Raw genomic sequence first — 144,179 nt, forward strand, 5'->3', positions numbered from 1 at the left:
ATCTCTGGAAAATTTATCATCATTCCGGAAATAGAACAGAATAATCGCATAGAACATTAATGTTTCCTATACCCATTTGGAAGGTGTTTGCAAGCAGTTTCACTTATCATTCAAATACACCTGCTGCCAAACCCGTGTCCTGCACTAACTGATAATTCTAAATTTCTTCGGTTTGGTTATGTTGTCAGTTAGCAAAACACATCCAATAATCTTATGACACTTCACAGTAATATTTTGATCATATTTTACTCGAAACACTTATGACAAAATACTACTAGACACAGTTACTGTTTGTGGGATAATAAAGTGTCATTATATGTATATAAACATTCTATAATCATTGCTTGAAGACTACTGGTACACAGAAATCTACCTGGATAGTTTTCTTTACACAATTAGCTAGCAGATGTTAGATTATTTTTCCCCCCTTTGGAAAGGTGATCAGCTACAAGACTAAACCAAGTCAGCTCACAGATGCTGTGTAGTTGAAGTTAATTGCTATTATTTCCATCTAGAGATGTTTAAAAGAAAAAGCAGCAAACCTAGTACTAGCTGTTAAAAACTAAATGTATTATAGTACAGCAACAACTGCTATTTATTTTGTTTTTGCTTCACGGCAGGTATAATTAATATTGTTTTAGGCATAGATTTCTAAAATTTTCTCCATGGGTAGTCCCATTAGAGAAAATGTTTGCAGTCAAATACCCACGGAGATTCTTCTAATATCTGTTAATATAGAATGTTGGGGGGGGGACCTTAATGTACCATGTACTAAAGTAATTAACAGTAGAATGACTTCAGTAATTAGGCTTCCAAAGAAACCAAAAAGTATGACAGCTGCATTAACAATGATTTTCATGAAACATTATGCCATTTCCTTCTGTATCTTCTTTTTCCAATCCAGTGGTATTCCACACATGAGAATCTCCACATGCATCATTTATCAAGCTAGGCCTGCTCTTTGTTTTAGGTGTTGGGGATGCAGGAGTAAAAGAAAAACTGACAAGGCATCTCTCCTGGAGAACACATTTTCCTGAAGGAGGCAGACAAAGACAACAATAAACACACAAATACCTAGACACATAAGGGTTTTGTATAGTGCTAACTTCTGTGGAGAAGATAAACAAAGAAATTAATAGGGAGGGATACGAAGGAAGGCAGCCTGAGTTAGAATAAAATGAGCATCGAATATCTCATTAAGAGGTGGTGTTTTGGCAAAGGTCAGACTGACACCCAGCCAGGCAAGTTACGACCTGGTGGTGTACATTCACGTAGAATAAATACCAATTACAAAGACTCTAAGATATGAACAAGCTTGATAAATTCAAGGAAGATAAAGAAATTCAATGGGTTGAATATATGGACTGAAGGAGTAAGACAGCAGAAGAGTTGGTGAAACAAAGAGAAGATCCCATTGAGTCTTCTAGGCCTTGGTGAGGAGTTTGGATTTTTTTTCTAAATGCAGAACAAAGGCATTAGAACATTTGCAGTGGGGGGAGGGGTGACCTAATAAGTTGCAAAGAAAAGATAAATATTTTTTGACATTATGTGTTAAGTAAACAGAAGTGGAGGAAGTGTAGAAGCCAACTGCTATTAGAAGCATAGTGCATGGTACAGGAGTAAAAATGAAATAGATGGAATAGATAGATAAAGAAGTAGTTGAATATATGTTTTTGTTGTTGAACAGAAGATGTCTCCTGGATTAATTCTCTTTCTGTCCTCTGAATTTTAACTTTAAGAAGCATCACTATTCTATTTGCTCTTATAAATATTCCACAACAATTTATTTTGCTAACAAAAGACCAGAGAAATCATAATCCCTATTATCTAAGTTGAATCCTGCCTGTTGCAATTATTACATCCATTTTCTCATTTTTTTTCCTCCTAATGAAAAGGGAAACAGATGTTTACCATCATCCATACATTCTTTTTATAAACTTCAAGTGTATCATTAAGCGGTCCTTAAGCCTGTGATGCCTAATTCAAATATAACCAACCAGATTGACTATTTAAGGTCAAAAGCACTGAATATGAGTTAGTGATTGATCTCAAGGACAAAAATAATCGAGCAACCATCCATTACCAAACCAAAATAATGAAAATCATTTTATGGAGGCAATTGAACCAGTAAAAAAATACCAGTAAACAATGTAGACATTTTTAAAATTTGACTAATCAAGCCATTACACTGTGTACTGGTCAACGAGAGGGGATGTCCGTGTGTTTGCTAAGTGGATTTTTAGGGTAGCTTGTTCTAGAAACAAGCTTCACTCAAAACAGTGTCTCTGGATTCACAGAGATTATGCATTAGAGGGGGATTTGGACAAGTCAGTAGGCGAGAACAGCACAGAATGGTGAGTATGCCAGATGGTGGGCAGAATGAGGATTAGGGAATCCAGGCAGTCAGAGTCTAAGGTGAGACCTGAAGGAGTGGAATTATTCAGAGCAAGAGGAGGAAGGAGGAGGACACAGAGGCGGAGGGCACAGAGCTAACAGCGGTTGGTCTGCTCACGTCTGCCAGCCATGTGGAAAATGGCCTGGAGGGGAGAAGATGGAAAAGTCAAAGACACTGATCAGGACTTTGTAGCTATAAGTTATGTATCTACATAAATACTTACATCTTGTCATCCCACACGAGACCGTCTAATATTAGCTGCATACAGCAGGTGGGGAATGGGGCCCAGAGGACTCCTCTCTACATTGTGAATATAGGTTCCCCTTATGTATGCATATCCATTCTCTACGTATCTATATACCATTATATTCAATATATAGTCCATTATATTCCAGATATAGAATATATCTATATTCCATTCTCATGTGTTCTTCTGCTTTATTTACAGAGGATAATCTCTACCAAAAAATGCAAGGTTTGGAGTTAAATCTGTCTGGAAAAACAAGTAAATCTGAATCTAAGGTAGGTATTTAGTACTGTTTTCTAGTGCCTTTTTGTTCTTTGTCCTTTAAATCGGTTAGTTGTACCCATTCCTCTTTCATGACTGCTCATTTCATTCACAACATATGTAATGTGTGACAAATTTAAAATCAAAGTTTCCTAGCACAGCTTTCTAATGTCATTTTCATTATTAGATACATAATCATCCCATTGTTAAAATCATTTTATTGTTTGAAGTTAAAAAAAAAAACCTTCCAAATTTTATATTGATTGATAAACTGAAAATATGTATTGAATGTACTGCTGTTGGCACTTTGATATACTTCATCAAGTTAAGGACTTCATAATGGGGTGATTGCCTTAGATTATCTGGTCCAACCAATCTAATCACAAGGGCCTTATACGTGGTACAACAAGGCAGAAAAGGAAAGACAGAAAAAAGATGTGAGGATGGAGCTGGGACAGAAGCATGAAAGAGTTCTGTCTTGGAAAATGAAGGAAGAGGGCTATGAGCCCAGGAATGTGGAAGGCCTCTATGAGCTGAAAAGGCAAGAAATATTCATCCCCTGAGCCCCCAACAGGAAAACAGCCTTGCCAACACCTTAATTTTCATTTTCACCCAGTGAAACCCACAGTCAACCTTCTGACCTGCAGAACTATATATAAAAATATATATAATTTGCATTAGTCTAAGCCACTAAATCTGTAGTAATTTGTTACAGTAGCAAATAGAAAACTAATACAAGCATTAAAAACAGAACATGAATTACTGAATAGTAACCTTTAAGGCACACTTTAATATTAACAAAATAAATGATCCAATTATGATAGCCTTCTTTATAATTTAAAAAAATAATAATAGTAGAAAGCAGGACTAAGTACTTTCATAAAATATTTAAAAGAATTTCTTTCTCAGTTAATCAAATATTTTCCTTCTCAGTAACAGTCTACATGCTAAAGGGACTAAGACTACAGCAATATCACGGTTCTAATCATCAGAATAATTACAAATGTTTCATAAGGATGTTGTTATATTTTAAACTAGAAAATTTAAATGTGATATTTTATGATTAAAAAATATAGTTAAAAAATAGAACTACCTTATGATCAAGCAATCACACTACTAGATATTTACCCAAAGAATACAAGAACATTAATTCAAAGGGATGCATGCATCCCTATGTTTATAAAGCAGCATTATTTACAATAACCAAGGTATGCAAGCAGCCAAAGTATTCACTGCCTGATGAATAAAGAAGACATGACACACACACACACACGCACGCACACACACACCCCCCAATGGAATCTTATTCAGTCACAAAAACATAATGAAATCTTGCCATTTGCAGTGACATGCATGCAGCTGGAGAGTATCATGCTCAGTGAAATGAGAAAGGCAAATTCTGAATGATTTCCCTCATATGTAGAATTTAAGAAAAAAAAAAAAAAACAAGCAAAGGGTAAAATAGAAACAGAAAGTAAGTGACAAAGAGGCAGACAGACAGACCCTTCATTATAGAGAACAGACTAATGGTTACCAGAGGGGAGGTGGTGGGGTGGGGAGGCTAAATAGATGGGGACCAAAAAAAAAAAAAAAAAAAGTAAAATGATCTCATAGCATAGTGCCATGAGAAAAAATTATAGGAAACATTAAATCATACAGTCACATTTTTATTTGGGTATAGAGTCTGGTTTTCCAGATACTGGAAAGAAGCTTCCTGTTACAGAGTTCTCACAATTTAGTGAATGTGAGAGATGTAGGACATTCTTTGCTCTTGATCCAGCTTGCATTCAGGAAGTCACATCCTACAGTTAGTGAGTGTGCGGGGGCGAGAAGCAGAGGGGGCAAAATGTACAATTAGTTCCCCAGTTCCCCATGTTAGCAAAACATGGCTTCTACCCCCGCCCCCCAAGTCCATTCTCTGACAGTTTCCAGTGACCTCAGTCCTCCTGGCACTATTTGCTCAGCAGACTAGAATCACAAAGGCCCTGCCCTCCTTTTCTCAATGCTGATAACTAACTTTACTAAACCACTGTGATTTGCCATACATGTGTGCTATGGGATATAAGACTTGTGGAAAATAAGCAGTTGTTCCTTCTAAATGGTTTAAATGTATTAACTGGTAATAATCAAGGAACATGTTTCTATATGATTGAGAGTGGTATAAGTGACAATAATGAGTGAATTTGAAAAATCGGCCTTCGTATATTCCTACAGCTACAAATGATCGATTGATGTGGCTACAAATCGTGTAGTCATGTAGCTACAACTGATTCCATTGCAGAACTCGACTCTTGGACCCCCAAGTACCATTCTGAAGATCAACGAATCTGTTCTTGTTTGCTAGTCTCCAACTCAGGTTGCTTTGAAGAGAGAGCTATCCATCTTCTTTGCTTCAGAAATAAACCAAGTCAGGGGTATGTATGGAAAGATAAAATTCCCCCCAAACAATACTACTTTGAGGAAAAGCTAACAAACGTTTCCTCCACATCTGTTTTTCGGCACAGGGCTCCAATTTGCAAGGAGGTATAAATGCAAATTTTACCATTCTCTAAATCATGGCTATCTTAAAAAAAATCCCAATAAAATCCAATTGTTTTCATTCCAAATATATTACATAAAGATCCAGTTAAAATAAAATGCAAAAAAAATAAAGCCAAAATCTATTAATTTATACAATAAAACCACTTTTGGTGGAAACAAAAGTTTTAAATTCAGAGCCATGTTGACATTATTCCCCTTTTGTATCAAATATAGGATCCTCTCAAGGTTTCTATTATTAAACTGTGATTATCCAGATGTATAGGAAATTAAATAAGATTATATTTCTAAAATATCAAGGCTTTGCTTTTCCTTTCACTTTTTGGGCATATACTTGTTCATATGTAGACTGCAAAAAAAAAAGAGAAGAAACTTAATTTTTTCTAAGTTGTTATGCTATGTTTTTGGATAAGCAAGTTAGAATCACAAAAAATGCAATATTTATCTATAAGGTAATAGTAGATCTTTGCTTTTACTAGAATTGTGATTCTTGAACTGAATGATTCCACTAATACTTCCTTAAGAAAACCCGATGCTGTAAATTTCATCGGAAAAACCCCTTAATTTAAAATGACAGATTTTTAAGTGCCCTGAAGTAACAGGTCCTGTTACTGCTTTTATTTTCCTGCGTATGACTCAAAGTTCCTAACCGGATTTTCACACGTGTTCAGTAGTTTAGCCATGCTTCTTGGAAGAATAAGCACATGTTAAGATGGTAAGCAGTGACTGGAGCACTATTACGTGTGTAGTAATAACACTGTTACACGTGATACTTTTAACGTTCAAGGAGGAACAAATTCTCTTCAGAAACCTTCATTTGGTTATAAGGAATGACACGTTACAGTCAACTTTAAGAATAAAGAATACTTGAAAAAGATAAATGTAATGACTAATGGCCTATTCCAGTCCTTAGGTCTTCTACACTTATTTCGCATCTTATATAAAATATTATTTTTAACATCAGTGAAACATGAAACATATCACATGACTTATTCTGTTACCCAAATCGTGATTTACGTTCCATATGAAATTTCTGACTCTTATTAGGATACCAATACATTAAATGGGGCATATAATGAAAACTCAGGCCATTACAAAGTCTTTCAACTTGTTGATTCTAATTGATCCTTTATTTCGTTTTATTTTTTTCATTTCCTACGGATGTTGTCTGTTCTTGGATATCCATCCTTTGCTTCCTTCATCAAAACGGGCGTCTGGCTGGGCAGCGGCACTTGGCTAATGGCTGATTGATGGTATTTGAACAAAGTTGAAACGTGCCAGTTTAGGGCCCTACTGTTCAAGGCATGCCTCCCTCCTTCCTGGAGGTAATATTCCCACAGGTTAGTTTTTCTCCTTCCTGCAGATGTGAAGGTAGGATCTGGGCTCCTAGATGAAAGCTGTGCTGAGGATGGCACACTATCAGCCCCGGGACCCCTCTTCTGGACTGCTATCAAAGATATTATTCACGCTCTTGAAGCCTTCAAACTGGAGACATGTAAGAGAGTATTTATCTTGCTTACCTGTTTGGGGTTTTTTGTTGTTGCTACAGCAGCCTAAAATCTGTATCAACCATTTCCTTGGTGAAGAAAACATAACCCATCGTGTTCAGGACTAGACTGTTTTGATTCAAGGTGATATTGCTTCATTTTTTTGATAGAAATTGGTAATGGTTAGTTCCATGGAGCATAAAAAAGTTTATGTGGTCACAAGTTATTTTCTTATTAGCCAGTTTCTATGTTCAGGTATAAATTCTATAGGACACATCCCTTCATTAAAAAAAAAAAAAACTATAATATGCGCCGGTCCACTTGTACTTCTGTTATCTTTTTTCCCAGAACCTCCTATGCCTTTCTAAAGCATACGATCGTGAACAATTAACTACTAAAATGTGTAATTCGTTTGTAAGTTTTCTGATAATCCTTAGTGACCTTGGATTTTCAGCTTTGTCAACTTCTCAATAACCACTTATAAAAGTTAGAAGAAAGAATTGGTCCCACGTGAAATCCCTTAAATGAAGTAAATTTTAAAAATCCTTTCATGCATCACACTGCCAATCACTGTGGCTAATCCCATTCAAGCTCCATAATTAGTATCCCAAGGCAGGGATTCCCACCTGTACCCTGTTGTACAACATCACAAAACGGGGAGGGGGGTCTGAAAGAAAGGCTCCCAGCAGAGCTGCACATGACAGAGTGTGTGAATCAATTTTAATTAATTCTGCCTCTTTAAATCTGTCTGCTTTTTAGGAGAGATTGCTATCTGCCTCAGACACTAAGGCAGGATAATTAACAGGACCACTGTTGGAGGCGGAGAGCAGAGGCAGCCGCTGATTCCTGCGGCAGGGACTCCCTGTCACCCAAGTGCCATCGACCCGTACAGGTAAAGGGCATCCAGTGCAATGCAACCTTAATTTCACCAAATAACTGCATTATGGATAGCACGCAGCCTAGCGTTTTCTGTATCTAGCATGTAACCGAAATGAAGAAGAACGTCTCTAAAACACTTCAGACTGCTCCGGCCCATCTCTTAGCCACTCTGACAAAGTATCTCTAAACAAGCTCGCCCACAGACCCTGTGAGTAGCAGCAATATCATGCTTGCTGCCCTGCATCCCAGCCCCCAGAAAATCAATAAAACAAAAATTTGTCCTGAATAAAAAAAAAAAAAAAGAGAGAGAGAGAGAGAAAATTGTGAATTATTAAAGTCAACATTCAATATCATGTTCTCTATTCAACATCGTGTTCTCTAACATCCATTTAGTACACAGATATTTTCGGGTTTTGCCAGAACCTGATGTTCCTATTTTCTGATAAAAAGAAGTATTCTCTTATTAGGCAGAAGCAGTATTAGCCAAGCAGGGTAAACTTTGTGCTATTTAACAATCCTGGAATTTGACATCAACTTTTCCAATTGCAAAGGTTTGTTCATCCAGTGAATGGCTGAATTTTCATGGACACAAGAGCCTGGCATTTGCTTACTTCCTCACTTATAGTGGCCAGTGGAAGGGCTACTCAACTGTATACTGAAAGACTAGGATATGGTGGCTTCAAATAAGCATCTCTATATTCAATATGCTTCAGTCACTACTTACAGAGAAATCAATTATTGTCTGGTGTGTCCCAAATCTTCCTTTCCGTAACATTCCATGAGACATCACTTAAGTATGTGTTCTCTACTTCTATCATGGATCGAGACAATAACAAGATGTGAAAGATTAAATAAGACCTTGGGCCAAGATACCATAATGAAGGTGAGTAAACTCTAACTCAGAGATGTTAAGAGACTTCACTAAATCCTACAGTGGGTGAGACATGGAATCAGAACTGGCAACCTGGCTTTCTGAGTGGTGACCCAGCATGTAATTCCTTGATGAGATGGCTTTGCAATTATCAGAAGTAAATACTCAGGTTGATTTCTAAGAGGCCACCACAAACAGATTATTTCTTCCAAACCTCGTACTCGTCTACTTGTTTTATATCCAGCTTCTTATATCCACATATAAATCTTAGAACTTGTCCTAGTTCTAAACAAATTCTGGAAAAAACTTCTTTTCCCTCCTGTTTCTGTGCAGCAACAACAACAACAGACCCTGAGATTAGGCAAAAAACTTTGCTGCTTGTTCTAAGAGATATTTGTTCCTTGAAGACTTTGAACTAACTGAAATGACATAGCTATCAGCACTAGCAGGTGTCCGGCCTGCCAGTACGTGTCTCATTTACACGTCCACCGATAGAGGACTACTGGGCCATAAACTCTGAGCATTGCAAACTAGTTCCTTGAATTGCAAGACTTGCTTAAAATTATTCAGATTAAGAAATCATTTCTAATGAAATGCTGTACTCATCCGTCCCTGACTTCTCCTTTCCAAAATGTTCTTAAAACTCTGTCAAAAAAACAAAAAACAAACAAGCAAATAACAAAACAAAACTCTGTCAAGATGGTGTTATCACTTGTACCAATCAGGGTCTCTAGAGAAACAAAATCAATAGGATGTGTATTTATATAGAGTTTTTATTTTAAGAAATTGGCTCATGTGAGTGGGGAGCCTGCCACGGCTTAAAATCTGTAGGATAGGCCACAAGGCTAGAAAGCCAGAGAAGAAGTGAGGTTGCAGTTCAAGTCCAGAGGCATTGTGTTAGCCCAATCCCCCCTTCCTCAGAGGAAAACACTCCTTTTCTTAAGATCTTTAAGTGCTTGGGTAAGACCTACCCACATCATGGGACCTAACCTGCCTACTCAAGTCTACTAATTCAATGTTACTCGCATTAAAAATAGGTCTCCAACAACATCTGTAAGTCAACATATGCCTGGGCGCTGTGGCCTCGCCAAAATGACACATAAACTTAACGTCACATGTCTTACAGCAGCAAATTAAATGCAAGCATATGTCATTTTATTGTGCCTCAGCTTATTGCTCTTTCCCTACACTGCGTGTTTTACAAATTGAAGGTCTGCGGCAGCCCTGCATCAAGCAAGTCTATCGGCACCATCTTTCCGGTAGGATCTGCTCACTCTGTGTGTGTCTGTCACATTTTGGTAATTTTTGTAATAGTTCAAACAATTTCATCATTATTATATTTGTTATGTTGATCCGTGATCAATAATCTTTGGTATTTTACTACGGTGATTGTTTTGGGGTGCCATGAACTGTACCCATATAAAACAGCATCCTTAGTCAATAAACGTTGTACGTGACCTGACTGTTCCACCAACTGTCATTCCTGTGTCTCCCTCCCTTTCCTCAGTCCTCCCTATTTCCTCAGACACAACAATATTGGCCAATGACACAAATTAGGTCAGTGAGTAACCCTACAATGGCCTCTGAGTGTTCAAGTGAAAGGAAGAGTCTCATGCTTCTCACTTTAAATCAAAAGCTAGACATGATTACACTTACTAAGGAAGGCACGTCCAAAGCCAAGATAGGCCAAGTCCTAGGCTTCTTGCACCAAACACGTTAGCCGAGTTGTGAATACTAAAGAAAAGCTCTTGAAGGAAATGAAAAGTCCAATTGCAGTGAGCACAAGAATGATAAGAAAGGGAAACAGTCTTATTGCTGATGTGGAAAAAACTTGGATGGAAGCTCAAACCAACCACAGCATTCCACTTTTAAGCCATAACCAAATCCAGAGCAAGGCCCCAGCTCTCTTCAATTCTACAAAGACTGACGGAGGTGAGAAGCTGCAGAAGGAAAGTCTGAAGTTAGCAGAGGTTGATTTATGACGTTGAAGGAAAGAAGTCCTCTCCTTAACCTAAAAGTGCAAGGTGAAGGAGCAAGCGACAGTGTCGACGCTGCAGCAAGCTCTCCAGAAGGTGTAGCTCACATCATTAAAGAAGGTGGCTACAATAAACAACAGGTTTTCAACGTAGATGAAACAGCCTTCTACTACACAAAGATGACACCTAGAACTTTCTTAGAGAGGAAACGTCAATGCCTGGCTTCAAGGCTTCAAAGGACAGACTGTCTTGTTAGGAGCTAATGTGGCTGGTGACTTCACATTGAATTCAAGGTTCACTTACCATTCTGAAACTCCAAGGACCCCTAAAGCGTATGCTAAAGCAATGCTGTGTTCCATAAATGATACAACAAAGCCTGGGTGACAGCACATCGGTTTACAACACGGTTTACTGAATATTCTAAGCCCACAGTAGAGATCTACTGCTACTTTCAAAATATCACTGCTTATTGGAGAGCCTGGGTGGTGCAGTCGGTTGAGCACCTGACTCTTGGTTTCGGCTCAGGCTGTGATCTCAGGGTGGTGAGATCGAACCTCACGTCACACTCTGCTTCCCTCTCTCTCTCTCCTTCTGCCCTCCCCACGTGGGCTCTCATTCTCTCCAAAATAAATAAATAAAAGCTTTAAAATACCACTGCTCATTGACAATGCACCTGACTACCCAAGAGCTCTGATGGAGATGTACAGTGAGATAAAATGTTGTTCTCAGGCCTACTAAGAACGGCTTCCATTCTGCAGCCCGTGGATCAAGGAGTGACTTTGACTTTCAAGTATTGTTATTTAAGAGACACATTTCATGAGGTGTCAGCTTCCATAGGTGGATTTGGGTGAATTAAATTGAATAATTTTGGGGAAGGATTCACCATTCTAGACGCCATTAAGAACATTCATGATTGGGGACACTTGGGTGGCTCAGCAGTTGAGCATCTGCCTTCAGCTCAGGGCCTGATCCTGGAGCCCTGAGATCAAGTTCCACATCAGGATCCCTGCATGGAGCCTGCTTCTCCCTCTGCCTGTGTCTCTGTCTCCGTCTCTCTCTCTCTCTCTGTCATGAATAAATAAATAAAATCTTAAAAAAAAAAGAACATTCAAGATTCATGGAAAAAGGTCAAAATATTAGTCTTAATGGGAGTTAGAAGTGGATTCCACTGCTTATGGATGACTTTGAGGGCAAGACTTCAGTAAAGGAAGTAAGTGCAGGTGGGACAGAAATAGCAAGAGAACTAGAAGCAGAGCCTGAAGAGGGGATTGAGTTGCTGGAATCTCATGAAAGAACTTTAGTGGATGAGCAGTTATTTCTTACAGATGAGCAAAGGAAAAAAAAATGTTTTTTGAGATGGAATCTACTTCTGGTCAAGATGCTGTGAAGTATATTGAAATGACAACAACAGATTTAGTATATTACATAAATATAGCTGATAAAGCAGCGGGAGGGTTTGAGAGGATTGGTTCCAGTGCTGTAAGAGGTTCTACTGTGGATAAAATAAAATGCTGCTGAATAGCGTCACATGCTACAGAGAAATCATTTGTGAAAGGGACAAGTCAATTGATGCAACAAAACTCCTGTTGTCCTATCTTAAGAAACTGGCACGGCCACCCCAGCACTCTGATAAGTCAGCAGCCATCAGCATCAAGACAAGACCTTCTACCAGTAGGAAGATTAGGTAGGACTTGCTGAAAGCTCAGATGACAACATTTTTTAGCAATAAAGTATTTTTTTAACCAAGGTCTGTACATTCTTTAGACATAATGATATTTCATGCACATTTAATAGACTACAGTGTAGTGTAAACATAACTTTGTATGCACTAGGAAACCAAAACCTTTATTTGACTCTCTTTATTACAATATTCACTTTACCGTAGTGGTACTGAGCTGCACCTGCAATATCTCCGAGGTATGCCTGTAAACTTAAGTTTTGCTTGATCAACAATGTTTGTAGTGGTCTACTGGGAAACTGGCAGCTGACACACCATTTGCAGAAATGCAAATATGCAGAAGTGTCACAGCTGATAAGCGAACCCAGTTTCTTAAGTCCAGAATCTATGTGAAAGAATAAGATTCCAGAGGGAATGGAGGCTTTTTTCTTCCTTTTAAGATTTTATTTATTTGAGAGAGAAGGAGGGAGAGAGAACAAGCAGGGGGAAGGGCAAAGAGAGAGGGAGAAGCAGGCTCCCCACTGAACAGGGAGTCCGATGCGGGGCTCCATCCCAAGACTCTGGGATCATGACCTGAGCTGATCGTAGATGCTTCACAGACTGAGCCACCCAAGTGCCCAGGAATGGAGACTTTTGTAATATTCTCAATGCCTAAAACAATAACTGACAGATAGCAGGTAACTAACTGAAAGATAGATGAGTGAATAAATAAATTAATAAGTCAGACATCCTGGTATGTTATTTGCAGAGCAGGAAAAGATTATTTTCAAAATGACCTCATTACGTAAACATATGTACTGTGGAAACTCTCCTGCATTTCAGTAATTGAAATTCAATATGTACAAGACATATAATTATAGCATAAACTACTATGTGTGTAAAACAAATATCTAGACCCACAAAACACACAGAAGCCACTCAATATCTTTTTTACCATGATTGACAATAATTTCGCTTCACATGAGAAATTCATTTTTTTCAAAATTCTTTTCATTATTCATGCAAATATCAGCTGCTTTGGTGATTTGTTTAGCATGTTCACATTTCACACACAGAGCTCCAGCATGCTGTAATCCTTTAAATATATTTTTTTTCATACTCCTCCTTAATATTTCCTCTCATTTCTTAATTAATGACATTTTCAAGATTCTAGACTTACCACTTGTGCTTACAGGTGTCCCTCTCAAAAAGCTCCAGGTGACAAAGATAACTGAGCATCAAGTTGATGCCGTCGTGTTCAGGAAGACTGAAGAACTATTCTGCTCTTTGATTTATATCCCGGGCTTTATATTCATAGCATTTCATATTTAAAAGATTTTTCACATATGTCATTCTTAAATCTTTATAAAGATTGTTGAAAGCAACTCATTTTTCTTATTTCGGTTAAGAACTGAAACTCCCTGGAAAAGTGGCACCCTGGCAGAGTTTTATGAAGGACCAGCATCCCAAGGCAAGCACCTAGGACTCTGTAATGACAATGAATTATTATCTACAATATTAAGTGCTATGTAAATATTTGTCAGATTGAATTAAAGTTCCTGGGAAACATTTTAAAAGATTCACTGAACTAAAACCTTCTCTACTTATGACTACATAAGGAAATGGCACTTTTCTGGGTTCATCCATCTTCCAATCTATATATTAAGAAACACTTCAGAGATCCATGATACAAATTTAACAATAGTATCATCTCTGTACCTTATGTGCCAAATGTCCTATGACATTGCCGGTCAAGGGATCCCTGGGTGGCGCAGCGGTTTGGCGCCTGTCTTTGGCCCGGGGCGCGATCCTGGAGACCCGGGATCGAATCCCATATCGGGCTCCCGGTGCATGGAGCCTGCTTCTCCCTCTACCTGTGTCTCTGCCTCTCTCTCTCTCTCTCTCTCTCTCTCTGTGACTATCATAAGTAAATAAAAAAAATAAAAAAAAAAAACATTGCCGGTCAAAAGAGACTTTACTATTTATACCTGACATTAGACATGTGTGGCAACTAATAAATATTTCATTGTTTGATTCAGGAAATTTGTATAAGCCAATTTATCTATACCTAGAGTCTGCTGAACTGAAAAAGAAACTCGTATATCAGTAAAATTGATGTTTTAATTGGTCATCAACAATGTCTGCAAAATGTTGAATTTATGGTTAGCTCTAAAAAAATTCATGAGAAATCAGAAAAGGAAAGAGTAGTGTTTTTTTTTTTCAAAAAGATTTAGAATACAAACAAAACATGTCTATGACTCACTGTGTCCTACTGATAATCATACCGTAAGCCTCTACAGAATTTCAGATTTTACAGTTTTTCAAACACACACATAAAGACACATACACCCAAGCACAATCTAGGACGACTGTAGAAAAGGAATCTTAAAGATTATAAATTTCAATGCCCTAATTTTCCTGACAAACCAAAAAAAAAAAAAAAGTATGCTCAGAGAAGTGAATTTGTCAAACACTTCATCAAAAACAAACAAAAAAATATTAAAAGAAAAGTTAAACCAAAAAAATTGGTAATGAAATTGCAAAACCCAGCCTACTATACTTCAATAATTTTTTTTTTAATGGAACGAGTGAGGGGAATAGTGAGAGGGAGAGAGAGAATCCTAAGGAGACTCCACACCCAGCGTGGAGCCCACACAGGGCTCCATCTCACAACTCTGAGATCATGACCAGAGCTGAAATCAAGAGCTGATGCTTAACCGACTGAGCCACCCAGGCACCTCTGCCTCAGTAGTTCTTAGGTGAGTATGTGCACATGCCCAGGTATGTGTGCATATGTGTTTAACCTTAATTGTTTGGATATGTGTGCATTCAGGAAATCAGGTTTTTTAAAGTACATGATTCTTATGTAGAAGGAGTAATAATAATTGTAAGGATAGATTTCTATAAAACGGATCTTTCCCTTGATGTTAGAAAAGAGGAAATTTAATTCATCATGCAAATTTATTGGCATTTAAGTTTGGTTCTCCGGCAATGGTTCTTAAAAAAGAGTATTACATCATTGTGTTTTAAGTTTTTTTTTTTTATAAATAATTTGATAGAATAGCATTTTTCATTTAAAATAACACTGGTGAATAATTCATTTTATGTTAAGAATTAGAGTTATTCATCATTCTCAATGATTTACATTGCAATATCATTTCCTGAGTGAAGCAGAATGTTTTATCGTCACCTTTTTATCCAGGGAATCATTTATAACCTTGAAAATTGAGATGAGACCCCTTGAATCCACACAGCTTAATGATCAGGACTGAGAACTTAGATCATTTGTATCAAACTGACATAATTACTTTGTCCAGAACATTCTTTTCTGAGAAGATAAGGGTGTAAATTAATAATTTTACTGTTTACTTCAGGAAATCCCTGTAAACAGATTTATCTGGACAAAGAGTTTATCATTTAGGCAAACAAAATTTGTATTAGGATATCAGTTATCTTACCTGAGCAAACAATTTTCTTCTCAAACAGCAGTTTAGTTATCATGACTTGCTTCAATATTCATACCTTTTCCCACACACCATTTCTAAATTACTATGTTATGAGCTTTACTCACTCACAACCACTTCCCTGAATGTAAATATCTTCTAAAAATCACTAAAGTAAAACAATAAATAAAAATTAAAAAATAAAAAATAAAACCCACTGAAGCCTGCATCCCCAAACACTAAAAACATAGGACATAAAAAAAAATCTATGTTTGTATCTATACTTCCAAGGCACTAATAAGAATCATCACACTGTTATTCAATTTTACTGCTAGAGGTCCAATAAACTTAGACTCACTTTGTGTTTTCCTACAGCCAAGAGTGGACAACTTACTTTTTGCCTGTGTGGCAACCTAAGAATCCAAAAATGTCTCTGAATTAGGTTGAAAACTTGGACATTCTTATAGTGTGAATGTGTCTCAGTAAAAGAACAAAAGTCTGAGAACTGCTTCTCTAGATCGTACTTTTCTCCATCTATAGAATGATAAAAATATGACTGACGCTTCATATAACTCAGTGAGATACCATGTTTTTCATGTTAACTCCAGTTTAGGTAACACACATCATTATATTAGTTTCCGGTGTACAATACAGCGAAACAGTAATTCATCACTCAGTGCTCATTATGACAAGTGCACTCCTTGATCCCCATCACCTGTTTCACCTATTCCCGCGCCCCCCCCCCCTCCTCTAGCAACCAGGGCTTTGTTCTCTATAGTTAAGGGTTTGTTTCTTCGTTTTCCTCTCCCATTTTTTTTTTCCTTTGTTCATCTGTTTTGTTCCTTAAATACCACCTAGGAATGAAATCACATGGTGTTTGCCTTTCTCAGACTAACTTGTTTTTCTTAGCCATATACCCTCTAGCTCCAGCCATTTCATTGCAAATGGTAAGAGTTTATTTTTTTTAATGGCTGAATATCCCATTGTGTGTAAATATGCACATATGTACATGTACACGATATATATATATGTATATATATATTATATCTTTATCCATTATTTATTCACCTGTCAGTGGACACTGGGGTGCTTCCATTATTTGACTATTGCAAATAATGCTGCAATAAACATAGGAGTGCATATATCCTTTTGAATTAGTGTTTTTCTTTGGGTTATACCCAATAGCACAATTACTGGATCATAAGGTAGTTCTATTTTTAACTTTTTGAGGAGACTCCATAATATTTTCCAGAGTGGACACACCACTTTGCATTCCCACCAAATGCGCACACGGGTTCCTTTTTCTCCACATCCTTGTCAGCCCTTGTTGTTTCTTCTTTTTGAGTTTAGCCATTCTGACAGGTGTGAGGTGATAACTCATGGTAATTTTGATTTGTATTTCCCTGATGAAGAGTGATGTTGAGCATCTTCTCATGTACCTGTTGGACATCGCTAGGTCTTCTTTGACAAAATGTCTGGTCATGTCTTCTGCCCTTTTTTTTAAACTGGATTATACATTTTTGGGGTGTTGAGTTATATCAGTTTTTAATGTTTTGGATACTAACCTTTTATTAGATATGTCATTTGTAAATATCTTCTCCCATTCTGTAGGCTGCCTTTTAGTTTTTTGTTTCCTTTGCTGTGCAGATGCTTTTTAATCTTGATGAAATCCCAACAATTTATTTTTGCTTTTGTTTCCTTGCCTTGGGAGACCTATTTAGAAAATGGTTGCCATAGACGATGTCAAAGGTTACTGTCTGTGCTCTCTTCCAGGATTTTTATGGTTTTAGGTCTTAGATTTATGTCTTTAATCCATTTTGAGTTTATTTTTGTATTTGGTGTAACAAAGTGGTCAGTTTCAATCTTTTGCATGTGTTGTTTCCCAAGACCATTTGTTGGGAAGACTTTTTTTTTTTTTTCCCCATTCGATATTCTTTTCTGTTTTGTCAAAAACTAATTGACCATATAATTGTGGTTTTATTTCTGGGCTTTCTACTCTATTGTTCTCTAGGTCTATTTCTATGCTACTGCCATTCTGTTTTGATTACTACAGCTTTATAATATCTTGAAGTTTGGAACTGTGATACCTCTAGCTTTGCTTTGCTTTTTCAAAATTGCTTTGGCTATTTGGAGTCTTCCATACAAATTTTAGGATTTTTTGTTTTATTTCTGTGAAAAATGCTGTCATGATTTGGATAGGGATTATATTAAATCTGTGGACTTAATTTTAATATTTGTTCTTCCAACCCATAAGCATGGAATGTCTATTTCTTGGCATCATCTTAAATTTCTTTCATCAGTGTTTTACAGTTTTCAGAGTATAGATCTTTCACCTCAGTTAGGTTTATTCCTAGGTATCTTATTATTTTTGGTGTAACTGTTTTCTTAATTTGGGATTGTTCTCTTAATTTCTCTTTCTTTTGCTTCATTATTAGTGTATATTCTCCATTATCCTGTTGTATGGAAATGGACCATATTTCTGCATATTGATTTTGTTTCCTGCGACTTTACTGAATTCATTTATCAGTTCTAGATTTTGGTGGAGTCTTTAGTTTTTCTATACGTACTATCATGTCATCTGCCAATAGTGAAAGTTTTATCTCTTTCTTACCAATTTAGATGCCTTTTATTTTCATGTGTTGGCTGATTGCTGTGGTTAGACTTCCAGTACTATGTTGAGTAAAGGTGGTAAAAGTGGACATCCTTGCCTTGTTCCTGATCTTTGAGGAAAAGCTTTCAGGTTTTCCCTGCTGAATACATTGTTTGCTATGTTGTTGTTGTTGTTTTCATATACAGCTTTTATTATGTTGAGGTATGTTTCCTCTAAACCTACTTTGTTGAGGACTTTTATCATGGATTGATGTAGTTTGTCAACTGTTTTTTCTGTATCAATTGAAATGATCACTTGGTTTTGATCCTTTCTCTCATTGATGTGGCGTATCACACTGATTGAGATGTGAATATTGAACCACCCTTGCATTCCAGGAATTAATCTCACTTGATTATAGTGAATGTTTTGTTGTTGTTGTTGTTTAAATGTACTGTGGGATTCATTTTGCTAGTGTTTTTCTATAGATTTTTACAGTTATGTTCATCAGAGATATTGGCCTGTAGTTCTTTTTTTTCTGAGTTCTTTATCTGGTTAGGGGATCAGGGTGATATTGGCCTCATAGAATGAATTTGGAAGCTTTTCTTCTACTATTTGAGAAAAATATTTGACCCTTTGAGAGAAAATAGGTATTAATTCTTCAAATATTTGATAGAAATTGCCTATGAAGCTCTCTGATGCTGGACTTTTTGATAGAAGTTTTTTTTTGATTACTCAATCAACCCTTTCTGATCTGTTCAAATTTTCTATTTCTTCCTACTTCTGTTTTGGTAGGTTCTATTTCTAGGAATCTATTCAGTTTTCCTAGGTTGCGTGATTTGTTGGTGTATAGTTTTTCATAATACTCTCTTGCAATTGTATTTCTGTGGTGTTATTTTTCTTTCACTTGTAATTTTATTTATATGTTTGTTTGTTTTTGTTGTTGTTGTTGTTCTGTTCTGAGTCTGGCTAGAGGTATAGCAATTTTGTTAATCTTTTTCAAAGAACCAGCGCCTGGTCTCTTGATCTGTTCTATTGGTTTTCGTTTTTGTTTTCTTTTTAGTTTCTGTATCATTTATTTCTGCTCTAATCTTTATTATTTTCTTTCTTCTGCTTATTTTGGGTTTTGTGTGTTGTTCTTTTTCTAGCTCCTTTAAATGTAAATTTAGGGGATCCCTGGGTGGTTGAGCGGTTTGGCACCTGCCTTCAGCCCAGGACATGATCCTGGAGACCCGGGATCAAGTCCCACATCGGGCTCCCTGCATGGAGCCTGCTTCTCCCTCTGTCTGTGTATCTGCCTCTCTCTCTCTCTCTCTCTCTCTCTCTCTCTCTGTCTCATGAATAAATAAAATCTTTAAAAATAACAAACAAATAAATAAATGTAAATTTAGGTTGTTTACTTGAGATTTTTCTTATTTCTTGAGATAGGTCTGTATTGCTATAAACTCTCTTAGAACCACTTTTGCTGTACCTCAAAGGTTTGGGGGCATTGTGCTTTCATTTTTTTGTGTTTTTCCATATACTTTTTAATTTATTTTTTGATTATTGGGTGATGCATTTATTGTTTAGTAGCATGTTATTGAACCTCCATGTATTTGTGCTTTTCCCTTATTTTTTCTTATGGTCCCATAATGTGGTCAGCTAAGATCCATATGGTATGACTTCTGTTTTTCTGAATTTTTTGAGACTTGTTTTGTGGCCCAATACGTGATGTTCCATGTGCACTTGAAAAGAACGTGTATTCTGCTGTTTTAGGATAGAATGTTCTGAATATATCTGTTAAATCCATCTGGTCCAGTGAATTACTCAAAGCCACTATTTCCTTGTTGATTTTCTGTTTGGATAGTCTGTCCGTTGATGTAAGTGGATTATTAAAGGCCTCTACTGCTATTATATTTCCACTGATTCAATTATTTATGTTTGTTATTAACTCTTGTATGTATCTGGGTGCTCCCATATCGGGTGCATAAATATTTACAATTGTTATATCTTCTTGTTGAATTATCTCCTTTGTTAGTATGTCAAGTCCTTGTCTCTTTTCATAGACTTTATTTTAGAATCTAGTTTATCAGATATAGGTATTGTTACCCTGGCTTTCTTTTGGCATCTATTTGCATGACAAATGTTTCTCTATCATCCCACATTCAATCTGCATGTGTCTTTAAGTCTGAAATGAGTCTCTTGCAAGCAGTATATAGATTGGTCTTGGTTTTTGTTTGTTTTTTTGTTTGTTTGTTTGTTTGTTTATATGTTTTTATCTACTCTGTCATCCTATGTCTCTTGATTGGAGCATTAGGTCCATTTACATTCAAAGTAATCATTGATAGACATGTATTTATCGCCATTTTGTTACTTGTTTTGTGGTTGTTTTTGTAGTTTTTCTGTGCCCCTTCTCTTTCTCTTTTCCACAGTTTGTTGGTTTTCTTTAGTGATATATTTGGATTCCTTATTTTATTTTTTGCATATCTATTACTGTTTTTTGATTTGTGATTACTATTCAGTTTATACATGACATCTTCTGCATATAGTAGTCTATATTAAGCTAATGGTTATGTAACTTTGAACCCATTCTTTACTGTTCTCTCCACCTTTCAGATATTTGGTAACATATTTTACATTCTTCCATTACATGCTTCTCTTGACTGATTTGTACAGGTGTGCTTTATTTTTTATTTTTATTTTTTAAATTTTTATTCTTCCTATTGTCCTTACTTACGGTCTTCAACTTCCACTTGCAGAGTCCCCCTTAATATTTCTTATAGGGTTTAGGGGTCATGAATTCTTTTAACTTCTGTTTGTCTGGGAAACTCTTTATCTCTCCTATTCTGAATGACAGCTTTGCTGAATGGAATATCCTTGGCTGCAGAATTTTCCCATTCATCATATTGAATACATTGTGTCACTTTCTTCAAGCCTGCAAAGTTGCTGCTGAAAAATCAGCAGATAGCCTTATGGGGTTTCCTTTGTATGGAACCATCTTTTTTTTTCTCTTGCAACATCTAAAATTCTTTCTTTATCACTATTTTTTGGCCACTTTCATTACTAAGTGTCTTGCTGTGGATCTACTTAGGTTGAATTTGTTACAAGATCTTTATGTCCCTGAGTCTGGATTTCTGTTTCCCTCCCTAGATTTGGGAGGTTTTTAGCTAATATTTCTTCAAATACATTTTCTATCCCCCTTTCTCTCTTCTTCTTCTTCTGGCATCCCTACTATGTGAATGTTATTATGCTTAATGGTGTCACTGAGTTCTTGGTCTATTCTCATTATGCAGTATTTCTCTCTAACCTGTTCAGCTTGATACTTTTCCATTACTCTTTCTCCAGCTCATTGATTCTTCTGCTTCCTGTAACCTACTATTTATTCTATTTAGTCTATTTTTAATTTCATTTATTGAGTTCTTCATCTCTGATATATTATTTTGATCTCTTTGTTAAGGGTCTCATTGATGTCCACCATCTTTTTCTGAAGTCCAGTGAGTATCTTTATGATCATTATTTTAAATTAGAGGATCAGGCATATTACTCATTTTTGTTTTGCTTAGATCTGCTGCTGTGATTTTGTCCTCGTTTCATCTGGGGCATATTTCTCTGTCTCCTCATTTTGACTACCTCTCTGTGTCTGCTTCTGTGTTTGTAAAGTCAGCTATGTCTTCTCCTCTTTATTAAGAAGAAATCCTGGAGTGCCTTGGAGTGCAGTGTCCCCGTTTGCCAGAACCTGACACTTCAAGGGAGCCTCCTATGTGTGTTGCTTGCATCCTGCTATTGTGCATCAGACTTGTTTTCTCCTTCAGTCCAAATGTCTGCACTGACTCTTTGCCTGTTCTGGATCGTGCCTGCTGCCTATGGTGTGACAGCCCGCATTCCAGTTCTGAAGGAGCATGACCAGAGGGCCGGGGTGGGGTGGTTTTAGTAAAATATGTTTTGAGCCCCTGTCCTAGGCCAGATCCTCTGAAGTGCAGTGGCAACCAGGTATACACCTGTCTGTGTGAGGTGGCTGAGCAGGGCATGCATAGTGCTGGTACAATTTGTGCTGAGCCCAGGGTTAAGGCCAGCAGGCTTGAACTGAGTGAGTCCTCAGGGGAACATATGTGTGGGATAGACTGCTGGGACATTAAGTAGCAGGTGTCTGTGTAGACCTGCCTTCTGCATGTACACTGTTTCTGCCAAGGAGCAGGCAGGAAAAGCTTTTCTCCTGAAAAAGTTCCCCAACATCTCCAAAAGCAGCGTAAACCAATCTTTCACCTGTTTGTCCCATGCATTGCACAAACTCTAGCTCCTGCATTGGCTCTCTGCAAGTTTCTGCCTCTTTAAGAGCAGGGACCCAGCAATCCCTGACTCTCCCTGCTAGCCCATTGCCCAGTCAGCTGACTTTCAAAGCTCCAGCCTCCAAGTCCCACTGGTTATACGAACTAGATCCTTCTGGTTTTCAAACCCAGTTGTTTTGGAGAGTTGTCTTCCCTGTGTGGGTTCCTTGATGCAAAGGACCATTTTTGCACCCTCTCCATGTCTGCAGCTCCTTCTCTCCTCAGTTAGTCCTGACTACCATTTCTGCCCTTCCTAATCAAGCAGATGCAACTTCTCTGTATTTAGTTGTGGAGCTTGTTCTGTCAGCCTTTGGATTGTTCTCGGTTTATTTACAATCATGTGCATGATACGTAGTTATAAACGTGAGATAGGGTGGGTTTAGGATCCTCCTACTTTGCCACCTTCTCAGACATCACAATTCAAAACAATAATAATAATATGACATGTTTTCCTCTAGCTCAAATAACACAATTAATCAGAAGCTATCAGTATCAAAATATAAAGGGAAGCACACTTTTCTACCTTCCTACTTGAATTACAGTATTAATTTGTGAAATAATGTGAAAGAAAATGGTAATCATATACTCATAATTTAATCATGAAATAAGAATTGTAAGCCACTGGCTAGAGATTCCAAATGTAGCTAAAATATTATTATTTTTCTAATCACTGAGCAATGATATTAAAAAATATTTTTATTTTTCTAATCACTCATCACACATTTTCATTTCTAAGTTTCAGCTACATTCATTCACCAAGTAAAATTCAATACTTATAAAATACAATATCTAAGAGCCACAAAGAACACACAGTATTTAGGAGTGAACAATAACTAAGATATAGAGCTTCCATAGATATAGGAAATGAAGAAAATCTTTTTCCTTATGGTAGAATTATAATAAATGTAGAATGAATTACTAAAATGCACAACGAAATTAGAGGGTAAAGGTGTAATGAAGAACATGACATAAAATCTCAACTAAACTCCTCCTAAATTACTTGTTAAATATAAAGGCAAATACTGACTGGAGAAATTACTGGAAAAATTAAAATCAAGCACTATTTAACTATCTTAATGAAGGATCAAAGTGAAGATCGCCATTGATGGGACAAATTGTCACCACATTCCTCCTGAGATGCTGCTATGAGAAGACAGCATCACTCCCATGATTTTCCTGCCTAAAGTGTTTAACTTGAAACTATGTAAAAGTATTTGGAAAACTCTAACTGGGGGTAATTCTACTAAATATCTTGCCTCTATGTTTCACAAATATCAAGATCATGAAAGGCAAAGTAAGTCTGAGAAATTGGTATAGATTAAACAATATTAAAAATATATGAAACTGAATGCATTAATACTAGAAAGAGGGATTAGCATACCATAAAAACTAACACTAGGGTAATTCTGTTTGTGTTAAAAAGCACTACTGAAAGAAAAAAAAAGCACTATTGATAAAAATATCACATGTAAGATCCATGGCAATCAATCTCGAAGTACAGAGTAGCGACTTTGTTATTCTCATGATTAATAACAGTGCTCAAGTAGAGGTCCATCTCTGCTAGCCTAATCAGTGAGTTTTAGACTGCTTCAGGTTTACCATTACTGACTGACTGAGGCCCACACAGAAAGTGCATACCCTCAGAAACCGAAACAGCTGGATGACACTGATGATACACTAAGGAGTTAATTCTGAAATATCTATTACATAAAGAATTTAAGTGTAATTCCCAGAAGGTATTGTTGTAGAGAAGAATGATATGCCTAATCTCCCATAGTAATTAATTATGTAAAAAAGTCTTCATTGTTATAGATTTAGTGGAGAGAGTCACTCATCTGGTTAAATATGGAGGTTTGTTGTTTGGGCCTGCATAATCCATGGGATTATGGAAGACTGTGAGAGCCCCTTTGACAGGAGGTAGCAACTATTACCAGGATTTTCTAGGGTAAGATCATTATTACTAGTTACAGTACAGGAAATCTGTCAGACTGACTACTTTTGGGCTGTCATTCAAATACTTAGCTTTTTGAAAATAGCTTGGTTTTCAGTTTGGGTGTGTGAATGCATGACTTCCTTCTGGAAGGGTCAGACCAGGTAAAATTTATAGCTCTGAGAGGACTGGTTCTGAAGTTAGTCTTCTGACAGGTAAATCTTACAAGAGGCATATTTTAATACAGAACATTCGATAGATTCATCCTCACCAAAACATATCATACATACTCATGGCTAGTTTACTGCATGTACTTTAGTTTAAAATATTAAATATTTTACCCACATGTTTCATCATTTTAATTCTGGTGATGCATGTACTAAGATGGGAACACATCACTCATTTTCATTTTTAAAAAATGTTTTTTTTATTTATTTGAAAGAGAGAGAGCATAAGCAAGGAAGCCAGGGGTGGAAGGGGGTGTGTGGCGGGAGGAGCAGAGGCCCAGCTGTGAGCCCACCAATCAGGGCTTGATCCCAGGATTCTGGGATCATGACCCAAGCCAAAGGCAGATGTTTAACTGACTGAGCCACTCAGGTGCCCCCAGATTTTCATTTCTAAAACATTTTATAAGATAATTCCACCTGTAATAGATTTAAAATACATTTTGCAATTACACATCCCTTAAATAACCTACGTGCATTAAAACTAAGTTTTCAAAACTTTTGGAAACAAAGATAGCATATCTCATTTATGTCCTTAGTGCATGTACGATTCTTTGTCAAGATATGCGTATCATGAATGTATAAAAAAAATTTCTCATAAGATCAACTAAAGTTTAAACACTAAAATAAAGGATTATTAAACAGAATATAGAAAGGATTCCTATAAAGTTAAAATGAAACAATTGACAGTAAAGTTTAAAAAATGGACAAGTATAAGAAGGTAATTTAAGAAAGGGAAGCCAAATCATCAATAAACTCCTGAGAAAATGCTAAATCTCATTATAGTCAGGGAATTGAAAGTAAAAATCACAGGAGTATGCAGTTTAACCCTAATTCTGGCAAGACCAAAAAAAAAAAAAAAAAAAAAAAACAAACAAACAACAAAATCACCTAATTTCCAAGGGCTAGCAAGGATGTAGAACAATGGGAACTCTTAAGCAATGCTAGTGAGTGTGTCAATTATCATAACCAATTTAGGGAATAATTTCAGTATATATGCATTTAAAAATGTGCATACCATATACACAAAATTCTACTCGTAGATATCCTAGAAAAATGATTGCACAGGTGTAGAAAGATACGCATAAGAACTTTTATAACAGGGCAGCCCAGGTGGCTCAGCGGTTTAGTGCCGTCTTCAGCCCAGGGCCTGATCCTGGAGACCCGGGATCGAGTCCCACATCGGGCTCCCTGCATGGAGCCTGCTTCTCCCTCTGCCTGTGTCTCTACCTCTCTCTCTGTGTGTCTCTCATGAATAAATAAATAAAATATTTTTTTAAAAATAACTTTTATAACAGTTTCATTTGCAGTTAGAAATAAATTAAATCAGCAAGGGAATGGCTAAATCCATAATACCTGCAATGGCACCATCCAACAGCCAAAATGTCTAAAATTGAACTACATCTGTAAGTATGGATCAATAACTAGAATATAATATTAAATTATAAAACCAGATGGAAGGAAGATAGGAAAATTGTAAGTTCATTTTGTAAACTTTAATATATTAAAATGGCACTCTAGAAACACATTCTGATGGAATGCGAAAAGAAATAGAACATGAAATATGTACTAGGAGGCTTCAACTTAATATGTAGTATTTTATTCCTCAAGACATGTGGTAGGTACACAGTACTTGCTAAATGTCTTTATCATTTTATATGCACAAGAAATTTCAGAATACACTTTATACTTTTATACTTATTGCATGCATTTGACTACAATTGCAATATTGAAAAGATAGATTATACTGAGTCTAGTGTTTGTGGATTTTAAAATAATTCATTTTGTCTAGGCATTGATTTTATCTTTAATATAATTTATATAGAAACACAGGGCCTTAAAAAAAAAAAGAAACACAGGGCCTTTTGAATACTAAGCTACTGCATGGTAAAAAGGCAAAATGAATACCCTGTTTTCTTGAAGTCTGTGAATGCATCAAACACTGAAATTAGCTTGGACTCTGAATGTCATTTAATAGAATGTAAACATAACATTATTAATCAATAGTAATTTTAAGCTGACTCCTTTACAATGGCAATTCAACATGAAAACATCATGTTTTGATTTTGATAGAACTGTTCTTTTGCATTTTCAACTAAACATGGAAAAAACAAATTAAATCAAGATGCAGCTTCTCAAGAGAACAGTAGGTCCACTGAATGGCAAAACAGATTATGCCAACAATAGCCACCTATTGAAATCAGAGTTTATTTTTTAAAAAGGAACATTTTATAATATAATAACCACCTAAAGTATGAAGCACACAATCACTGTGGAACATTTATTTATGGATTTTTAATGTACCTCTCCTGCTTTTTGCAAGGAGCTGTGAACCAAAATTAATAACACTAATTATATCCAGCCACCTGCAATGAGTAGCATTAAACAAAATTATACCTACAATTTCTTTAAAAATATATCGTTTGGAGGCTGGGGAATGACAATCTACTATAGTTACAGAAAATATTATTTTCCTCTTATATCAAAGCTTTATATAAAAATAATAAATTATACCTGGGGATTTAGAATATTGCCATCTTTAAAGGCAGTATTTCTCTTTGACCTCACATTTTCTATATAGAGCATAGTCATTTAAACTATGGTCCATGATTAGAAAAGGGACAGTATTCTTAATGGGCTCATCATGTAATTCAACGTGATTATCAGGTACTGCAGTTATAAATTTAGTGAATAAATTACTTAAAAATTTGATCTCGATATTTGGAATTGTAACCTGTGTTCACTAGTCCAAGGAGATAGTGAAAGACTAACTCAAAATAATATTATAAACTACTTAATCTCAGGTTGTGTTCCATATAAGCCACAAAACTCATATAATTTATTTGCTTCTATAATTTTTAGTCAGGACAACCTCAGAAAGGAAAAATCTTAATTCAATTCTAAGGAAAATATAGTTAGGATAATTCTATCATCTGGAAACAAAATATGTATCATAACACATTCTGAAATGAATAGAACTGACTCTGAATTCAAAAACTCCATTCAAAACCATCGTTATTGAGTGTTTACTATGTTCCAGGAACTGAGCCAAGACAAAGGGACACAATTTTGAAAGGAAACAGCTCTCGAGCATTTACTACCTAAATGGGTTTGAAATGTAGAATGTGAATTTTCCATATGGTAGTGATTTTGTATTAGTATAGTTGTAGACTAAATAAAGTGTTGTTGTTGTTTTTTTTTTCCTCAGAATTCAACGTGACTGGAACTCAGAACATAAACATTTCAGTAGAAACTGAGAGAAGCTATATTTAGTTAACCTCACCTATTAAAAAAAAAAAAAAAAAAACAAGAGAATATCCAGAAATAGGTGGGATGACCCCAACTTTGGGAGTCAGGGCACATGGGATCTACCCTAGTCTCTGCCACTGATAGTGTTTAATCATGAACAATCACTTATATTCTCTGGGCTTCATTTTTTTGTTTCATTGTCTACATATAAAATGAAGGAGATAAATGAGATAACCTGTTGTCCTATAATTATGAGAAAACTTAATTCCCCAGTATAAAATTAAATAACTCAGGATAGTTAATTTTTTTCCAATATCACTATTTTGTAGTAAGATTAAAAAATACAGAAAGACTAAAATTAAAATATTTGAAATATAACTTATTAAAGAACTATATACTCTTTTTTGTTTAGGCTGTTTAAACATCAGAATTCTATATGATTTTTCAGCAGCACCTCTCCTCCCCACCCACCCTGCAAAAAAAAAAAAAAAACAAAACAAAACAAAAAACACACCTTACAGCCTTCTCTAAGTAAAAATATTTTTTTTCTTATGACCTCTGACTAATTTCCATAGGCATGAAACTATTCCTTTCCAATATATCTTTTGAAGAAGAAAGTGAAGAGCTAAGCAGGCAATATCATGAGCCAATTCCTTAGACACTTGCTTGTCAAATAAGCAGATCTGGGTACAAAGGTAGTGAGTAGTCAAAAATATTCTAGTATTTTCTTACACTATTTCATGGAATTTCAACATACGGCTCTAGTATTTTTTTGTTGTAGAAAGAACACCTAGTAATTTGTATATTTACTAGCTCTTAACTATGGCTTATATTTCAGCCAACTGAAAGCCATGGTCTCTGAAAGCTTCTTTGCCTAAAAAGGCAGAGACAGACACACCAAACCTTGTATAATAGAAAACATATAAAATATAATACACTCAGTGAGTTGCACTGTCTTTTTTTCATTTGTCTTACTAAGGTAATCGACAAAAGTTGACTCCTCCGTGGTCGCTGGTACCACAGGTGTTTGCATGTCCCTGAGTACAGACTGATGAACAGTATTGGGAGAAAGGAAGAGTAAACCCTCTGTTTCTCATAGACATGTGTGCATGAGGTCTACCACAGGATAATAAGGTAAAGTAAAGCAAAATCAGAGTTATCATGCAGGGAAAGAAGGCTGATAGCTCTAAATCTCTTTCTATTTTTATCAAGTTTTGATTATGTCAGCAACTTCTACAAATTTCTCATGTTTGAGAACATATATAGATTTATTTTAGGCTTCAGTTGGCTATAATTGGGGTTTTGTCCTTTCCAATCATAAAAAACAAATAAAATAGACTAATATTTCCACAGGGCACACAGTATCGACATCATGCTAGTATTAACATATCTTTAGATTAAATAAGAATAGGAGTGACTGAGGTGGTTAAATGTCTGACTTTGGCTGAGGTCAAGATCTCAGGGTCCTGGGATGGATCCCTGAGTTGTGCTTCACTCTCAGCGGGTTTCCTTCTCCCACTCCATCTGCCCCTCCTCCCATTCATGCTCTCTTTCTATCTCTTAAATAAATAAATCTTTTAAAAAGAAAAGATTAACTCTAGGATTCATTCCATGTCCTCAACCATACAAATATTCAATACTAACAATCCTTACTTTTTGAGAAACCCAGTGTTTTCTGCATGTGTAGTCTCTCTTGCAGCAGCAAGTAATAAACTCAAATTTGCCAAGTGTATTCCTCAAGGTCTTTGGCTGATGGGCCTTAACAATAATGAGTATATGAATTTTATAGTAAAAGGAAAGCAAAGCTGAAAGAAGACAGTGTCTATACAAAAGCCTATTATATCTGATCTTTAAGAAACAAAGATAATTTAGTTCTTTCTTTCAATGAATAGATGACACCAAATATGACAAGGGAAGATAAATGACTTGATCTAACTTTAGTTTTTGATGATCCTGTAAACTTGGAGAAACATTTTTTTACTATTCTCTTAATTTCTATTTATTATAATATAAAACGCTATTGTCACAATAAGCATAGCAGAAATATCACCTATTTGTAACTGAAGGAAGTACAACTTAAATCATAGTAAAAATGAACTTAAGTTGGTATAGAAATATTCCAACTTTCAATTATGTTTATTTCTCATTTACAGACCAAACAGGATCTTATACAATATAGCTGCATACATCCTTATCAGATGTTAGGCCACTTTTTGTATGGTCTTTGGACTGCCTTTGGACTCAGGCTGCAACTTCAAGCCCCTGGTTATCCCACCTATTGGTCTACCCTCTAGATCTTTGAGTTTGGGTCACCACAGTCACATGACCCAATTCCTTAAATTCCTTAATTCCTTTTTCCCTTCCCTACCCACGTCCCTTTTTTCTCTTTCTCTCTCACACACATGCACAATGTATACACAGGTTCTGTGTTTTTTTTTTTCTTTTTTTCTTTTCTTTTTTTTTTTTTTTTTTGCAGAACTCTGAATTATACAGGGGAAACAAATGATTAGTTCTAGAGTCACGTAAAACTAACAGGTAAACACAACTCTTTATAACATAATTTTAAATAGTGATAGGTAAAACAAAAATAGCAGTGAGATAAAATGAGAAAATAGAAATAAGGGAATAATGTATAATATGGTTTGGTAGGGGTGCTAGTTTAGGGAGGATATTTTTTAAAAGTGATATGTTAGTAAAGACCTGACACAAGAAATAGAATTACATGGGAAGGTTTGAGGGATCATTCTGGCATAGGGAACTATGTACAAAGTCCAAAGTCCCTAAGTCGTTTGTACTCAAGAAACAGCAAGAAGGCTGCTGTGACTTGACAAGAGGATGTTGTTTGAAGATGGGAGAGAATACATTTGGAAGAAAAGCAGTGTAGGGAGTTATTAATGATGTATTCCATCAAGTAAATAGGGTGGCCTTTGGCACAGTGCTGAGGAACATTGACTCAGAAGCGAGCTCTAGTTCCACAATGCTGGAACAAAGGCTGGGATCTCTGAAATTTACCCCATTCCAAACGACCACCAAGAAGAAGAAGGTGTCTTTCTTCAAAAGTATAGTGGACTCCCAGAAGTAAGGGGTCAAGGTTGAGAGTTCATTTGAAAATGATCAAATAGGGATCCCTGGGTGGCGCAGCGGTTTGGTGCCTGCCTTTGGCCCAGGGCGCGATCCTGGAGACCCGGGATCGAATCCCACATCAGGCTCCCAGTGCATGGAGCCTGCTTCTCCCTCTGCCTATGTCTCTGCCTCTCTCTCTCTCTCTCTCTCTCTCTCTCTCTGACTATCATAAATAAATAAAAAAATAAAAAAATAAAAGAAAATGATCAAATAAGGGAAGCAATGCATAATAAGAGTTGTGGACTCTCCACTGATTTCACTTAAGAGTAAAAGGTTCAACCCGAAGATCCATAGCAGGAGAAATCCCATTGGAAAAGAAAAATATTGACTATTTCTGTTTGTAGCTCACAAATCTTAGATCTTTTAATAAACCTGTTACACATATTTCTATGATAATCTGAACTTAAACTTAGCTGAAAGGGAGAAACGCATGTGAGAGCAAAATGCCATGCAAGGTGGGCAGAAATCATGCCTGATTAATGTAGATTAAGGATCTCCAGCCAGTATATCTGCACAATATTAAAGTTATTCATAACTAAACCGAACGAAATATTTAAATCAAGTTATTTAAAATTTATTTAGTCCTGATATATTTCACAGCTCAATCTCAAAATACTTCATTAGTAGTATGAATGATGCTTGATGATGACTTGTAAAAATACTAGTACCTAGTAAGAAGTCTAATGACATGTAAAGATGCTTGCTTTTAATAATATTGTGGATTGAAAAAGAGAAATTCAGAATCAAAAATCTGTATGCAGGTAAAAAAAATCAAGAACTAATTACGTTGTCCATTAATTTTATACTACACATATGCACTTATAAATATGTATAGCTAATACGTATATTATGCAAATAGAGAGAATATGGTTATATATTTACACATATATATTCTTTCCCCAAGGATGATTATTACTCCAATGAATTAAATTGAAGAAGCACAGTTGTTTTTGTTTGTTTGTTTTGTTTTGTTTTGTTTTGTTTTGTTTTGTTTTCACAAGGTAAAGTGAAATCCTTATTGGTTGTGCTTGGATGGATTAGCCTTGACAGCATGGGGTACATTATAATGTTAAAATTTATCATTGTTACAGGTTAAAGGATGCCACAATCAAAACTAGATTTGTGTCATTTCTAAAATCAATATATCACTGACACAAAATCACAGCCCATAACATTACCTTGGGGTCATGGTGGTTCAGAAAGATATACTTGAAAATCTCATTCCAGGAACAGGGAAGATGCCTGCGTCGGCCGTGCCACTAAGCCAAACTGAAAACTGCATTTTAACTAATCTAATACATTCCTCCTAATACATTCATTTTGACTTAGTTTAGAGAATTAGAATATTGAAATATTAAAAGAGTGATTTTGAACTAAAACCAATGTACTCGGACAACAGGAAACTGCAGATAACAGTATCATTGAGGTAAACATTTACATTTTCTTCATTTTACTGATAGAAGCACTTACTGTATAAGTTGCTTCCTGAGACCTACGCAGACATTGGAAGGAAGAAAAGGCAAAGTGAAAGGTCAATAGCATAGACTCTACGTGCTACAAAGTACATGCACACTTGTTCATCATATGGCCCCATTACTCCTTCATAATCACCCCAGTGCTCATTCTCTCCAGGTAGGCTTTGCAAGTTCATGGACAACCAGCAAGTAAACAGAACAGTGAGAATATTTACCCAGAATCTGGACTGGTTAAAAATAAGTAGTAAGTCAATTAATCTACCACAGATAAATATAATAATAATAAAGTTTTGGTACCCTATCACTTTATTATATTTTTGATCCTATTTATTGTATAATAATTAATTCAACAAAATCAGTATTTAGCATCTACTACTTAAGAAATACTAGTAACTTCATGTTTAGATGTAGTTTAAGTGCTGGATAGCCATGAGTTACCCCACATCTGGAGAAGCAAAAAAAAAAAAAAATACAAAAAATACAAAAAACAAAAAAAAAAGAAGAAGAAACAGTATATAAAGAGAAAAAAATCTTCTAAAGAAAGATCCTCTTCTCCTTTTCCCACAAGCTACTACCCATCAAGTCTTCTCATCCTTCTTCAGTCCATGAATATAAACTTTCAATGCATTTCATTGAATATATATATCATCAATATTAATTTGTCTGTTACTTATATAAACATTTTTTTTCTTGCTCAATAGATATATTTTTTCTATAGAGGTTGTTTTTGGTGTTTTCACTAAGACAGACTACAATTTTTCTCTTCTATGACATAGTACTTCATGGAATTGCTTCTTCTTTGGTGTCAAGTTTTATGAGGTGAGTTGTTATTATTACAGAATAGACATGTATATGAATTAAACATAACTTCATTTAAATTATTTGAATCACTGAATTAAATTGTCAGTGTCTATGCATGAACACCCTTTCATTGGCTTATTGACTGTGTACGTGTGAAATGTCTGTTTAAATTATTTACCCTTTTTGCTGGTGGTAGAGACTCAGGTAAGAATGATTTGCCAAAAATTCTTGGGTATAAGGAAATCATGAATGCTTTATATTTTTAAGGAAATCATTAATTCTTATATGAATCAAAAAACCCTTTCTCAACTGCTGAACTCCCCTTCAATTTATTTATGTTTATTTTACCATAAATATATTAATAAAGATGTTAAATAGTTTCCTTTATGAGTCTAATTAACGTTTGGAAAATTTTTCACAATTCCAAAATTTTAAAAATATGTATACATGTTTTCATTCAGTTTGGTGTTGTTGTGATTGAGTCAGGTACCTTTGGTCTTCCGACCTTGCGGGTTTGCTACTATCTCCATGCTCCAAATATTCAACTTACAAGGTAAAAGTCACTAGAAGAATTCCAAAATGGAGGCACTTGTCCTGGGGATGGGCTCTTCATGGCAAACAAAGGACAATTTACAATTGCTAGCACCAGATATATTCATAAAAGGAAATGAGGAAATGAGGGATAGGCTGAGATAGGATAGTTTACACTTCTTGCACCTTTGGGTCATTCTTATCTACCCCCTGCATTATCTCTTCTTTGTTGGGAAATGGGAGTACCCAAGAAGCCAGAGTTATTGTCTTGGAGAAGTCCAACTCCAAGGGGAAGGCTTTGGTATTCTGCTCCAACAAATTAACATATAAGGTAAGTAAATAAAAAATACAAGTGGATTGAGTTATATAGTGTGTTTGGCATCACTCAGGGTAAGATATATCTAAGTGAAAATATTTGTCACCTTCAAATTTCTTTAATTTTTATTCTCACTCAAGAAGATAGGCTATTTTCATTCAGCATGAAAACCCATCTCTACTCCTAGATCACTTTCACAGATTGAAAATTTTTAATCATTCTCTAGAGAGCCTAAATTTTAACAGATTTTGCTGAATTGAAATAATTTGGTTACAATGTCATTTTCCCAAAGGGATCAAAAGTTCAAAAACTAAAGTACGTTCCTAAATCAGTTCTTCTCTTCAATTTTCTTACTTAACAATGTCTTTCAACTACTGAATGGTCACTAAACTACAATTTTATGTGTAGGACAAAAACATTTTACAAAAGAGTATTATCTTCAAAGTCAAAGACAGAAAGTTAGTCCAGAATTTCTTCTCATTAAAATAATAGAGTACACTTATGATAGTTAAAAAAAAAAAACTATTACGCGTTTTGGGAGTTTGTCTTATGGTTATGGGTTTCAATGATTTATACATGCTTCAATCCTGGAGGAACTAAATTACTGTCTGCTTTGGGTTCTAAATGATTTTACATTTTTTAGCAGGAGCACTTTGATGTTTATCAAAGCCTTCTAGTCGTGAAACAAAGAACCAAAAAATGCAGAAATGTCTATCTCCATTATTTATATTTAAAAATGTTTCAGAGAAATGGAAGACAGTATTTCTACTATAAACACACACATTTTGGGATCAATACTTTTTAACTCAGTGGTTTAGCGCCTGCCTTTGGCCCAGGGCGTGATGCTGAAGTCCTGGGATCGAGTCCCACATCGGGCTCCCTGCATGGAGCCTGCTTCTCCCTCTGCCTGTGTCTGTGTCTGTGTCTCTGTCTCTGTCTCTCTCTGTGACTCTCATGAATAAATAAATAAAATCTTTAAAAAAAATAAACACACACATTTCCCAAGGAACATTTCCTATGTTTGAGAACAGATTAAATGGAGATTTAGGTCAGATGGATTTAGTTTCACAACCACATAAAATAAACTTAATTACTTGTTTTATGCTGAGTTGCCCATTCGATCACAGAACTTCATGAAAACACTAAAAAATCATTATCAATCCTTCAGATGATAATTAACCCTATGGCTGAAAACAGACACAATTTTTTTTTTATACTTTTCTACATCAGGGCCTCACCCAGAAATTGGATCCTGGTATATAATACACAATCAATACTTTTTAAATTATTGTATTTATGTAGTCAAAATCTATCTTCTCTATAACAAAGTAAAAATCTCTTATAGAAAAAAAATATAGTGATGGTTTTTGGCTTTTAAAATCTATGATCCATGGACAAACATGTGTTTATAACTTTTATAAAAAGGTTTTTCCATAAAATTTTAGTAGAAATATTTGCTCTCGCAGCTTGTAAACAGTAATTTTAGCAGGAATAGAAACAGCTCGTTGTCAGCTTACACACAATCACTACTGACACAATAAGACTTCTTTGGGCAAAGCAAACTCTATGTAACTTTATTCATTCCTATAAATCCTTTCTCTTCACTATAAATGTGACACACTGATGAAAAGAGTGAATATTTGGATGAACTGTGCATGATCAAGGATCAGTCAGCTGATTATTTCAAATACTCAAGTTGTTCCATTTTTAAATATATTTTGAATCCTCTATAAATATAATGTGTGCATTCCAATTTCGTATGATGTTATGCAAAGTGCTGCACTCAAAAAAAATGAGGCTTGATTTTTCTAAGCAACGCTTTGCTGCTCAAAACTGTGGCAAGAAGCTTGGTCACATTCAATCTCATTAATCATTTCAAAGATTAAATATTTTTGCATGGACTGAAATTGATACAAATCTTCTGGTTTAGCAACAAGAATTGAAACTGAAAAGTGCTTGGGAGCACAGGGTAAGTGTAATTTATATGCAGAGACTTTTGCACATGTCTCCTTTCTTCCTCCTTCTGGTCTGTTTCTTTTCTTTGGCTCTGCAGTTACTAAACTGACATTCCTCAAATCTCCTCCCACCAACCAAACCTTCCTCTCTCATTTCTTCCCTTATACTGACCTATTTTCCTCCACTTTAACTCCAACCTGCGAATGAAGAGCTTTCTTTGTTAGCTCTTATTCTCAGCAGCAATGGGCAGCTTTCCTTGGGAAATAAGTGAGTGTGATTGTTCTGTTAAGTGGACAGTAATCGAACCTATTAATTTCTCCCCCTCTTCTTGAGCCATAATGTATTTGCAGGGGAAAAACTGTGACGTGAGGAACATTCATGTTCTAGGATGGCTCTCAAATGTCAAGATGTGGATCAGAGAAGACATTGAAAACGGTTTACTGTAAAGAATATGCTGAAAGAAATGTTTTTCTTGGAACCTTTAGATTTTCATCTATGATCTAGGTTACCTATTCATTGACAGTCCAATATTTGAATGCTATTTGTTGATATTCTTCTATGGCATATAAAGATCTAGAATTTCCATTTGTTTGCTTTTTTTTTTTTTTAACTGCTCTTAATTGGGCAACTTCCCATACTTGGGCAAGTATGGGCTGGATTTGGTGGAGCAGCACGTGTCGATCATGTGTTACAGGACACGCTTTAAGTCTTCAGCGTGAAAGAAACACGTGGTCCCAATCACATGTTCGTTCACAGTAGTTGCTGTAGGCCATCGCAGTTACTTCTCTGGTGGACTTCACTCCAGTAACATTCACTTAGGCTAAAAAAGGATTATAGTTGGATCTTTTCGCTTGTTGAGGATGAACAGGTTAGGCAGTTAGGTAGGCAGGCATACGCAAGGAGGGACGAGGCAGGTGCTGGCCGCCCCCTCGGTGCTAACCCCCGGGGGATAACAGCCACTCCTTCAGGGCAACCTCTAAGGGCTAACAGTGGAGGAAAGGCCTAGGCACAGCTGGCCGCAAAACCACAGGGGACATCTGAGAACTGAGCACGTGCACCAAAGGGGCAACTTGTCCTTAACTACGTTTTAAGGTCACAGCAAAAGCTCATTAGACACTCATAAATACACAATACATCAATAAACACAACTGTAACAGAATGCATCATCAGTAGGTGCATGTGCAGAGGCCAAAGTTTTTATGTCCACCAGCTGTCGATCAAAAATGGCAATGAAAGCCAAACGTACAGGTACACAGAGCAGGAAGGATGCAGCTTGACTACTCGGGGCCACTGTCCCTCTTGCTCCCGCAGTGGCCCACTCTTCCTCCTGAAGGGCCCTATACTTGTCTACTGGGTAAACCCCATCTCCCCATTCTGGTCTCAGGTCTCCCATTCTTTGGTGCATCAGGGACAAGAACAGAGTCACTCTGTAACAAAAAGAATCCAACTGAGGTAGATGCAGATGCCCTTTTCCCATACTTTAAAAAATAAGGAATACCATTTGACTACATATAATATAATGCGAAAACTATATCCGGGAAATAATTTCATGTGAAAATGGATAGATTTTTCTCAGCACCAAAATTTGAAATTACACCCACATTTTCAACCTTTTAAAGATCTGAAACACATTCATAAATATACACCTGCCACTTTAAATGTTATTATCAAGAGTAAGGTTCATAAAATACCATGGAAAAGTTCATTTCTGTTTATAAATATACGAGAGACCCCAGGCCAGTGAATTTTATCCTGAAGTAAAGACAAAGCTGGGAGTTAACAGAAATGAGTTCAGGGCCACCTGGTTGCTCAGGTGGTTAAATCTCCAACTCTCAATTTCAGTTCAAGTTATGACCTTGGGTTGTGAGTTCCAGCCCAGCGTGGGGCTAGCACTGTGCACGGAGCCTGCTTAAGATTCTCTCTTTCCCTCTCTCTCTGTCCCTCTCCTCCCATTTCCCTTTCCAAAAAAAAAAAAAAAGAAGAAACAAGTTCAACAACTCCATTCCCCCAGATCTCTGCTGAGTTCCATGACTCATTCTGGCTTTGTTAACCCATGTAGAAAACTGGGTTAGGTAGGCCTCATTAAAACCAGATGATTCAATGAAAATGGGTTTTCTCAGAGAGAGGAACTAAAAACCATGATATTAATAAAAGTGTTCTATAGTTAAGAACTCAGAACTCTATAGAGGGTAAAAGCAGATGACATCACTGCAAAAATTGCTCGGGAAAATATAAAGTGCAACATGAAAATGAATTGCTGCTACTGTTAATACTATTCACCTAATATCAGAAATTTATACAAAAGTGCCCAATTTGCTAACAATACAAAACAAAAAAGAAGAGAAAAAGCAGCCACGGTGACTAGTCCTGATCCGAATGAAACATTTTCAAGCAATATATATGCCTGTGAAATATTGCGAAGCAAATGACATCTTCAGAACCTCAGTTTGATGAGTTGAGTCTCCAAGACTCATCTGAATAAGCAATGTATGTGCCCACGCAGAAGTGACATCATCTTTTCATTTTATAGTGTTCCTCCTCCCTTTTTTGTTCATCAGAATAGAGCAAATTCTCTCTTGATAAATTACTCTCAAGCCTTTGCAAATCACAAGCACATATGTATGTGCCATTCCCTGCAAGATTTTCTCCCATTTTTTTATGTTGGGGGGAGGATAACTTTTCCCTATATAACTTTATTAAGAATTAAATATAACTCATCTCCTATGTATTGCCAATATAGCTATTGGTATTTAATGTGCCTTTTTTTCCTCACAAATATAGCCCTTTTTTTTGTATAATTTTCTTATATAAACACCAATATACTTTCCTGTATTCATCTTCCTGTACAAATAGTGTTGTATTAGTAGCAGATTTATGGCTATGATTTACAATGTACCTGCTTCTCTCCAGAGTCTAGTATTTTTCTTGATAATGCAAGCCTCTGTCCTGACTCCAAAGACTTGTTTTTCCATTTTCTCACTATATTTTGCCACTTTCTAATTCATATTTATACTTCTCTTAACTTCCTCCACTTCAAACATTTCCTCCTTCAGACAAAGACTTCCCTACCCAATCGTTCTCCTCCTTCATTCATCAACTCGCCCTAATTGGTCACCACCAAGTGCTACTAATTTATCCTTCCTAAATATTCCTCAAATTGCTATTAAATCTATCACATCTTATGCAGATAAAAAGAAAACATCATTTTCTATTTCATCTTACTTCATTCTCATCTATTCGCTTTCCTAGATGCATTACAATATAGCACCCCAACTGCAGTACCAAAAAAGCAGGTTTTTTGGTCTCTGAAGCACTAGCAGGCAGCAATACGTAATTAAAATTTTGAAATATTGCTTCAGTGTATTCATTTTACAGTATACCCTCTGTGGTGGTAATTTTATTTCACAGTACTATTAAAGTCATTTATTTTATTTTATTTTTTAATAGTTTATTTATTTATTTGACAGGGAGGGACAGCGAGGGTGCACACAGGAGCAGATGGAAGGAGAAGCTGGCTCCCTGCTGAGCAGGGAGCCTGGCATGGGGCTTGATCCCAAGACCCTGCGATCAAGACCTGAGTCAAAGATAGATGCTTAACAGACTGAGCCACCCAGGCGCCCCCTAAAGTCATTTTTAAAACAGATTTTATTTACTTATCTGTTGAGAGAGAGAGAGAAAGTGAGCATGAGTATGGGGGGCGGGGCAGAGGGAGTAAGAGAATCTAAGAAGACTCCACACCAAGCATAGAGCCCTACTCGAGGTCTGTTCCCATGACCCCAAGATCGTGACCAGAACCAAAATCATCCATTGGATGCTCAACCAACTGAGACACCCCAGCGCCCCTGCTAAAGGCATTTTTTAAGTTTTTCTTTTTTTTTCTTTTTTTTTAATTTTTATTTATTTATGATAGTCACACAGTGAGAGAGAGAGAGAGGCAGAGACACAGGCAGAGGGAGAAGCAGGCTCCATGCACCGGGAGCCTGACGTGGGATTCGATCCCGGGTCTCCAGGATCGCGCCCTGGGCCAAAGGCAGGCGCCAAACTGCTGCGCCACCCAGGGATCCCTTAAGTCTTTCTTTAAATAAATTTGAATAAACTTTTTAAAAGGGAAGTAAATAGGATTTTATGCAATTTATGAAACAATAGCATGTGGGAGATAAATTCTATGATCTTTCACATGGTTAGAAGAGCTTTTGATTATTTTCTTTGCTTCAGAAATGGCTCATTCTTACCTGTGGAAAATGTGTAGTTCTCAATAGTGAACCAATGCTGGTTGCTACTAATTATAACTTTGATTCAAACTCTGAATCTCCTTTTATTCACTAAATATAAGATGACTGTGACAAGGTGAAAATCTTCTGAATTCTCAGTGAGTCCACTGCTACTGAAACTTCATTCCAATTAATCTGTTATTTTCTGCTACTTCTGCTCATATCTGCCAAATATTTTTTTCTGACATTCGGAAATAATAAAATTTCTAGGAAAATAGTTCCCAACAGATCATTAGTTATTTATTCTTAATATTTATTTCTTATGATCTCAGTATAAAGGTTGCTGCTTAATAGACTTAGGTTTAGTGGAGGCTTAAGTCAATACTACACAAAATAGTAATTAATATTTCTGGCGAAGTTTTGAGAGAAACAAGTGTCATTACATCACAATTGCTTTACAAGGATCCGTGAGGAAAAACAAACAACAGTATCGGAATAAAATTTCATTATCAACTGTCATCGCTATTTCTTTTATCAATCTTGCATTATCTAAGGGTGTTGAATAATTCATTCAATATTTGTGCAAGCCACTTTGCTTTTTGAATGCAGGGGTTGGCAATTTTGTTTAGTATTTTGGCTTTGAAGGCCATGACATCTCTAGTACAACTACTCCAGTCTGGTTGATCGCAAAAATAGCCACTGCCAATAGCTAAACAAATGAGAGTGGCCCTGTTCCATTCAGACTTTATTTACAAAAGCAGCCAGTGGTCCAAATTTACCCACAAGCCACAGTTTGCTAATACCTAAAAAAGGGGAAAGCATATATGATGATATGGTCTGTTCTAACAGAGCGTTGTGGGCAGATGTGAATCTAATGCCTATGACCAGAGAGTACAGGGTTGTCAGGGCAGGAAGAGTGAAACCCATGAGGCTGTAAGACTCTAACACACCCCCTCATCAAGGTGCAAATTTTACCATGAGGAAGCTCAGATGTTTAGAAAAAGTTGGGAGATAAACCATGGATTGACTCTTCAAAAATGAATAGAGGGGTCTTTTTACTTCAGGCCTGATAATAAGAGAAGGGCTGCCATTTTCGAATATGCAAAGGTATACACACCCTGTGCAGGAGAGCATTACCACGGCAGGCCTGAAGTCGTTATTCGCCTACTGTGGGTGGGCCCTTGGCTGGCAGCTGGGCGCCTAGCTGTTTCACCAGCCTGGGCTGCTGAAGACCTGATTTCCGTTCCTGAAGTCTGAAATGCCAAGAGTTGAGGCTGGTAGTTTCTTGTACATGACCTGTCCCCAGTAAAAACCCTGGACTCTGAGGGTCAAGCAGGCTTTCCTGGGCTGCACACATGTTGCTCTGCTTTGCTGCTGGATTGAGGAGTACAGCCTGTGTGACTTGTCTGTGAGTGTGGAGTAGGAGTGGGGGTCGAAGGGAACACAGGACGTGTGGGCCTGGATTTCTCCAGACTCAGCCTAACCCAGTTCTTGTTGACTGTGTTAATAAAATATGGCTGTGGGTACAAGTGCCTCTGAGTACTGAAAGTCCTTCCAGCAGATCACTGAATGTATACACGTTCTCAGGGCTTTGAACACACACATACACACTCTCAGTACTCAGCCGGACTACTTCTAAAACAAGCATTTTTGATTCTGTTGACTCTTCAGTTGATTTTCTTCCATTCCATTCCATTTTATTCTACGACATTCCATTGTAATGCACTTAATTTTAATGCAATCAATTCCAATACCTGTGAATTAAAAGCCATTTGTAATCTACTAGATGATCTCCTGATCCGCTAATGTAACACTGCTCTGGCTAGCCCACCGAGCTGCCATCCCAACCCATATACCTTACATATTTTACTATCATTTGCAAGAAACAAGCAGAATCTTTTCTTTTTAAGGACTTTAGTGCTAATCGATGTCAAGAAAGACATAGAGCATGAGCGTGTCAGTTATCCACAGTTACATACCAAATTATGTCAAAATGTAGTGGCCTAGGACAACAAAAATTTATTATTTTGTGGTTTCTGTAGGCTCGGGGTCTCTCTCACTAGGCTACAATCAAGGTGTCAGGTGTTATCTACAGAAAGTTCAAGGCCCAACTGGAAAATCTAGTGGACTCACATGGCTGCAAGGATATCCTCCCTGGCTATTGTCCAGAGTCATTCGTCCTCACCAGTTGGACATCTCCGTAGACCACTTCAAAATATGGCAGCGGGGACATCTGGGTGGCTCAACAGTTGAATGTCTGCCTTTGGCTCAAGGTGTGATCCCTGGGTCCCGGGATCGAGTCCTGCATTGGGCTCCTCAAAGGAGCCTGTCTCTCTCTGCCTATGTCTCTACCTCTCTCTGTGTGTCTCTCATGAATAGATAAAGAAAATCAAAAAAAAAAAAAAAAAAAAAAAAGAAAACATGGCAGCTGACTTCTCCCAGGGCAGGCATGAGAGCAAAAGGGGGCAAGCAAAGCAGGAGCCTAACCTTGGAAACGACATATCCACACTTGTACTGTATTGTACTCATTAGAGTGAGTCAGTAAATCCATCATCCACAGCTCAAGTGATGGGGATTATACAAGGGCACAAATGGTGGGAGGATCTCTGAGGGCCAACCTCAAATCTGCCCACTGCAATCCAAAGGAATGAAAGAAAGAGGATGAAGCTAAAACAGTTGTAAGATGTTTGCCAGGCCACATGGTCATTTTCCCTGCATTATTCTAACTTCTCTAAACTTTCTTATTTCCTTTCTTACAAGATTCTTAGCATGTCCCACCTACCATAGTCTTTATGCAAAAGACTCTTGGTAGCTGCCAGTTTATTCTCGAAGGCAGTTATTAGCTGTGAAAGCCACTTTAACATGCCATAAAGCCATGAATATTTTTTGCTATAATTATCTTGCTTTTGTATCACAAAGGCACATTTACATTCATTTTTATGGGATACAAATTTATTAAGGTGTTTGGAACTATGAGGAATAAGGATGAGAAAGAGGAAAAGAGAAAGAGGAAAGAAGAGAAAGAGCAAGCACAACGAGGCAGAAGGGGGTGTGGGATGGAGGAAGAGAAGAGATGGAGTTAAAGAAAACACAGGTCATTATCATAAAAGCAATGAATACTCAATATACTAGTCTAAGCATCTATCCATAGTTTATCTAGAAGTATATGTAGAGTTATACAAATATAAGACTGCATAAAACAAAAATTCTATAAATATAAATTCATATAAACACACACTTTCTTTTTTTGAGGAAGGTAATACTCTTATTCTGCTGCTACAGATAAGGCAACTGAAGATGAAGAAGTATTAAGTTCATCTTGTCGGAACAAGAATTTTAGCCCAGAGAGTCTGGTTATGAAGCTCACACGTCTAGCTCCATCATGCTTCCCTTCATGGACTCAAACATGGACAACAGCATACCTTAAAACTCAATTAATACACATATTTTCAAAATACTAATAAAGGACTACATCTTCAGTGCACATGTCAGGGAATCAGCAAGTATTTGTTGGATGAATAAGTAAAGATCTTAGTGGATTTTGAGTTTTCTGGAAATTGGCCTAAAATGTTTTTTTAAAGTTCAAAGCTTAGGGACTTAGTTTGTCCAGAGATAAAGGAAAAAGACAAAGGAAAAAAAGTCACAAAACTTCGGCAGGAATTTTGGAGGAAGGGAAGATAAAAGGAGGAAGGAATGAAAGAAGAAAGGGAGGGAGAGGAAATAAAACTTTGGAGAAGGTTAGTTTTAATTTGATATTACAGTTAAAGAATCGAGATATGTTTTATGCCAGTTGTATGTCATATACTGTACACAGTTAAATCACAGAACAATGAGACACCCTGAAGTTTAAGAATTAAAGTGATATAATAAAGAAAAAAAAGTTTGTATTACAAGACCTAATTGCACATAGTTCAGGAATACAAGATCTGTAAACAGAAATTAATCATATTTAGATTCTTAAAATGTAGCAGTACTGTGTAATAAAACTTACTGCACACAAATGTTAATATGAATATTTCTTTTTAGTTAAAAGAGACAAATTTACAGTTATTTCACTAAAGTCTGCAGGGTTCTGGAACAAAGCAACTTATTGGATTTAATATATTTCTCATAAAAGTGTCTCAGAAGTATTAATTTCATGCTTGACACAACTTTTCATAGGCTCTGTGATTTTATATCCCTGATTTACAACAGGCTAGTTTTGTTGGATGATAAACTCTCAAATTGCAGAAATTTTAAAACTGAAAGAAGATTTCTTTTTTAAATATAACAAGGAAGTTTGGTTGGTTCAATATGAAAAATGAACCTTTAAGTGAGTTCATTTTACCAGTGATAACATAACTATAATGGCGATATATTCATTTCTAAGAATAAAATAAAAATTAAATATTAAATAGTTTCCAATTTTACTTTTTTTTTTCACTTAGTGGACTTATTTAAAATAGACTAAAACCTCAGACAGCAAAGTAATCAATAATTTAGGAATCCTTACCCTCTTCTATCAGACACAGAAATGACATAAATATCGGTTGCTTTGTGCAACAGCAGTTCCTGAACTTTTAAAAAACATACAGAGGCAACAGCCTGTTCTTATGTGAGCACTTAAATGGCCCACAAGAGAGGTGCATTTTCCAAAAGAATTAATATTACAAATTAATGCTAAAACTGCAGTAAAATGATTGTTCATTTCATTGCCAAGAAGAAACAAAATGCATTACATCGGGGAGGTGACATGTAAGAGAGGAGAGGTTTCCCATTAAAAAGAAAGGATGGGGCCGGGGGGCAGGGGCTGGTTTAAGTGGGAGGGTAGAGACAGCAAAGACCAAAACAGATAATAGAATCAAGAACGGGTTAAAGATGAATTTGATATCTTAACACCTGAGAAGGAAACCATTCTGGACCAACAGCCTTACAATTCTGCAAAGGTGTTCTAAATAGCCTTCCTATAAAGCAGATCTGTCCACCTAAAAATCAGGACTTACGAGTTAGAACGATAACCTAGCAAAATGACCCACGTCACTACCATTTTGTGAAAACATTTCCTCGGCTGTCATCACCACACCTAAAAGAGCATCTAGTACAGACGGATGCTCAGCACACTTCTGTTGCACCAAGAAATCCGACCCCGAAGACCCCTTTATAGAACCGATCTTGAGATCACTACCCAGAGGGCAGGCCGCCCATCACTGCGAATTTCAACTTATCCATTTCCTTGTTGGGTGAACTACGATCTGGTCTTTAGAGAAAGTCTATCCACTGGGTTCATATTACTCCTCGGGAAATGTGTGGAATAAAAGTGAATCTCTCCTCTGCATGGCAATCTTTCAAGTATCCGAAGAAAGCTATTCTACAGAAACGCAGAAGAGACACTCCCTTTAGATTTCTCTGCACCATGTCTCAGACTCTCTTTACCCCACAATCTGTTTCTCAAGATTTGTCAGACTTTTGTGGGTAAGGGAGTTCACAGGCCCAAACAAGATTTACCTGACCATACCGTCACTTGTCTTCGGTGAACACCTAAATTAATTGAGCCATTATGCGAAGCATCAATGACCAGGGACCATGGCCTGTGGTCAAGGATTAGTGGGGATGGAGAGGAAGAGAGTTACAGACCTAGTGTGTTCTGCTTGGGCTCGAAGAAAACACCACTTGCCAGCTTCTCCTGGCAGGGATCATGCCAGCTTCTCCTGAGAGGACATGCATGGCAACCATAATGGATGAAATCTAAGGGACCTTCCGCTCTTCGATAGACACCATGTAAGTGTGTCAGACTCTTAACCCTATAGAGAGAGCCTCAATCATGCTCAACGTTAGTTTTCCTTCAGTCTTCCGGGATGGTGCCTTGAGGTCTACATGCACTTTAGTCAAGGAACAAGGAAATTGTAAGCTACCTTGACTAATTCACTTAGAAACATTACATATCAATGACTTAACTATTACGTTCTCATACAAATTTGGTGAAACTGGAAGTCTAAGCTGCATTTGACTCTCCTCCTTGCCTGCTAGTTACACAGCAACACGGGATAGTCCAGAGAAGAGGCCTAGGGCCCGAAGAGAGATAGATGGTGAGACTGTCACCAAGGAAAAGATTCCTCACCAAAGTCTATGCTTTTACAGGTAGAACGGAAACAGTAATGCTATTAGGCATTATTTGGGGCCACAACCATTGGGCTTCTACCATCAAAGATAAGGGATATCTCTATAGGCAGGTAACAACACTGCCAGAGAGTTCAATCTAGATTTAATGCTTCAGAGAAGAGATGTGAAAATGTTCTTTAATGTGAACGAACATTGCATCTGGCTGGCAAGACCTATGTGTGAACTATTTCATCCATATTAGGACACATCGTCTTATTTGCATTGTAACACTTCTAAAATTGATTTGCATCTTCTCATCAACGGTATTGTCAGAATTAACTGGCGCATTTCCTTAATTGTAATCATATAAACAACAGTGGGGCCCACTGAAGCACCTTAAGAAGTGAGGATGTGATAAATCAGGGCTTTTGTTTATAGGGCTTCTTTTTTTTTTTTTTTTTTTTTTTTAGGATTTACTTGAGAAAGAGAGAGAGAGAGATATCATGAGCAAGGGGAAGGGCAGAGGGAGAAGCCAACTCCGCGCTGAGCAGGGAGCCCGATGTGGATGCAATCTCAGTACCCTGGGATCATGACCTGAATCGAAGGGAGACACTTAACCGACTGAGCCACCCGGGTGCCCTATTTATATAGTTTTATGTCAAATCTAGATCCATTAAGGCAATAGATGCATCAAGTTACCTTCTGATTGAAATTTGGTATATGATGTTGATAATGGCAAAAATACGCTGTCCTGGTCCCTTATCAGTTTTAGGTGCTGATGAAGTGATACGGTGGGTACGCACCCACCCCCCACCACGACCCGCCTTGCCAAATTGGGTAAAATCTGGGTCCATGACATTAGTGAACTTGAGTCAGCCCTGAAAGATAGATCCACTGTTGTTGTGATCGGATCCACTCTGGCCCAGTCGCAGTCAGGATCATCGGGGTAATTGTACCAAAGAGGCCCCTTGGGGGGACAAGTAAACAACTTTGCCTGATGTCACCCACACACACTTCATCATTACTTATGCCACTTTTTCCTTTGAGATAAAGGAGGTAACTTCTATGAAGCAGTTATGAAGCGTTGGGTATCTAAGGGCCCTCAATAACAATTATTTTCATTTCATGGGTTGTCATTCTCTTAACTTATTCTAATTTCACCAAGCACCTGTGGGATGGTACTCAGAACTGATAAGACTCCTGCACAGCCTGGCTATCACTTCTTCACTCTGGTTACTACATTTCTGTTTATGAAACAGAAGATCCCATTAGCTCTGTGGGAACTAATCTCGCTATTGATTCATACCGATCTCACCATCAACTACAATCCGCAATCTCTGTGACACATGCGATTGCTAAGTGATCCTATCCTTCGTACAGCTGGCTTTTGGGACCTGGGGACAATACCTTAGGTTTATCACTTTAAAATGCTTATTTGTTTTGGTCCTTCCCTCTTTCTTGTCCAAAACATTGTGGATTCTTTATTCTGTAATATAAAGTCCAAGTACGTACCACGTCGCCCTGCTTTTGTCACACTCAAACCTGGTGGTTACAATTACTCTAGAGTGTTCAAGGGACAACTTGACGGGGTTACGATGACTGAAATGGACAGGACTGAATTAAGATCCTGAGGGATGTGCTAGGACCCTCTCTTTAGATAACTGACTCCACTGTGTATGGTCTTTCACCTAGGTATAAATCCATATTTTTTACCATCTAGTTCACATTTTTGTGTCTTAGTCACCAGAATCTTCAAGGGCAATGCTTTGATCAAAATCCATCAACAGCCTGTCTTTGATCAATTTGTCTAACATTGTGTCGAGAAAAAGAGGGTAAACTGCTGTGGCACAGTCTTGAAAAATGCTCACTAATTCTAAGAAACATACAACCTGAACTCATTATGTGCCCTCACCCTTTACCTGCTTTTCTTGTGCATTTCCCATTTATGGAAACACACACACACACACAAAAGAAGAAAGCAAAAAAGTTATAGGTGCTAACTATGTCCAGGCAATGTCTCTTCTTAACAACTTGTTACACTGGCTACAACTTATTTCCTATGTCTGCGAGTGCACTGATTGGAGAATCTGCATTTAAGTACTACCACACTTTTTCTATCAGGCCTTGATATCTGTTATGGTGCATGATTTAACTCTCTCCAGGGCGTCACTACCATACTCAGTCTCTTTAGCTCTAATTTCTGTACCTCTTGAACTCTCCACATCTGGGTTGCCATGATCACCTACGTCCCAAAACGACAACTGTACCAAACCGTTCATGTGTCCCAGAAAGGTCCACACAATTCACAAGTGCTTGTTTCCCTGCCCAAAAGCTTCCCCACCAAATCAATCTTCATTTCCAGAAGCAATTGGACGTATAAGCAGGTGACTGACCAATTTCACTAACAACAACAACAACAAAATGGAAGCTTCTGAAAAGAACCCGCTAGACTCTGAACGTGTCATAATTCCCAGCTCCGTCAGAAGAAAGTAGCTAACGTAACTCTGGTTACTACAGGCTAACTGCTTTGTATCATCGTGACCTGTCTCCTCTCACCACAATATCACTGGACCAGGGCCTGGGTTCTGAGTCGAACAGGCCTTGTGCAGGAGGACTTGTGAGAAATCCACCTGATGATCAGAACAATAAGGATAGCCCTTATCTACTGAAAGAAAGGATCCATCTTTTTATTTATTTTAAACACAAGATTCACAGAAAGGGAAAAAATTTTACAGAAGATAAAAAAAAACAGCTGTGGAAAAACACAGATGAGGGTGCAATAAACAGAATAATCCCCCTCACACACACACACACACACACACACACACACACAGAGGTAAAGATGTCCATGTAATGCCCTGAGCCTGTGAATGTTACCTTACATAGCAAAAGGGACTTTGCACATGTAATTAAGGTAAGAATCTTGAGGTGGGCCGATTATCATGTTGGGTCCCACGAAATCACAAGACTCCCCATGAGAGGGAGGCCAGAGAGTCGAAGTCAGTGAGGAGACATAAGGAGAAGAGAAAGGGAGTGAAAGCTTTGAGGATGGAGGAAAGGACCACAAGCAAAGGAATGCAGATGCTTTTAGAAGCTGAAATAAAGACAAGGACCAGGGTCACTGGGGTGGCTCAGCAGTTGAGCATCTGCCTCCAGCCCAAGGCGTCATCCTGGGGTCCTGGGATCAAGTCCTGCATCAGGCTTCCTGCAGGGAGCCTTGCTTCTCCCTCTGCCTGTGTCTCTGCCTCTCTCTGTGTGTCTCTCATTAATAAATAAAGAAAATCTTTAAAAAAAAAAAAAGAAAAAAGACAAACACATGGATTCTCTACTGGACCCCAGAAGGAATGAAATCTTGATTTAAGACCTCTGATCTGAAAGAATGAAGTATCCTTATTTTACAACCTCGGACTTGTAGAAAGTTGGATGTTGTTTGGGGTTAGATGTTAAATACGTGTTGTTTTAAGCCACTAGATTTCTGGTAATTCGTAACAGCAGCCGTAGGAAAGCACCACGAAGGGGCACATTTAAAATCCATATGGAGTTAGATCATATTCACCAACTCAGACTCCAGCTTAATCTCAAAAACCAATAGGTTAAAAGAATTGGTGTACACACACGGGAAGATCCTAGCCGACTAGCAACCCTGCAAGAGAAAATGACACCGTAAGGTGTGGCCAGTAGGCAGAGAGAGCAGAAGCTGGAAGGTGGGAAAGGAAGCCAAGCCAAATCAAAGACTGAGAGATTGAAGACACACATGTAGTACAGCGTCTCTGCAAGGATATTTTTCTACGCACATTTTAAAACTGCACACAGTCTTGATTTCTTCACCAACATGAAACTTGGATTTAAGTCTGAGAAAATATATTGTTCTATATTTGACATTCATCACATTTTTACATATTTCCACGGATATACTTCTTACTGGTGTTTATTTATTTTTACTTCGTTTTTTTTTTTTTTGATTGTTATTTATTTATGATAGTCACAGAGAGAGAAGGAGAGGCAGAGACAAAGGCAGAGGGAGAAGCAGGCTCCATGCACCGGGAGCCCGACGTGGGATTCGATCCCGGGTCTGCAGGATCGTGCCCTGGGCCAAAGGCAGGCGCTAAACCGCTGTGCCACCCAGGGATCCCTATTTTTACTTCATTTTAAGTTATATTGCCTCCGTTTTAAATTCCCATGCTGTTCCTTGTGTCTTAAATGTATGTAAAATAGTGAGGACGTCCATCTATCTCAGAAGAAGTCTTGGAAAACAACACCTTTTATTTAAACCTGACCTGATGTCTCATCACACAAGACACTGCAAGAGAGAACAGGCTGGAATCATTCATGCCAGACACAGAAAACGGGCAAGGCCTATTGGAGCACTAGAAAACTAGTAACTAGTAGGCGATACCCTGGAGGAACTATGTTCTATTTTAACCAGGCAAGAAAACTTTGGTCTGTATTAATGGGTTTTTATGTCTAATAATGAAAGATTGCATGAGTGAAGTTAAAGGATCAGATAATATTATACCTGGAATATATTCCTAAAAAGCAGCACAAGAAACAAGAACTAAAAAAAAAAAAAATAGATTTCTGGAAGTCATCAGAGAAAAATTTGAGAAGGAATTATCATCTGTATAGAAATTAAAGATTCTGAGCAATGCTTACAATCAGGAAAAATCCTTTTAGTTTATATATTAGAGGATTTTACTATTTTACCTGCTTTAACCTTTAACCTCCCAGGTCTCACTGGATGATAATTTATAGTTAGAGATGGAAATATCTGGTTCAAGATTTTGAATTCCTTAACCTGAGTGAGTTTTAGAAAATGTGAGTCTTTGTTCTTTCATATATAAAATGGGAATAATAGTCCTGGATCAGAGAGCTACTTCTGAGGAATAAATAACACGATACATTCTCTCCATACAGTGCTAGACACATTGTTATTTCAGTGTTATTCCTTGTAGAATAGTAACATTTTCTCACCAGCTTTGTTCAGGAAGCCTTAGGCAAACCTATGAAAAAAAAAATAAAGATTTTTTTCTATCCTCCTACTTTTTCCTACTTTGCTTCTAACTTTACGCTTATATATTCTTCTAATCTCCTCCCTCAAAAAAAAAATTCACAAGTCATGCTCAGTTTTACTGTATAATGTTTAATCTCATCCTATCTTTTTCAGATTATTCCTCTACATTCAGTCTTCCTACTCAATTTCAATTAAATCTGGCTACCTCAACTGCTTATTTCCTCCGAGGCCTATAAACTATCTTCTGATCATTAATTTGGTGAAAATATCATTGGTAAATATATGCTACTTAAAAATTATAATAGTTTAAAAACATTAATTTATTTGCGGATTGTTTAAAATCCAAATATTTATCTATATCTATACGTACACACACATTGTCACAATTACAAATATAAACAAACACACACTTTGAGCTTGATTTTTATCATAAAACATGCTTCCAAATAATCAAAGGGATATAAAACCTAATAACCAGACTCACCCTAACAAAATAACCTCAAAAATATTCACAAGATAGTCGAATATAATATGTACTTAAATATCAATTTTACAATATTGCACAATTTGGTAATTTTACATATTTTATACAAATATTTTTAGTATAATAATGGAAACCTTTATCAAATAATTATAGTGTTTTCTAAAGGCCTTCTGTTTGCTTTTCAGTTAAAAATTTCATGACCGTGATAAAAACTGTCTCCCTATGTTAGGTTCATGGAATCAGTAGCTTAAGCATTTCTTCTTTCTGTGGAAAATGAATTTGTAATAAGAACAGTTCTTAGCATTTGATAAAGCATTTAGAATATATACCATGAAAATAAAAATATTATAGGAACATTACAAATTACAGAGTAAAACATTTTCTTCCCTAAAAATGAATAGGCTAGTTCTGAGGTTGCTGATATAAAAACATTGTAAATAATTTATAATTTCTAACTTCATAATATAGAGTGTTTTCAATATTTTTGCTTAATATATGCGTTTGTATTAATTTGTTAGAAGTAATGGATTGAAAACTAATACAGTGAAAGGCAGAGAGGAATAGCTGTTAAAGTTTTATTTCTAACTAGGGATGATGAGATGCTACAATTAGAAAACACTAATTGTTTCAAGTAATGAAACACTTTTTAAAAATATCTTTGTTCTTTAATTGACTTCTTGCAATTCCAAACAACTATCTTATTGAAATCTCCAACAGGTAATTCTATCCATTAATTATAAAGTGCTCCTGTACATTCAGTTAGTGAATATTTCTTAAACATTTATTTTATGCTAGAAAATAGTAGTTCACATATTTTGAACTACTAAAAATACAGCCATTTAAAAATACAAGACAACAAAAACATATTAATAAGCATAATTTCTGCTCTCAGAGTTCAATTCCTGGAAATCTTAACAAAAATGTACAAACTGAAAGACTACTTAATAATAACTATGTGTTTACAGTTAGAACATTTTAATGTAATTAAATTTTGATTCATAATAATATTTGAATAGATTTTATTGTCAGACACAGCAGATACACTGGTAATTACACAATGACATAAGGCTTCCGAGAGAGGTGTAGAGAAATGGCCTGGTCATCGCTGGGGTGGTAGCTAACTCAACTATGAGGACTCAAGGATCCAGAGCTTGAGGAAGAAGCTTTATTTGTACTTTGCAAGCTGTCTGCCATAAATACTACCATAATCATAATTTCAGTTTTGACTTGTATTCTTTTTTTCTGTTGTCAATGATACAGGAGAACTATGGCAGCATACTATTGGTCACATGCACTTGAAATGTCTTGATTAAAGGACATTGTTCTTTTCCTTTCTGTTTAGAATGGGTCAAGGTCAGGTTTCTCTCTTCTTTTGATCTCCGTAGACTTCTAGTTGCAATACTTCAGTACGTCAGAGGAATTAGCCCCTTCTGCCGAAGGTATTAATTAACAACGCGGCCTTCATCAACCAAGCAACAGGCCCGGTTGGGGAAGACTTTGAAAAGATTTCAGGTCATCAACTTCTAAAAAGATGTTTTTGTTTTAAGTCAGTGAGTATTTTCTGTCCATTTTAGGCTGCTTTCTGGTTCTCTTTGATTTCCTCTGGCTGGTGAGTTTATTGTCTTTTAATATCCTGTTGATACCCTGTCTTGGCTTTTAGTCTGAGCAAACAGTGTCTCACTTTCTGAATAGCATTTATAAATAGAATTACCTTCTACAACGTTTATATATACATATATCCATCTTTCTCATCTACTTGACTTTAATGGAAAGACGACCTGTGATTCCAATTGTTATTCCTGCTTTTAAAAAGAAAGAGGTTTCAACGACTAAAGCCCTAAGCCTTCTTGATTTTATTTTTAATTATTTATTTTTTTTACATGAAGATGTTTTTGAAGGCAGGGCAGTTGAGGATAGGACAGAGTGAGAAACATATTAACTTTTAATTCCATTGCTTTTAAATATTCATTGCCTGTTTAGATTTACCTGTGTATTTCTCAATTCCGCTCACCAAAACGTCTTGAATCCTTTATCTTTCCTTCAGTTTTAGCAATTCTGAGGCATATCTTTTAACATATTTTTTTCAGTTGTAACTTAACTCAGAATGTCAGTAGTTTAAAAAAGAAAAAAAAAAAGAATGTCAGTAGTAACTTCACTCAGAATTTGATTTTTTAAAAGTTTATTTCTCTGCAGTCTTAGTAATTATTTATCTATAAATGTGAACCTTTTTGACAATTACCGCTCAGATTCTGAAGATGGTTTTCATTTATCTCTGCCACAACTGCTTCCATTTAGAAGACTGATGTCATTCTCGTTGTCGTCCTTTGTATACTATTTCTTATTATTAGTTAATAAGTGATTTTTGGTGGTCCCTCTTTGTGTCCTTCTGCAGTCATACTATCTGATGTTTAGATGTGTTAGATGTGGATTTATTTTAATTCACTCTGCTTGATTTATTTTTCAACCAATTTCTGAGAAATTATTATTCATTTACGCGATCTATACTACCTCTTCCTTATTTCCTTAAAATTTTTATGCTGTATTTCTATTAAATATATATGTACAATCAAATTCTGTTCTCAATATCCTTTTCATTTTCTGTATCTTAATTTTGCTAGACAGCACTGTAAGTCATTTCTTAGAACTATTTTTTTCTAATTCATTGGTACTCTCTTCACCCTTATCTAATGTGCTAGTCAAACTGAATATTAAACTCTAATTCTAAAGAGTTTGTTTTTGTTTTATTTTATCATAATTTAGATTATTTCTGTTTATCGCATCATGGACCCTCAGTTACCATAAGACATTTTCTCCTATTCTCAAGTATTTGTCATTTTGAATTGTGAGGCAATATTTAGACAGATTTATTCTGGGAGCAATCTCTAGATAACAGATTGGGGTTTATATTTTTAGAGTGTCTTTCCCTTTGTTTATACCAGGACTTTCAGGGATATAATCAATTCTAGATTAATTTTGTGTTAATTTCTCATTTTGTTGGCTACCAGACCAATGAGTAGTGTAAATGAGAATCCCAAACACACAACAAACACAAATCTAAGTTTGAGTTCGTAAAACAAACTTTTTTTTTTAACATAACCGACATTTATGGAGAATGAAAAGTTTGGAATTTTATACTAGAAAGTACTGTTAAGAAATTTATTTCTAGTCTATGGTTTCTTTTAATTTGTCAGCTGCTTCAAGGCTACAAGTTTACGTATAACTTGAAATAGAAATTCATCAAAAAGATCCAAGCTCTGGGCCTTAAGTGGGCATCAAATCCCAAGTCTCTAGGTTTCAAAAATCAGCAGCTCCTCATAACCCCCTACTATAGGAAGCTCCATCAACAACCTTCTCACCACCTTAAATGGCTTTTTGTAAATGGGTGTTTCCCCAGTCAAGTTCTTCTCTGTACTCATAATATTATTTTGTATTAAATGACTGTATTTACAAAAATTTCCATCAGGCATCACTTCAAATTATTTAGTCTGCCAGATTTCCGTGAACAGAAGCTACAATTTTTTTCTAAGGAATCAACCTGTAGAATTTTACTCTTTTAAATGATACCTGTGAATATGAAGGTCCTAATGATAAAACCATGTACTCTAAGTTCAGTAAAATTCCCAAAATTTGATAAGAAAGGAGTGTCTGTTCTTTTTGGTACTACAATTACTCCAGAGTAGCTAAAGCTACAGGAATCACTGATAGTGAAAATCTCTCTAAAATGAAGTACAATGGCTTCACCCTATGCTTAGTTCTTACAATACATATGTAATGAAGAGGGGCGCTATATATATATTTTTTTATGTTTGACTGTTAATAACTCTTAATCTTTATCCCTCACTCTTCTCCTTCTGCCCCACAACTGCAAGAGCCGATAAGAAAGCTCTGATGCAACCTTCTTTAACATTCACTGCAAGTTCAAACTACACAAGATAAACCACACTCCGGCCACACTGCATAACCGCCCCTCCCCCCCAACACACAGAAGCCAATCTCATTTCCCTGGTCTCTCAAGCTATTTTGAATGTGCTTGGGAGCCTCCTTGCTATCCCCAGAAAGCGTCATACTATGACTGATAAACCTCTCAAACCCCTTCACAGTATGTGTGTGGTGTTATCAGTCCTGATATACAAACCAAATTTCTCTGTAGTAGCTATATAACAGCAGAGTATTTATCTGCAAAACTCTATAACATGTAAATCTTGCTATGACTTTTTGAGAGCTATTTATCAGTCCATGTTTCCTACAGAAAAAAAATAATCAAGAGCTATTAAAACTTCAAATAAAAATGAAAAAAAAATCCTGCTTTTATAATTCTGAACTATGAAAAGTAAAGTAAATGTTTTTATTGCTATATTTTAAAGTTTATATGACCTGCTTGAAATTCATCCTACTTCAGAAGGATTTCTTTTTTATTCCTGATAATCAAATGACACTAAATGAGAAACAAAATTCTTAAAGCAAAACTGAGAAACACGTTACAATTTCTACATTGGAATTTGTTGAATAGACAGAAATTAAAACTGTGTATATGAAAGAGAAAGAAGAAGATACAGAAGAAGAAAGAGAAGGAGGAGAAAGAAGAAGGGAGGTGTGGAAGGAGGAGGTGGGAAAGAGAAAAAGAGATTTTAAGGGTTGGCTCATGCACCTGGGCGCTGGCAAATCCAAAATCTATAGTGCAGGCTAGGAGGCTGGAAACTGAAGAAGGAGTAATGTTGCAATCTTGAGCCTGAAATCCAATCTGTAGGGCAGGATAGCAGGTTACAATTTCAGGCATTTGCTACTGCAGTCTTGAGATTTCTGTCTCAAGCCTGTTTTTGCTCTTAGGACCTTCAACTGATTGGACGAGGGCCACACAAATTGTCAAGGGTAATCTTCGCATAGCCAACTGATAATAGATGTTAACTATATCCACAAAATGTCCTCACAGAAACAGCCAGATTGATGATTGATTAAATAATTGGGTATTATAGGCTAGCCAAGTTGACACAAAATTGTCACAAATAGAATAAATACGATTTAGTACTACATAGTCGTGAAATTGCACATACACTATTTTATGAGCCACTGAAATTTAACTCATTGAATAGAGATAAGGAAAGTAAGTGAAGTTTCTTTCTTTCTTGTTCTTGTTTTTATTTATTTTTATGATACTAAATCTCAAAATGTTGCCTAGAAGTGGTTAAAGCTATAAAGTATAGGCAAAAATATGAAGCAGTAGGAATGCTATACACTATTAGTAGGAATGTAAAATGCTGTTAAGTTGGGAAAACAATGTAAAGTGACCTGACACATTTTAAAATGTCCAAACTCATGATGTAGCAATTTTCAGTCCTAGAAAATCTTTTCATATATACAGTTTCATAGCATTATGTTAATAGAACAAAAGGAATCAAATGTAAATTGACATAATAGCAGATAAACCAAGATATATTTGTATAATAATGTAAGATACAGCATGGAATTGAATATGCTATACCTTCATATGTCAAGGCAGTTGACCTCACAATCAGATTATTTGCAACATGAAATGTAAAATTTACACACAAAAAATAAACACCACAAGGGATTATTTAAAAATCAGAATAACTATATCTAAAGGAGAGGATCTAGAATGCAACTGAGAAATGGCATGACAACAGTTTAAAAGGCATTTGTTGATTTTCTATCTTTAACATGAGTTCTGGGTTTACAGTTGGTTAATTTTCGAGCAGTATATATTCATTTTATATTATCATATCCTTTTTGGTATAGCTTATATATTTCAAAATGAAAATTCTCAAAAAATTAGCAATTACATTATTTTACTAGATTGTCTTTATGTGTGTAAGATAAAATACTAAGGTAAGTCTTTAATGAGAAGAGCTAAACATGAAATTATATAGCAGTCTAATTCCAAAGCTGTTAAATATTCAATTATTATATGCACAGAGGAAATAAGATGGAGACATTGTATCAAAATTTTAAGAGGGATTAACTTGGTGACATGATGACAAACGGCATATATTCTATTTTCTGAAATTTCAAACATTCTTCAAAGTGCATACATGTACACATTAATGCTTATCTATTTTTAGACTATTAACTCATATATATATATACACATAGTTAAATAAATCTCAAAAATAAGAAATAATAACAGAAGGAGTTACTTTGGTGCAAATTTTTAAACCATAATTGATGAAAACATTCTGCATCAGTGTGTACACATAATACAATTTCAAAAACACTAAATTAAATAAAAGACTCCACACAATTGTTTACAGTGATTCACATTATCTGCATAAAGAATTCATTTCAGTGTTATAAGAATTAATCACATTCATGCTATCTACTCCATGGTTTCCCTATTCAATACTGAATGGTCTAGTAAACACAATGAAGTCATTTCAGGCAGAGGTAAATGATACTTTAGAGACCAAACTCTGCTTTACAAACTACCTTATTATATACTATAATGGATTCAAATCATGCTTGATGAATAAGAAAGGTGAATGATATCCTTATGGTCCTTTTTCAGAAGTTTTAAAAGGCTCACATTGATGAACATTAAAAAACAGAGTTAAATGAGATTTTAATGGACTTAGTTTAAAAGCAACAGCTTGTTTTAGTATATTTTTTTATTATTACATGCTATAGAACTAGGAATAGAGAAAACAGCCCGCAATGTAGTTACTTTGTTATAAATATCATAAACTTATATAGATATGCTAAAAAAAGGCAAATCTTCAAAATATTCAACTCCAGGTTGAGGCACATATATAAAATATTAGCTTGGCTATTTTTTTTTAAAGCATGTAGCTGCAATGGGAAATATGTCATAAAAGACCATAAACACCTAAACAATAATAATGTAAGATAAATTGTGCAAAGCCATCTGATTGCAAAGAAACTGCAAAAAAAAAAAAATTCTAGGATCCTATACCTCTGTCATTTGATTTCTGAAATTGAAGTATATGTAATTTGAAGTAATAATAGCCTTGTAAATACATTTCAGAATGTATTTTAATATCTTATTCATTAAGACAGATGAATTGTCATTTGTTATCTTGAAGTTATCACAAGTTTATCTTTTTCTATTACAAGAATCAGTCATGTGATGCCAGACACAAGTATATTTTGACTTCTGATTATAAAATAATTCCATGTTTTTTTCTGTCAAACCTAAACATGTGATCTAATGTAAAAATGTAAAATAGGGGATTTTATAAAGTACCTCTTCTAGAAAGAAACATATGTGTATAAAACAATTTTAAATATATGTGCGTATACATTTTAGAAGTATACATATTCATGTATTTCATGCTCAAAGTAAATAAAACATTAAGCACAACTGAATATAGGCAGACTTATATCTATAGAAATATTTAATATTAAATAGAAAAAAACGTTTAAAACAAGTAATCTCTTTAGTAGACCAAAATTCAGTATCTATGGCTCTAGTTTGCTGAAAATAAAAAGCTCCAGGGAAGCACTTGCGTAGGAACTACAGAACATAAATCTTGTGCTTTGAGGAAGAATAATTCTTACATTTAAGAAAATACGACTTGTTTTTTTAAAGTCCAAAAAAATGCTTCCAAAGATTTTAATTACTTGGCGTCTTTCAACAGAGTAGTGATAGAAAATATTTATGTAAAATTACCAATATATTTCCTGTTAAAACAGTTAAAATGTTCTGTGAAAAGTTGATCAAAGTATAAATGTCAATTCAAGAACATCCATAATATTTTCTTAAACTTTGTACTGTTATATGACATTTGGTATTATAAAAGTCACCTACAATGATAGATTGAGTTAACACCAGTATTGTTTATAATGGATATTTTAAAACACTTTATATTATGCTTCTGTACCTTTAATCTAACATAGGACGAACCAAATGAGGTTTGTATTTCCCGAATCATTAGCTTTTATTTATTCAACAGCAGTAGACAAAGAAAATGCTGAAACCCAAAAGGAAAGAATCGCCTTTGGGATAAGCTCCAGATTTTAGTGATGAGGAATCTCTCATAATCTTTTTTAGTATATTTTATTCAACAAAGATTTATTAAGCATACCCAAAGGTCAACACACTGTTAATTCCTCAGTATGCAGAGATGAATAAAACACAGTCCTAAGCCTCAAGCAGCTTCAGGCTAATGGTAAAACTAAAATGTAGAAATCTGCGTTGGCTGTTATTAATATGAATGCTGTATTATTTCTCCCATCTTCTACTTAAAAAAAATCTTATATTCCAAGGGACAATTTTATTCTCACAGTGAGAACTCAAGCTGAAATAAAAATTCAAAGAACACTGCAAGCCCATTGAGAGATGGAGTCTTTCTTACTCAGCAGTATTTTACATCCTAAAACCTAGACAAGGGGAGAGAGAAGATGAGAGCAATTAGAAACAGAAGAGGCGGGTTTATTTGAAGAGTTATACAATACAAAAACTAGAGGAGCGGAAGAGAGTTTTTAGATATAGACAGAAGAACAGAGGGGAATGGTCTTAAGATTTCAGGTCTTAAGAATCTGCTATTCACTGTTCCTGGTCAATTGCAAATCCCCAAATAAGCTGATGTCATGGGCCACAGGCATCCTGTACGGGCCCTGGTGCAGAGAGGGATAACACAGGATTCCGACTAGATCAGACCAGGGTCAGAGGAGGAGTTTCAGAGTGAGCTGAGGTTGAGAGACACACCACTGCCGCTACCATGATTTATGGTAACTATCTACCCGGTGATAAAATGGAGGCTTCTATGAGAACTCAAGTGAAACAAAGACACAAATGAATTCTCCTACCTCATGGGGATGGAGGATGTCAGGGGTGGCTAAAACAAAAAGGAAATGTTTTTTACTGTTTTTAGGTAAACAACGTGAGGAATGTTTATTTTCAGAGGCACTATTTTACTGAGGATGGGTGTAGGGTCATCACAGTAGGTGGTGCAGGATCCTGGGGTGAGCAGAAGCAGGACTGTCACAAACTGCAAGTGACGACAAGTGGGAGAAATTGAGACCCTGAAGAGAGGAATTATAAGACCACTGTCTTCCACAGGAGGAAACACAGGAAAGAAAACTCCCTGTCTATCGTCAGGGCTCTTCCTGGTTGTACTCAATGAGAAGATAGAGAAGATCCTTGGCATAATCCATAAAGGTCAGCCTTCTGGAATAGAAAGTAGGACAGAAAAGAAAAGAAGATAGTGGCTCTTAAGGGGCTAATGGTGAGTACTCACCCCAATCCACAGTTGTTTGCTGGGCTGGTTGTAAAGGAATTATTTCTCAGTTGAACTTAGCTTCCATTGGGATAAGGAAGGATTGAACTCCTTGTACAAAGGGCTATGAAAGCACGAAAAAGTAGGACATCCTGTGTAAACTGCAGTGTTGAGCTCCATTAGAAAGTAGTGTAGGGATTAGATTGGTGCCTAATTTTTGAGAAGTGGAAGATATAACACTGAGCTGATCAGTCTTTGAGCTGATCTTACGTGTGCACTACCACCGAGCACACCTCCTTTGCAAATGCACCTGTTCCACTGCCCCACTAAATACCAATTACAAAGCTCAAGTTCAAAGAAAAGGTTATTAAGAATTTCAATATGAAAAAAATAAAAATAAAGAAATAAAAAATAAATTAAAAAAAAAGAATTTCAATATGGAACAGCAAAGACTTAAACCAAGTGTAGGGCCCCTCTTTGGAAAGGAAGCCCAATGTGACCATACAGATCGTACACCCTGAAGCTTACCTAACCAAGAGGTGCCAGCGTCTGAACTTGGCAAAGGAAGCAGTAACTTCCACAAATTAGTTTCTGTAATCCAACTAAAGTGTTGGGGGTCTGGGAAAAGTGCAGTAAAGAGGATGCAAAGGACTGGAGATCTCAATGAAGTTGAAGAACAGAGACCAATTTGGGGAGAAAAAGGACTGAATAAAATTTACAGTCAAATATAGAATTTAGAGATCCTTGTTTCAAAGACTAACAACTGTGGAATGAAACAGAGCAAAGATGACAACTGACAGTGAATGGGTGTGACTGAGGAGATTGAAGAACCATGAGGGAGGCTGGCAAGGTGATCCCTGTGACTGAAGAGAAGTAGGGAAGGGGCTACCATCACAAGGCTGCTGATCTCACTAATCTGGAATTACTTTAGGTAGAATGAGGAAGGCAATGATTCAGGTGCCAAATTTCTTTATAAATTCAGTGGAGAAACGAGCAAGAATATTGAGATTGAATGGAAAGAGCTCATACTGTAGTGAAAAATAGTTATTTGCAAGATCATAAGTGAGTAAATGGAGCTGATAGGATAGGAATACATTTTCTTGGTTCTGTGGTCTGGGAGATCAAGGGAAATTGTCAGCCTATATCATAAGTAACAAATAGAATTGTAGTAACATGGACAGATTCTAAATTTTACTTATGCCCAGGAGGTGAGGTTCAAATATTGTGAAAAAAGTTGCAAAAACACTGAAGTTCAATAATAAGTATTCTGTCTCGAAACATCCTACACCTTTTAGAACCTATACTATAAAAAGCTGTTCTCATTATGTCTACCACCATGAAATTTTATCTCTATCTCTGTAGTGGAAGAACACTAGGGTGGTAACCATGATCCCTGCATCCTGGCTTTCACGCCTTTGGTGATCCCTTTTCTTTGGTGGGGGCAAGACATGTGAGTTCCTGTCCTAACCAACAGAATAAAACAAAGGATATAATTTCTGTCATAATGTTACATAATGTTACCTAATCCTTCTAAGAAAATCTGCTCTCTGCTGGCCTTTAGGAATCAAAAAGCCACGATGAAGTGGACTACACGGCAAGAAGCTAAGAGCCAAATCTGATCAACTGTTCAAACGCAAGAAACTGAGTCCTTAAGTCAAAGAGCCCACAAGGAACTGAAAGCTCCTGACCACCACCTGAGTTTAGAGTTGGATCCTTCCCCAGTCAAGCCTCCGATGAGACCGAAGCCCATACCAACCCCTTGATTGGAACTTTGTGAGACTCTGGAGCAGAGAACCTAGCTAAGCCCTACCCTAGCTCCTGACCCACAGAAACTCTGAGACCACAAGTGTGCGTTAAGTACACAAATCTGTGGAAATACCGTTAAGGAACAAGAGACAATAGATTTCTCAGAATCCCATTCTCCTAAATTATATATACGTTCAACAAAAGCCTGTTTTTCCACATTAATCTGTTTGCAGATATTTTATTTTATTTTTTTTTATTTTTTGCAAGTTTGCAGAGATTTTAAAGAATGCTTGAGTAGTTGCTGATTTGGCCATTAAAAGCAAAGTATGTCTGGGAACAAAGACTAATTCCTTTCTTAATCTAAACATATTAAGTATTATAAATGCTTGGCCAACAGAGTCCCAGATGTAAATCCACTCAGAGATTGCCGCATCGTCAGCTTGGAATGTCAAAAATAAACATACGTTTAAGGCACACATTAAAATGCCTCATCTGCCTCACCAAGATAATTTAAATATAAAACGAAATTGCCATAAGAACTACATATTAAATAGGCAAATAGCTACTAAGAATTCAGTATGTGCTATTTCAATTATTACAGGAATACAGATAAGAAAATTACCAAAAGATTTATAGATCTATGAATATCTCTGCTTTGGCATTTACAAACCAACTCTTAAAAACCACTGCACATTTATTAACTGCACTTTGCAAAGTTTCTTATTTCAATAGATGTAAAATAAAATTATTCCTTTTTTTTTTCTTTTGGGAGAGAGTGCATGCATGAGGAGAGGGAGAAGGATGGAAAGAATCTTAATCTGGCTCCACACCCAGCATGGAACCCATCTCAGGGCTCCATCTCATGACCCTGAGACTGTGACCTGAGCTGAAATTAAGTCAGAGCTTAACCAACTGAGCCACTCAGGCACCCCAAAATGAAGTTATTCTTAAACCACCTAAACATAAGGAAATACAAATTGCAAGAAAAGAAAAAAGTCTAAATTCAATTTAGTTTCAATCATAGCTAATGCATAATTATTTTCATCTTTTTTTTCAGTTTATTATGATTATTACTGTGTTTTCACTGGCTGTTTTCAGATTTTGTTTACCTGGTCTAACTACAGAGTTTTAAGGTTTAATTTGATATGTCTAATTTAAAAACATACTCCTGGGATGCCTGGGTGGCTCAGCAATCTAGCATCTGACTTCGGCTCAGAGTGTGATCCTAGAGTCTCAGGATCGAGTCCCACATCGGGCTCCCTGCATGGAGCCTGCTTCTCCTTCTGCTGTCTCTCTCTCTCTCTCTCTCTCTCTCTCTCTCTCTCATGAATAAATAAAAACCTTTAAAAATAATAAAAAATTTTAAAAATTAAAAAAATAAAATAAAAAACATACTCCTCACAATGATTAGTAGATCATTTAAATATACAAATAAAGTTTATATAGAAGAATGGTAATAATGAAAACGGTAAGGATAAATAAATGAAAAACCTTACCAATTATACATGATCTTCGCCCAGATAATTTTCGGGAGAGGAAAAAGAAGGATACAGAAATAAAATATTAGAGATGTCAGGCTTGTCAGAAAATACTAGCTGTCCAACTAGGGTTTCTGGCATAGAGGAGAGGGTCTGACTTCTGTTTAAGGAGGAGAAAATGAAAGCCTGTTAGAGGTGGGTTGGCATTGGATGCTAAAATAAGTTGGTGATGATCATATTCAGCTTCTGGTCCAGCTACGAGAAAGCAGCACATAATTCGTCACAAGTGAAGCTGGTCACACAGGGGGCAACTGCTTAATCAACGGTGAAATATGAGAATTTGCAATGTAGTAGTTAAATAGATCATGCTTGCTTTTGCCACTACTTATACTTCGGTGCCTATTATCTATTATCTATCTATTATCTGAGAGGTCTCAGCACAGAAACTAGAGTTGCAAAAACGAATGTGACTTCTGGAGTCTTTTCCTTTACGTAAATTATAATAGAGGAGATTCAAATTTCAGTGGGTGATTATAACTGAGAATGATGAAGACTGGGTGCCCGAGTGGTTCGGTTAGTTAAGCATCTGCCTTTGGCTCAGGTCATGACCCCAGGGTCCTGGGATCAAGCCCTGTGTCAGACTCCCTATTCAGGGGGAGCCTGCTTCTCCTTCTCCCTCTCCCTCTGCTTGCTCCCCCTGCTTGTGCTCTCTCTCTCTTTGTCAAATAAATAATTTTTTAAAAAAGAAGAATGATGGAGATTATGAGAGGGTCAATAGGGAGATCTCTAAGAAAAAGTACATGGAGATATCCTACCGGAGAGAGGACCTCTAAGGGGTTTGAAAACCTGACTAAGCTGTAACCTGAAAGAATAGAAATTAGGTTGGTTATAGTTTGGAGAGGAACAAAGTTTTGTTATAGGCTTAGAAAAAAAGATGTTAAAGTTATGAAAGTGGTTAACGGACTTGAAAGAAGTCCCATATGGGCAGAGCATACAGTAGGAAGGGTTGTGAGAAATCTTTCCTATGGAATAAAATTGGGTTCATCTCCCGTAAACTCCATGCTCCTCCCCTGCTAACATTACTTCAAAGCTCATTTCTAATTCTTAAATTTGTTTAAACTTAAGAGACTTGAACCAGATTGAATTTTAGCACTTTGTGATGGTGGTTCTGTTATTATCCCAAATTAACAGGAAGAAAACAAAAATGAGAATTAGGAAAGTCAATCAACCCTCCCAAGGAAGTCACCCTGACAGGATTCCAAATCAAGGGCCATCCATAAAATTATAGGGTTCTTTCTTTTTGGAGTGCTGAATTCCTTTTAACAGCTTTAGAATAGCTATGCCTCTTAGGTGTGGAGAGTTTGCCTAATTACTAAGGCCGAAAACGTGAATGAGAGTATTTCAGCCAACAGTCCAGGAAAGATCAATTTGTCATTGTTGACATGAACCATGGAGGAAAGCATCTACCCGTCTTGGATGATTAATCCAATATAGCTACTATTGAGTAAGACCACTTACTTGCTGCCATGCAAAACATTTACATTCACATACTAATTTTTCAAACACTTTTAGCCCCGATTAGATGTGCCCAAGACAATAGACTGACACAACTTTGCCTGCCACAGCTACAGCAGAGCCTTCCTCAGCCTGAGTCCCTGAACGAACCCACTCAGCTCTACATGGATCCACACTTGGAATCAACGGGGGTAAACAATCCTCTGCTATTTGGGCAAAAGGTGTTCCTTTGTAACAGCAAACTACTATAAAAGGCAAGTGTCTCTCTACCTAGTTGCCACCTAAGCAGGAAAGGGAGAGATATGATTAATGATTCCTCTGAGGATAACCTTTTCATGACAATTTTAATCATTTATTTTCTTCTCCATGCTCAACATTTCTACTTGGAGGAACTTCCCTCTTTTAAAATTAACTTATCAAATTCATATCCAATTCGATCTCTCCCGACCTCCCAATAGCCTCTCCCTCAGGTGGTCTCTACACGAAAGGAAAAATGCTACCAGTCGTAATGTTTCTGCTCAGGTGTCCAAATGTGTTTTATTCACATCAGAAACCTATGACATGAGCCTCTTTATTTACAACTTACAATCTTTGAAAATGAAAGGATGTGATTACATTTGCAAAGCCAAGTATTTCTTTTACATTCATCAGAGACACCTCTATTGTTGAACTAAAAATTTCAGTAGTTTGGCAAACATTTTGATTACATGAAAAATTAATTAAAACACCTGTTAATTATAAAAACATAGATCGCAAATATTCAAATACTTGTCAGTTGACATTTTAATTGTAATTTTGTATGTATTCATCTAATTTCTGTAAGATATGTTGATTTGATTATTTAGCTAGTCCATCTTTAGCTCTAGTCAAAAATATAATCTCAACTTTGAAAGTCCTTCATTGGTTAAGAACATAAAAACTGTGTGTCATGATTTAAACATAAATCCTTACTTCTACTCAAGCCAATGATTATTTGACTAATATGCATAGGCCGTGAAAATTAAAGGGCTTGATATCCTTAGGAATCCCCCAGGCATTATTCCAGAGAGGTAGTATCTGCAGTCATAAAATAGTAACCAAAAAGTCCATATGTAAGAATTATAAAATAACATATCAAACAGCAAATGGTTTGGAATTTGGAACACTCCTCTCGTTTTCCTTCAAAAGAATCCTGTTAATTTACTTATGCCCATATTTGGTGGTATTAACGTTGGATCCATTTATACTGTTAGTAGGACTATAGAATATAACTTATTAAATGTTACATTTATTTTAATGATCATTGTGTCTCAGGGCATGGGTAGCACCATGAAATTTATGTAAACCATTAAGTTTGTCCATTCATTGACAGAAAAAAAATCAAGGACTGAGCTAACATTCACCAACCCTAAAAGGAATGAGAATAATAAAACAGCAGGGCATCAGGGTGGCTCAGTCCATTAAGTGTCCAACTCTGATTTCAGCTCAGGTCATGATCTCAGGGTCTTGAGATTGAACCTATGTCAGGCTCTATGCTCAGTGGGGAAACTGCTTGAGATTCTCTCCCTCTCCCACTACTCCCCAACCAGTACATACTCTTTTGCTCTAAAATAAACAAATAAATCTTAAAAAATAATAATAATAAAGGAACAATAAAAGATATGAATTGTAGAAATTTCACCTAACACTTCTGTGAATTCTCTGATGCTTCTGTTAATAACCTGAAAGAAAAACCACACACTTTACTTTGAAGTAGTAAATACCTTTTATCTTTAGCACAGCTATATTTTGTATATATAAAAATAATATACCACAGTGCATATGATACACAGAAACAGACACAAAATTGCAACCTTACTTTAACAAACTATTGAACAAATATTCATATTTAAACAAATATGAGTTTGGATAAAATACATATTAGAATTTAGAGCAATACATGCACTAACCTGTGCTAAGTGCTATTCCTTACTTTTAAGGATTTCATTATCTTAGAGGAGTAGCTATATATTTGTTCCTGAAAAATGTATTAAAAAGCCAAAAATGCTAAGTGTCAAATTAATGAGTTTCAAGTAGTTTTAATAAAATAAAATTAATTTCAACATTGTTACTTATACATTGGTTCAGAAAATTCTGGATGTTACTGCATTCTCTTAAGTAGTAAAAATCTATTTCAATTATAATAATATAAACCAGAAGTCCACATGTAATGTTTTATGTTTAAGTCACGTGATCTTAATTAACTTACAATCGAGAAGAAACAGCCATATAATATGCTGAATAAGTCCCTTATAAGTGTAGTTTATTAAGCATTTATCCTATAAAAATATAAAAATGTATTGCCTAATATCATAACTTACTCATAAAAGGAATTGTGAAGCACAAATTTGGTATTCTTGAATTTTAGGGCTGTTCATCCTAAATTCGTAGCAGGCACACGGCTAGTTATGTTCCAAGTAAACCCTGAAATAGATTTTGTGGACCATGGAAAGTGAAAGGTATTGAAGAATGAAGAGTGGAAGGATTGTGTAGTATGTGGGTTGTGCTTTAAAATAGAACATAAAAATCAAGCTGCAGCAAAGCGTGGCATATATTCAACAATGCTTTTTAAATATCAGGAAACTAGACCAGAATCAAAGACCTTCCGCAAATAGCAGTGTGCCCCTCCAAAGTCGTGTTTTCAATTAGAATAGACACTGCTGTCCTAGTGAAGCTGTAAGAACCCACTGTAGGGGAAGCCATTCAAACTCATTGCAAAGTCCAGACTCAGTGTCCTTTTTTTCATTCTCTCATGGTCCCAGCCAGCTCTACTAGACTATATGATTGTATTCTATCATAGTTTTATGAGCAAATGGTTCCATTTGTTTCACATTGTCTATTACACATCAAAGATTCCCTCCAACCCACCACCACTGCCATCCACTGATTCTCAACATCCTTCTATCTTTTTCTCTCACATCCAAGAAATGTTCTCTACTGAAAAAGTTCTGCTTAATTTCCCTAAGTCTCATATGACTGTGTGTATATGTGTGTGCATGTGAATGTAGGTATGTGTGGGACTATGTGCATCTCTGTGTGTAGGGCAGATGGAGAAGGGTGCTGAAGCCAGAGAAGATGCCACATTAGCAGTCTCTCTGCTTATTCTTTTTGATGGTGGCATTAGCAGTAAACAATAAAATTCTTTGAAATAAAGGATAATTTCCCTTTACCACCACAGACTTGAACAGAAGCAATAGTTAAGTGAGGTTTTAAAGTACTTTGACTTTGAAATAGGCTCAGAGGGAGCTTGGCTGGTTCGGTTGGAAGAGTCACGTAACTCTTGTTCTTGGAATCATGAGTTTGAGCCCCACATTGGGTGTAGAGATTACTACAAAAGTAAATGAACTTAAAAAAAAATATATATATATATACCTATAAAATACAATCCATTCGCTGCTTTACAGAATTATATATCACTAGTAATTTGCTTTCAGTAGCCTATTTGTATATTTTGTCAACTGGAAGGGAAATAACGTGTGTTTAGTAAGAAAAGAGATTGATTTCAAGGTTACTACTTATATGTTCTAGAAAGATGACAGAAACATGATTGGCCCACTTAATAAATATGTTTAAAGTCTCGATTAAAAGTCTTACAAAAGTGAATCAGTGAGTTGGAAAAAGAAAAACAAGAAATAATCAAAGACCAAGAAAAATGTAGTATGTAAGCAGAAAATCGAATCAGGTTTATACCCTGGTGGTACTGCCACCAGCTGAACTTAAGTCTTTTTCAAGCTCATAGGGCTAAAGGTGCAAGTGACAAAGTGGCCCTGCTTAACATTACAAGTTTGATAGGAATTTAATTTTTTACATAAAAGTGAACTGGAAATTAACCCAACATTTCAGACTCAGCAGTGAGTCATGTCTTGAGACCTGGTGCTAAGTATAACTAGGAAAGGAAAGGAAAGAGACCAAGAAAAAAGAAAAGGAAAAGAAAAGAGAGAAAACTCTTTTAAATAAATGTATCCAAGGGCATCTTTTATATATGTTTGCACCCATAATAACTTGGGTGATTCAAAAAATCTGCAACTGAGAATTTGTTATGACAGTACAGGCTGAGAGTTCCATTAGGGCATCTGGAACAAGGAAACGTAAATTTTCTCTGGAGCAAAGTTACCCCAACATAGACCTCAGAAAATGCCTACATTTGATATGGAAAGATATAGGATATCAAAACTAAAACATCTCACACACACATGCACCCTACATGGAAATAAACCACCGTAAGTGTAAGCCAACACAAACAAGAGAATCGAACATATAAAAGAAATGTAGAACTATCAAATACAATATAAAATATAGGTCGAATGTTCTAAAAATATACAAAGGCAAAAGGAAATAACAAAAAACGAAAAAAAAATCTTAGGAAACTAAGGGGCAAATAAGGTATCCAGATACAAACGCCAGATGTATTTGAAACTTAACAGCAAACAGATCTGTTTAATAAACATAAATTTAACAAACTGAACAGAAATTTAACAAACAAGAAAATATAGCTAAAGTTATATGCAATGTGACACAGTGAGATCAAAAATTCAAAAATGGGAAAAACTGTTTCAAGCGAGTAATTGAAGATTCAATAAGAGTGGGAAGAAAACACAGATGCAGAAACATTTGAAAATTAGTAACTTTTTTTCAGAAATGATAAAAGTTACTAATCCAAATAGTCCAAAGTGAAATAAATCCCAAGTGAAATGAATTAAAACCAATGCAAATAAATTTGTGTAATGATGTATCTTCAGAACACAAAAGATAGAGATAATTAGAATAACTCCAGGAGGAAAAAGTAATCCTTTTCAAAGAGATTATAATTAGAGCTGACTAATAATAGCACCAGTAAAAAAATACAAGACACTGGATCCTCAATGCATTAAGATAGGATGGTAATTCATGACTGTATATCCAGCAAAACTTTTTTCAGTAGTGATAATACATTTTCAAGCAAAGAGTAACTGATCATGGAACTTGTCAACTCCTCTCAAATGGAATTCTCAAGGATATATTTAAGATGAAAGGAAGATTATCCAGATGGAGTATCTGTCGTACAAGAAAGAATGATGAGCTAAGAAATTTGCAAATATGGGAGTCAATTTATTTTTCAATTTTTAAAAATATTTTATTTATTTGTTCATCAGAGACACAGAGAGAGGCAGAGACATAGGCAGAGGGAGAAGCAGGATCCCTGAGGGGAGCCCAATGTGGGACTCCATCCCAGGACCCTGGATCATGACCTGCGCCAAAGGCAGATGCTCAACCAATGAGCCAGTCAGGCGCCCTAATATGGGGGTCAATTTAAACAAAATTTGACTGTGTAGAAAAATAATAATAATTTCTAGTAAGGTTAAAGATCACAATAGATGTCTTTTAAAAAGTAATAACAAAAAATATAAATGAAAATTAATATGGTCAGTAATGAAGTGTTCTAAAGAACTATATTTTTCAGGAGGAAGATAAACATATGTAATAGTTTTAGATATTTTAAGTTACGTATATATGATAAATTCCTACCATTAATCATTAAAAAAACTACAGAGAAGTTTTTAAAAATGCCATGGTGCTAAAGGAAAATGAATTTTAAAAGGAATCAATATGAAGTAAGGCAAGGAAGTAGAAATAAACTGTAGAAAGGTTGAGTAAATGAAATCACAACATAAGGTAGAAAAACAAATGACATTATGTCAGCAATTAAAATCTAAGGCCTTCAAGTTGGATTCTAGAATATCAATATAGGGGCACCTTAGTGGCTCAGCTGGTTGAGCTTCTGATTTTGGTTGGGGTCATGATCTCACGGTTCTGTGATCCAGCCCAGTATTGGGCTCCATGCTCAGCGGGGAGTCTGCTTGAGATTCTCCTTCTCCCTCTCCTTCTGTTCCTACTCACACTCCTGTTCTCCCTAAAATAAATAAATATTTTTTTTTATTTTTTTAAGATCTTATTTATGTACTCATGACAGACACAGAAAGAGAGGAAGAGACACAGGCAGAGGGAGAAGCAGGCTCCATGCAGAGAACCCGATGTGGGACTCGATCCTGGGATGCCAGGATCACAGCCTGAGCCAATGGCAGATGGTCAACCGCTGAGCCACCGAGGCTTCCCAATAAATAAAATCTTTAAAAAATAAATAAAATAGCAACATCACAACACTGGCCCATAATGTTTACAGGATGCATACCTAAAATAAAATATACAATAAGATGAAAGTTAAAGGATTGAAAAATAAAGAAATTTTGTAGTGACGTTAGTCAAAGTCTAAAAGGCTTTGTGAAGAACTAGCTGATAAAGAGAGCTACTGTAAAAAAAAAAGTTTTACTTCTACTAAGAGGTTCTGAACTCTAATCATGTACATAGCAAGCTATAAAACAACTACAGACAGACAGAGATCTATCTACAGTTACATATTCACCCATTCATTTTTCTTCATTTATTCAATAGTTATTTTTAAAGTTCACCAAGAGCCATATTCAGTTCTAGATCACTGATGATTTAAGAAGCAAAGAAAGAAAACACCTTTATGGTATGCATGTACATGTACACAGACAAGCATGGATAGACAGATGGGTACAGGCGTTATTTTTTGGTAAGAGGAGACAGTAGACCTGATATATTAAGTAATCCCTGGGAAAGATTTGGTGACTGGGTTAAGGTTGCACTTTTAGACAGGGTGATCAAGGTAAGTCTTCCTGAGCAGAAAGATAATATTTAAATAGAGATCTGGAGAAGGTTAAAGCATAAGCCAAGCAAATATCTGATGAAAATATGTTCTTAGCAGAGTGTATATCGAGTACAAACACTGGGAGCTGGGAGTCTTTCTGGTTTGATTAAGAAATAGCGGAGACCAATATGGCTGGAAGTGAGTTAAATGGGAGAGTCAGTGAGTCAGTGAATAAATAAGGGTAAGATTAGTTGGGGTTTTGGGGAAAAAGGAAAGTGGGCAGGGGTGGATCAAGTAAAGTTGCTTTTTGGGTGTGTGTTTTTTTTTTTTTTTGTTTGTTTTGTTTTGTTTTGTTTCGTTTTATCGTTTTAGAGATTTGAGAGAGAGAGAGAGTGCCCGGGAGGGAGGGGCAAAAGAGAGGGAGAGAATCTCAAGCAGACTCCATGCTGAGCATGGAGCCAGACCCGGGGCTCCATCTCAGGACCCTAGATCATGACCTGGGCTCATATTAAGAGAGGCCACTTAATCTCCTAGCCACTCAGGTGCTCCTTATGTTGAGTCTTCTAAACACTGTAAGTCCTCTTAGACAACTGGCTTGTACTGTGAATGAGATGTGAAGCCGTTGGAGAGTTCTGAGCAGACTGCTTTAAGAAAGTGACCTCTCATATCATGAAGGATCAATCTAGCAGTAGTGTTGAAGATAGATTATAGGTAAGAAAGGACAGAAGAAGGAAGAAAACTGCAAAAATCCAGAATGAAGATGGTGGTGACGGGATCTGTAGGTGCTAACAATTGGTTGGTCTGGATATATATTGCAGGACACATCCCATTCACTGACTGATGAATTAAACAGAGTAAGCATATAAATTCTGGCAAGACGCAAGATGCAAAGAAGCCCACCATTACCACTTATATTGACCCTAGTCAATTCAGAAAGTTTTGTTTCCTAGTCAATTGAGAAAGTAAAATGAATAAGCACTGGAAGAAAAGACTTGTAATTCACGGATAATTAAGTTTTAGGAAATAATAACAATTCTAAATATATTATGGAGACTGGAGAACTTTACAAGTTTTCTGTGTACTATTAACATTTAATAATTGTGTTCCTACAGACCAGCAATAGTAGATATAGTAGAAATTCTGATGAAATATAGTAGAAATTTGATTAGAAATATAAAACAATTTCATTTCAGTGGACATAAATAAGAGTAGACCTTGGACAGCCCATGTGGCTCAGCAGTTTAGTGCCACCTTCAGCCTAGGGAGTGATCCTGGAGACCCAGGATCGAGTCCCGCGTCAGGCTCCCTGCACAGAGCCTGCTTCTCCCTCTGCCTGTGTCTCTGCCTCTCTCTCTCTGTGTGTCTCACATGAGTAAATAAATAAAATCTTTAAAAAAAGAGTAGACCTTCATCCTAAAAATATCATAAGGCTTATAGGCCAGAGGATCTGCAAAAAAAAAAAAAGAGTTATCTGTAAATATATTATAAGTTAGAAATCAGTGAACAAAATTTAAAGATATTGGGCAAATGTATTTTTTAAATTAGATAATTTGCAGCTGAAAAAATAGCCTTACCAAAATTATATAGATTTTTAGTAAAGAAAAACTTGTTAGATGTTTCACTGAAATGTCACTGAGATATGCCATCAATCCTATTTTATTTATATGCTAACCTATGGCGGGGGGGGGAGGGGGGCAATACCTGGGTGGCTCAGGCAGTTAAGCAGTTGCCTCCAGCTCAGGTCATGATCTCAGGGTCCTGGGATCCAGCCTCCCAATGGGGGTCCCTGCTCAGTGGGGAGTCGACTTCTCCTCCTCCTTCTGCCCATCCCCCGATCCCATGTTTTCTCTCTCTCTCTCTCAAATAAATAAAGTATCTAAAAAACTAAAATAAATAAAAAATAAATGCTAATCTGTGTATCCAGGTTAGAAGTTATAGACATGACTCTGGTTAACATGAAGTAGGAAGGAATAGTTGGTAACCTAAAATAAGTTGAAAAGCTCATCTCAATGAGTGAATAACAACAATGTATGGTAAGAAAGACCTAAGGATTTATAAATTAGTAAGAATAGCAGGTAAAGAAATAAATATTTATGGTTACCAGACAAACTAATATAATCTGAGGACAAATTATTAGATGCTATTAGATCATAATATCTTCAGTGGATGGAAGTCATAATTTTCACTGTGTTCTGTGTTAGAAAGCCAAAAGCTGCAAAGAGTGAAATTGAGAGGTGTCTCTATTTTCATTCCTTGAACAAGTATTATATTGGTTACCCAAATATTCTGATGGGAAAAAGGGGGATCCCCCCATATTTTCTTAGGGCTTAAACAAATGGTAACAAAAAGAAACTACACAAAGACCATTTTCAACTTTTTTGTAAGTCAAAGCACAGCTTCAAGAAGAATTCTCATTACTGAAGGAATCAAAGAAAGTTTGGTCAATTTCATAATATGTTTGCTGAAGAAGGAATTCTAACAATAGAGTTGTTGGAAAAGAAGGAGGTATATTTTTTAAGTCAAACATAAGTAGATTTTAAATTCCATCTTTTGTTAGCTAGAAGACTTTGGGGAAATTAGTTTATCATTTACGATCTTCACTATTTTCAGGGTCAGGTAAACTCAGAACTATTTGACACATTATCAAAACTAATTCATATAATTCACAATATCTCACAATTGCAACATCTTCAAGATACATAATATTTAAATATGAGAAACCTGGAGTGGTTGTATTTTAAATTTCCCACCCAAATACTGAAGTGATTTACCAGATTGAATTAGTGGTCCCACTTATACCTTCTTGTCATGGAATTATATAGCCATGGCTTTGTCTTGGCCTCCTGGTAAGAGGAATGTTCTTCTCTACACCCCGACTTAGGGTTGGCCATATGTCTTGCTTCACCAATGGGGTATTGGCTACCATGAAGATAAGAGAAATGCTAAATGTTCTTTTTTGCTTTAGTATGGCCCTCTTCTGTTTCTATTCTCATAATGTGAAGATTCTGACCCAAGTATTCATTGTCATTTACAAGTCTCCAGGATGAAAATATGTACAATGACCTAACCTAGCTAACTAGAACCTGAAATAGAGTTGCCTAGCCAAGGCCAGTCTACCCCGGTGGCACAGCGGTTTAGCGCCGCCTGCAGCCCAAGGCCTGATCCTGGAGACCCTGGATCGTGTCCCACGTCGGGCTCCCTGCATGGAGCCTGCTTCTCCCTCTGCCTGTGTCTCTGCTCTCTCTCTCTCTCTCTTCTCTCCTCTGCGTCTCTATGAATAAATAAATAAAAAATCTTAAAAATAAAAAGTAGTTTTTTTTCAAACTCAACTGGAAGACACAAAGGCATGAGAATAAATGCCTGCTATGGATGGTCTCTTTTACAGCAATATTACAACACTAGATGGCTAATATGGATGAATTTGAAAAACCAAATATTCCGTAACATTAGATATTTTTTGCATTTATATCAGCATAGAATATATGTGTCAATTATTAGGATATAAAATGTAGCTATTACATCACTACTAAAGATTTTTTTAATGTTAAATCAAAGACTTATTTGGCAAAGGAAATTAATTTCTGATAAAACATGAATTTCATCATGTAAATCTGCAAAGCGAATTTTCATTTATTCTAAATATTGTATTAGAAAAATGGTTTAAAAAATCTTCTTTCTTTCTTTCTTTCTTTCATTCTTTCTTGTAGGTATGGTAAAAACAGTATAATTATTATTTACATAGTTTAAAAAACTTCAAAACTAGCTGTTTATATAGAATATATATATATATATATATATATATATATCATATATATATTTACATATAATAGTAACTGGCTATAGTCTAGCACATATATCCCATAGTATAAATGAGACCTAATCAGAACTTTGACCTGAGGTATTTACTTATATATTTTGAAATATGATTATTTCTCCTTCTCTCTTGAACTGAAAAAAATATCCCATTACAAAGAGGCAGTTTTCCATTGTGTGTGTGTGCATCACATTTCTCCCCAAAGATTTTATTTATTTCAGAGAGAGAGAGAGAGAGAGAGAGAGCTGGTGTGCACCAGCAAAGGAGAGCAGAGGGAGAGAGAGATAATCTCCAGTAGACTCCTCACTAAGCACAAAACTCAACATGGGGCTTGATCCCTGGACCCTGAGATCATGACCCGAGCTGAAACCAAGAGTCAGATACTAAACTTACTGAGTCACCCAGAGACCACTATACCACATTTTCATTTTCCATTCATCAGTCAATGGGCATTTGGGCCCTTTCCATAGTTTGCTTATTGTTGATGATGCTGCTATAAACATCAGGGTGCATGTACTCCTTGGAATGTCTATTTTGGGATGAATGGATGAAGACAATACACACACACATACATAAAATGGAGTACTACTCAGCCACCAAAAAGAATGAAATCTTGCCATTTGCAATGGCATGAATGGAACTAGAGTGTATTATGCTAAGCAAAATAAGTCAGAGAAAGACAAATATCATATAATTTCATTCATATGTGGAAATTAAGAAACAAAACACTGGAACATTTGGGATGGGGACAAAGAGAGATAGAGAAACAAATCATAAGCAATTCTTAACTATAAAGAACAAACAGGGTCGATGGAGGGAGGTGGTGGGAGATAGGATAGATGGATGATGGATTTAAGGAGGACACTTGTTATGATGAGCACTGGGTATTATAGTAAAATGATCAATCACTGAACTCTACTCCTGAACCAATATTGAACTATGTGTCATCTAACTGGACTTTAAACCAAAGAAGGGGGGGGGGAGGTCTCAGTGACACAGTCAGTTGAATGTCCAACTCTTAGTTTCGGCTGGGGTGGTGATCTCAGAGTCATGGGATCGACCCCACATCGGGCTCTGTACTCAGCAGATCTGCTTGGCACTCACTCCCTCTCTCCCTCCCCCTGCACTCTCTTTAAAATAGATAGATAAACCTTTTAAAAACAGAAAAACTCTACATAAAAAAGAGGTAGTATCTATTTTTAATGTTTTCCTTCATGTTCAAGTCTGTCAGTCCAGTCTCCTCCTTCTCAAATAATTTTATTCTGTTTATATTCACCCTTCTTATGTTTCATCTTCCTAGTTATGATTCCAAAGAGAGGAGAGATTTTGAATGATTTTCCAAATTGTCCATAGAATTGAATTTAATATAAAACATATTTGATTTTAAAATCCAAGTCCCAAAAAAAGTAAAAAAATAAAAATAAAAATAAAAAACAAAATCCAAGTCCTGGGGCATCTGAGTAACTCAGTTGGTTAAGCATCTGCCTTCAGCTCAGGTCATGATCTCAGGGTTCTGGGATCAAGCCCTGCTAGGCAAGGAGTGGGCTTCTCCTCTCCCTCTGCCCCTCCCCCTGTTTTGTGCTCTCTCTTTCTCTTTCTCTCTTTCTCTGTCAAATAAATAAGTAAAATCTTCTTTAAAAATAAAATAAAATAAAATCCAAGTCCAATTATTTCATTTTATATTAGTTTAGTTTTAATGGATTCTGTTAGAGAATTTTTAAAAGCCTTATTCTTCACTCCTCTTAAATATGTATGGACTATGTTTTACTGAACCACTGCTGTGTAATGTATATGATAGGCATTAAATATTAATAACCAAAACATATTAAAAGCAAAAATGAAATCAACAAAAGTTCCATTTCATTAATTAACCGTGTCAACAGAACTTTCCTTAAATTACATACCTTACCTAACTGGTATAGTATATTTTAGTTCGGTTCAGGCATAACTGAATGCCTACTTCTGATTTCAGAAACAGAATACCACATTGTTTCAAAGATAAATCAGTCCCTACTGATTCCTTTAAGTGCTTATAATCTAAGTTGAGAGACAAATCAATAAATCAAATGTTATAAGATAAAGGAAGGAAATACAACAGATTTCCACAAAGAGATGTCACCTTTCTTTTTGAACATGGGAAGAACTCAAGGGAGGCTTCTTAGAAAATAATTAAATTGTGTATTCAAATATGAGTATTAAAAAGAAAAATGGAAGTCACCTTGAGAATTGAAATAGAAGAGGAGAAGGAATAAAGGTGTGCATGTGAGTGTGTGCTTCAAATAAGCCTGAAACTGTTAGATACCACAGTTGGGCCTCCAAACTTCACCATTAAGCTGCTAAAAAGTAAACTAAGGAGCTCAAGGGATAGGGGCATGGCCAATCCTTCCTGGACAGATTATTTTAGCAATTTCTCCAAAAGTGAGCTATGAAAATAGAAAATAAGACCCACTAAGATACAAACTAATTTTGCAGAAAAAATTATTAGAGCCCATATGAAAGCATTAATAGGACTGTCTTTGAAAGATAGTTAGAATTTAATTTATCTAGGCTTGGTGACTGATTAGATGGGGAACTGGAGGAGAAGAAAGGATAGGGGAGACTCCCAGGTTACAGATTTGCATGACTGGATGAGAGATGTTATTACTGCCTGTGGTGAAAAATAAAGGAGGTATAAATCATACCTAAGAAGATGGACTCTGGCATCAGACACAATTGGCTTCCAGCCTCAGCTATTGCACTTAATAGTTTTGTGACCTTGCCATTAACTTTAGCTCTCTCAGGGATTTGGTATCTTCAAACGTAAAATGGGAAATGTAGTCCACTGAGTGGATTATTCAAACATTAACTCTGATAATATACATACTTAGTATATAGTATCTGACATTAAATAAGCATTTAAAAACATTAGTCAATATTTTGGAAAATACTGGGAGTAAATACAAGAGTAAATACAAGGAGTCACAGGTTCATTCCTAGGTCTCCGCAAAGTCTGAAGTTCAAGACATTGGAAAGGAACTCAGATGTCCATTGAGGAATATATAGCATATATATGCTCATCAAAATTATTAGATTGGTGATTTTTCTTAGAAGGAATGTATGGGTTTAGACAAGCAGAGGCATGGGAATGGGGGTTATTATCACAGCCTCAATGGGAAATACCTGTGAAGGAAAATAAAAAGAAATGTGTACAAAAGGGTGAAGAACTTTGAAAAATTTAATAGAATATAATACAATAAAATATTCTAAATATATTTGTTATAAGGACAAAATTTAAAATGATACATTTCCCTTCCTTTATTCTGTAATTCATTTCAATACATGGTTTTGCAGGAGACCCAGGGATAGGATGAAAGGAGCAAACATCTCAATTACCAACAAACATTTTTTTATACAAATATTTTTGGTCTGGGACTTCAGAGCCAATATCCTAATTAAATCTATGATAGTTATCCTTTCATATTTGATGAACATCTTTAGTAACATTCAGGCTTTTTTATTTTAATTTTCAAGACCATTGTCTTTTTTTAATCGGCAAACACTTGATTCACAAAATTCAAAGTTTACTCCTGAAAAGATATCTCCCAGGCAATCTATCTATAACCAGTAACTGATTTAGGCTTTGTGTGACTAATTTTTTTGTCCTAGTCTGGATAAACTACTTTTTAATAATTCCTCACACTAGATATCTGGCAGTTTGGATTGTGTTTTCAGCTTTAGAATCTAGCAGGAATGTCTCACAAAACCAAGGAATGCAGTCAACACAATCACTGTAACAAGATCCAGAATATTCTCTATGTTCCTGACAGTGTCACGATGCACTTTGCTGGTAGGACACTGACTGGAGAGCAGGGCAAAGGAAATAAACTGCCTTCATGGGGATCTATTCAGACCAGAGCACAGGGCTTGCCACATGGATGAGACTCAGCAGAAATGCCTTGTATGCCAGTTGTTTTTTTTTTAATTATATTATTTGTTTAAAATGAAAACTACGCAAGGATGCCTGGCTGGCTCCTAGGTGGCTGACTCTTAGTTTCAGCTCAGGTCATGATCTCAGGGTTGTGAGATCAAGCCACATGTTGAGCTCTGCACTGGGTGTGAAACCTGCTTGAGTCTCGCTCTCCCTCTTCCCCCTCCCCTCTCTCTCTCCCTCTCTCAAATAAATAAATCCTTAAAATTAAATAATTAAATTAAATTAAATTAAATTAAATTAAAACTATGCAAAACTGATGATATGAAAGTCTTATTACAATTAACAATGACAAACCAACCCTCTTATTGTTAAAGGATTGAACATCAAGTTCCTCATTACAAATTGCCTAACAAAATATTTTCACTAAATTATCAAGAACTTATAAAGTCAAAGTCAGTGCAAACATGGAAATATTCTTACTTCAGAAAGCAGGAACTGTAGACCACAGTATCAGATTTAATGTACTCAAAACTTTTAAATATTTTAAATATTCTCTGTGGTAACAATTTACTCTTTCAGGGACATATAATTGCCAAGTACTTTTTTTTTGTCACTTTTGCAAAATCACTTTTTCATTGACCAAATAGTCAATGCTGTAATACATAATTATTTTCATAAATCAAGTAAAGCCATTAGGAAATAAATTTCCACTAAATACAACCACTCCTATGAAACATATAATCATCCTCTTCAGTGTTGTTTTGAACCAAAGGACATGACCCTCCATTAAGTCTGCACTCACTGTTTCCCCATGAGATACGCTGGACAGCATGACTATTAGGTGTTATAGTTAATAATCCTTGACCTTCAGCTACGAACACAAAATATTTTTGCTGTGTCGATTGCACTTTATAATTGCAAAATTCTTCTTTCATTAATGAATTCTCCTTATGTTTTAGAACAGAGTGGTCAGCATTAGTACCATTTCAGCTGTGCCAGGAGAGAGGGAAACAGAGTTAAGTGTTTTGTTTTGTTTTTTCTTTTTTCAGGTCCTGTGTTTGAAAGCCAGAGTGATAGCTTTCAAAGAACACAATGGGGAAATAAAATAACTAATTTATAATAATTATAGAGAAGACCAGAAAGAATGACGAGATACTGAGAAAACTCAAGTACTTAATTAATTTGACCTCAACACTAACAAAAAACGTTTCCAAGTACAGCTCTCGCAGGTATGTACTAATTGAAGTATGTTAATTGTAATGAGCACATCCATTACAAAAATTATGCACTCTTTTAACCATGATTTTAAAATAGGTGCAGTTTAAAAGTTCCTTTTACTAATCTTATTCCCTTTCAGCACAAAGCCAAGAAAAAGTTCACTATGGCCCTGATTAAAGGAAGTTATATAGAAATTACCCACTCAGTAGATCAAATATCCTGGAAGCCAACTAAATTATTACTGGTATTTTAGGGACACTATAAGAAACTACAACTATTTTCAACTATATATCATATAACATTTTATTGGCAAGTAATCTAAATGATCACATTTTTATGCCATACTTCTATAAAGAATGAGTCATTCACCATAAACTGGTGGGAAAGGGATGAAAGGGGAGTTATGACAGACGAAATACGTTCATCTTGTTCATCACTTATTTTCAGTGCAGAATAAGTGATGGAAAATAGTAAGCACTCAATAAATAAGGATTCGTTATATAAGAAAAAGGTTAAGACAGTGTGTTATTATGTGAGTAAAACTGTACAGAAGATCTACAAATGTAAATAAGTATGCTGATGGAGATAAATGGTAACAAACACTTTCAGGGAAAATGTAAAAATTTGGTAGGGTTTTAAATAAGAGATTAAGATATAAGACTCTTTAAAAATAGTATTATTCACTGTATGGAGAGGTGTTTTCAGGAACCAAGTTAAACTGGGATGACAATGCTATGATAAGACAAACCTATTAGAAAAACAAAATGAATCCTGCCTCTGGAGAGCTTAGAATACTTTATTTCAAAAGAAAATCTAGAAGAAGGAAGGAAAGAGGGAAGGAAGGAAGGAGGGATGGAAGGAAAAAGAAGAAATAAAGACACCATGGAATAAAAGCTTGATATTTCAACAAATGAAAAAGCACCAAATGTGCTCATAAAATAAAGCCTCACAATCTTGTAATAAAATTTGCATTTTTATTTAACAAAATACTGCAATGAGAAAGGGTTTTGAAGATTCTTTTCCTGCAAGAATTTGTTAGTTCTCTGTTAAAATGCACAACTTTTTTAGAGGAACACTCAATGTGTATCTAATTATCATCTTATTACTATTCTTACCCATACTCTATTCACACATATTTAATTTTTGCTTTTTCAGGACCAAAATTCTTAGGCCTGTTATATCTTCTAGTTCTTGAACAGAGAAAATATTCTGGAAATGGAAAACAATCAAATTATTAATAGACCTATAAATTATTGGAAACTAGACTGTCCTAAGAGATCAAGAACTAGATCAAGGTGAATTATCTTACTAATAAGGAGATGGGTTTACTCAGTGATCATTCTTCAGTTGTCATTATCTCTCTTCAATGTAAAAATTTTCAAAGCCATTATTTCAACACTACCTATTTCTGTCAAGGGGACTGTATTTGCACGTACTTACTATAGGATCTTCACTAACAAACCATTAGTCTCACCTTCCTTTTTTTTTTTTTTAAGATTTTATTTATTCATGAGAGACCCAGAGAGAGAGGCAGAGACACAGGCAGAGGGAAAAGCAGGCTCCATGTGGGACTCCCCATCCAGAGTCTCCAGGATCAGGCCCTGGGCCAAAGGCAGGCGCTAAACCACTGGGCCACCCAGGGATCCCCCCTTTACTCTATTTCTCACCCATGGAAAGTCAACTGTGGATGTGGGCAAGTCTGTAGGGCAGCACTCTCAATGCAATGGCTCATCAGTTCTCTTCCAAATGAGCTCATGCTTCCCTAATTGCTAGTGGACCTGACAGCTGAAGGAAAACTAGAGAGCAAAAACCCAGCAACAATTAACTTCTCCCAGAAGGAAGTAATTGTCCCTACAGGTCAAATTTCACTTGGTAAACTGAGTCAGAGGCCAGCTAACGTCAATGTTCAAACTACAATCTTCCTTTGTTCCCAGGAAGGGGGGTGAGTTGTTGGACAATGGTAACAATGTCTGTCAAACAATTGTGCGGTTCTCGCCTTTGAAAGAGGTTACATACATAGGTGCTTTGTGTGATAAAAACGTCAAATCAAAAATTAGGCCAGGAATAGATGCCTAATTTAAAGGGAGACCATTGCATGAACTAGGCAGAGAAGAGCTAGATCAGAGAAATACAAATAATACAAATAGAAAGTGCAAGAAGGTACCACCTCACACCATTCAGAATGGCTAGTATCAAACAAAACAAAACCCCAAAGAAACAAAAAATCAAGAAATAGTGAGTGTGGACATGGATGTAGAGAAAAGAGAACTCTTGTGCACTGTTGGCAGGAATGCGAATTGGTATAGCCACCATGGAAAACAGCATGGAAGTTCCTCAAAAAGTTAAAATTGGAACTACCATATGACCCAGCAATCCCACTTCTGGGTATTTATCTAAAGAAAATGGAAACACTAACTTGAAAAGATATATGCACCCCATGTTCACTGCAGCATGATTTTTAAGAGCCAAATCATAAAAGTAACCTGTGTCCATCTGCTCATGAATCGATAAACCAAAATGTGCTACACACATACACACACACACACACACACACACACACACACACACACTGGAGTATTAGCCAGCCATAAAAAAGAAAGAAATCCTGTCATTGGTAACAACATAGATAGACCCTGACGGCATTATGCTAAGTAATATAACTTAGAAAAAGACAAACGATATATAACGTGACTTATATGTGGAGTCTTAAAACAAATGAACAACAACAAAAAAAATGAACCTACAGATACAGAGAACAGATCAATGGTTGCCAAAGACAGGTGGGTGATCAGGTCAGAAAAATGGGTGAAGCTAGTCAAAAGGTAGAGACCTCTAGTTACAAAATAAATAAGACCTGGGTATGTAAAGTACAGCATGCTGACGACAGGTAACCATACAATATTGTATGTTTAATAGTCGCCAAGAGTGAATCTTAGAGGTTCTCATCACACACATACAAAATTGTAAGCACGTGTGGCGACGTATGCTAACTTCATAGGGTGAGCATTTTGCAATATACTGTGAAAATTAATAAAGGGAAACCCTACTAAAGTGGTTGCGGAATGCTAGAAGGGGAGGCTGAGGAGGGAGCTCTACTACTCAATGCCAGTTACAAGAACTGTCAATTACAGACACAGTAGAGAATCTTTCTTTCTTTCAACAAGAAAGAATCATCTATGACAAGTCCCAACAGGAAAATGTATGTACACCTCATCTTCTACAAGGAATTGACCACACCCGCAACTCAGCCATGAGAAAAAGTCACCACCTTGAGCTCTTCTGATTCTCTCAAATGGGCTTTTGTTCAAAACAACCATCCCAACGTCCTCCTCTTCCTCCTCCATTAAAAAAAAAAATGTTTTCTTTGTTGGACTTGCCTATGGTTTTGCCATAGACTGCCTTGTCCCAGATTCCAATTTCTTGCTTTTCCCAAATAAGACCGTTTTTTTTTCCCCTGGTAAAATAATTGGCAGTTCTATTTCTAAAGTTAATATACATATATCAAATCACTATACCCTATTCCTAAAGCTACTACAATGCTATGTCAATTATATCTCAATTAAAAAAATGTTATAGCAATGTGAACAAAAACAATGATGGGAATTCATTTTCAGCTTCGGTGATTATTCAAAAAACAGTAAATAAGCGTTTTGTTTTCTCTGCAACAAAACTGCTACCATTCTTAGTATAGGAAGTTCTAGAAACTACAAGTAACTAAATAACTGACGGAGTTACCCCACAATGGTCACTATCTCTCTACCCACTGCTTTTATGGGAACTTCAAGATTGTGAGTAATCCAGAACTGCAGCAGCTAATTTTCTTCAGTTCCTTATCTGAACTTCTGTAACTCCAACAGTGCTATCATTCAATGGGATACATGGATTAGGGACAAATATTGCTTAAAGAAAAAATATTGTAAAGAATAATGAAACAATTGTATGAAGTCCTATATAACTGGACTTCGTTGCTTCTCTAGCTATTATGTATACCACTTAGAACAGGGTTTGGCATATATTAATCACTAAATAAATGCTCATTAAATGGAAAACTGAGATGAAAAATAATAGAGCCTCAGAACCTCAGCTTCAATATAAAAGAATCTCAAACACACGATGATAATACTTTGAAGGTTCAGGGATATTATTCAGCCTTTCAGCCTGCCGCCATATGTCAGATAAACATTTTGCATTACCCATAAGTGAGAATACCATTAGGTTATTGACATTTTAGTCATGTTAAAATATGTTTATTGTCATGAAAAGAGAAATGAAAGATCACATCTTTTTCCATGTACATTCTGGGTAAATTGCAGTGTTGGGCATTTTATTACATATTGTTTTTCATTATTAATATATATATATATATACTATACCAGAGTAGGAACAGACTGATTAAATATAATAAGCAATTAAACATTAAAATACAACTTACATGGAAACTGCACTTAGATGTTCAACCATAGAACTATCATGTTAGGTTGAAGCCCACTTTTCCTAACTTTTTTATGTGGAAGTTAAACAAAGTTTAAAGAGGTATGTTTGGATGCCAACTTGATAAGGAATTGCCTGCTATGTTGGGTTCTATCAACTTTGTAGGGCTGGGGATAGATTTTACAGATTCCTTTTCCAGATGTTTCTCATGAGAACAACTCGAAGCACAATCTGGAAGACAGAGGGGACGACAACCATTATTCTCAAAGACCATTGTGGACAGATATTTGATGAACAGACCCAGAGGTGAACAAGTAGGTCTGGCTGGTCCTCATCATCCCTCCGTTAGCTGTTCTTCTTGATGCTTGGCCATAAGGAAACATAGGAACCTCAGGCCCAAGGACCCCTATTTTCTTGGTAATCGACTCATAGAGGTAGTTGCTCAGCTGAGACTACACCTTTTTGTAGAATTCTATAGGAGCAACACATCATGATCTCCCACCTCAATAGCCCCACTGCTTGGGTTCCCAGATTTCCTTGCACCTGTGATGGATTGATCTCTTACTAGTGCTTCACTCAGAATAGGTGGAGGCTGCTTCTCTCTGATCCTCATCACTCACCTTCCAGACTGTCAGTTCCCCAGCTCACTGTCAATTGCGTAAATTCATGCTTAAAAATAACCCTTTGTTCTCATGAAATTTAGAGCCAGTTCTGCTTTCATGACTGAAGCCTAATTATAATTAATACACTGATTCAAGTTTATCAATACTGAAAGAACAATAACAACATCTCCATTAAAGAAAGTGCTGTATAGAATGAATACTTGTGTCCTTCAAAATTCCTATCTTCAGACCCTAACTCTCTATATGAGGGTAATGGGAGGTGGGGCCTTTGGGAAATGGAAGGTGGAAATGAGGGTGAGCTCTCATGAATGAGATTAGTGCCCTTATTATGAAGACCCCAGAGAGTTCTCTTTTCTCTTCCACCCTGTGAGGACAAGACCACTGTCCATGAATCAGAAAGTATGACTCTTACCAGACAAAGAATCTTCCAGCACCTTGACCTTGGACTTGACTAACCTTGACCTTGAAATTCCTAGCCATTAAAAAGGTGAAAAATAAATGCTGTTTAAGACACTAAGTTTATATAATTCTTTATAGCAGTCCAAATGGACTAAGACAGGCAGATAAAGGGAAATTTGCCTAAAGGCAAAAGGCAGGTATGTTTTGGCTTTTAATGCAATTTTTCTATTTAAAAGTTTGGGGGTTTCTCATGGTTGTTTTTATGTTAACACAACATGATGGTTTTTTTTTGTTGTTGTTGTTCTGTTATTTTTACCAAATATATTTGTTGGTTTCTTTGTTCTTTCTTTTATTTTTTTGATATATCCTAAGTTCTTTGTAACAAGTTAGAAAAATTAAGGAGTCAAATATCATATTAAATATCTATAAATGGAAAATGTTTACAATTCATATAAATGCACATAATTCTTATCCTTCATAAACAACATTTAAGTTTTATTTCTGTCTCTCCCTCTCCCCCCCATCTGTCTCTCTCTGGATATATGTGTATATGTACATATGTGTTTCTATGTCTAGTTTACACTTGAAATGACTTATACCACCAGTAACTTGCAAACTCCAATTTGCTTTAAGTTAACTTAGTAACAAACACATGGGCACACGGACACATAAGGAGACACTTGTTTGCACATCCACACTTTCACCTTGGTTTGTAAGCTGCTGAACACTTAAAAGTACATGAATATTAGATGAAAGAAAACAGTGAATGAAGATAATTTTTACCTTGTTTGAAAGGTATCATTGAAAAGGAATTTTCAGGAACAGTCAAGTTAAAAACTCTGATTTCAATTAATCAAGTACAATTGAGACCACAAAGTTAAAGCCACACACACACAAACCAGAACTAAATACCACAGAGATTTCATTTACTAGTTCTAGAACTCAGAACAACATTTATCTCACAATAAGCAAATATGTAAGATTATTTGTGATTTTACTTTTCCTTAAAAAAATACTGAGTATGTGTGCTCACTCTAAAGTATGGTCACATATGCTTACAACACACAAAAGTCATATGTGAAATCTAAAGCAATTTAGTCATTCATTTATTTATGTATGTAAAATCTATTTATAAAGATGGCAAGCATTTACTATGTGCTAGCCCGCCAGACACTAGTTTATGTCTTGAGACAGATTAGTACGTAAGATGTAAAGATCCGTGTTCTCCAAGTGCTTATAGAGGCAATGGAAATAAACAATAATCATGACATGGAAAAAGAACAATGTAAGAGGAGACAGCAGGTTGTGCTGCCTAAGGGTTTTGTGCAAATGGCACTACTATTCAACAGAATAGTAGGAATAGACTTCATAGAGAAAGGGCAACTTAAAGACGCTTGAAGGCACCTAGCCAAGTCGGCATCTGTGACACAAAATTCCAGTCAGAAGGAATGGCTGGAAAAGGTGGGAGTCAGCCTGTTAAGTTTCAGGAAAAGCCAAGAGAAGAGTTGTGTGAGCAGAATGAGCAAGGGGAAGAATGTAGGAAGAATGATCAGAAATAAAACAAGGCAGCACAGATCACAGAGACCCTTGGCATTTCCTCTTGAGGTAAATGGGGAGATGGCAGTTGGTTTTGAACACAATGGTAACATGACCTAACATATTTTCAAAAGATGTCCCCTGCTGTCGAGGCTAATCGTTGGAGGACTAGAAGCAAGATGGGTTGGGAGGCTCTTGCAGTATCCAGGTAAGCAATGTTTACTACCAGCATGGTGGGGACAACAGTGAAGCTGCTGAGAATGGGTTAGATCCTACATCAGCTTTGGAAGTAGAGAGGATTTCCTGGCAGAGGAGATATGCGATGTGAAAGAAGGAGAGGATGTAAGAGAGCTTGAGAAATTTTAGCTTGAATGAAAGCATGGAGTTTATCAATAGACATGGTAAAATCTGAGAATAGAATATACTTGTGAGTGAAGACCAAGAGTTCATTTTGGACATGTAAATTTCAGATGTCTATTAGGTATCCAAGTGTATCACATGCCAAGAAAGCAGTTGGGTAGAAGAGATTTAGAATTTGGGAGATCTGAGCTGTAGCCATAGATCTGGGAGTTGTCAACATATGGTGTTTAAAACTATGAACTTGGATTAGATCACTGCGTGTGTGGGTGTAGACAGACAGGAGAAAATGAAAGCTGCCTCAGTATTAAGGGAAGAGGAAAAGAAACCACCAAATAAAACTAAGAAGGGATGGCTCGGGAGGTAAAAGATAAAACCAAAGGTGTATGGGCATCTGAGGATTCTAGTTTAAAATGATGTTAAAGAGAGAAATGATGTTAAAGAGAGAGAAATCAATTGGACCAAATAATCACGACACAAATTAAATATAGAGAATAGTCTTCTTTATGTTCATGCTTTTATGAATTGGCAGAAAGTTTCTGAAAGAATACATAGGAAACTGCTGGTGTGAACAGTTATCTCTGGGAAGTGAGTTAACAGGTAAGCAGAAAGGGAGAACACTTCAGTTTAACACATCCAGCAATAACTGATTTCCTTCCCCACGGGTATGCATTTCACTTCTAATGAAATATAAAAATATACTAATGCTAAAAAAATAATCGCCATCTATAAGAAAAAAATATATTAGATGACAACTGATGAAAACATCAAAGAGGTTATTTGTGAAGAGTAAAAAAAAAAAAAAAGGAAAGAAAAACATAAATCCTCAAAAATAGCATCCATGTAACTATAATCGAAACCCAAACTCCTGTTAATCCTTAAACATTACCTTCAGATGGCTTCTTTAATTTTTATTTTTATTTTTTTTATTTTTAGATGGCTTCTTTTAAAAAGTAAAAATGTCACTCGCGATAGATGTTGAATAAGTCATCTCAAAATATTTTAAATAGCAGATGGCTAAAATTATTATTATATCTATGCAGATAGTTAAGCGAAAGCTGTCTGTGACATCAGAGAAATGAACGTCCTATGACACTGAACATCGAAGAGGATGGGTTATAGGAGGGCCGTGAGATCCAATACAATGCTGTCCATGAAGGACACGGCCCACAAGAACCCTACACAAAGGAGTCCTCAAGGGTATTGAGACTGAGAAGGGTTAAGGACCAGCTCAGGTCAAGTAAATAACCCGGAATCCAGTACTAACCAATGATCCACTGCCTTTCAGGCCAAAGGTACATGGTAAGTCAGAAATAAGACATCTCTAGAGTGGGAAGTTACAAGGTGAGTGGTCATCCCAGAACTCTATGTGGAATCTCATAATAAAACTGGAAGTGCTGAATTACCAGAGAAGGTTGAAAACATTTCAAGAATTAAATGATGGGGAATTAGAGACTAGGAGAAGTCTTGATATTTTTGTACTGAGTCATCAAAAATCGTCAAACTGATTCCTGCCATGATAAAAATCTTTTGATGCCATTTCCTAAAATGCTTTTCAAATCATGCGTAATAAGCCACAGGAAAAGTAAAAAATGCATGCCTTTATACATTTTGTAATGTTTTTACATTTCTTTAAGTTTTATCAGGGAAAGACGGGTACATTGTTTGTGTGTTTATTATTGTAGAGAGAATGTTGTCTCTACCTCTTCAGCCTAAAATTAGCCTCTTATTATCATGGAGTTTGAAACTTTCCTTGGCATTAAAAAATGGAAAAATAAATACATTTACAAAAATTGGTTAAGTAATAACCATTAATGAAAATATCTTGGCTCTGTGTTAAAGTTATCAGTCATAGCTCTGTGACTGGGACACAGAATATAATAATTTTTCAGGGTAGTTCTCTGTGAATCCACAATACTGGGGAAGTTTTCCCAAGTCTATTTGTAAAAACACTCATAATTTACTAGTTCTCCATGGTGACATGAACTAATGGACCATCTTTAAATAAATTCACTTAGAGATCCAGGATATGGCACACTGCTCTCTTTTTCTGTAGTGCTGTAAAATTAGCATCAAACCCAGAAGAATTCACCATTCTTCACCTCCCCCATGGTTGTCATCCCTGCACTGTAAATCACTGAGCAAGAATAAATGAAGTTGTTTTTCTCCTGTCATTCATATTTCATACAGCTTTCTCTATAGCGTAGAAGTATTTCATTTTTAGGAAGGATTAATGCCAAAGGGTTTATTGCCTTCTATCAGAAACATTTAGCTAGCTGTAGAGATGTTACTGAAGAAGTTGCTTTTAACATTTGTGTCTGTATGCACACATGCAAACACTGTGATAAACATGCAATGTGAGGGCACCACAGAAATGCTTTGAGAAGCATTTAAAATATATTTCCAGTGGATTTTCCTTAACTTTCAAGATTTCCTGCCATAGAAAGAGACGTGCCTCTAAAGAGACGATAATCAATAGCAAAAAACAGACATATCGAGGAAGCAATCACCATTGTTGGCATTATATAACAGATCTTTGGCTCCTTCATATGACATGTATAATTGACCTAAACTTTTTTTTTTTTTTTAAGTGAAAGACTGATTCAATGTCCCAGTCTTGTCTCTCTGCATGTCTGGGTAAATGTGCACAAGGGAGCAAAGAGAGTGAATGTGAACACAATTTTAGGGATGCTTAACTGAGGGAGGGGGAAAAACAAAGAGAATGTCTGCCTTTCTGTTCCAGAAGATACCCAGCTGAACTCCTGAATAAGCAGCTGATATTCTTATAAAGAAATTGAGCCTTCGCTGAAATTTTCATACTCCTGGCAAAAAAATGATTCATCTGGAGTTATAAGGCATAAAGCTTCATTGGACTTGCACACTAAGATTTCCTGTAATGACTTGGAAATCTACAGGAGCAAGGGAAGGGGCCTGGCTCATTATTTGGTTGTGATAACATGACCCACATGCATGTTAGGGGATAATGGGCAACTTAGCTCCCTGCAAATCAAACAGCTCCATGATCCATCATTAACCTAAGTGGGCCTCCGTTTATGGAAGCAGCCCTCTCAATGAATAGGTCACAGCCTGTATAAAAGCTCAGAGATTCGATAATGTTCCAAGGACTTAGAGTCTATCAGATAAGATGGCCTGAGCATGTACAAAATTGTAGGCACTTCGGACAGCTCACACGCTTTGGTGTGTATATAAATATTTTAAAGAATATTCTTTGAAACGTGGTTTAAACAGGGCGCACTGCCTTTGGGAGATTACCCTGCATCAATGTGGATATGTGTCAAGTTGAAAGGAAAAGAAAGGACTCTGTGGAGAGATACTCCACAAGAGGAAATAAGTTTCCACTCTAAACCGACTTTCATAATGCAATTAACTCCATTAGGGAGAATGGAATTTTGAATACTGTTCAAATTAAGGCAGTGTGGTTAGAAGTAGCAGCAATTCAGGAAGAATTAGCAATGCCCTTCTGAAGAGAGCTACTGAATTAAACCTTGGAGGGTTGTGAGATTAAGCCATTTAATTGTTACTTTAGGAGCTCTGGACTTTGCACAGACACAAGTCCAGGTGTTAATACTGATTCTCCTCTGTTCTCTCCAGATAACAAAACTGAATCTCAGAGCCAATTAAGACAAATCTTTAAGGCCTTTTTTCCCCCTTTTTAGTGTATCCTGGGAGGTTTATTTTAATTGTGGACACCATGGGGAATCAGGGACATTTTATGTAGTGAGACAGTATTGAATCTTGAGTGGAAAAGATAACTAGTACTTGTCCAAATTATTCTGCCTTAAGTTTAAGACCATTTTTTTTTGGTAGGCTGACACTCAAATTATATTATTTTATTCCCTCAATAATCTTAACAGAACACTGTTTCAGTACTGAGCACAGGCACAAACAGCATCAGCAGTTAGTGATTATTATATTTGCAGGCCAAGTTATATGCACGAATATATTACTATAAAAAGTCACATTAATTCACAAGAATGCCTCACTCTCCTCCCTAAAGATTACCACTCTTAACATATCATCATGTAAATCATTCAAATTCTATTTATATGCATGTGTATGTTTAAGTAAATTTATGTGCCCATATCCATTCTTTCATTTATTAATTTATTCATTTACTCAAACACTTATAGAGGGCTCCTAAGTGACAGACACTATTGTATGGCTTCCCTCATGTGCTCTGCATTTTGTTAGGGAAGACAGACAATATAATGTAGCATCATGTAAGCTGAAGCAGGTCCTATTTAAAGAAAATTAAGTGTGGATAAAGGTGGAGCTATTTCTTCTAGGGAAGGAAATGCTATATATAGACAGCGATTAAAAAAAAATGTAGCTCTGAAGTAGGGATATTTAAACCAAGATCTATGTAAAGGGAAGGATAAGTTGGGTGAGTGCAAAGTCCCTGTGTCAGGGATAAACTCAGCATAATGAGAATGAAAAGAAAAGGGTTAAGCCAGGTACTGTCTTTAAACCATGGAAAGTACTTTAACAGTGATATTGAAGGGTTTGCATCTGGTTACTATGCAATGAACTGGGGGAGGGGAGGAGATAACAATAGAAGCTGAAAGACCTATTTGGAAACTGGGACATAGTGGTTGGATAAAAGGTAGACGTAGAAGTGACTGGATTAAAGATGTACTTAACAGTAAGACCAGGAAGCCGGTGGATTTAATATTGGTGCTGATTGTGGAGAGAAGAGAGAAAAGCAGAGCCTCAGAGCTCACCGTAAATTCTTAAGAAACTGAACAAATCATTACCTAAATAACTGAGATGAAGCAGATTAGAAAAATGAATATATTTGGGTTGTGGTGAGGAGTACAAATTAAGAGCTTGGTTTTAAAAAATGTGTCATATGATTGTTACATGTTGCTATGAATTGCATGTGATTCCGGGGGGGGGGCATATGTTGAATTGCCAACTCCCAATATGATGGTTTTTGGAGGTGGGGCCGTTGGGAAGTAGGTAGGGTTAGATGATGTCATAGGGGTGGGGTCCTCACCATGGGATTAGTGCCCTTGTAAGAAGAAAGAAGAGATAACTTACTCCCATGCTTTCCACGTAGGAGCTCCAAGAAGCCACATGAGGACACAGTGGAAAAACAGCCATCTACAAGCCGGGAAGAAAGTTCTCACCAGGAACCCAATCAGCCAGCACTTTAATCCTAGACTTCCAGCCTCCTGAATCATAAGAAAAGAAGTTTCTGTAGCTTAAACCACCCAGTTTGTGGTACTGTGTTCTGGCGGCCCAGGCAGTCAAATACAGACGTGTAAGTAGAAAAACTGAGTAGGCATCTGGAGGTTAGGGTCTCATGCTCAGCAGAAAAATTGGAGACAAAGTCATAGATTTGGAAAGAGTCATTAAAACGGATTAAAACCTATGCTACTGGATGGGACTACCTCTTTCAGTAAGTAAGGGTTGAGGACTGGGACCAGGGATACCCTGATAGTTTCTATTCATAGATCTGAAGACAAGAGAACTCAGCAGAGAACGAGAAAAAGTGGTCAGTGAGAAAAGAACAAAATCAGAAGACAATGACAAGCACGTGAAAATATTTCTGCAGAAGATAATGCGAGCAACCAAACTGCTAGGTTTTGAAATGTGATGGATGCTGCCAAATTTCCCTCCAAAAAGATTCCACAGCTTATAACATAGCCAAAAATCTATGAGATGGGCTGGTGTTCTCGTGGTATGATTGTGTATTTTGAATATGCCTGACATTTTTGTTTTTCAAAAATAATACCTACATTACAATATTGCTGGTCCGGAGGTATGTGCAAACGTCGGGACTAGGACAGATCACGTATAAATTTTCATTTATACCATTGTTCCCCTCATCACTGGTATTACATAATGATAGTCATATAAAATTCCTTGTTAAATAAACATGTGAGATACTGAAGATTAGAATGTGTTAAAAATAACTGTCTCTTTAATACTGCAGTTAAAATTTATTTTGTTTATATTTAGTATATACAAGAAAATGTTGTATATGCAAGATTACTTGACGACAACTTGCAACTCTAATTCTAGTTGCAACAGCCACAATTCTAACGCCGGACTTCCTTCTATGTAAGGACCTTTAAGGGGTGACCTTCTAGTAGCCCGTTTAGTACAAATACCAGATATTGATTTAGATAATGAGTTGTCTTAGTGTGAGACTCTCTTCTATTTCAGAAAAGTCTTCTTGGCTTCCCATTCTTGCCTAAGTAAAAATATAACATAAAACCTTGCCAAGAGCTTATTTTTCACTTTCCACTCACAATCTTATTGCTAGTAATTAAAGAAGAGTAGAGTTTCAGCACAATCTTACTTTTAAATCGGCCTGAAATCACATCCCTTGGAGTAATGGCTACCTTTCATGGAAATAAATATTGACTCACAAAGTTGTAGGAGGACATTTCCTTTTGGATACAATATTATTTCCTTGTTACTCCAAGTATTCCTATATTCTCTCCTCAGATTTTTTTTTTAATTTTATTTGTTTATTTGAGATAGAATGAGAGAGTGAGCAAGCAAGCACATGAGCACGGGAAAAAGAGAAGCCAGCTCCCTGCTAAGCAGGGAGCCTGACGCAGGGCTCCATCCAAGGACCCTGGGATCATGACCTGAGCTGAAGGCAAATGCTTAACCCACTGAACCCCCGGCGCTCCCCCGCCCCGAAATAATTTTAAATACATCATACCATTTTTCCCCATGGGCAGTGTTTTAATGTTAATTTCCTCTACTTCTCAACATTTACCAGGCACCTGATCTCTTCCAATTAAATTTAAAAGTATTACTTTAGATAAATTAATTAGCATCACATTTTGGTTATCTCCTAACAATCCTTTTTGGCATTCAAGATATTTTAATAAATGTTGAAATGTCAGCTAAGCTTATTTGATATTTGGCTTTCGGAGACTATTTCACTTGCGTTATTAAAATTAATGACACCTTCTAATTGTATCTTCTCCCCTATGCCCTGGTTATTGTAAATTCTAATCTTCTTTCTATTGTTTCAAAAACTCAGAGTTTTCCAGGTTCAATTTGAAATTCCTAGAGATGAAGGGGCAAGAAAAGACAGATTGGTAGGTGGTGGATTTTAACAGGTAAAAGAGCCTACATACAAGATTTGTTGTGGGTGCCCACAAGATGAGTTGATCTCCGCATCTGCCTACCAGAATCTTAAAAGATTCTGTAGAGGCCTTCATGAGGTTCAATCACATGTTCGGTCTGATGGTCTCAATAACACTTTACTTTCTTAAGGCTATGCCCTTGAAATAGCTCCTTGTGTGAGAATGGCGGGCAGAAAGTGCATTCCAAGGACAGGGGAGAGGATGAAGAGGAGCCCCTGATTGCCCAGATCTGGCTCAAGGGTCAAGAGGAGGTCACAACCTTTTGATGACCTCCTCCCACACTCTAGGATCTTGATCCATCATTCATATTCTTTGCTCTTTCTAGTGATCTCCATCTCATCTAGTCACATGCTCAAATCTCTATAAAAAATAATAATCCCCCCAAAAAAATAATAATAATAATAATAATCCCACAAACTTCCCTTGACTCTGTATTTTCTATTTAGCGATCTATTCTCCCTTTTTCTTGACTTCGAAAATCTCTGGAAATATGGTGGTAACAGTTTTATCACAATCTAAACTCGCTGATTATTTAAACTATCAGATACATCCGTGCCTATTCATTAAAAAGCATTCTTGCCAAAAAATAAGTGGAATTATTTTTAGATGAGTGACCTGTGAACCACTTCCATCCCAACATGGCAAGTACATTACAGCATATAACAAATGCTGGCCACTATATGTTTTCATCTAACCCACGGAGCCAGCTCTGGCTGCAGTTAATGTCTACAAATCTACTGCTATAGTCATAGAGATTTTTAAAGAGAAAGACCTATTAGTGAATGTTGTCTATGTGGTACTAAATCAAGAGAAGAAACCAAAGATCAAAAAGCTAAGTAAAACATATACCCCAAAGTACCTACAGAATAAGTCTCAAAATTTGGATTCATACTAGCGTCTGACTCCCAAGTTTTGATCTTCCCACATCATCTCACAGACAGTGAATCAAGATTCTCATCTTTAATTGGAGAAAAACATTTTTTTGGATATCATAATAACTTTCCGGTCAATAGAAGTTACAGAACTTACGAAGGATATGGTACATTTCTAGTATAATCAATCATGCCTGTAACTAGCATCCTACTCTGTGCATTGGTCTACAGTCACAGCCTGTGCCCAATATCTACTTCTTTGGTACTTGGAATTAAATATGCATCATTCAGCTATCTGAACATGTACATGTAGGAGTTGATACACGAGTCGTGGATTTCTCCATTGGGTATCTGTGCACAAATTAGTGCCTCTCCTTCTCTGACCAGAATCTTCATACCTCTATGCATGAGATACACATATTTTAAGAAGATTTTTACATTGCTCAAATAGCACATCCCTTATATTCCAGGTGATATAAATCCATTTGTAGAGTAATGACTTAGATGTTCACAGAGCGAGGGTAATGAAAGAAAACCACAACCCTTCAGCGAAAAAAAATAACTGAGGCATACTGAAGACTCAGTTGATTCCTTAATACCATGAGCTATAATATAAAGTGATACAAACCTGAATGGAGCTAAACTCACAAAAATAGTAAATATAAGGCTTGTTTCTAATAGTTTAACAAAAGCTTATTAAATTAAGTGATAATCAATAACTGAACAAATGAATTCTTAGGATGTTAACCAGGACTTCAAAAAAAGTAGAATAACACTATGTGAAATCCATCTGTTATTCAATTTTACAGTACTCATAATTTTCTTAGTCTTTTCTAAAAATGTGGCTTGCTGCATATTATTAGTCATCTTATCATGTGATGCTTAAAAATAACTTTGAGTAACCACTATTGATATTCAACACAGACGGAATTATTCACATTCACACACAAATAAGTACACGCACACGCGCGTGCGCACAGGCACTTCCCTTTAAAAGTTTGGCAATGACATCTCACCCTTTTAGCATAGTAAATCAGAAAAAAAAAAAATGCAATTACCTTAAAGCCAAAAGTTAAAATGCTTTTAAAAGCCATAAGAGTGCAAATTGCTCAATTATCATGTATTAGTAAAGTGAAAGGAAATTTCCCAGTAAAATCATAAATCTTCATTCATTATTTTACTTTTCTAGATATAAATTGAGCCAATTCATCAACATAAAATTCAATATTTGTTAAACGGGAAAGATAAAATAGTTTCCACTTCCAGTTAAATACAAACAGAGTCATGAACTGGTGCAAAATGCTATCTGTTGATGTGGGAACACGGACATGGTAATACAGGACATAATGACTTTAAACACAGCTTTGTTAAGAGACTAAAGAAATGATATCTTACCTTAAATGAGACATCTGCAATCACACTTTTCCTCTGGAAGTATGAAGACATGTATAACAGTCTACTAGTAAGTCATTTTATTACACCGTCCTTAAATTTGATATTTTTACATGAAAACATGGCTCACTTCTGAAGAAAACCATCACTGTATGCATCTTCCTATCACAATTGTTAGGCAGATTTAATGACATGACATCTAAATGACATAGGTATGAAAACACAGTAATATTTCACATTTCGTGTAAGAACAGTTTCGGCAGACTATTTGCAGTACCATTTCATCAGCAAGAGTGATTTGATGTTCATCACCAAGCATTCTAAGAGGTGAGTGACAGATATTCTTATTAACCACAAAATGATAAAAGATTGATCTCAGTCAATATCACAGCCTATTACATGAAATATGTTCTTCGAAAATAGCAGATGCGAAAGATGCTCAGTCTAAGGAGATCAGTTTTTGCTCCATCCTTTAAGGACGCAGTCATACTGAGATGTAAGTATGTCACGTGAGGCATCAGCAGGGATTTTTTTTTTCCCCATCCACTAAGCACTGCTTTTGCTGTGATAAGAACTTAGTATGTATGATCCCACATATAAAACAAACGATGCTTCCCTCCCATTGTAATCCGGCTCTATATGAATTATCTAAAATGATCACATCACTAAGCAGATCATTGGAAAGAATCAGGTCCAGTAGGAAAAAAAGCATTCTTGGCTTGAAAACCACCCCCTACTGCTTGAAAATGGTACATAGCAGTAGAAGTTAAGAATCCAGAAACTGGAGATTTGCTTAACACAACAGAAAAAAAAAAAGTGGAAAATACGTTGTTGTTGTTGTTTTTAATTATTTTATGTTAATGAGAAAGGCACTAAACAATTACAGGGTTAAACGAGGAAGTCAGCCTTGAAGTAAGAGTTATTAATAAAAGAGAAAAATATATTCTGGAATCGGATTTTCAAGTTAACATGAAACCTCTTTTTGCTACAGTAGTTTCTACAGCAGGTAGAGGAACTGTCCCTAGATCTGGCCACTGAACAAGCTAACGTGCCAGTTAGTTAAATCAGTTAAGTAGAAGCTTCTCCTTGGTGTGTGGCTAAGCTCTTGAGCATTCCAAAACAATTCGTCAATCCACTGCTTATGGCTTGGGAAGAGTAACCATCTGCCTTTCAATTCTGAAAAGACTTTCTGCTGGAATCATGGAAATATTTATAAGAAAAACCCATTCAGTTAATTTCCTTCTTAGAAATAATAATAAAGACATAGAAGTTAAAGTGATTCTCAAATTGCTTAGGATGATTTAATGAATAAATGATGCCATTGAATGATGAGCTTCAGCTATGCATCTGGATTTTATAAATCTAAAAACCAATCGGGTATGCTGAAAAGACGGAGCCAACTAATACCTGGTTGGCATGGCTGGATTTTCATGTTTTGGTCATGTTTAGGGTAATTTAAAGCTGTAAACACATTTTCAGAACCTGCTCTATTTAATCCACCCCCCCCTCCACCTCAGTACGTAAGGTAATTTTCTAGCTGAGGAGTTTGTGAATGAGTTTCAAAATACCTGATGAGAAATTGAGAATCATGAAATGGTCACAGAATCACCCAAAAGTATGTCAGTTCTCACTCCAGAGAGTACATACAGAGAAACAGGTCTTAAGAGCCATCAAGCACTCTGAATACAGAGGTTCTGAAGCCACTGTGATTTCCACGGAGAAAGAATGATGTTTAAAAGGGAGAAAACGTTTGCAAAATACTGAAGGTCTCGAAAAAAAAAAAAATGATTTGTCAGCATGCCCTATACTGCACATGTGTCTTGCTTTCTAAGTGTACAATCAAATGATTGATACCTTTAAGATTCTTTAAAAAATGCATATTATATAACCCACAGCAGATCTGGTCATCTGTGTCTCTTGCACTTGTCTCCAATTAGTTTTTTGGTAGGGAACTCGGATAGCTGGATGCTGAGAGACCCCTTATCAAAGTACTTAAATAGCTCTACAGTTCTCTTGCGGAGAATGAAGTTTTAAAATACACATGTCTCAATACACATCAGTGGAGCAGGATGTGGGGATGTTACTGTAGTTAAACCAAAAAAAAAAAAGTGGGGATGGGTATATTTACAGAAGCTTCTTGAAAATAAAGCAGAATTTTATCATTAAAAAATAGACGGATAAAGTCATTTAACAAAACAACCAGTGCAACACCTCCCCTGCAAAATGCTTTCCTTTGGAAAATTCAGCCCCACAAAGTAAGGCTCCTCGGGGTCAAGGCGCGCCTCTCCCTCCCCCTGTAACTGAACCTGTGGCTCTGAAGCCTGGAGGAGCCTGGGGGAGCTAGGGGAGGCTGGGGGAGGCTGGAGGAGGCTGGAGGAGCTGGGGGAGCTGGAGGGGGCTGAGGGAGGCTGAGGGAGGCTGGGGGAGCTGAGGGAGCTGGGGGAGCTGGGGAGTCTGAGGGACCTGGGGGAGCTGGGGGAGCCTGGGGGAGCTGGAGGAGCTGAGGGACCTGGGGGAGCTGGGGGAGCTGGAGGAGCTGGGGAGTCTGAGGGACCTGGGGGAGCTGGAGGAGCTTGGGGGAGCTGGGGGAGCCTGTGGGAGCCTGGGGAAGGCTGGGGGAGCTGGGGGAGCTGGAGGAGCTGGGGGACTGGGGGAGCTGGAGGACTGGGGAGGCTAGGGGAGCCTGGGGTAGTCTGGGGGAGTCTGGGGGAGTCTGGGGAGCTGGAGGAGCTGGGGGAGCTGGGGGAGCCTCGGGGAGCCTGGGGGACCTGGGGGAGAGCTGGGGGAGCCTGGGGAGCCTGAAGGAGCTGGGGGACCTGAGGGAGCTGGGGGAGCCTGGGGGAGCTGGAGGAGCTGGGGGAGCTGGAGGGGAGCTGGGGGAGCTGGGGGAGCTGGGGGAGCTGGAGGAGCTGGAGGAGCTGAGGAGTCTGAGGGACCTGGGGGAGCTGGGGGAGCTGAGGGAGCTGGGGGAGCTGGGGAGTCTGAGGGACCTGGGGGAGCTGGGGGAGCCTGGGGGAGCTGGAGGAGCTGAGGGACCTGGGGGAGCTGGGGGAGCTGGAGGAGCTGGGGAGTCTGAGGGACCTGGGGGAGCTGGAGGAGCTTGGGGGAGCTGGGGGAGCCTGGGGGAGCCTGGGGAAGGCTGGGGGAGCTGGGGGAGCTGGGGGAGCTGGAAGAGCTGGGGGACTGGGGGAGCTGGAGGACTGGGGGAGCCTGGGGGAGCCTGGGGGAGCCTGGGGAGCTGGCGGAGCTGGAGGAGCTGAGGGAGCTGGGGGAGCTGGGGGAGCCTCGGGGAGCCTGGGGGACCTGGGGGACCTGAGGGAGCTGGGGGGGCCCGGGGGAGCCTGGGGGAGCTGGGGGAGCCTGGGGGAGCTGGGGGACCTGGGGGACCTGGGGGAGAGCTGGGGGAGCCTGGAGGAGCTGGGGGACCTGAGGGAGCTGGGGGAGCCTGGGGGACCTGGGGGAGAGCTGGGGGGGCCTGGGGGAGCCTGGGGGAGCTGGGGGAGCCTGGCGGGGGCTCGCTGAGAACTTCAGGGAAGTTTCCCGGGGCCCGCAGCGCGCGCCCGCTCCCGGGCCGGGCCAGACCAGACCCAGACCAGACCGAGACCCGGGGCGGGCTGCGGGCTGCGGGCTGCGGGCTGCGGGGTGCGCGGGGCCACGGCGGGCATCGAGGCAGGGTCCCGGCCGCCCGTCCCGGGGCCTCGCAGCCCGTGGCCCGTATTAGAAGGAAACCGGCAAGAGGCGAGAGGAAGGAACGGGCAGGGCAGCCTTACCTGGCGGCGGGCGGCAGCGGCGGGAGCAGACGCGGCAGCAGATGCAAGGAGCCAGCCTCGCCCGGAGGTGAGCCCCTCCCTCCCCGGCCCCGGCCCCGGCCCCGGCCCCGGCCCCGGCCCCGGCCCCGGCCCCGGCCTCGTGCCCAGGCACTGGAGCGTCACCCTCACCCCGGCGCAGGGTGTCCCCTCGGGCGCCCGCCGGAGCCTCGCGCCGCGCAGCCGCCCCCGCTCTGGGCTCGGGGCCGCGGGCCGCCGTCTGGGCCCCGCCCGCACCCCCCTGCACCCTGCGCGGGGCCCGCGGCAGCCAATGGGGGCCCGGGACCCCCCCCCGCCCCCGGCCGCGCCCCGCCCCCCAAACAAGCCGCCGCGTGCGGAGAGCCGCGGAGTCCCGGGGGTGCAAGGTGCGTGCGCCGGGGGAGGGGAGGGGAGGGGAGGGGAGCGGAGGGGAGGGGAGGGCAGGGGAGGGGAGGGCAGGGGAGGGCAGGGGAAAGGAGGGGAGGGGAGCGGAGGGGAGGGGAGGGGAGAGGAGGGCAGGGCAGGGGAGGGGAGGGGAGGGCAGAGGAGAGAGGGGAGAGGAGGGCAGGGGAGGGCAGGGCAGGGGAGGGCGGGGTGCGCGGGGCGGGGCGCGGGCACCTGCCTGCGGGACACCCCGGGCTGCTGCGCCGCTCCAGCCCCCCCACCCCGCTGCTAACCGCCTTGATCTCTGTCCCCTTCAGCTGCAAGGAAGGGATCTCAGTCTCCAGACGCTGCCTCCGCTGCTACTTGGCGGCTAACCTTGGCCAAGAGGTTTCCCTGCAAGGGATGAGCCCTGCGTGTGATGCTAAAGGTTGGCAAATTGAAGTATTGAATTTAAACTGAAAAAAAAAGGGGGGGGGAATATTGCCAAGTCCAGCAGTCAATTCTCTTTTCAATCAAGAAAAGAGAAAAATAAGGGGATCCCTGGGTGGCGCAGCGGTTTGGCGCCTGCCTTTGGCCCAGGGCGCGATCCTGGAGACCCGGGATCGAATCCCACGTCGGGCTCCCGGTGCATGGAGCCTGCTTCTCCCTCTGCCTGTGTCTCTGCCTCTCTCTCTCTGTGACTATCATAAATAAATAAAAATTTAAAAAAAATTAAAAAAAAGAAAAGAGAAAAAAAAAAGATTTCTACTAATCCATTTACCTGTTTCTCTGCCATTGGAACCTGGTCCGGTTCTCTAAGGAGCTAAAATGTGTCCAGGCTGTGTGTTAGTCTGGTTTCTTTAATTTCTGCACATATTGCAAGCTCTTTAGAATTAACATTCATGTCTGTGAGGGAGGCTACTTAGTGGTTACTTGCCACAGTACAGAATACGACAGTGATTTAAAGAGATCCCACGATGAAAAGTCACACTGCTGGACGCAGTACTGCCACCTCCTCCCAAATTCCAAAAACGCATGCATGCTTTATCTGTGAGGATCTTTCTTCAAATGTTGATTCGTGATGTGGGTGAAATTCAAAGATTGGCCCTATATGGTGAGTGAGGGATTGGGGAGACCAAAGAAAGAGCCAGGCTGCTCCAGGTGGGTCAGCAGTAGGTTTAATAAGCAAGGGAATTTACAGATGAGGATTGCTTTAGGTGGCCCCAAGACTAGGAGATCTAGACACTTGCTCCCTAGACTTTTAAAAACTTATATGGATTTCTTAATGGGGTCAGTCATGTACGTAGACCAGATGCTCTCAAGAACACATTACCCTCTCAAGTCCTTGAAGTGGCTCCTAGTATGGGAACAGTGCCCCTGAAGACATCCCAAGGACAGGGTAAGGAGCCTCTGATGACCTGGGTCTGACGGGCAGGTCAACTGGAGGTCACGTCCTCTTATCGACCTCCTCCAACAGTTTCACTTCTGAGCTACTAAGTCCCGAAATTTGCTTAAATAAGTTCCTGGGAGTCACTTGTTTTCTCTCCAAGAATCTAAGTCACTATCATTTATATGTCAAGGATGCAGCAAAATCTGGGCTAATCATTTAATCTTAAGTATGTCAAAACTCTCAAGAGCACAGAAATCTCCACAGTTTTAGAAATCTGTGTAAGTACGAGCGGGCTTGGTAGCTCAAACAACTGCACAAATAAGAATGTCATTTCAATGTCACTGTTGAATAGGAATAAAATTAATGCGTCTTTCTGAAATCTTTTTATTTCACTGAAGTAATACAAATGGGTTGATGCATTTGGTGTAGCCAAGCTTTGTGTGTCGTGACAAGTTGAAATAGCTCGGGGAGACTTTACAAACAAAACAATTTGGTTACCTGTCCATCATGTGAAGGAGCCATGGAAGAGTGTAATATTTACAGCACTGTATGGCTGTGTTGCTATAAAAAGGTGAAAGCTAACTTTTTCTTAATTCACTGGTGTAGCCAGGAAAATTTTATTCAGAACCATTCTCTGGTTAACTAGTCACCTGGCTTTTGTGAAGAAAGAATACGCTAACTAAATGATCATTATCAACATTTTTTTTTTACTGCTTAGTTTTATAATAGCATGCATTCCTTTATTGGAATTCATTTGTGGATCACAAAGAACACGTCACTGAAATATAGAACATTGTCTTTGTTCTATTGGTCAATGGTTTTCCGTGTTTGATTTCCAGACCACTAGCTAAGGCTTCGCCTGGGAACTTACTGAAAAGGGAAATTCTCAAGCCCTTCTCTAATTCTCTACTGAATTGGAAACTCCAAAAGTGGTATCCAATGGGATCCCTGGGTGGCACAGTGGTTTAGCGCCTGCCTTTGGCCCAGGGCACGATCCTGGAGACCCGGGATTGAATCCCACGTCGGGCTCCCGGTGCATGGAGCCTGCTTCTCCCTCTGCCTGTGTCTCTGCCTCTCTCTCTCTCTCTCTCTCTCTCTCTCTCTGTGTGTGTGTGTGTGTGTGACTATCAAATTAAATAAATAAATAAATAAATAAATAAATAAATAAATAAATAAACAAACAAAAGTGGTATCCAAAAATCTATGTTTTAACATCCCTTCAGGTGATTCCAACGCACACTCAAGTTTGGGAGTCATTGCTCTAAGTGAAGGTGTCTGCAAATTACTGCAGCTGACCAGCACCTGCTTTTGTACATAGACTGTTACTGGAGCACAGTTTCACCCATTTTGTCCATATTTTCTATGACTACTTTTGCACCACAATGGCAGAGCTGAGTACTTGCCACAGGGACCTATGACTTGAAGCTGAAAATGTTTACTCTGCCCCTTTAGGAAAACTCTGTTGACCCCTATCGAACACATTATAAGACGAGCTATATAATTAGTATTGGTGGCAAGAATTGAGAAAGAAATAACAATTGAAGATGGGATGGACAGGATGAGATTAATGGAATCAATGGGATTTGGAATAGATTGCAAATTATGAGGTAACTTATATTGCTATATGTTTTTTAATTGAATGCGACTTCACCTTGGAGCAGGGATACACCTCTCCTTTCTAGTCTTGGTTATATGTCTTGCTTCAAAATATGGATAGAGAGGACATTATCATGTTCAAGCCGAATACTGAAGAATAAATATAAGTTTATACCCATTTCATACACAAACTTTTCCATCACTCTGGGCTGTTGAATGAAGAGAACATTGGAGTCCTAGCTATCCTAGGATGAACATGTATTTTGAGAGGTAAATAAGGCTTTGATTTGTAAGCCACTGAGATTTTAGGGTCACACATTACCATATAGGAACCCAGTTTATCCTGACCTGAATAAGTAGGTAAAATTTAAAGTAACTAGAGATAAACTGTGCCAAAGCAAAAACAGTGACTAGAACAAGGCATTTAACTGGAACCCCAAACATCATTTTTGAGGAAAGAACAATAACACTAGTAGAGTTTCTTTAAGGAAAGAATGGCCTGAAAAGTAGGAAATAAATATTTAAAAGAATTATGACAGACAATTAAGGCTAAGGAGATGGAACTTAATTCTTTAGCAATGGGGAGCCATGGAGACTGTTTCAAGGAGGAATGACATCATCAAAATTATACAGTAGGAAGATTACTCTGTTGGCAAGAAATAAAGAGAAAGGAAAATTCATCACAAGGATGTGAAAAATTAAAATACAATGTAATATGGGCCAGGGACTCAAGCATTGCCATCCTTACACCAATATTTAATGAATTAACAAGTTCCGTCAACTTGACTTCCTAAAGTCATCATTTTATCATTTATTTTGTCCACAACTGTCATTGCGTTGGTTCAGGCTTTTATCCTTCCTCCCTAGACATTTGTATCCATTTCTTTTTTTTTAATATTTTATTTATTTATTTATTCATGAGAGACACACAGAGAGAGGCAGAAACACAGGCAGAGGGAGAAGCAGGCCCCATGCAGGGAGCCTGATGTGGGACCCGATCTCGATCCCAGGACTCCAAGATCGCGCCCTGGGGCAAAGGCAGGCGCACTAAACCGCTGAGCCACCCAGGGATCCCTTGTATCCATTTCTTAATGCATATCTCTATCTCTTTGATGCATCTGCTATTGGTCAACAATAATTGATCAGCTTTGCCTCACAGTTGCCTTAATCCAGGACCCAACCAGGCCAATGAGACATCCCCGAACTCATAGAAGAGGGAAAGGACAGAGATACCAGGAGATTCTCATTCAAACAACAATAACTGTTGCTCAGAAGTGATGAAAATCATTTCTGTTTATATTTCTTTGGCCAAAGAATGTCACAGACACCTTACTAAGTATGATGTCAGTACAACAAAGATGTATAATCTTCCTAGAAGCAAAGAACCAAAGGAAGGGCCAATGATTATCTTGAGGAAAAATATAATCTGTAATCTACCTCATTCTTCTCTGACCCTAAACCAACAAAAACATGAGGTTGCCTACCAGGTAGTTTGCATGTCTAGGGTAAAGATCCTATTTCTTTCATCTTCCTTTTGCCATTTCACATGTAGTACTTATTGTTAAATTGAAATGGTTTCAAACAAACAAAAAGAATCTAAAAAATTCACATAGGAAAAACTTAGAGGACTTTATTAGGCTATAGAGGCTATAGATGTAGACAGCAGAAAGAAGAAAAACATCAGTGTTCAGTATTTTAAATCTTGGAGATTATTCATCTTTCCTTGCTTTTTCTTTATAGTGTAGGATAAATCAAAGTTCTGTGTGTACCTGGTTTGTGTACCAGTTGATCACCAGAACCAGGGTCAATGGGCCTGATCAAAGTGGCCACTGTGAGTAGCATGGCTTGATTCCACTGGGATTTCTGGAAACGTATACAGAATACCTCCAAGAATTTTCCAATCAAAAGGCCAGAAGCTCCTTTCTCTTATCCCTCTAGCCTACCCCTCTTTTGAGATATATTCACAGGGGAGGCACTCCCACCATTCTTTTCAATGTAAAAGGAGACTGAGAGCTATAAATGAAGACAAGCTACAGTCACTTGAGGGATTCACCGTGTACACAAAAGTGGATCACATCCACATGGTTTGTCCTCAGCAGCAACTGAAATCATCTGATATCCTGGGATACCAGTTATGTCAATAACCAAGGGTAGAAGAAGAAGGCAAATTTACTAACCTACGGTGCCAAACATTTCAGGATTCAGATTAAGGCAGAGTACCCAGATCATCTAGGGTAAGCTGATGATTTGAAATAACTGGATGGAAACTACTGCCACAGAGTTTGAAATAAGAGACTCAGCTACTCATCCAATAGCAATAGTCATTGCTACGACAACTGTTAGTACTAATAAATGGATTAATATTTACTGAGCACTTACTAGATGTCAGAATTAGGGCTGCATACTTCACTTATATTCTCAGAGTGTGAAGGTGATAATACTATTTTCCTCAGTTTAGAAATGAGAAGACAAAGTCACAGAGAAGTTAAGTATCACGTATTTATCGTAAAGATGGTAATCAGTGGAGTCAGGATTTGAGTCATGGTGGCTGAACTCCAGAGATCATTTTAATAATCACTAAACTCTAACGCTTGCCTTTAATATTTCTTTACGTCCATATGAATACAAAATCTGAATATAACAGTTCTGTAGTTCTTGATATCAATGGTGGGAAAAAAATCTCGATTATTAAGAAATAATGTTTTTTACTTCATGCACTGATATTTTAATAATCCATCGAACGAACAAACAGTTGTTGAATCCTGCAGTGTGCATTATTTGGTGTTGAGGTGAATGGTGAAAGCAAAATAATAAACACTATAATCTCTGGAGACAAAAGAAAAAGCCTCCAGCCCTCAGGAATCTACAGCAACTACATATTTTATCATCTGTATATTAACTGCGTATTCTTACAGTGAAATAGTGTTTTGTCCCAAGATTATAAATACATCCCCATTAGGAACAGACATAAATGTTACATTTGAAAAGGAAAAATACAGAAAGCTTTGTCACAAAACAGCGAACTTCAGATTCAGCCGAGTTGCAAACAGAGATCATACCTGCTTCAATAATTTTCTCACTGTCTTGATTAGAAACACACATGAGACTTTACCTTATATGGAAGGAACTAATTTTTAAAACCCTGTGTATGTTTGGCATTAAATATTATTAAAGTGTCACAGTAATAATGTAAGAAGATATTTTTATTGCCATTTTATGGATGGTATAACTGAGGCTCAGAGAAGAAATATCCTTCCCTCCGGGTCACACTGACGATCTGTATCAGGATTCAGGACCATGATTCATACTTGGTGGTTCTCACTCTAAAGTCGTTCTTTCTTTTTCTCTCAAAATGACACCCACTCAAATTCAATTATCTATTTACTTTCAATAACGTCTCCTTAGCCTGTGGGCTACCATCAGTCAGTAGAATCCCGACTCTCACCTTCCTACAAATTTCTACTTCCCATAATGGGAAAACTCTAGTTAGGTATATTTTAGAAACAGCCATGGGTATTATTGAATATGTGAAAGTGGGAAACACAAGAAATGTGAATAATAGTAATATGTCCAGGAGTTATTTGGAAAAACCACAAAATATAGCTTGTTTTAAACTAGGTGCTAAAAGATGAGTATGATTGGGCTAGGAAGAAAGATTGACACATTCAGGCTTGAAGCTTCTGTAAACCCAGCCTAGTCAGAGTCTAGGACTTGTGTTATGGAAAATTTATAAATATATTAAATCAATATACATTAAATAGAATATAAAATTAGGAGTTGTTTATTTTGGGGGCACTTGGCTGACTCAGTAGATATGTGACTCTTGATCTGGGGGTTATGAGTTCTAGCCCCATGTTGGGTGTAGAGATTACTTAAAACTATAATCTTTAAAACAAAAGTTGATTTTTTTGATCTACTTGGAAGAAGAATCCAATTTAATATTCACTTTTACAAAGGAAATTTAAGTGAGAAAAACATTGTGGCACTCCATGATATAATAATACATCTGGGTATCAACTTCATGGTAAAAATAGTAGCATTAACACAAATTAACTGTAAACAAATTCTAAAATAAGCATATAAATACATTAAATTTCACAGTTATCAGAGAATATGTACTCTAGAAATTCAAGCACAAGTTGATAGCTTAGGAGTACATCATAAATCGCCAAATTTTAGTATTATCTGTATTTGACACCTTTATATTTCTGGTTGCATACAAGTTACATCTATAATAAATTTGAAAGATTCAAATTCTGTAAGCTGATAAACATTTGAGATTTTTTAAATTAAATGAAATTAAAACATATTTTATGTTTTTTTCTATAAAATCTATAGAACTAATTATTATTGAATAAATATACCTTTGGTTTTGAAAAATTGCTTAGTTTAACAAATATTGCTCCCTTATAGATATTACATTGATTTTAAAATAAAATCTACTTATTTCAAAAAAAAATCTATTTCCCAGTTAGTAGGTTTTACAATAAATCTCTGGTAACAGATGCTCTAAGAGTATAAATACACAAATATAATCATATTTAATGTATAATTCTAAAATGCATTTTGTATCAATATCCTGTTTTCCATTTTTAATATTTTTTCTCTTTTTTAAAATTTAAATTCAATCAGCCAACATAGAGTAGATCATTAGTCTCAGATGTAGTTTTCAACAATTTATCAGTTACGTGTAACACCCAATGGTCATCACATCATGCTCCCTCCTTAATGTCCATCACCCAGGTGCCCTTTCCCTCCACCCACCTCTGCTTCAGCAACCCTCAGTTTGTTGCTTAGAGTTAAAAGTCTCTCATGGTTTTAATCCCTCTCTGAAGACTTCCCATTCAGTTTTCCTTCCCTTGACCTATGATCCTCTGTGCTATTTCCTATATTCCACATATGAGTGAAACCGTATGATAATTGTCTTTCTCTGATTGACTAATTTCACTTAGCATAAATCCAGTTTCATCCACATTGAAGTAAATAATAAGTATTCATCTTTTCTAATGGCTGAATAATATTCCATTATATATATAGATAGCCATATATATGAAATATATACATATATATTTACCACATCTTCTTTATCCATTCATCTATCTTAGACATCTCAGCTCTTTAATCTTTTCTATATGTATTTTTGTCTTATTTTTTAAAATTGGGTTGGAGACATTATTATTATTTGTCTTTACCATTTTCCTCTTTAAAAAAAAATACCTAGGGCAGCCTGGGTGGCTCAGCGGTTTAGCACCACCACCAGCCCAGGGTGTGGTCCTGGGGACCCAGGATCTAGTCCCACGTCAGGCTCCCTGCATGGAGCTGCTTATCCCTCTGCCTGTGTCTCTGCCTTTCTCTTTCTCTCTCTCTCTCTCTCTCTCTCTCTCTCTCTCTCGTCTGTCTCTCATGAACAAATAATTAAAAATCTTAAAAAAAAAACTTTAAAAAAATAAAATAATTTAAAAATATATAAAAAATACCTAAGTAAAAACATATTTTGTTGTTTGTTGTGACATTGGGTCTTTGATCAGTGTTTGCCATTGAAATAGAATAATCAGAAAGGGAGGAATCATACTTTTCAAAACCACACGCAAGTAGAGGAGGGAAAAAAGGCAAAAAGAAATGAAAAGAGATTGTGACATTTCTAAAACCCTCTGTTATTTCCACATTTCTTTCTGAGCAATGGTGTATGAGGTCAAACATACATACCACGAAACCTACATCAATTTGGTCATCAGCCTATGTAGATTACTTATTTGCTTTTGCAACTCAGGCTGACTCTGAATGATAACAACTGAACAATTGCAGGACTTCAGTCTACAGAAACCTACAAATAGTTGCTGGAGAAGGTCAGAGGGAAGGTGACTTCTGGGTCTGTTGGGAGCTAGACTCCGGCAATCAAGAGTTCCTCACCTCCTCTGTGTGCTTGGAATGGGTGCTCTGCCCACAGTTCCCGCAATTTTTTAAGAATGCAGTTCATCAGTTTTCAAGAACATGACCTTCGGAGAGCAAGCACGACCTCAAGAGAGCCGTGTGTTATTGAGAACATCAGAGGATGTATGTGGCTAAATCCAGGTAAGGCCTCTTTATAAACTGTTAAGATTCTGGTGAGCCAGCGGGTGCTAAGATCCACTCCTGTAAGTCGAGGGAAATGAGCCTCTTCTGTAAGTTCCTGTGCTTTTTAAACCTGCCAGCTAGCAATCTGGAGTGGCCTCTTTCCTAGGTCTCTCCTTGCTCTCTGTGTATGGGGTCAGTTTCAAATTTTACTGGGGAAACTCCTGAGGTTGTAACCCCAAACAACGAATCTTGGATAAGGCTAAATTTATAAATAAAAAGAATTTGAAGGCATTGGGCAAGTAAAGGTCATTTTCTTTATTTAGTAATATTATCCACTCAGCCTTGTGTCAGGAGGGCTAAGCCACGGTCCCAAGCTCCTTTCAAAAACAATAAAATCTTGAAGGAGGAAGAGATGGATAATTGTACCTCACCATAAAAAAAACAACAAAACAAAGACATAAAAGTAAACCAGCACAATACAAAGATAGAGCATCGTTCTACTCAGTCTTAGAGTGGACTTACTGGATTTTTAGTCGAATAAGACAATACCCAAACCTACTTTCCTTTGAGATGTCTGGGGGCTCTACGTGATAAAAAATTATTTTTAGAGTTAGCATAATTTTCAAGGGAACCCAAAGATAAGCACAATTTCTGATAAATGGCCAAGCAAATTTCATTCCATTTGCAATAAGATGATGATTAGAGCAAAGTTCTGAGGGATACGGAATACCATTATGATACAAAATGACAAATTTTAGGATACCAAATTTCTTTATTTTGCTAAAGTAAGATCTCCAAGTCCTGGGTGATGAAAACCTGTCTACATAGCTTCAGGCCTGAGTAGAAAAAAGCATTTTCTTGCACTCTAAGCTCTAAATGATGCAAGTAAGATATGACTGCCCAAAGAAAATGAAAACAACCTAGAGTATAATGAACAGAAAGATTCAAAAGGACAAAATATTCAAAAATATTTGAAATATTAAATATTTAAAATATTCCAAAAGATAAAAAGAAATCCTGCATGTTTAGAGAGTTTCAAGACTGTGATGGAGAACATGGGGAAAGCTTGAGACAATAAGCGCTATTAATTTATGGGTCTTTATGTTGAATAAGCACCCAACTAATTCTGCTCGGTTTCAAGGGCAAAGTGGTAGCTAGTGGCAGACGTTGGAGTGTAAAGTCAACCCTCTTGGGGCACCCGGGGCTCAGTGGGTAAAGCATCTGCCTTCAGCTCAGGCGCCTGGGATGCTCCCATAACGGGCTCCCTGCTCAGCAGAGAGTCTGCTCCTCCCCCTGCACCCTCCCCCTTCTCCCTCCCCCTCTCCCACCTCATTCTTCCTCTCCATATTTCTCTCTCTCTCTCTCTCTCTCTCTCTCTCTCTCAAATAAATAAATAAATAAATAAATAAATAAATAAAATCTTTTTTAAAAGTCAACTTTTTAATAGCGGGTATTATATAGTCATCTGCATGAAAATACAAAAGTTCCCTGACACTAGAAGTACCTAATCAATAGATATGAAACTGAACATTGTTATGCTTACAAAACGGTAGAATGATAGGGAAAAGTTAACATACTCGTGCCAAATTGACATGACTGAAGGAAAAAGTGTTATTCTCTCTTGTTGCTATTATACATGGTGGGAACCATGGTTGGTTTTAGAGGAGAAAAGATTTGTCTTCCCGCTAATATCAGATCAATCACATATACGTTGATGCCAGTTCTCATTTCCTTGACAGTTCCATTTTGAAGAAACCCTCACAATTCCCAATATCCTTTTTAGAACCTTTATTAATTACAGTTTACAACCATAAAGTCCACTCATTTGAAATATACAATTCAATGAACTGAGATACATTTGTACAGTCATGGAGCCACTACCACAAGCTAAATTTAAAATATCCAAATCAGGGGCGCCTGGCTGGCTCCGTGGGTGGAGCAGGTGACTCTTGATCCTGGGGTTGTAAGTTCAAGCCCCATATTGGGTGTAGAGATGACTTATAAATAAAATCTTTAATAAAATATTCAAATCACCTGATGTGATCCCTGGCACCAGTTTGCAATCCCTGGCACCAATTTTTAATTTCAACCTAATCCCAAGCAATCACTTATCTATTCTCTACATAGATTTGCCTTTTCTGTAGATTTAGTAGAAGTGGACTTCTACAATATATGGTCTTTTTGATCTGGTTTCTTGCATTTAGCATATATTTGAGCTTCATAATTGTTATAGCATCAGTAACTCATTCCACTTATGTTGCTAAATAGTATTTTATTGGTTCCATGTACCATATTCTGAGTATCCATTCACCAGTTGATAAAAATTTAGATTTTTTTTTTGCTTTCTATTATAAATAATGCTGCTGAGTCAAGTACAAGTCTTCAAAGTCTTCATGTGGACATGTTTTTTTCATTCTCTTAAAAATATTTCTAGGAATGGAATCATTTTTTTCATATATTACACTTATAATTATTATTTAAAAAAAAAACTGCCATACAGTTTTTCAAAGTGATTGTATCAGTTACATTCACACCAGCAGTGTAAGAGGTTTCCAGTTTCCCATAGGTACTTGTCAGCAGTTTGTCTTGTCTGTCATTTTTATTATAACTATTCTACTGGGAAGAAGTGGTATCTTTTTGTGGTTTTAATTTACATTTATCTAATGATTAATAATGTTAAGCATGCGCATCTTTCCATGTGACTACTAACCATTTGTATATATATATATATATATATATATATATATATATGTGTGTGTGTGTGTAAATATATATGTATAAATATATATATAAATGGTTACATATGTATATATTTGCCTGTGTGTATGAAACGTGTGTTTCCATTTTTGCATTATTTTTATTTGGAATTTGTCTTCTTATCATTGTAAGTTTACTCTACATATTCAGAAAATTAAGAGAATGTAATTTGCAAATATTTTATCTCAGTATTTTAATTTTTAACCGTGTCTTATGAAGTACAACTTTTTTTTCTCTTCAATTTTGAAGAATTCCAATTTATTTTTTTAACATGAATTGTGCTATTGATACTACCGTCTCAGAACTTTTCACCTAAATAGAGGTAACAAAGATTTTTCCTAGATTTTCCTCTAATCGTTTATTTATTTATTTATTTATTTATTTATTTATTTATTTATTTAAAGATTTTACCTATCTATTCATGAGAGACACAGAGAGAGAGAGAGAGAGAGAGAGGCAGAGACACAGGCAGAGGGAGAAGCAGGCTCCATGTAGGGAGCCCGACATGGGACTTGATCGTGGGACTCCAGGATCCAGCCCTGGGCCAAAGGCAGGCACTAAACCACTGAGCCACCCAGGGATCCCCCAGTTTTATTGTTTTAGATATTACGCTTTAGAGTATGATCCATTCTGAGTTTAAAAAAATTATCGTATGAAGTGAGTGCTAAATTAATCTTTTCACGTGAGGATATCCAGTCTGTGTAATACCATTTGTTGAAAAAGCTATCCATTTCTCATTGAATTGGCTTGGCACCTTGGTGGAAAATCAATTGAAGTAAGAGATGACAAATTCTACACACTACAAATGTCTTAGCATTACTTTCTGCTATAAATATAAGCTCTTTTAGGAACAAATGAAGAAAATTAATGAATCAGTAATTTTATTTCTCCCATATCCACATTTCCTCTACTGGCACAGGAACCTGGGATTTCTTATTTTTTCTTAATAAACTCTGTGCTGCACATGCCGCTTGAGACCCTGAGATCAATAGTCACACAGTTTACAGACTGAGCTACCCAGACACCCCAAGGCATGATCTTTTTAATGTCCCTTTGGATGGATAATCTAGTTTGAAATTTCTCTCTTTTTTTTTTTTTTGCTACTTCAATGTTTAGAATTACAGTATACTTTTATTAAAATTTCTGAGTTTATACTGTATTTCACTATATTCTCTTCCCTGCATTTACCATTCAGTAGGTTAATTATGTGTTGACACAGTTTGTGATAAGAGCTGTAGTGCACGTGGTAAAAGGAGGACAGGGTATATTGGAGAGTGCCTTTTAAAATATTTTTGCTAAGAGCTGCTACTTATGTTGCCAAGTGAGAGATAGTACCCAACTTAAGATATTCCTCAGGGAATGGAGGGTGATCTTTAATATTACAGGCGAGAAAGCTGACTCTGAACTACCGTTACAGCAGCTTAATGGTTCCCAGTGGGAGATAGTTACAGGATTTATTTCGCACATGCTGATTTGGGAAAAGTCATGCTTGCACCCATGTCAGGTGTAAAGAACTTGTTCAGAATAAGTCATTCACTGGTACAGAGAATAAATTGAGTGCTATACATAAAAATCAGCTAAGGAGAGAAATAAAAACTGAGTTTCACTGGCTGAAACCTTAGTATTCTAAACACAAGGTAAATTAAAAAAAAAATGACATGTGAGGGACGCTTGAGTGGTTCAGTAGGCTGTTTCCAACTCTTGATTTCATCTCAAGTCATGATCTCAGGGTTGTGGGATAAAGCCCCCAGAGTAGTTCTGTGCTCAGCAGGGAGTCTGCTTAAGATTCTCCCTCTCCCTCTCCCTCTGCCCCTCCTCCTGCTTGCACACCCTCTCTCTCTCTCTCTCTCTCTCTCTCCCTCTCTCAAATAAATAAAACTATTAAAAAATTTTACATATGGATTCAAATGTTAGGGTTAGATCAGTAAAGAAGCCAAATAAAGCTATGTGAAACCAGAAAATAAAATTCAAGAAATAAAAAAGGAAAAAAAAATGAAGGAAGGAAGGAAGGAAGGAAGGAAAAGAAAGTGAAGGAAAGGAAAGAAAAGGAAAGGAAAGGAAAAGAAAAAAGGAAGAAGGAAGGAGAAATGAAAGCTATCATGTTTGACAATTGTACTAATTTTACAACTGTGGTAGATGGTGGTAGTCCTGGTTTCCATTTTGTTCATATCTTTCTGTATCCATTCCTTCAGTAGCCTCCATCTACTCTGATTCTTGTCTTGGGCATGTGACATGATATGGACCAATGGTTTAGAGCAAATATAGCACAGATAATTGCTTGAAAAATACTTCCATGTTGGAGATTGTTCACTTTTGCTCTTGGGGCCTCTTGCCAACTCTTCCATGTGAAGAATATATATATATATATATATATATATATATATATATATATATATATATATTCCGGTAAATAGAAACCATATGAGGAAAACATATGCCATCCTAGCTAAATCATCTGAGACCTGCCATCTGTGACTGATTCACCAGGAGACCATAAACTTATGAGCAAACCTGACCATGATGAGCAAAGTCTGGCCTAGACTAGAGGGACCAAGAACTAGCCCCAGCTTACTCCGGAACAGCATTCTGACCTACAGAACTATGATATAGATAAATAGTTGTTGCTTTAAGCCACTGTAATAAAATTAGGCCACTAAGATTTGTTATGTAGCAAATGCTAACATGATTTTCTTATTTTAGGTAAATATGTAAGGATTTTGAAGGTATTTGTAAAGCAATGTTCAGTAACTCGTACATTTGCGAAATTATCATTATTGGCATTATCTATGTAGTTGATAACTTGATTGATGATTTTAATATTGACTGCATAGTGTCAATATACTAAGAGCAAAAGATAGCAGTTTTATTTTCAGCTCCTGTATAAATAAAACCAACAATAATTTCATAATAATAACTAAGCAATCATAAGATTTCATGCACAAGCAAAATTAGCTTGAAGAAGAATTCCCATTGGCAGGCTTTAAATACATGACCCAAAACAATAATGGTGATAACTATATACCACATTGTTCCTTTTTGTAAGTTTTAAATATCAACTTAATTATATTCATCCCGAAAATATATCATTATCATTTTTATTTAATCACATACTGATGCACATATTGAAAAGGTAATTATTACTTGAATTTTTCCAGCCACTTAGAATTATATAGAAGGGGAAAAATTGTGTTTTTACAAAGTGAGAGGGAGTGGTAAAGAATGACAGTGTATATTTGGTACACTAGTTATTTTAGATGTGTAGAATTGCATCAAAACAAATAATCTATTTGTGTATTATGAAATAGCAGCTATATTTTTCTCAAGTCTGGTCACGTTCAGTTTACATTTGTACTTTGGCAATAAATCACCTTCTTTAGAATGTACTTTTTTCTTTCATTTTCCCACACTATTTACATTCACTCAGAAGTGCCTCCTTGACAATCATTTTCAATCTCTTGAATCTTAGGATAGATTATCCTGATCAGTTATTAGCTATTTGAAAATACTTGTGGAATAAAATAATTTTAGGAAAAAAATAGCAGAAGAGACATAAGGAAAGAGAATAGGAAAATAACAGAAACTAAAAATAAAAAGACATTTTTGGAGGAATTTTTTTTGGGTGGAATTTTAATAAGAAAAACAACTGATTACTAAATATCCATTCTCTTCTATCAAAGGAAAGAAGGTAAAATGAATAGAATGATGGGAGATGTGGAAAAAAAGGAGTTTCTGGAAGTATGTAATTCAATGTAGATGTTAACTTGTTTTTTTGTGTGTATAATTTAAACAGGTAATACAGATATACAGGGCATTATTGAAAAGGCACAAAACAGTATATAAGAAAAGGACATTGTCTCCAACTCTGAATTCTAATATTCAGATTTCTCTCCCCAAAAGCAACCAGTGTCACTATCTTTGATAGTATTTTTTATAGAGATGTCTGAGTTCTCATAGTTCAGATTTTTCTCCTTAAGTATCCAAAGGATAGCTTTCTGTGCAAAGAACCCAAACTTATGTTTTTTTCAGTAGGATTTTGATGGAACAAAAATCATAGGAGTTCTATGTTTTTGATCTAATAGAAAAGAGGAAAAATGAACTTCTCTAACATCTTTGATGTTTATAAAATCCATATAGCAAGTGTTCCAGAGCCCTACAAGGAATCTATATCTCTCAGGTCATTCAATTTTTGACCTCAAGAACTAAAAGAATCCTAGAAGCTTTCAAAATAAGCTTCCCCATGAAGTCAATTGTAAGACCTTTGGTTTCATATGAATACCTTAATAGTTTCTTTAGGTTTTGAAGAACAAACATTGAACATAAAATATCCCATATGGTATTTTATTGTGAAGCCATTTTTCATTTGGCTTGTATGAAAGTCTACTTTTTTTTTTAATTTATGGGCAAACTGTTCCAAATTGTTCTTTCCTCAGATGTCAAAGGATTATACATTTCTGCCCACTGCAATATGACAAGTGGTGCTCCCTGTGGGATGAATCTCTTGCCATGCCATTGATAGCAAGCTTGCTCATGTGATTCTTCTTGGCCAGTGGGATTAGAGCAGAAATTATGTGTGCTACATACAAGTAGGAGCTTTTGGGGCCATCACGTGTTTTTGTCCTTGTTTTTCCCTCTCCTCGTGAGAGTCACATCACATGATCCATATAGAGCCTGTGAATTCAGTCTGCTTTCTGGTTTGTAGACACAAAACAGAGTTAAAACTGATTTAGAAGTAACAGTGACATTTAACATGTAAGCCACTGAAATGTTGGGACTGCTTTTAAGCATAACACAATATACCAAAAGCTAACTGATGAAAATTAGTAAAAAAAAAAAAAAAAAAAAGTGATTTCTAGAAAATTGCTTTTGCCTTTTTTAAATGATATTGATTTTATGGGTCAGTATGTATCCGGATTATTTGTTAATACTTTTCAATATAAACATAAGTATGGAATTTACTTCACCTTATGTAACCTCACTAAACCAGCTACACCAAAAAAATCTGCGCGTACCTGTGAGTTATGTTGCATAGAGATTGCCAGTAAGTAATGTTTGCAAAATTAATTAGGAAACATTCTTTAAAAGGGGCAAATGATATCATAAAGGCAGTCTAAAAGCATATCTATTGTTAATCATGTCCTAAACAAGAAAAAACAATGTTACTTTATATACTTAAAACTACACTTAGATAATTGATTACTCTAATTCTGGAATAGAAATGGGAATGTTAAAGGTAATAGTTAACTATAAACCTGGTTTGACACACAGTGTTTGGTTTTTTACATCATGGTTACACTTAAAATTTACATCAGTCTCTGTTCCAAAGTGAAATCGGGTAAGTTATGTACTGACACTTAGAAAGATTCAAAAATAGTAAAATAAATACATAGCCGCTATGAAATGAAATAATGGTGACAAGCAGGGGCAAATATGCGTCATTCAAGCCAATATTCCCCCAGTGATCTATCTTACTGTTTTCTATCCATTTTGAAGGAAATCTCATGAAACTCATGTATGCTGATTAAATCCGGAAAGTTGTCAAAGTCTCATTACATCATTGTAAATTTTATTGGGAAATACGAGCTGAGGCTATCGCTTTTAACTATCCTTATAGTTAAATAATCATTTCAAGTGGAGTTTTTGTATTAAATAAGTACAATCTGAGTATTTATCAATAAATATTTACTAAGTGCCTGTGTTTGTGTTGGTACAGCTACGAAAAGTTTGGAGATACTGAGATACCGAGATATATTTAGATGACTCTAGGTGCTGTGAGTGAGGGACAAGTGCAGCGGTTAATGAATATTCAAATTGTGTGGAGACTGAAATGATGGAACACGTAACAATGATATTGTAATAGTGCTGTGTGGTGACAAGTGGTGGCTACGCTTGTTGTGAACCTATGTTCACAGAGCATAATGTATAGAGATGTTGAATCACAATATTGTATTCCTGAAACTAATGTAATGTGGTACGTCAACTGTACTTCAGTAATAATAATAATGGGAATAATAATAATATGCACATGAATGCCAGAAACAAATAATGTTTCTGAGCAATAGCTATTTAATGAGGGCTACTTGGAGAATTTTGTTTCAAATCTTTAATTCTTGAAAATTCTGGATGTTTCAGTAAATATTTCATGAGGTAAATGATGCATCATTTCATTGCATGGTTCACACATTGTTTTGTTGATGCATTGTGATCTGGGACATTTTAGAAATGATGCCTTTAAAGTATGTGGGCAAACTCTTCAGTGAAAGCACAATTTATTTGAATTTTATTTTGGCAAGAGTATAATCAGTCAGAAAACAAACTCACAAATCTTGAGTAAATACCTTAAACTTACCTGGTCTCAGGCTTTCCATGGGGAAGATAAACAGTTTTATTTCATAATCCTTCCCAAGTCAAGAAATGTGTTATTCTTCGTATTTATTCTGAGCACTATCTGAGCATAGTATCATAGGTTCTACGTGGAGTCAAAGATTTACAATCTCTGACCCTAAAGAGTTAGAGCATGGCTAGGCAAAAACAAAAACCCGTATACAAGATAATGAATAATACGTGTTAAATTGTGTGAAACGGAACAGACTACCTAGACGTGTCTTTTGTGTCCTGAGAAGGGAAAGATACACGTGGGATAGAATAAAAGAATAAATCACAATGACAAAAATTCTCTGCATTCATTTTAGGAAGATAAAATAAGAATGGCTAATGTTTGAACAGTACTCCCTTGGCTGGCAGGAAGCTTTCTCTACTTCCACTCGGGGTTGATAGCATACCTGGAATTTTAATACATCACAGCCAAACAGCACTATTGATATTTCTGCTTAATGAAGTGCCCTTTATTGAGAATCCTGCCCCTTGCAGTCTCAGATAAAAAGAAAGATAAATTCAATTCCTATATTTGAAGAACAAGGTTATTACCTTTTCTTCTAAAAACTTGTTAGGATAACATACTGCTCAATAAGACTAAAATAATGAGTTTCTCACTTTTTCTGTGATGTGTGATACCAGTAATCGTGAACTGTTTTCCTGTTGCAGTTCTTGTCACGACATAAGAAGAGGGATTTGGAGGACATTGAAAAGCCACTGATTGATTTTAATATGTTGAATATATTATTACTTATAGTGCGGATGATGGAGAGGATGCTTCTACTTTTTTTTTTTTTAATGTCAGGACTTAGCACAAAATCTATATAGTACCAGGAAATTAATTTAGGGTATCGATACATGTTCACCAAAAGGAAATGAGGATATAACTCGCTGTAAATAGTTTTTTTTCCATGTTAATTTAATGGCTAAAAGGAAATTTTATTTCCTTTATTTTAATGTTTAGTTCTGTTCAATTCTGCTACATAGCCCAAAGGTCATTTTTTTCTCCATATGTCAGAAGTAGAACTAAACTTTGGATTATCTTAAATGTTTGCTGTAGAATTTGGAGAAAGGTGGGCCCCTTATTCACAGTGTGCAGCTCAGCGTATGAATAATAAACAACAGAGAACTTTCTTTTCAACAAACGCAGACACGAACATGGTCAATACCTTAGATGTATGTTGGAGACCTCAACACCTAGATCAAAATCATTTTTATCTACAAGTTAATTAGATGACACTGAAAAGACTCAGTGTATTGCATAACTTTTTTCTTATTTTTTCCCCTTGATATATCTTGGGCGATATCCCGAAATTTAGACGCTTAACTATCAAATGTTCTTTTCAGATCCCATGCCTTTACCTAGTTTATGTCCTATTAGCAATTCTACTTGCCTCTATTTAAGCATAAATTTCTTGGGCCTATCCTATTCTTCTTAAGGAATTATTTCTTACTCTAGATTTTATAGTTCTCATTATTGACCTAAAATTTACCACTCTTTTAAATCCCAGAAGGTCTATTTCCTTGTATCTTTCTTCTTTGTTATGGACGTTGTCTTATTTCTTTTATTATACAAATAAAACATGAATCTATAACCTTAAAAAACTACAATCACTTCTGTTTATTCTAATTCCCAAATCCCCTTCACTCCATTCTTCAGACACTATCAATTTTCTGATCTTTTGATTGCTTTATTGCCGACCTTTTTTCAATATGGTCTTAGAAACAATACACTTCTGACTTCTTCATTAAGTTTTCCTTAAATGGTATCATAATGTACACATTATTCTGCAGTGGACTTGCTCACTTGCAATATATTTTCCGTCCTAACGTAGTAGTACAAGTAGACTATCTGTATAAATATTTCTCTAAGATATAAACGAGGAAGCAGTCTTTTAATCAAGTACAATTTATGTATGAATAAATGCAGCCCAGTAGCCCTATAACGTTGCTTATAAATATACACTGCCACCAGTTCTTTTTTGAGAATACCCACATTCTCACCACATTGTTAATATTTGATATTATCAAACATAGTAACTGTTTTTATCTAATATTTTAATAGTACTATTTGTATTGTTTTAATTTGCATTTCCCCAAAAACATTTCCTTTTGTTTATGCTTTATTTTATTTCTTCTTTGTGATTTGCTTGCTCATATTGTTGTCTTTTTTTCTTACTACTTGGATGTTTTTAGTTGCTTATTTTTATTATCACTTATATATATCTTTATATATTCCAGATACTCAGACTGCATGACAGAATGCATTTATCTTATCCTGATTTGTCATTTATATTTAACCTTGTGTAATCTTTAAAAAATTCTGAAGTGTTACCATTTATCCTTCTGCTACTTAATGTTTTTTTTCACACATCTTACAGTGGACAATGTATGTGTAAATGTGCCTATGTGTGGAATATGTGTGTGCGTATGTATTTCAGGTCATTTCCTTGATTTCTTCATAAAAGGCTTCTGGTCCTTACTGACACATAAGTATATTGATGTAACAATACTATATTGTTTTAATATTTTAATTTCTGACAATCTTACATGACCTTATTTTTCATAATTTCATAACAATCCTCATATTTATTATTACCAATGAATTTTAGAATAATTTAATATAGAAACTGTTTATTAGGTTTCACTGAAATTTTTAGAATATATGGGAGTAATTAATACATTTATTTTTGAGGTTTTATTTTCATCATATAATTTCTAGGTAGATGATTCTGTAGCCTGCCAATATTACCATTTTGGTATTATAGTAAATATCTTATTTACTCTTTTCATTCTTATTATATTGGCTAGGCCACAAGTAGAAATTAAATGTCATTGAAAATTTAATGGAAAACCTTTTAATATTTTACAAATAGACATTATGCATGCCATAGTTTTCTCATGGATATGCAATTTATCAACTTTGATAAAAGTCCTTATATTTTTGCTTTTAACAGTTATTTGATCACTTGTTAGAATTCAGAATAAATACTGTGTATCAAAAGCTTTGTTTTGACACTGATTAAGATGATCACATTGGTTTTCCCCTTTAATCAAAATGGTGAGTTACATCATATGTTTACTGATATCGACCTATCTTGACTTCCTCAATGAATCCTGATATGCAATACAGATTTGTAGGATCTCTGTTTATGTTTCTAGTAGTTATTATTTGGAATATCAGATTTCTAGTTTCAGTATCTCAGCACATGTGACTGTGATGAATATGAATACAGAACCCCCGAATCTCCTTCTCTCTGACTAATTCTGGAAGTGATGAAAGCAGTCTGTAGCTGCTGGCCCCTTTATGGATCACTTCAGCTCCGAGGTGACAGATTCCTCCCAAGGGTAAGGGCTGATGCCATCCAGTGACAGCGACAAGAGTAAGAAAGCCAGGCCACTCTGGACCAATATTAGACAACTCAGCTAAGCAATTTTGGCTGCAAAGCACCCCAGTGTGTTCATCTGAGCCTGTTGTTCAGATATATTTCACAGCTGAACCTTTCCCACAGCAATGGTACTTCTTTCCTATTCTTGCCATAGGAATTAATTCCCAGGCTGCGCACTCCCTAGTCAACATTCTCCCACTTAGGATATATTTCACAGAAAATGCGACTTACAGTTGACATCAGAAGTTGTCTCAAAAATAGGTCATGGGATAAGATTTAGGACCTGGGTCACTCAACATCAAGCTAAATTGGAGACCCCCTCACTGATGGAGAATTGGATGGTATAGCATGGAAGGAAATCCACTAATCAGAATGATGTACCAGAAATGTGAAATGTATGGGAATATATATTAACTCTAAAGACAATGGCATTGGATCGACAGGAATACACTGAACTGATGCTCGGAATAAAAATCTGAAAGGCTAAAGTACTTAACAAGCAACTTTATACCAAAATCAAAAGTCCAAAGGTCTCTTTAATATTAGTGTGCTCTAATCTCTGGTGAAGAGGCAGGCAAATTGAGAAATAGATCCAAGACTTCTTTTTGAGTTACACTATAGGCCAAGGCAAGCTGATTATGCCAAAGTTAACAATGTAATGGGTAAGAATGGGAATCTGATATGTGGGATGCATATATTAATGCTGAGCCCCTGACAAATCAATTTACAGCAACATCAACAAATACTGAACCCTGAAATGGCAACATTTTTTTTTTTTTGTGAGATCCAATTGACCATAGGGTGAGCAAGTTGACTATTATTATTGCCTTTCGCCTTGGAAGGGCCATGGGGTTACTCTAATAGGAATTAATAGCTTTTCCATGTATTAGTATTCTTTTCAGAATGCTACTATTTTAGGGTTTACAAGGGGTTTATTCCACTGGAACCAGATTTTATATTATACAACATCAGAGAACACTTTTTTTCAGAAAAAGAAGAATAGAAGTAAGTGCAACAGCGTTGGATACATTAGCCATAACTCATATCAACTGCTAAGAAGCTGCCAGTGTAATAGATGGTTGGAACATTTTACTGAAAGCACATTTGACACACTAGCTCAGGAGTACTAGAAGTGACACAACAATGAGAAGCCATCCTCTAGAATTCAGTATACACATTGAATTAAAAATCTCTATAAGGTTTGGTGTCTTCCATAGGAAGAATATATAATTCCATGAACCAAGAAATGGAAGGAATGGCCCTGCTTGAGTATCTCTGTCCATCATCCCCTTGGAGAATGTGTGTTCTCTGTCCCATAATTCTCGTCTCTACAAGTTTGGAGGTTGTGGGCCATGAAAGGAAGAAGGCTTTTACCAGGAAACACAAGTGACCCATTTAAACCTACAACTGCCTCAAGGGTGCTTTGGGCATCTTATGTTTAAGGATAAGTAGGAAATAAGAAAATACTGTCTTTATATCCAGAATGGATCCTGATCATCACAGAGAGAATGAACTGCTGTTAAAACATGGTGGCAGGGAAAATACAATTGAAACAGACAATCCACTTGGGGTCTTTCATTCCTTCCTTGTCTTATTGTGATGCTAAACAGACCTATGCAGCTACTTTACCCTTAGAAGGACATGGTAATGACATGAGGCTCAATCCATTGGAATTGAAGTTCTGGGTCAATCTAGAAGGTAGGACACAGAAACCAGAAGAGATGTTATCCGAGGATAAGAGCCATCTAGATTCGATAGCAGAGAAAGGAGATGGTGAACATCTGTTGCAGTGCCAAGATCAGCTGTAGCCGTGGGAATGTCTTCCATCTACTACCTTTACCCTGGAAAGGGAGGCCCAGTTGAATCTTATAGGAGCTGCTCCTCAAAACTACGTAGAAAAGCAGATTCAAGAATCACAAGGGTAAACTGTGATAGGAATGAAGATGTGCCATCCAATTCTCCTTCAAGGAAAAACTTGTTGCCCATATGCGGGGAGTGATACCAGCAGACAGCCTTTGGCTGTTAATCCCTTCAGGGGTTGCCTCAACTGCAAATCCACTTCTCCTAAGGTCATGCCTTTCCTGGACAGCCCAAACGCAATGACTATTAGAAACAGACATCCAAAGACCAGGGCATTTCAGTCCAATACCAGATAGCTGAAGGAGAATATTTAGCTCCAGAACTCCCCATCAATTCACCTGAGTTTGTAGCCCGCATGTACATCATAGCTCATTCTCTCTCCCTGCAAAATCCTCCCCTCCCATAGATATCGATCCCAAGATCATTTGCTAATAAACCTCCTCCTTACCAAATACCATTTCAAAGTCGTCTCTTGGAGAATCCAATTAACAACAAAGATAATGATCTATATTTATTTTCCTTTGTTTTTCTGCTCTAGTTTGCTTTTCTGCATATTTTAATAGTTTTATTTCAGAAAATATGAAACATACACAAAATAAACTAAAGAACCACTATATGCCCATTACCTATTATCAAAATTATTAACATTCTATCATCCTTTAAAAATATATTACCTTAAAAAAAAAAAAATATATATATATATATATATATATATATATATATATATATATATTACCTTAGGGTGCCTGGGTGGCTCAGTTGGTTAAGCATCTGACTTAACACAGGTCATGATCTTGTGGCCTGGGATCAAGCCCAAATTGGGTTGTGCACTCAGCAGGGAGTCTGTTTGTCCCTCTGCCTTGCCCCCAGCTTATTCTCTTTCTCTCTCTCCCCCTCTTTTTCTCTCGAATAAATAAATAAAATCTTTATTTTTTTTATTATTTTTATTTTTTTTAAGATTTTATTTACTTATTCATTAGAGACACACACAGAGAGAGAGAGAGAGAGAAGCAGAGACACAGGCAGAAGGAGAAGCAGGCTCCATGCAGGAAGTCCGATGTAGAACTCGATCCCGGGACTCCAGGATCACGGCCTGGGCGGAAGGTAGGTGCTAAACCACTGAGCCACCCAGGGATCCTCTATTTTTTTTTTTTAATGCAACATATATACTTCTAGTCATCTTCTCCAGTTTTGTTATCATAGATATTCCATACTTAGAAAATGAAGTGGGTAATTCCTCTTTTTTTTCCTATACTTTAAAAAAGTTTGTGTAAGATAATAATATAGACTGAATTGTGTCTCGTCACTATTTGTATGTATACATACATATATGTTTGTATGGGGGTTAAGTTCTAACCCCCACTGTGATAAGGTTTCGAGGTAGGGCCTATAAGGAAGTAATGAAAGTTAAGTGAGGTCATTAGGGTGGGGCCCTGGTCCAAAAGAATGAATATCCTTATAAGAAGAGACCACAGAGAGCCGTGTGTACACATACGTGTGTGTACACACACTGAGGAAAGGCCATGTGAGAACACAATAAGAAGGTGGCCATCTGTGAACCAGGAAGAGGGTTCTTACTGGAAACCTGCTGGTGCCCTGATCTCAGGATTTTAGCCAACAGATCTGTGAGAAAATAAATTTCCATTGTTTAAGAACATAGTCTTTGGCATTAGTCAGCCTGAGCTGACTAATACAGGTTTTGGTACACAGAGGCACTGTGACAAGTGACTAAAAATGTAGAAGTGGTTTTGCAGCTGAGTAAGAGGTAGAGGCTGGAGGAGTTTTGAGGTGCACTTCAGTCAAAACCTGGGTTGTTGCAAAAGGGATTGCAGGTAGAACATGGATGTGAAAGTCCATGCTCTAATGAGAGCTCAGAAAATAAAGGGGAGGGGTGAGGTAATGAGAAAACCTCCATTTCCTTTCTTTCTTTCTTTCTTTCTTTCTTTCTTTCTTTCTTTCTTTCTTTCTTTCTTTTTTTTTAAGATTTTACTTATTTATTCATGAGAGATACAGAGACAGAAGCAGAGACATAGGCAGAGGGAGAAGCAGCTCCTTGCAGGGAAGACCGATGTGGGACTCGATTCTAGGACCCTGGGATCACAACCTGAGCCAAAGGTAGATGCTCAATTGCTAAGCCGCCCAGGCGCCCCAAAGCCTCCATTTTCTTAAAGAATTTATAAATAATTATGAACATAATATGGGTAGAAATTTGGAGGTCATAGGCCATTACAGTGATGTCTCAGAAATAAAGACAGGATATTAGAAAAGGGAGAAAAGGTGATCCCTGCTATAAAATGGCAAAGAATTAGGATTATATGTATTCTGATGTTTTGTGGAAGCTCGAAATCAGAAACAATGAAATGGTATGTTTAGCTGAGGAGACTTCTAAGTGAAATGTTGAAGGTGTAGCCTGGGTCTTCCTGACTGGTATTCGTAAAATATGAGAGGAAAACGACGAATTGAAAAGGAATTGTTAAGCAAAACATAAGCAGAACTTGAAGATCTAGAAAATTCTCACTCTATTTCTATTGCAAAAAGCGGAGAAATTGTGTACTGAAGACAGCACTAGGGGTGTGACTAGACGGCCATTCGGGAAGGAGGTTAGTGTGAGTGTGAACTATGAACCTAATCAGCTGCTTCACCAGCAGCCAGGAATAGAGGTGGGATTGTACCTGCAGAAACTGCCATCTGGACCTCAGCTTAGAGACTTTGCCAGCTGGGACCAAAGGGAACAGGATGACATGGTGGAGCTACTTGGTTGCAAACATGCTTCGTCCTTCAAGAAAGGGGAAGGTTGACCCCAAAGGTGATTCAGAGACCATCACGGCTGCCACTCGCAGCACAGGCCCACGGGGCTAGACTTCTATTTCAGGAAGCAGGTGGCCCTTGCAGCGAGCCCCATAGGCAAGGCCCCTACACAGCCCAAGGGGGAAGCAGCAGCCCAGAGCCACCATATTGGACCTGCAAGCCAGAACATTGAACCAGATAAGACTCTTCTCTACCCCTGAGATGTAATGGAATTTGCCTTGCTAGGTTATGGCTTGTTTAGTTTCCATTACCCCTTTCTTCCTTCTAGTTTCTCCCTTTTGCAAGGGAAATATCTATCCTATGCCTTTTCACCCCTGTAGTTTGTAAATCCATAACTTGTCTGGTTTCAGGGGTTCACAGCTGGAGAGGAATTTTGCCTCCAAAGGTATCAAATCTCAAATCTCACCCACATCTGATTTAGAAGGTATTTAGATGGATGTTGACTCCGGACTGTAGAGGTGATTTCTGGAATGAATTTGGAAGCTTGGGGATGTTGGGAGGAATGAATGAGTTTTTGCATGTGAGGATATGAAGTTAGTGGGGAGGAATGAGTGCTATGCACTGGATGATGCCCCCCCAACTTCACACGTTGAAGCCCTGACACCCACTGTGACTGTATGTGGAGACAGGACCTTCAAGGAGGTCATGAAGGGTGGCTTACATGAGGTCATAAGGGTGGCTTTGTAAGAAGAGACACCAGAGAGCTTGCTTGTGCTCTCCCCATACGTGTGCGCCTATGAAATGCCGAGTGAAGGTACAGTAAGAAGGAATCCATCGGCAAGGTGGGAAGAGGGCTCTTACCAGAAACTGTCTATCCTCCCCCCCACCCCGATCTCAGACTTTCCAGTCTTCCCAACTGTGAGAAAGTAAATTTCTGTTGTTTAAGCTACCTTGTCTGTCCTACTACATTATGACAGCTCCAAATGGCTCCTAGAGATTAGAAGTATCCTCCAGCCCTTATAGAGAATGTCCTTATAATTCTGGTGACTGCTTTCTTTTGGGAAGCTGGGACATTTGCTCCTATTCAATTTTGGAATTTTTAGGCATCATTCTCTTTGTTTAGTTTGAGATATATATTTATTGAAATCAAATTATAAATCAAATCTTACTTCTTAAACCCCTAAGCATCATTGCCATGCCCCACTCTATTCTCTGCACATATTATCACAGCTAATATTATTAATATTTTTTATGTCCTTTTCAGACTTTTTTTTCCATGATCCTTCTTTAATATATTGTTTTTCATTAATATTTCAAAGAACTACAATTGATTATACTACTCAACAAGTTTGGTGGTCTTCCTTTGCTTGTTTGTTCATCACATCGATTTCTGTTTTATCTTTTTATCCTTTTTTTTTCCTGCTTCTGTTTTCAAATTCTTTGTTGATGTTTTCCAATTTAACTGAGAGTTTAATTTATTAGTATGGCTTGTCCTTGCTTTTTAATTAATTTATTTGGGTATATGCTTTCTCAGAGTGCAATTTCAAAATTTTCCTCTTGGACTGTGACTGGTAGAAATGATTTATATTTTCAACCTAGATATATTTTGATTTCCTTTTTAAGATACACATTTCTTAGATTTTTCCCTGTTTCCCAGATTTAAAAAAAATATAACATCTTTGATATCTTATTTCATTACATTGATGAGTCAATATAAACCATAGGGGAATGCTTGCTTGCTTGCTTGCTTTATTTATTTATTTATTTATTTATTTATTTATTTATTAAGATTGAATGTCAGCCCAGGTCAAATTATGTGAATGTTTTTGCTGCTAGGTCTCTAAGTTAATATTTCATACCTTGTCTGGTCTCTAAATACTCATATATTAGTTCAAGTTCCAGTTTGATACAAACACTATGTAATCTTATTTTTTCCCATACTGTCACAGGATGGTTTTAACACATCATAACAAAATATCCTTTGTCCCTCTGGCCTTACTGATGGAAGAAGCTGCCTTCAGGTGTCAAACTCTGGCCTGGAGTCAGCCTTAGATGGCTGATAAATTGCTAAACATTGGCAGGATGAAGCTTGACAGTTTTGTCCCTGAAATGAATCCTTCGTATATAGGATCACCGCTGGGAAAAAGAATTAAAACACAAACTATAATCACTGGGGGAAAGAGGAAATCACCTACAGGAAAAATCCAGAGGTGAGAGGCAGGCATCGATGAGGAGCCCAGCAAGAGAGAATTAAAAGAGGGGAAATAAACAAGTACTAATTGAGTCAAATTTTGGAATCCCACAGATGGATCCAGCTCAAGGGATTAATCTTCCAAAAGGAACAAATATATCATGAAGCGCCTTGAAGCCTGGAGGGGAGCCAGCATTGAAGGAGAGGGTAAAGGGTAGATTAGAGGTTGGGGAAAAGGGGATCCCTGGGTGGCGCAGCAGTTTAGCGCCTGCCTTTGGCCCAGGGCGCGATCCTAGACACCTGGGATTGAATCCCACATCAGGCTCCCGGTGCATGGGGCCTGCTTCTCCCTCTGCCTATGTCTCTGCCTCTCTCTCTCTCTGTAACTATCATAAATAAATAAAAAATTAAAAAAAATTTGTAGAGGTTGGGGAAAAGATCAGGGTACAAAAGATATTGGCAGTGGACTATTGGCATTAAGGTGCACGTATTTGTCCCGTGGGCATATTACCAGTGCTTCTCAAATTTTAATTTGAGTATGAATCACCTGGGGATCATATTAAAATGCAGATTGTGATTCTCTAGGTAGAGGTTGGGCCTGAGCTTCTGAATTCCTAAAACACTCCCGGGAGATGCCTGTCCTGCTTGTCTGTGAGCCCCCTGAGTGGCAGGACGTTGACTCTCCCCATGTCTCACACATACTTAACAGACGTAGAAAATGGGAAACAGTGGATAAGAGCAGCCTGTACCCTGGGGGACAGTCGGTGTAGAAAGATTAATTTGTAGATTCTGGGTCTTGACTCTTTTGACACTGGGAGAGAGACATGCTGGGAGACATGCTGGCAGGACACAGATCCTTTAGAGAAGTGTGCTGTTTCTCATTTCTCTGTTCGAAAAACTGGAATCAGAGGCAACTCTCCATTCCACCCACAGAACATGTGTTCCTCCGAGAGAGAGAGGGAGGCTCAAGCTCCGTGTTCCTTAGTTCTCCTGTTAAAAATCTCATGATCTAAAATAAACCCCGAAATACACTACAATTTGCAGAAGAAACAATACAGCTGTGCTCCCTTATGGAAGTGAGTAATACCAGCCACTGGTTTAAAAAAAAATCAAGATAGTCAAAGTGATTAATGAAATAAATAACCATTTCTCACATTTCTTTCTCTGTTAAATATTATTGTCCTTATATTCCAAACCACCACCTGCCAATTTATTTATTTCCAGTTCCTCGTGTTTATGAAGTTTTTTTTTTCTTTACTAAGATTCAGAAAATATGTTGATAGTCTCTTTCTTAAAATGAAGATACTTTTGAAACAGTTTAAGGAAATGAGAGCCCTAGAATTTTTATGAGGACCGTAAACTATGCACCCAAAGCACAGTTTCTAAAGCATCCTTGAATGTGTCTTACGCCGGGCTCCTAAATCAGGAGGACGTTTTTAAAGATAATAATAATGCACCTTGTTCTCTACATTGAGACATTGCAAGAAAACTATGTTATATCGAGCTGCATTTTATTAGCAGAGAATCTAAAGTGTATGTTTATAGAGAAACAAAAATGAAACAGTTTAAAACAGCGCTAACATCCATCCCTCTAAAATGCTTCCTAAAGCTGCTAAGTGTCTTTTGAAATCCACAGGTGCTTGGCTTGGGAGGAATCTTCATATCCCCGAAGGTCCTTTCAGGGTAGAGACAGAGAGAAAAGCGATGGAAGTAAAAGCAAGCAGGCGTTAAGTCCCCTTGGATGGACTCTTGTGATTTCTATCTCAAAATCATCTGAGTGGACCTGCGGGCACGTCTTCTTCATTCCCATCATCTCTGGTTGAGGCGCTCTAGTCGTTCTCAAAGTGATTGGGTCAGGCCAATCCTTTATCTAGAAGGTTACTATTGCACATGTCTTTATGAGGGACAGTTGTCTCCTAGAAAGTGGAGATCTTCTCCACTGTTGGCAGGTTCTAGATAATTGGCTGTTTTGTTTTGCGATTTCAGTGTGGTCATCACCGGAGAGGAAACTGAATCCCTGCACTTTTACCTACCAGACATAGGAAAAGACAGGCTACGAAATCATTCTGTGCCTTAATTTCTCCATCTAGGTAATGAGGATAATCCGATTTTCTCATAGGACTTTTGTGAGGACAAGATAACGTAGGAAGACACTAGCGTAGAGTTGGTGCCTTATCAACATAGTTTCTTGTCCTTCTTTGCATCTTCTGTCTGGAGCACTGCATTAGCTTCTTTTTTTGCACATACGCAGTCAGAGAACCTGGGTTGGGTGAACTCCCCAGAGCTAGAAACCCAGGACCTCTATAATGAATACCTAATGAGTTAATATAAAACTACAAATATTTGTTTAACTAAATTACCCTACTCGACAAATCCACTTCACCATTGATTAAGTTTTTGATCAAAAATACCAAAATCAATCTACCATTTAGATAATGCTCCTAAATACTTGGAACTAAACCGGCACCAAAGAATGGCACCTTGTAAATTTTAAGATTTAATGAAGACAATGGTGATTTCTGTATGTGCCACATTAATGTACGTGCATGAAGTTGTGGAAATGTTGCCATTCTATTCCCTACAAAGAACAAATAGAATGAAAAAAATACATGGAGATCGGTCAATGGCCAGCTGGACTATTTTCTAAGTAATGTTAAAATTTTTGTTGTCATTCTTTACTTCAGTGAAAAAATTCAACCTACTGTTCTGCTAACATGCAACCCAGTTTGGATTTAAATCAAATTTAATATGCATTTACCATGTAAATACTAGTTTTTCACTGTCTATGTTGAGATTGGTAGAAATCTCAGAAATCACAGAAAAGGACATCAAGATCCAATTTTAAAATGTGCGGTTTTTATGAGATATAATAAAAATGAACACCAGAGGGCACTCATACTTAGAACTGAAACCAATGAGGACATCTTCGATTTTACTACTTCAGTAGAAACCTAAAGGATCAATTATTGGCACCTCCAAATTGTCATATGACCCACAGTTTATAATATATATCAGTAATAATATGCTCATTGGCAAAATGAAACTCCATTTCCTCTTGCTCAAGGCTCTCCTCAAAAAGGTCACCAATTCAAACCCCTCTAAATGTCTTGTTTTGTTCCCCAATTCACATTAATTACTCTGTTCAAAACATCCTCCCTCACCACTCCCATTATCTTCCTATATCCAAACTTCACACAACCAAAGCCATAGGTCATATTACATTTTCTGAAGCATTTTCAGAAGAGGGTTTTGTTGTTGTTGTTGTTTGTTTATTTGTTTTTTAAGGATTTCCTTTTGCATCAAAAAGATTTGCACCATAGAATCCCACCATTCTTACTTCAAATGAAGTGGCTTGGTATGAGAAATTTGAAAATGTGATTATTCTATACTAAACAAAGTAAATTGAAAGTATCACATCACGTGTCTCAGATAATTTGAACTGAGATATATACAGAGAAAGTCAGCATTAGGTATCATTCTGGGGATGGAAAAACACACAAAATAGCAATCGGCCAAGTACTTTTTAAAAAGATTTTATTTATTTATTCATGAGAGACACAAAGAGAGAAAGAGAGAGAGGCAGAGACACAGGCAGAGGGAGAAGCAGGCTCCCCGGGGGGAACCTGAGGAACCACGTTCTTAAGGAAGTAAGTAATCAATAAATAAATCATTAGTAAAATAGTAAATCATGAGATAAGTGAAGCCTATTAAAAGGGTGAGACGTGTAGATCAGAGGCCAGCTGAGTCAGCCTAACAGCAGAGCGCTGGACTTGGCAACAGACAACCAGGCTGCTGAGAATATGGACTTATTTTTTCCTTGAATACGTTGCCACAGTGAAGTGTCCTGTTTCCTGTTGGATTCTATGACTCCATACTCTACTAAATCTTCTTCCTACTTTACTGGTTGTTTGTTCTTCATCCGTTTTGCTGGTATATCCTAGCATATCTAGTATATCTAGTTTGCTGGAAAAATCCTATCGTACCACTCTGAAAAGTCGAGATGTTCATGGTTTGGTTAAGGGCTGGATTCTTACATGCCATTGAATATCATAGGGGATGCCAATTTGTATTTCCTGAATAAATCTTTTCTCCGAGCATCTATGCTTAGATGTACCGTTATTAATATCCAAATGATTATGTTCTGAGAAAAAGATTTGATTCTTGAGTCCATCTCTTCATTTCCCTATTTCAAACCCATGATCTTTCTGGTCTCCTCTTCTCAGAGGGAAACATTCGCTACCATCCATCTCTTCTATCCTCATGAGTTGATTGATTATAAAATCCTTGATTTATATCCTAAACTTCCCTGGAATCAGTCCACTTTTCTCCTCTCTTCTGGTCCCCGTGTCAACATCCTCTCTAGCCTGATGTACTAATACACCTATCTAGCTCCAGTACTCTCTCCTCCACACCAACCCATCAATATATAGTAGCTTGAATCCTATGCCGTAAATATCTCATTATGTCAGTCTACTAAATAAGACATTTTGGTAGCTTTCTTTTGCATTTAAGATGAAACAAAGCTCTCCTATCATGACCTATATGGTCCTACGTGATTTCCCCCTGCACACAATTCTAAGTCATTTGGTCCCACTTGGTTGCTCACTATATAGTCCAACCAAATTGTGTTTCTCTCCATTTCTAGGACACTTTGGGGCATTTGCACAAGCTCTTCTACAGACTGTAAAAGTCTTGTCCTAGAATTTAGGATTGCTGGCTTCTTAGCATCCTTTGGAGCTCTGTTTAAAAAAAAAAAAAAAGTAGTCCTGGAACACCTGGGTGTCTCAGTCTGTTAAACATCTGCCTTTGGCTCAGGTTGTGATCCCAGGGATTTGATATCGAGCCTACTTTCTCTCTCCCACCTCCCTTGCTTGTACAGTCTCTCTATGTGTCAAACAAATCCATAAAATCTTAAAAATAAGAAGTAGTCCTTCAGAGATGCATTTTCTAACCACTATCTAAAATCCCTTACATCAACCAATCACAACATTCTATTCATTTTTCTTCAAAGCAGTTACCATAATTATAACTTAGTTATTTGTTTGCTTATTTGTTTCTATTCTATTTACCCCAGCTTCCTTTGGACCCTAAGCTCCAGAGAGCTCTGTCTTATTCATCACCATTTAGCCAATACCAGATGGAGTCCTGAGAACATAATAACTATAGTATCATTCTTAGGAAATATATCAAAACATTATAGGCAATCAGTAATGTTGATAAGAAATCAGAGAGGGAGACAAATCATGAGAGACTCTTAACTATAGGAAACAAACAGGATTGCTGGAGGGGAGGTGGGTGAGGAGAGGGGGTAATGGAGTGATGCACAAGTGATGTGATGAACACTGGGTATTATATGCAACTGGTGAATTACTGAACCCTACATCTGAAACTAATGATGTGCTACATGTTGGCTAATTGAATTTTTAAAAAATTAGAGATTTTTGTATCTGGAACATAAGTTTGAGTCCTGGCTGTAGAACATGTTTAACATTCTAAAACATCTTTTCTTGAAATTATTTCTGAGAGACATTTTTTTTTCCTGAGGGTTTTCATTTATTTTTTAAAAAACATTATGTGATCAAATGGGCATGTTATGCAATGATTTATTTCCTCATAACAATGTACTAGTAATATTACCTACCTTATTGGCTGGGAGGGAGAATTAAATGGTCATTTAATTTGAGTTGCAGACGGTTGTAACTACACGAAACTAGCATTCGACAAGTAGCTGCCATGATGATGATGATCATGGTGATGATGATGACATTTTTTAGAAAGAATATGACAAGTTCTGGTGACTTCCGTCCAAGTAAGTTGTAGGCATCAGGGTCTACCTCACGGATGTACAACTTGTGGAGTCATACAGAGGTTTGCACTTACAATGGTCCTCATTGGTATAATGTTCTGTTGTCACTATCCTGAGATTGATGTTTTGACCCATAACTTTGACCCTGAATTTTCATTTTGCATTGTGCCCCACAAACATTTGGCCAGTCTTTCTGGGCACAATATGAAGTTCTAATTGAAAAGCACTGTTTCTAATTGCTAAAGCAACACAGGCAGGGATAGGCGTGCCACAATGAAGACAATGTAACTCCTATAAACAATCCCTGCCTTTGTTTGTGTTGGTGGCTAGGAAGCTCAATATCCAAATTCATCCCTTAGTTCTTAGAACTGTGCTGGTACTTTAAATGGTACATTTCTGTGTGCTAATTTCACCATAAGTCTTTTCTTCTTCTTCTCTTATCTCCACGTTAACTTGATTTTTTTGTTTACACATTATATGTTACTATATGCTTTTATAAAAACTTTCTTTAATTCTCCTTGGAATGAAGCAACAGAAAAAAAAAACATTGATTAGTATATCTTTTATAATTCTTATTTTTTTTTCATTTTAGGTTTTAAATATACATGTGTTCTGACTGCATCTTTCCTCCAAAGTTTTTTACCATATTGAGAATAACTTAATTTTTCAAAGATGTGCATCAAATAGGCGTATATGAACGATTCTAATGAGTTTGAGTTGAAGGTAAATCTGTGCTCAGGTGCTGATCAACTCCCCCAAAATAGTCAGTCCATGGCTTGAATGACAGAAAATAGTGAATGTATTATCTTTTAATCAGGTCACCAATTTGTGCGCAATCCATTGACATGAGTGAAAGAACCTTGAGACCTTTCTCCCCTACCTAGGATATTTATTTATTTATTCATTTATTTTTAACCTTAGTGACTAAGTACACGCAGTGGAGCAGCCTTCCCTCGAATTTCCATAAGAGCCATGCAGCTTACCAGTGGGGCCCATGAATCTTAATCTATTGTCAGGAAAACATTATTATATAACAAAATAATACTTAGCTTATGTATCATTATAAAAGATATTATTATCTATCTAGTATTTTTTAAAGCAAGGATCAGCAAACTTTTTTTTTTCTGTAAAAGTTTAGATAGTAAATATTTTAGGTTTTATTCCACAGACTACCTCTGTCTCAACTACTCAGCTCTGCTACTGAAGGATAAAAGCACAATACATATATACACAATATATGAATGAAAGGAAATGACTGTGTTCCAAGAAAGCTTTATTTATTTTTTTTAAAGATTTTATTTATTTATTCATGAAAGACACAGAGAGAGGTAGAGACACAGGCAGAAGGAGAAGCAGGCTCCCTGTAGGGAGCCCGGTGTGGGACTCGATCTCACGACTCCAGGATCACGACCTGAGCCAAAGGCAGACGTTCAACCACGTAGCCACTGAGGCGTCCCAAAACTTTATTTATAAAAACAGATTCATGAACAAAGAATTATGATTTGCATTGAATGATTAATTAATCAATCCCTCTATTAAAGGGTTTGTATTACTGTGCAAGGGAATAATATAAAATAATGAATATATCAAAGACAACTAGAACTTAGAAATCTTTGATGTTCTTGACATTCATCATTTCAGTAGGAAACGTATGTATGCATGTCTATTTTCACAATAGCCATAGCTCAGAACAAATTTGGGACTCCTAATTTGGAATTGAAAATAGAATCAATTTGTGAACCACTCAAGAAAATCCATTTTACTACTTTATAGTAAAGCTACATTTGGGGCAGAAAACACTATTACACAGCTTAATGACACATCTCATTATCCAAAATTGACTAGAATGAATTTGTCCAATTTCAAAAATCAACTCTACCAAGGAAAGATAAAGACTGATTACTGTTGAATCTCCAAAGAGAAGTTTCAGGTTAAAAATCAATTCAATGTAATTTAGAGTCGCATCTTGTTTATTCCTCATTTGCATATATGCAGTTGGAAACAGTGGCAATCCATCTAAAGCTACTTTCATGGCAAAGATGAGGAAAAGTGATGCCCGTATTGATAATGTAAGGTTAACAGATTACATGGCTGGTAAAAGTTATTGAAGTTGCATAAGTCATGAGAAATAAAGCCAAGAAATGCAAAATAAGTCAAATTCTACCATTTTTTTTTTTTTACGAAGGAAGTTTTGGGTTAGTTTGGCATGGCTTGATGTCTGAACTGGCAAATGAAAGCATTGACAAGATCTTAAAGATATTTCGAAAGACAGAAATGACAGAGGACTATATGGAAAATGAGGGACAATTGACAGGGAAGCATGTGGAGAAGAGTTGGCTGGGTTATGTCAAAATTGATCCTTACTGTCTTTATTGCACAAGAAAGCACTGGGCTTATGACTGACCAGTTTCCCTAAAATTATTTTCTGAGTTCTTTGGGTTTCAATTATTTAAAGAAATGGCCTGATCGTTAGCAAGCTTTTCTTGACAAAAACATTCTCCCAGCTTGCCAAATGTGTGACGTATTTGAATTAATGGTTCTTATTCAAGAAGTATCTATCCCAGTTAGGGTTTATATTGCTGCTTCCACAAAAGGTGTGAGGGTGTGGGGATGTGTGTACCTGTGTATTTGGGGGGTAAAGGGAGACGTAGAAAAAAACTCTAAAGATAATGGAGAAAATTAGTTTTTCAGACTCTAATAGCATAATGTCAGAGATTATACCTGTCACTTCAACTTTGTTCCCTAAATATTCTCACTGACTTCAAGATCGACATCATCTTCTTTCATAGAGCCTGAACTCCCACAAGGTATCTATTGGAGAGCACACATTTATAAACATATTTTTTATTGACTCTAAACAATAACAAGAAAACAAATAAACAAAACAAAACCAAAACAAACAAACAACAAACACCTCGTGACTTCCTTTGACAGAAAAAAATGTGTATTTAAAAGTAAACCTCCAAATTCTGTTCCTCAAGCATGGGATCCCAAAATAAGTCTCAGAATTTTCTCTCCTTCTGTGCTCCATTTCAGTAGATTTTTTTTTTTTTACTCAGCCAGCAAAATCTCTGCAGCTTTTTTTTTCTTTTTAAGTCTCTCCTTTCAGTGGTCTCTAGTCAAAGATACTCCACTCAGAATATTCTATGAATCCACACTCTGATTCCCAACATTTTTCTATGACATGACTGATTTCAAGGTTCCAATGGACCCCACAATCCCAATCCCAAATCTGGTGACTAATTGCTTAGATTTTATATTCAACTATTCAATGAACTGTAGTTATAAGGCTATTGTCTGTTTCCCTCATTAACATAAACCCTCCCCTATGATCTCATGCCTTTTCAATACTTTCAGATTTCTCCTGTCTATCGTACTATTATTTATAACCTATTCCAGAAAACCAGCTGATAGAGGGGAAGAATTTTAAACACATACTTTGTGTCGTTGAAAATTTATGGTGAAATGGAACCACTTTGCACCATTATTCAATTAAGTAGAATTTATATTTCTGCATGTTTGAAACAGAGAATCAACCAATCATCTTTGTTTTTTAACTCATCTGCTAAGTGTATTCCTTACATGTCCTTCTGGAAACATCTATCCATATACTTAGTTCAAGCAGGGCAGTTTTGTTTAGTAAATAACAATCAAATGAAGTCATGTGTATGTGTGTGTGTGTTTACGCAAAGGCGGCCTTAGGGTATGCAGTGGTACCTTATTTCCCGATGAGGCAAGCATTAATGTTTGTCATGTAAATCTTGACTTGTCCTATTTGTGATTGAGAGTTTAATTTTTTTTTTTTGCAAGATAAGACAGTAATACCATCTTACTACGTTAAAGACACCTATTAGTCATGTCCCAGGCAAATTGGGATTTATGACTCAGACATAATTCTTCCAAATATGCCTGCTGTTCATAAAAAGGCAGAGATATATGACTCAAAATAACACCAAGACAGAAATAATTTTGCACTTCGCTTTGCCACATTGACTTTCCTCTGGAATGTATGGCAAAATCTCCACGTTTTATGAATAGGCTCTTTTCGATACTACAGATGTATATTTCCAATTTCTAAATCAAGCAAATCCCTGAGACAAATAAAACAAATGATCAGCTCCAGCGCGGGCAAGGGGAGATGTGTACGTAAGGATTATGCGTTAAAGATTGATGGGGAGCCACATGGACTTTCAAATGTCCCACTGCTGATTTTGACTGTGCCTTAAAGAGAAGGCTAAGAATGTCACGTATCACTTGGAAATGATTAAGGTGTTCTGTTCCTCTGACAGAGCCTCACTCCATGTGATCAATTGTGGAGGAAGAGCATAAAATTTTGGCGGGCAGGTAGGGAAGATGTGGACAGAATGTAGCACAGATGAAATAAGTATTTTCCCCTCAAAACTGTACAAACCATCATGCTTTGTGTGCCCTGATTGCTCAAGGTACTCAAGGAAAGATTCCAAACGTCATTAAGGATGGCTGCACTACAGTCCTCTGTCCTCTGTGGACTATCACATCTTTCAACTTAAATATTTTGGGATTTTTAGCAGGCATCAAAGATGTAAATGAAATACTGCCTCCAAGATACATTTTTTTTTTTTGCCCTTGAAGAATGATCAAAGTTCTCCTTCTGTTGATAAATTAAAATCAGAGAGATTTTCCAAACTCCAGTGGCAATAATTCTGTCCTCCCCGTGGTCTCCCTTTTTAAGTCATCCCCAAGAATCAGAGATATCCATTCTCCTCCCAGTGAAACACAAGCATTGCATTCGGTGAATGCTAAAGCGTGGATCTTAAAAGGCACAAATTTTATTATAACTAAATGACTTACTTAATATCCCATGCCAGGAATTGTCCAAAGGCATTATTCTGTTAAAAAGAAAAACAGCATTTTTTAAAAGATTTATTTATTTATTTATTTATTCATGAGACACGCCGAGAAAGAGGCAGAGACACAGGCAGAGGGAGAAGCAGGCTCCTTGTAGGGAGCCCAATGGGGGACTCCATCCCGGGACCCTGGGGTCACACCCTGAACCAAAGGCAGATGCTTAACCGCTGAGCCACCCAGGTGTCCCTAAAAACAACGTACACTTAGGATAGTGTTGAAAACTATCCCCAATCGCTAATTAGGGTGGTATTTGTTTTCTGACCACTCTCCTCTCTTGTGTTACGGTGGAGAGTCTCAAATAGTTGTGTTTTCATCATTAATTTCCCTCACACAATTTTTCCGTTAAGTTTCAAAACTGGCTCAGATGAACAATCAGGCCCTACGAGGGAAGGTTTACTCTGTGCAAGGACAGTCGACCGATTCAGTTCATGTTACTTGCTGTGCAATATCCATTCTGCCTCTGTCAAAGTGTGGATTGAAATTTAATCTGATTGTGATATTGGATATCGTATATTGGAGATAGGATTGTCACCTGATATTTATTCCCCACTGTTCTTGCTTTCAGATCCTTTATATTGTCTGGGTTGACTGTGGCCCAAGCCACATATAATGAATATGGTATCACGTTGTGTCTCCATCAGTAATGACAGTCATGTCAATCACCTGTCGGTTTTTAATTTATCCAACTCCTCGGTAGCCTGATAGGGAGGGCAACCCAGCTACAGTCAGGGAGACATCAGGGAAATTCTGTTGGGGGCATCCTAGAAAAAAAACTTATTTTTCTAGTAAAAAAGGAATGGATGGTAATTAGTGATACTTTTCCTCCTCTTCTTTCTTTCTGGAACCTGACCATGATGCCTGGAGCCATGGGGTCCATATTTTGACCATGAGGTCACATGCATTAGATCAAAACACAACATGGAGGAGTCAGCAGCCAGAAAAGAAGTCTTGGTGCCCTGATGACACTCTCAGCAGCCACATTGTTGACAGCAACCATGATCTCTAGATATCTTTTAAAGTAACAAAAGTAATTTAAGCCCATTAATTAGATTTGCAGTCCTTTGCTATTATACACATTCTTAACTCTTACAGCCTTTGGTTGGAAATGGAAACAAAAAGAACTTTATATAATCATAGTTATCTGAGGATGAAAGATAATGGCGATCGCCAGCATGGGTACGACAACTTTATATAATTTTTTGGGGCTCTTGGGGTGCCTGGGGGCTCAGTAGGTTAAGCGTGGGACTCTTGATTTGGGCTCAGGTCATGATCTCAGGGTTGTGGGATGGAGCCCAGAGTAGGCTCTATGTTCAGCATCAGTTAGAGATTATTTCTCTCCCTCTCAGTCCACCCTCCCCTCTGTGCATACTTTCTCTCTAAATAAATAAATAAATAAATAAATCTTTAAAAACAATTCTTTTGGGTTCTTGGATCCAATTCCAGGGTGTGTGTGTCAAGAGGGCTCCCCACAGCACGCCAAGCACTTTTTGGATACCAGCAGGGTAACTGCAAATTCAACTCAATTCTTATATTATGTGCCCGGAGGTAACATCAGAGCCCCCAGGTTCTCTTTTACATGCTGCCGCACGCCACCTTCATCTGCCAGTCATAAGCTGAGATTGTTCCCTGAACTTCTGACTGACTGGCTATCAGTCTGAAGCTCCCACTACCTCCTCCTGGGGTTCAGTTAATTTGCAACAGGAGCTCACACAATTCAGAGGAACACTTTGTTTACTAGATCACCGGTTTGCTACAGAAGGATATAGAACTCAGGAGCAGCCAGGTGGAAGGAATACATAAGACAAAGTACAGGAAAACTGTATGAAGCTTCCATGCCTGCTCCGGGTGTGCCCCCATCCCCCGGATCTCCACGTGTTCATCACAGAACCTCTCCAGACCCTGCCCTTTTGGATTGTGTGGGAGCTTCATTGCTTAGGCAGAGTCAATTAAATCTTTGACCATTGGTGATTGATTTGACCTCTTTCTCCCAGCTACCTGAGATCCAGGGATGGGACTGAAAATTCCAACCCTCTAATTACAGGACTGGCTCCCCTAGTAACCAGCCCCCACTCTTAGGTGTTTTTCAAAGGTCACCTTATTAATATAACAAAAGGACACTTTTTAACACCCTTCCCTTAAGAAATTCCAAGTTTTTTTTGTGAGTTGTGAGCCCAGAACCATGGGAGCCCAGACCAAATATATATGCAAAATATATATTTGGATATGCAAAATATATATTTGGTCATTGGAATGACCAAATATTTTTATTTCTTATAAATCACAATAACTAGAAAATAGTGTTTTGCTGCTAGTTGCCTCGGTCTAATATTAAATCATGATATGCAAAATTTACATTTCATGTTATTCCTATTTAAAACAAAAATAAATTATAACATTAGGATGTCAAGAATATACTTACATAGGAATTAAAAATGAAGTAAGATTAGATAAACAGAGTGACTGACTTTCAGTGCTTATTGTAAACAAATTGTATTAAGCACTAATTTCACATTCATTGGCTTTTTGTGTTTTCTGAATTAATTTTATTTATTGAAATCCCTTCATTCATTGACATAATTTTATTTTCACAAAGAACTCACTATAGAACACAAGCAACAGACAACTCAGATTCACCAAAGAAGGCTCCAGAATGCTTTACATTTTC

Source organism: Nyctereutes procyonoides, unplaced genomic scaffold (genome assembly GCF_905146905.1).
Source record: "Nyctereutes procyonoides isolate TBG_1078 unplaced genomic scaffold, NYPRO_anot_genome, whole genome shotgun sequence".
Classification (NCBI taxonomy): Eukaryota; Metazoa; Chordata; class Mammalia; order Carnivora; family Canidae; genus Nyctereutes; species Nyctereutes procyonoides.